The 144179-nt window shown below is 42.7% G+C and overlaps 1 protein-coding gene across 1 annotated transcript; it reads left to right on the forward strand.

Annotated features, from left to right (window-relative positions):
* Positions 1–19926: 19926 nt before the first annotated feature.
* Positions 19927–116170, forward strand: PDLIM4 (PDZ and LIM domain 4). Its single transcript, XM_037907260.2, has 7 exons — positions 19927–20227; positions 42440–42591; positions 64649–64733; positions 96467–96645; positions 101944–102101; positions 108957–109077; positions 111015–116170. The coding sequence occupies exons 1-7, from the start codon at positions 20135–20137 to the stop codon at positions 111217–111219; spliced, it is 993 nt and encodes a 330-aa protein (XP_037763188.1). The 5' UTR covers positions 19927–20134; the 3' UTR covers positions 111220–116170.
* Positions 116171–144179: the final 28009 nt, after the last annotated feature.

Genomic DNA, 144179 nt, shown 5'->3' on the forward strand with positions numbered 1-144179 from the left:
GCAATGAAACAGAGCAAGACAGGAGGGCCAAAGTCTGTAGATTATATTATTATTGTAGGCAATAAGAATCGGACGGTGTTATAGGAATGCATATGAACTAATCTGAATAGGAATATATTTCATATTTCTATAGCTTCATAAATGTGCCCCGCACTTTACAACATGCAGGGGGAAGGCCGTATGCAGTCCAAACAGGAAGATACTGTAAAGGATCAGGAGCTAGAGAGGAAGCATTCAGTGCTAGAATGGAAACCAATAACTAAATGCAGAGACCATCAATGGATAGTGTTGTAGCAACAATCTCCACAAAGACAGAAAAGGAAACAAAAGAAACGGGACACGTCTGTTTAAGGAAGTTGATATATTAAATTCCAGCAAGCCTTTATGAAATTATGCTCATATGTTGCTTGGGAGAGAAAGTATTAAGTATGAGCATAGGTAAGGGCTTTATAATGCTGTGATCAACAAAAAATACTGCTTATATTTTAGGGTTCCTGGATTTTCAGTGTTGTTCTAAAAACATTAAATTTGGTGTTCCAGTTCTAGAAAACCTGCATTCACAAATGCAAAATATAAAATGCTTAAAATATTAGGACTTGTATAGAACACCAGGAAATAGAGCTACAGCTGAATAAACCCAAGCTTTTCCTCTGTTGCCTCCAGTGAGAAATAATATAAACATCTTAGATAAATCTCCAAAGCTTAGGTTGCCCATTTACAGTTATAAGGAGAGAACTCTATATGTTCAAACATGCCTACAAATTTGAACAATTCTCAACTTGCGTAGGTTAACCACATTGTTGTTTTCAGGATCCATTTGTGCCTTATGAGATTTCTTCAGGTTCAAAATTAAGACTAACAGAGAAGACTAACAGAGATATATCTATGGTTTAACTTCCTGGCATATATTAATACAGTACATTAATGAAAAATTACTTTGCTTTCATGCCAACCTGAAAAATTACATTTTGGGGAGGAGAGTTTCACCGCTGTGATTTGGCTGCCCAAGAGACTGAACTCCTTTATTTATGCACAGAACTGATACAAGCTGGGTACCAAGTGTGCCTCAACTCTGAGTTGGGACTATCGAACTATCCACTCATTGATCTGCCTGACCGAGTCACCTTTCTGAGACATTTCACCTACGTTGGTGTAAATGGCTGACCTGTGTACCTGAGCCCGGGAAGGACTAATGCCACATCCAGATCTCTTTCTAATCCTTCCCTTAGGCTACAATTTAATTCAAACACAAAACTCACCAAAAAAACCCCAACCCAACTTCTTCCACCCCCAAACCAAAAGAGAATGCACAGTATAACACCCCACCTACTTTCCACAGCTCCTCCCTAAGGCCTTTCAGTCCTTACAGGGATCACCTGACCCCTTCCCAGTTGGGTCTGATGATCAAACAAGGTTGTGTCGCTCCAGGCTTCCTGACCCTTAAAGAGACAGGCAACTCTGTTACAATGGGTTTATCCACATTTAATACATGTAGTCCTTCCCTCCCATAGAACCAGATCTATTGGCTATCAGATATTTTAAAAATCTTCCACTTGAAAATCCAGGTATCTATGGCTACGTCAGCATTTTTGCCCCATTAACTACTTCTGTATATTTCAGCTACTGTGTTCAGAGAGTGTGTTCATTTGGTCATAAAAGGGTACAAGTTCTGACTGGGAATTGACATTTGATATGGTGTTCAACAATGCAGAGACATTAGCACAGGGAGCACTGGAACTGCTTGGCTTTATGGAACAGAATTGTGTACAAGTATAATACTGGTGTCTTCTAGAGCTGCAAAACCAGGGCAAAGCTACTGGACATGATCCTGTCTTCTGTTGACACTGGAATATTGTAAAAAGGGAGTATCCTGCAGAAGAACTCAAATATAAATATAGAGTGGGGACTGTGTGTACCTGATATATCAGAGAGATTTTTCAAGCACAGTTCATCCTTTCAATGCACAAAATACCCGTGGCTGGCAAGGTTGGAGGGACTTTGTTATTGAAGGTAGAAGCCAGAAAAATTAAAGCTGTGCTCAAGCAGTTTTATACCATGTACTTAGCTTTGTAAATATGTTGCAAGTCTGGAACTCAGATCCCAGGCAGGGCTGGCAGTTACAAAAGCCATCTCTTTAGCTTTAAAAGGAGTAGATTTGATATAGAATCATTAAACATGCAGTCATTTTTCAGAGTACATCAACCTAATAGTAGATAAGACACCAGTTTTGGGGGGACTGGCCCTGCTTAGCTTACTTAGCTAAAACTCCTACTCCTTTCCATGGGAGCTTTGCCTCTGCAAGGATGGCACGCCCACGTTGTACGTCCTTTTATTGCATCTGGGGTCAAATAGGCAATGGTTTGAAAACTTTTTCTTTGTCTGAGCCTTGATTCTTTCTTCTTACCAATCATCAGCTAAGTTTATATTTTATAATCCACAGAAACTCACAACTAATGGCTATACCATTAATAAAAATACTACCCACTCTACAATAGTAAACAAGACTTTCATAGTATTCTACACTGATGAAGCTCACATAAGAAATTTTTTAAAATTTTCATAGAACCTATATATTTTCACGAGGGCTCAAAAATTCTGTTTGACAAATTGTGATAGGAGTATTGCATAAAGGGATCTGAGGGTCATAGTGGATCACAAGCTAAATACGAATGAATAGTATAACGCTGTTGGGGGAAAAGCAAACATCATTCTGGGATGTATTAGCAGGAGTGTTGTAAGCAAGATACAAGAAGTAATTCTTCCGCTCTACTCTGTGCTGATTAGGCCTCAACTGGAGTACTGTGTCCAATTCTGAGTATTTCAGGAAAGATGCGGACAAATTGGAGAAAGTCCAGAGAAGAGCAACAAAAATAATTAAAGGTCTAGAAAATATGACCTATGAGGGAAGATTGAAAAAAATTGGGTTTGTTTACTCTGGAGAGGAGAAGGCTGAGAGGGGACATGATAACAGTTTTCAAGTACATAAAAGGTTTTCACAAGGAGGAAGGAGAAAAATTATTTTCCTTAACCTCTGAGGATAGGACAAGAAGCAATGGGCTTAAATTGCAGCCAGGGTAGTTTAGGTTGGACATTAAGAAAAACTTCCTAATTATGAGGGTGGTTAAGCACTGGAATAAATTGCCCAGGGAAATTGTGGAATCTCCATCATTGAAGACTTTTAAGAGCAGGTTAAACAAACACCTGACAGGGATGATCTAGATAATATTTAGTCCTGCCACAAGTGCAGGTGACTGGACTAGATGACCTCTCAAAGTCCTTTCCAGTCCTAAGATTCTATGATTCTAGAATCATCACCTGCAAGGCTAGCAAATGCACACAATTAGTTATGCTTTGCACCTCGGGAGGTGAGCACCTGGGAATTGACTCCAGGCCTTAGGGGTGAAAGCTAGGCCATAATAAGTAGACTGGAGGAGTTGGGGAGTGAGACTATAGAGAAGATGGGGCTCTCTCTTGTCTACACAGCAAAGAAGAACCCATAGCTGGCTCATGCCAGCCAACTTGGGCTTGGGCTGCTTCGCTGCTGTGTAGATTGCTGGGCTCGGGCTGGAGCCAGGGCTCTGGGACCCTCCCACCCCACTGGGCCCTAAAGCCTGGGCCCTGAGCCTGGAATTCTACACAGCAATGAAACAGCCCTGTAGTCTGAGCCAGCTAGCACAGGCCAGCTGTGTGTTTTAAATTGTTGTGTAGACATACCCTCTGTCAGAGGGGAACTTAGAGCTAGGGTTTAATGGGAAGATAAATGGAGAAGCATATCGTAGGGCAGGGTAGGCTCCTATATGGGAAGTCCTGAGCCAGGGTTTACATGTGGAGAGGGAAGAAGTCAGTAGCCCAAAGAGGCAGAAGAATAATTCAGGTTCATTTAAACTTGTCAGTGGTACCCCAAAAGTGGTTTGAACGTTGTGACTAGTTGGAGGGTTGAGCCACAGAAGGCCTGAAGCCAGAAGAAGACAGCCAGCAGGAGGTACTGGAGCCGAAGATACCAGCAATGTTATGCCTGGATGCAAAGGGGGCCTGCCAAGGGCGAGCGTGCCCCACCCCACAAAATTGGAAATATAACTCCTTTTGTTCTGCAATAGTCAGAGGAGCTCATACAAAAGGTAGAACTGTAATGGGTAAGAGTATTTGACCTTTCAGCTTTTCAAATCTGGGATCAATCATGCCAAAAATATTTTGTGCTCCTCCCTCTAATTCTCAGAGGAAAATGTTTCCCCAATTCCCAAAACTCACAAAAAGATGACAATTGATCATGATTTACTTTCTATGCTTAGGATTAGAATAATGGGAAACAGGTAATACAAGTGTTTTTTAAAGACCAAACAAACAAAAAGTACATTTTACAACTACCAAATACCATGGGCCAAATTCTGCTCTCACTATATCCTCTATAAATCTTATCAGGCTTGGGTTATCACTGACTTACACCTCATTTACACTTGCAAAATGCAGCCCTCCACATCTGTAGCAGCGCTAAAATGCTATCAAATAGAATCCTCAAACTTAGGTCCAGTGGTAACATGCCACACTCCCTTTGCACAGGTGTAAATGACCATGCACTGTGTGCACCAGCGGTGAAGTGGGCTAACAGAGTTCTGCTGTATTGCATGGGATGCAAGACGGCACAAGATTTGCCCATCATAGTTTAGGGGAGATAAGACCCTAACAATGTAAGGCTGATGGAAATTCTGAAATGAATTAGGACACTCCTGTGAAATCCACTTAGTAGACCTTTTGAGATTACTGGGATTTAACTAATGGCATGTGTGGAAGTCAGACTTTTAAAAACAGTTTGCTGCACTTATTTCTGAATGATAAAAGATAAACTTTCCTGGACCTGCATAAATTAGGAACATTTGGGTTAATCTCCTCCAGTTGTCTGCATTCTGTACCTGTGCAGAACCGCAAAAAGGAAGCATTGCTATCAACTGGGTCCATATTTAAGATGATAAAACATGCCCCAAAAGGTTAAGATCTCAAAGCACAGCTCAGAACATTCTAAATGGAGTATGTACACTAATTGACTTCTTCCTGGATTAAATAATAAAAAATGCAACACACTTATTTGCAGAATATACTGACAACAGCCATGGATCTCGAAAGGAAAAAATATCAGCAAACAAGACCAGAGTTTAATTGTTCAGTAGTCTACAAGTGAATGACTCATGTCAGGCGGGGGTGAGGGGATAGGGACATTACTTTGTTTTCCCCACTGCTGCTTTTGACAGGAAACCGATCATTTAAATCCCATAATGAGAACAAGTAGCATTACAGGAAAAAACAGATCATTGGTATAATCACATCTTCTGCTTTCAGTATTGTGACAATATTCTCCTTGGTATTTTCCAGCAATGGTTCATCAATCACACAGGCAGCTGTAACAGTGTGTAACCCTTCTGCCCTTCAGAGTTGGCAGCAACAAGGGCCGGGTTCAGTATCTAGGGGGTCCGTTCGAATAACACAATGCAAAACCGGCTCGAGCCCCCACCCAGTGACCTGGGACAAATATATACCCTCTCCCCCCCCCCCCCCCCCCCCGGGCGCCTCTAAAAGGCAATACTTCCCCTCACGCAAGCACAGAGTCTGAGTGTAGCAAAAGCTTTTTAATAACAGAGAGAAACAATGTGGCATTATGTTGGGGAAACACCACCAACAGGATTCATGACACAAACCACGAGCAAAAACCCACCCCAAGCAAATTGGGCCATGTCCTTTCCCTTTGGTTCTTGAGTCCAGCAACCCAAAAGTCACCCAAAGTCCCAAAAGTCCAACAACCACGAAGTCCAGCAACCCAAAAGTCTCTGTCTCTGTCCTTGGTGAGTCCAGAGTTCAAAAGTTCATCTGCAGAGTCTTAACCACCCTCCCCAGCCTGTGTAGAAATGGGAGTGGGGGGAGTAAAGGGGCACCTTACGTGCTCCGACAGCCGACTGCCCCACCTCTCTATGGGTTTCTGCTGCAGTCTTCACCGCCAGCTGCTCCTCTCCAGTAGCCATCCTGCGAGCCGCTTCACCAGCTGCTCCTCTCCAGTAGCTGTCCTGCAAGCTGCTCAGCAATATATCTTCAGGCCCCCTACTACTTAACACAGTACTCAGTGATTTCAGCTTATAGTAGGGGAGCCCCAGCGCTGATGCACCATTAGCCTAAAGTAAATTCAGCTCTACAACCAGACTCCTAGTAGAATCAAAATTAGCTCTGCTATTACACAGTGGAAAGAGAAGAAGGTGCAGTTAGCATTTAGAGCCTTCAGAAGGGGCCTACAGCACAAGATACAAATGGCTCTTTCCATTCACTGAGTTTTGGAACCCATGTCACTTGCCTAGCAAGTGCTACATAGTTGATGGCAAGTCCCTCCATCATAACAAAAAGCCAAGTACAGGTCCACTGTCCTTGATTCACATAATCAGGATAATAACACTTTATTCTTCCTGCCCCAGAAACTGAGGATCCCACAGCAGCCAAAGTGACCATCTAGGCAGGGTGGGTGTGCCTATGCAAATGAGATCAGCCCCTGAAGTTCTTTTCCACAACCCGCCACAACTCACCACCAGATGTCAGGGTAGAGCTCATCCTGACTCTGCTTACAAGGGCATTCCAAGAAAATTATTTTTACTATAAAAAGAAAGCAATAGCTAATTTTAGTGTTGCTCTTCGCACCATAACCATTCAAATTGCTTTTAGTACAAAGCCATCCATCACCGGATACAATGGGCCCGGTCCTTGCATCTGGCCAAGCTACGTTGGACACAGAACCTGGTGGGGCAGGTCAAACGTGACAAAGCCACCTGCTTACTTGCTCTAGCTGGTCACTGATGTACGGCTCGCTGTGGTGGCTCTAAAGTAGCTGGAGAATCTCCTTCACCCAGGGAAACTCAAGCTGGCCACTTTGGCTAGCTTTCTGGCTACTTGGGCCAGATTCTTGGACTCCCATTATGCCTGTTTGTGCTGCTTCGGTGCCATTTGGCTCATTTACCATTTGACCCTCCCCGCTTTATTCTAGAAGGTTTAGCTCTCTTTCTCTCTCTCTCATGACACTATACCCAGAGAGAGCTGCTAAGGACTATTACAGCAGCAAAGGAACCCTCTGGCTGTGATTCTTTTCCCCTGGCCACATCATCTGTAATGGTGGGATAGTGCAGGAGCTGGTATGCAGGATCCACTCTTTAGAAGATCCCTCTGCGCTGGGATGGAGCTCCTCTAATTGGTTATGTGGCTGTAAGCCTGCTTTGCACCAGTGGTGAATGCAAAGTAGCCCACATTGTAACCCAGAATCTGGACTACTGGCTTCAATACATATTGTACCCCTGTTTCCTTTAAAGTCACTCGAAGTTTTGCTATGGAATAAAATGAGAGCAGGATTTGATCCATTAAATCATCTTTCCATCTAAGTAAGGAAAGTAGGTTTTATCCCATGTAGTAGAATTTGGTTAATAAACTATATCAGCTAATCCAAACGCTGTATAATTCAAGATGGGTGGGATAGAGAAATGGGGAGAATGTGGCTCCACCTCACACGTCAGCAAAGATTGAATAGTAGAGGGCTGAAAGGAGGCTTCAAAATTTAAAAAACCTACTTATTTTTACAAAAAAGACTATAGTACATTTTCTGGGACATTATAAAAAGTTAAAACAGAATTTATAAAAGTCAAAATGAACAAAGTTCATCTTGTTCTGTATTAAGCCTTGTTCTGGTCACTTATTCACAACATTCACAATACACAATGGGTTTCCTGGTCATTAGTGTGAATTATCTGGTTTCTGCAACATTGTCTATATCGGAATCTAAGTTAAAGCTGAACACAAGGTAAAGCTTTCACTAATATAATAATTATACTACAAAGTTCCTTGGAACTCAAATTTAGTAACCAGTTTTACCACCTGTAGATGACTGTTTACAGTACAAGAAATACTAATTCCAGCTAGCACTTTTTGATTGATTTAATGTTTTGTACTGTATCTTGGCTTTTGCTGTGTGATGTTTGGATGCCTTATGATAACATTTCATACACTACTTAGACAAAGAAATGAATTAAATAAAATTTACAGTGTTGACTTCCAACAGTGGGGGATGTTCCAAAGACCTTTTAAAAGCCAAAATAACTCAGGACTGAGAGGCACTGCAAAGCCTATACATTATGTAATTTTTTTCAAATCTATAGCTAAATCTGCCACAGGGTTCAGATTTGCCGGGGCTTAATCCAAATAATGAGATTCAAAACTGAACCTAAGATTTTTTTGTATACACTATTAGTTAAAGAATTACAGTCAGGTCATTGTAACAAAGCATGGGAAAGGTCCCAGTGGGATTAGGGAGATACCAAGAGTGGCTGGTGTGGTCAGTGGAAGCAGAAAGTAAATTGAAACTGTCAAGGAGTTATGATTAATCTAAGAAAGGAGCAGAGGCTATCCTCTGAGAACTCTGACTACTGGAAGGGCAAGGACCATGTAAAGGTTAGCACTACAGCTGTACAAATGTCTCCAAAAAGGGCCTGTGAACATCTGAGACAGAAAATTTGAATTCACTTCCATCTCTTCAATATTTACTTTCCGTGAAAATTTTCAAACAAACTTTAATGGAAACAACCAATTTTAAACAGTTATTAAAGAATATGAATTTCAAACTGAGACTGGGTTTCAAACCTATTTCTAAGAGTTGTATTCGTACTATTAGGTAGGATAAACAATACCTTATCTATGCAGCTGGTTAAAACTAGCCAACACATTTTGAATATCAAATGTGCACAGTAAGCTATTCACATATGGTCTGTAGATGATAATACACCAAAATTACGTGGTGAATTTCCATTAAAAAATATTAAGCTTTTCATAAATAATTTGTGACTAGCTAAAAAGGCAAAATTCATCACATAAACTCTTTGATGTGAGTTATTTACTCTGCTTCGGTTAGCAAACTGACACTAAATAAAGGACAAAGAAGGAAAACAAAAACATCTCAGTGCTTATACCTGCCTGGAGGGCTGAGAATTCGTCAATGTAGTCCGAGCTACAAGGAACCATTTTATGTCCCAATTTTAAACAAATTGTAGCCTTTTAGCTGATGATCTCCCAGGCTTGAAATATCATCAGAAGTACAAAAAGCAAGAGATGAGTACAAGCAACATACTGTATGTCCAATCTTGGCTAAAAAATGCCAAGGAATTGTAACAGAAATCTGTTTCAAATGTAACAAAGGAACATCGGCTCTGTAGTCAACAGTATTCAATAATATAAACAGAGCTGTACAAAATAGAAATTTTGTTTCCCACACCTGGAGTTTCATTTGGCAATTCAGATAGTTGTATTAGATTCCAGACTCCTAAAGCTGAAATATTTACATTTTTGAGAGCTGGTCCTATGTTAAACACTGCATCAAATTCAACTTTTTACGCAATAACTGAAAACGCATCAAGAAACACTTGCCCTGGAAGAGAATAATCACACACTTACACCAAGGATCAAGAGTTAAGTAAGGGGCTGTATAAATAATTTCCTCTTGTGTTGCATGACCAGAAAGAGTTAAGCCTCTTGAAGGATAAATGACTCAAATTCAACCCTTAAAAACATATGAGTAGATAATGTTTGTGTTTTTGTGTATTTACATATATATATTGGTAGTGGTCAACAATGTAATCAAACAGTCCCTGTCTGTATTCTGTTAATTGAGAGATCAAAAGGACATCTTAACATTTAAATGAACTGTAAACATAGGATATTGCTGTATTCATCTCTCTTTGAAATATATAGCAAATCATCTGCAAATGGTGGAAAAACAGGCAATTGCCTTATGTGGATCTGTGTGAATAATTACCAGCGATGCTTAGGAAATGAGTGTCTAATGTTCGTGGAGGGACTGAAACTGAATAAAAAATGGCTTGGGTCCTGATCCTGCCATCTCAGATCTGCTTGAGGATTCATGCAGGGGAAGCCTAAGCCACAAGGACTGAGATCCCAGTTCTGACTGGACTGCCCTGAATACAAACAGTCAACTATAACCTATGGACTATCTCTGAAAGAACTCTTTGCATCTACAAAGCTCACCATCTATGCTGTGAATCTGAAGCTCTGTATGTATACTGATGTATACTGTATGTATCTTATGTCTGTATGTATACTGATCTTTTAACTTACACTCTCTCTTTTCTTTTCTTTTTTAAATACATTTTAGTTTAGTTAATAAGAATTGCCTGTAAGCATGTATTGGGTAAGATCTGAAATATTCATTAACTGGGAGGTAATGTATCCGATCCTTTGGGATTGGTAGAATTTTTTAATATGATTAATATGATTTTCGGTAATCCTCATCATATTTGACTTGGATGTCTAGGTGGAGGCCTGAGACTGGGTTACTTTAAGCGAACTGTGTTGCTGACTTCTGAGTAACCAGTGAGGTATAATAGAAGCAGTTTTGTACTGGCTTGGTAAAGCTAAGTATTGGAATATCCACCAGCTTTGGGGATTGCCTGCCCCATTCTTTGCAGTTCATCCTGAGTGACCTCAGTTGGCTCTGACCGGGATTCTGGTCACACCACCCATTTAGTAAATTATAGGAATGTTTTAAGTCTCAAGTGATAAAATGAACTGGAGTTTAGTGTTTCTTGTTTACTACATTAGATTTCAGGGCAATAAAAACTCTTTCAGAGATACCATTCATCTGGAACATTTGGGTAAAGTAAAGTATAAGTGACAATGGGACTTTTCATAGTATAGGATTTTTCTACTTACGTAGGAAAATAGAGAAGCTTTCATTTTCTAGCCTGTCATTATTAATAAGATAACTTGACACACAGGGGTGAAAGTGAGCTGGTACGGGCCGGTATGGCGTACCGGTAAGACGCCGGTACCGGCCCGTATGCAGCCCACATTAAAGTGCTGCTATGGCAGTGCTTTAATGTCATTGCCACTTCCTCTACCCCCGGGCAGCCGACGGGGGGGCGGGGGGGGGGGGCAAAAGCGCAGCTGCTCTGGGGCCAGTGATTTAAAAGGGCCCGGGGCTCCCGGCTGCCGCCGCTGCTACTGCAGCAGCAGCCAGAGCCCAAGGCTATTTAAAATCGCTGCAGGAGCCCTGGGCGGCGGAGGCCAGGCAGCGTGCATGGGCTGACTGAGGGAGGCTGACCCTCAGCCCCACCCCTTCCACCCGAGGCCCTGCCCTTTCCGGGGGCCGGAGCTGGCCCCCGTACCAGTAAGAATTTACTATTACTTTCACTCCTGATGACACAGAACAGATTTCAGGCCCAGTTGGATTTTTCTTGCATGCACATTGCAACTTGTCTCATGTGTTCAGAAATAAAACAGCCTGATTCTGATGTCACCTGCTTTACCCTAGTGTAACTCCCTTGACTTCAGTGGAGCTGCTCCTGACTTATATTGCTGTAAGATCTAGGTCAGGGCCAAAGGGTTTGTAAATTTCCAACAGAAACATTACCTGACCCAAACTTCAGTCTTTATAAGATTTTACCTTTGAGACAACCTAGTATACTGAAAGTGTAGTGTATTTTATTATAAAAATTATCTGTTCCAGGAATATTCTCTTAAAGAGATGATGATCATTTATCCAGATAAAAGAAATGTCTCTTTACATTACAAATATGAACAAGCCATATGCTACACTTGAGTCACACAGCACTCCCATTGAAAATATTGAGGAGTTCTGCCACAGATCAAGGGTATATGACTCTATATAATGCACAAAGTAAAACCAGACTCATTATTTAGGTAGCTGTTCTGTCACTTTCCATAAACTGGTGTTACTAAGGTCTAGCTTGCTGTTTTACATTTCAATTAACTAGCTGCCAAGTTGGACTTTCAAAAGCACCTAAATGGCTTAGGAGCACACGTACCCTTGAAATTCACCCATGTTACTACATGTCCTCAGTTATTTGCACCTCTGACATAAAAATACCTGCTAGATCATTCCTCCCAAGCAAAAACCCTTGGGTGGAAATCATGACAAGGCCTGCCTTACTGAGATCCCACCACATCATCCCACTGGAGGGTTGTAATTTTCACAAGGCCAGATGATGGGCATTCCCCTCCCCCTCCATCCCATCCATTCCTCATCCTATTCCTACTCCAGACAGCACAAAGACTCCCCACCGCAGTGTAGAAAGGGAGGGAAAAATGTTACCACAAAGATGGCCAAACTCCTGTTCTATGAGGAACTTGGAGAGGTCCCTGCATAGATCCCTTGTGCAAACCTAGGGAGCACAATCTGGCTCACCCACGTCACGAAAGGTGCACATATTGGAAGAAAGAATAGAAAATGGCACTGAGTATGCTTATATTCCCTATCTTGCAAAGTTGTGTTTAAAAACACATCACCTCTACCTGCTGTATAAATACTATTACAGGAATGTTTGCAATAAATAGAAATCACAATCCTCACTTCTTCCAAAAGGTGCATGATTTTAGTGGAGCAATGCACAGAATAATTTACACAAAGCATATCATTCAGGTAAGCCTTTCTTCACTGGGCATATAGCCCTTCTGCACAGACAGCAAGCCATTCAATGAATCCTTTCCTGAAACTCCTTGCATCTTATCAACATGGTTACCAGACAATCTGGTAGTACCAAAAATAGCTCCCCATGTTTCAACTGCCCTGCTTTTTAAAGTTAAGCTCACTCCTTAATTAACCAGAAAGGTATGATAGGTAGCGTCAGCTTCTTTAGATGCTGCTCCATTAGTGCACTTCATTGGCATTTTGAGACATGCTGTCTCCAGAAGGCAAATGAAGCACAGTTGGCAGATGAGAGAGGATTCTAAAGCAGCCTTAGTATATTCCCAGTTAAAAGTGACATGCTCCTGTTGGGTAATTAGTTGCTCTGTGAAGTGAACACTAGCCTGACCAAGGATAAGCAGGCAGTGAAGAATCCAAGCTTTTATCATGCACTGTATAGCTGCCAAATTATTCCTCATGTTTAGCAAATATCTGAGGCCCACAGAGCAAATATCAACCTATTGAGTGGCCTAATTCTATTTTAGCCCCTGAAACACAAACAAACTTTAACTAAGTAAACCTTTGGAGATTTCTCTGGTGTAATAAAAATGATTTATTACAGTTAGGGCTTTTGGGCTATTTTTTCATTACTCTAGTAATAAAATCCAGTATACAGAAGGGAAAAAAATTATGGTCAACAATCAAAATATCTACTATAATATTTGAAAGAAACTCCCTGAAGTTTAAATAGTCTAGACCAGCTACCACATGATGTATCAAGTGACACCAATACAGCCACCCTCAAATGTTACAAAAATCAGGAAGTCTTATTTTATCTTCCTCTGAGCCCAATCTGTTGCTACAGGTTTCATGGCTAACTTCCAAACCTGCTGAGATAACCCTAATGATGAAACAATGTGAGTCCACAGGAAGGTCATTTGTTGAGCAGTGAATTCCCCCTATCTTGATAATGGCTGTCAACTCTGGCTGCTATACTAAAACATTCTCAGCGAGACAAATGGTTGAAAATGCTGGTGAAGAAACATGCTTGAGCTTCACATCTGCGAACAAGAAAACATTTACCTCAGCATGTGGGTGGCAAATGGAAAACAGTTATCCTGAACGCTTGTTAAAAATAGAACATAAGCTGGGTATCCTATATTTCAACCATGAGACCTTCGCCAACATAGATAGGAAAAAGCGAGCATAACCGGTGAATAATGAAAGGCAAAATGGAATATTCAAATAAAGCATTACATAGGTGATAAGATTTCGGCAGGAGGGATGACCAAAAAGAAAAACTGAGCAAAATATTAGAAAAAGAAAAGTAAAATGTGTGAGGAGATATTAGTTAGAATTGCTAGGATATATTCTGGCATTGCTTTCTGTAGAACATCATGGGCATGAACACTGATAGAGCTTGCTGTACAGTCTATCACACACATTACACAACAGGAGGAATAAAAAATGTTCAGGGACAGCATGGTACCTATTAACTTAACATTAATGCATACTTAAACTGTTTGCTCCTACATCTGAGGGAGTTCATTCAGGTCTGCAACAGGCATATATTTAATCTTCTGCTGATTGCTACTCAAGAAGTGGAAAGAGACCCAGTCATCTTTTAAAAAGGATTTAATTCTTCATTAGCTTAGATTCTAAACGTTTAGGGGCAGAAACAGCCATTTCATTGTGTGTTGTACAGTGCCAAGCACATTGCTGTCCTGGTCCATGAATGGCCACTATAGTAACAATACAAACTTATTTTGTAACTACTTTCTACCCACACTGATAACCTGAATTTAAGAGAGATTTAATCTCTGTTCCAAAATTTTCCTTGAGCCTCATGTTGACAGTTTACCAGTATTGAAGACAGAATACTTCTCAGTCCAGACAAGTAGGCTTGCACATGTATGAAGGTTTCCATACTTAGTTTCTTTACTTACGCCAAGAGTTGCACATTCTGCAAGTGCTGTTCTGGGTGTTGTCTGATTATCCTTGCTAGGAATATGACATGCCAAGTCACACTGTAGAAAAATCAAAAACTGTAGTCATCCACCTTGTAGTTTCAAAATCCACTGCTAAAAGAACATTTCAGCTTATCCAGTTTTCATGTCACCAAGCTTCTGGAGCTTTCTGATCTCATTTAAACAGCACTGCGTTGTCTAGATTTTTACTTCTCATTGCCTACATTTTGATCTCTAGGTTTTTATTTCTTAACACCTTTTGGTTAGGCTACTGGTGTGCCAAGATCACTAGCTATCATGCTGACCAATATTGTCTCCTTGTAGTCCCCCATCAGTTTTTTTGTACATATCTGTTGTCTTCCGTCTTGTACACTCCCTGGGGCAGACACTCTATTTATTCTAAGAAAAGGAGTACTAGTGGCACCCGATGAAGTGAGCTGTAGCTCACGAAAGCTTATGCTGAAATAAATTGGTTAGTCTCTAAGGTGCCACTAGTACTCCTTTTCTTTTTTGAATACAGACTAACACGGCTGCTACTCTGAAATTTATTTGTTCTGGGTTTGTACAGCGCCTAGCACAATGGGGTCCTAGTCAATGACTAGGGTTCTTAGCCACTATGGTAACAGAAATTACTAGTAATAATTTATTTTCACATCTTTCTCAAGGTACGCTTTTGGGGGGGGGGAGGAAGATGAGTGACTTGATTTTTACCCCCATTGAAGCCAATGAATCTACTCCTATTAACTTCAACGGGAACAAGATCAGGCCCTCTTCTAGCTACAAAATCCTAGGGCTGGTCTGCTCTCGGATTTTACATTGATATAGCTATATCTTTCAGGGTGTGAAAAATTCACATACCTGAGAGACGTAGCTATACTGACCTAAACCTGGTGTAGACAGCGCTAGGTTGATGGAAGAATTCTTCCGGCGACCTAGCTATCACCTCTTAGAGAGGTGGATTACCTGTGCTGATGGGACAACCCTTCCCATCAGCTTAGGTAGTGTCTACACTGAAGCATTTCAGCAGCACAGCTGAGTTGTGCAGCTGTGCCATTGTAGTATTTTAAGTGTAGATGAGCCCTTATCCACTATGCCAGTTGTTTTCAATCTTTTTTTCATTTGCAGACCCCTAAAAAAATTTCAAATGGAGGAGCAGACCCCTTTGGAAATCTTAGACATAGTCTGCGGACAGCCAGGTAGTGGACCACGGGTAGAAACCACTGTTCTATGGTAACGAAAACCTTCCGCAGACCCTTAGACACAGTCTGCGGACCCCCAGGTTGAAAACCACTGCTCTATGTTCAGATAAAGCATATATGTGAAAAGATGCATATGTGCTTGAGACAGCGAGAGTGCCAGTGAGCTTTGGGACCTTCAGCTAATACCTTCCTTCCTGAAATACTGAAAAAGATACCTAGCAATGTCAGGAAATAGGCCACATCCATCCCTGTGTCAGTCCTTTTAAGTCAATATAGTTACACCAGGGTGAATTTGGCCAAGTATTTAAAAGGCCTTGAAGAGAAGTGTCTCCCAGGGAGCAGCTTTCTAATCAAACTTCCAGCATTTGTACTCTAATGGTGGATATTTTTGTTTAGACATCTATTTCCTACCTCACTGAATTATTCTGAAATTTCTGACAGTAAGTTACACTGCAGTTCCCTCCCCTCAGAGAGTGCTTTGTGGTTTAGAGGCCACCACAGCAATGAAGCCATGATGAATGCCAGTGGAAAATCACTAGCATAAGAAAACTGCCAAGTCTACACTTTGTTTAGCTATTTCCCACCAAATCTAAAGTTTCTTTTACAAAACATGTTTATCTCTTTGCCATTGAGAGGAGGGAGAACCCAGGGCAAAGTGCTGCATTCTACCCTTGTTAATTCAACCTTCCCCAAAACCGTTTCTAGCCACACAAATAGCAAGAGCAGGAAAGGTCTGAATTAAACTATTTCCCCACCTCACTGAGGGGTGAACATCAAAGACTAGGTGGGGGGCTATTTACCTGCTAACATCAAGCCCAGAAATTTAAGTTTCTGTCTAAATGATGAAAAGCTACTGTGTTGTGGGAACATAGGCCAAAATTTTCAAGTGTGGGTGCCTAAAGTTAGGCTCCCGAATTCATATTTGAATTCACTTTGCAAGAAGCTGGGAATGGGCGACAGAGGATGGATCACTTGATGATTTCCTGTTCTGTTCATTCCCTCTGGGGCACCCGGCATTGGCCACTGTCAGAAGACAGGATACTGGGCTAGATGGACCTTTGGTCTGACCCAGTTTGGCTGTTCTTATATTTAGGTTCTCAAATACAAGGGCTGTAGTATAATTACCGGTTTCAGAGTAACAGCCGTGTTAGTCTGTATTTGCAAAAAGAAAAGGAGTACTTGTGGCACCTTAGAGACTAACCAATTTATTTGAGCATAAGCTTTCATGAGCTACAGCTCACTTCATCGGATGCATACTGTGGAAAGTATAGAAGATCTTTTTATACACACAAAGCATTATACTTTTTGTTGTATAATTGGGCAACACAGTTAAAACAGCAACGAGTCTGGTGGCACTTTAAAGACTAACAGATTATAATCTGTTCGTCTTTAAGGTGCCACCAGACTCCTTCTTGTTTTTGTGGATACAGACTAACAGGGCTACCCCCTGAAACTTGACCCAGTTAAAACAGGTTTCAGAAGGGTAGCCATGTTAGTCTGTAGCAGCAAAAAACACATCCACCCTGATTGAATTGGCCTTGTTAGCACTGACCCCCCACTTGGTAAGGCAATTCCCATCTTTTCACGTGCTGTATATTTATACCTGCCTACTGTATTTTTCACTCCATGCATCTGATGAAGTGGGTTATAGCCCACAAAAGCTTATGCCCAAATAAATTTGTTAGTCTCTAAGGTGCCACAAGGACTCCTCTTTGTTTTTACAGTTAAAACATGATTCCTTCTACACCACAAGTCTGAAGTCTCCAAGATACTGTGGTGATGAGAATGGGACAGACAGAAAGAACAACCTATATGAGTATGTTGTAACATGATCCCAGAAAAAAACATGCCTAGTGTAGCATAGTCCTAGATAGAGACAAGAAGTCACTTTTGAAAGAAGTGTGTTCTGCTTTTCCTCACACTTTTTAAACAATGGGCCCCTTGTTTAGTCTCTCTTAGAAGTGGGACTTTCCTGTCCTTGCATTAACTGGAAAGAGCGCAGGATGTTCCAAGACCTGTCATTTTTTAGAACTTTTTTTTCTCCCGGTGCTCAGTGGAGGCACATAACTCTTTTCAGCTGCATCTACAAGCTGCTGTACATAGATTTCATCTATGAAGGGAGTCCTGTGAGGTCACAGATTAATGCCTTGCACTTTACTCCTGCAGACTCAGCTGCTGTCTCTACAATGCTTTGTTTCCTAGGACCTAGACCCTGACTCAATTACTGTCAAATGCATGCTGGTAACAGCCAACTTTAAGTGAATTTACCACTGCTGACATGGGCTTCCTCCCAGAACTGCAATAGCCATACTATACTATAAGTGAAGCCCAACTGCAATCCCTACTGCGTCTATGGTAGGTTATATAAAATCCATTCAACTCTAGCACTTAAGAAGTGGATGACTTAGCAGGCCCTCATACTTTACTGCTTGATGCAGCTACACAATTTTGCCTCTCCCGCTGCTGCTTCACTGAGCTGATTGTTGGCTTGTTTGTATCTTATGCCATGTTATAGGGACAATTACATCAGGGAGTAGGCTGAGAGCAGGCACGTGAATGACTATCATAGTGTGTTTATAATTTTTTTTTAATCCTTTAATCCCCTTTCCAAAAAATCCTGAGCATTTCACTAAAAATGTCCAGTTTTTCCCTAAGTGTTAACAATGACGTACAGTGGAAGCCATTTAACAATCAACATTCCCCAACCTGTTACCACAGTTACCTTCTACTCCTAGGCCTGGTCTACAGTACACGGTTAAGTTGACATAATCTGCCTTGCGTCGACCTAGCTGTGGAAGTGTCTTCACATAAATTTGGCTCCAGATGACCAAAGTGCCTCTCTATGCTGATTTAGTAACAACGCCTTCCAGACCCGTGTGGAGTCATGGTTGTTGTAGTTAGGTTGACGTAGCGTCAGTATAGACACTGTGTTGCTTCTGTCGACTGTTGCTGACTTTCAGAGCCGTCCGCAATGCCCCACACTGACAATACAATCGATACAAGCACTCCTGGTGAGAACGCGCACTGCTGACACAAGGAGCCAAAAGTACATATACACAGGTGATTTAATAACTGCGGTGGCTGTGGGCCAATGTAAGTTAGGACAACATGATTTTGTAGGGTGGATGTAGCCCAAGTGTTGCAGGAAACTGGGATAACCATAGGCCCTCATCCTGTAAACTTTCTTACACACGTGCTTAACTTTACTATGCTGAGTAGCCCCTGTGGGAAGCAAACCACAGCACAGCCTTAGTTTTAAAAAGGTTCAGCAGTTCTGTCCTGAACAAACACAAGGGCAAAGCAGAGACAGTTTCTGCAATTCCCTTGGTCCCTTCACTCACTTTCTCCAGGCTGTTTCCCCATTCTATTAGGCAAACGTAACTAACTTTATCCTGACAGGTTTCAGAGGGGTAGCCGTGTTAGTCTGTATCAGCAAAAACAATGAGGAGTCCTTGTGGCACCTTAGACACTAACAAATTTACTTGGGCATAAGCTTTTGTTGGCTAAAACCCACTTCATCAGATGCATGGAGTGAAAAATACAGTAGGCAGGTATATATATATATATATATTACAGCACATGAAAAGATGACAGTTGCCTTATCACATCCTTTATTGGGTACCAAGCAGAAGCGCACCCTAGGACTGGTGTTTGAGGTGGGGTGGCATCCCCGCATGGGAAATGGAGGGTAGTGTCTCATGAACCTCCCAGCCAGAGGTTAAAATAAGGTGAAAGGAGCAGGTGAGCTGCTTCCCCCAGCCGGGGGGAGGGGGAGGAGGAAGACCATTAGGGGTTTAGCAGAGGAAGGGGGGGGCACCCTTAGGGGTTTAGCAGGGAGAGAGAAGGGGGGCACCCTTAGGGGTTTAGCAGGGGGAAAGGAGAGGGAACTACCCTAGGAGTTTAGCAGGGGGAAAGGAGGGGGGCACCCTTAGGGGTTTAGCAGCAGGAGAGGAGGAGGATGCCCTTAGGGGTTTGGCAGGGGTAGAGGAGGGGGGCACTCTTAGGGGTTTAGCAGGGGGGCACCCTTAGGTGTTTAGCAGGGGGAAAGGAGGGGGGCACACTTAGGGGTTTAGCAGGGGAAGAGAAGGGGGGCACCCTTAGGGGTTTAGCAGGGGAAGAGGAGGGGGTGCCCTTAGGGGTTTAGCAGGGGGCACCCTCAGGGGTTTAGCGGGGGGAGAGAAGGGGGCACCCTCAGGGGTTTAGCGGGGGGCACCCTTAGGGGTTTAGCAGGGGGAGAGCGCGCCTCTCCCCCACTCTCTGGGCCTTTCACCGCTGCTCCCTGCGGAGGCGGGGTTCTGGCTCTCGGGGAACCAGGCGGCCCCGTGCCCGGCCTGCGCCGCTGTCCCCCAACCCGCTCCCCCGCCGCCGGCTCCGGGCAGGGACCCGCCCCTCGGGCGGGGAGTGGGGGGAGCCGAGACGTCAGGCGGGCCGGGGCTTAGCCGGCGCTGCGGCTGAGGCGAAGGAGCAAAGCGTCCCTGCCGCGTGCGCTCCCGGTCGCCGCGCGCCCCAGCCCGCCCAGCATGTCCCAGACCGTGGCTCTGACCGGCCCCTCGCCCTGGGGCTTCCGGCTGGTGGGGGGCAAGGACTTCAGCACCCCGCTGACCATCTCCCGGGTAAGCCCGCCCGAGTGCCGCCCGCCGCGGCCAGGGCTGCGAGGCGCCCCCCTGCAGCAGCCAAGCGGGGCGCTTAGTTGCCCGGGCTCAGCGCTGGCTGGCTGGGGGGCAGCAGGTCTCCGCGGGCAGCTGGGGCTCGTTTGTACAGCTGTCGAGATGCCCCGGTGCTCTCGCCTCCCGCCGAGCTGCGGGGTTGTTTTTTTTGTGTGTGGGGGGGTGTTTGCAAAGGACGGGGGGGAGCCGCAGCTCCGCACGCTGGGAATTGGGCAGCGGAGCTCCGCCTGGAAACGCAGGAGCGGAGGTGACTGGCAGAGACGGGGCTGCGGTGCTGGGTCCCCGCTGCACCGCACCGGGCGCGCGCGCCCTCGCCCCGCTGGGTCTGGCGGGGACTGACTGGTGCGGGGCTCGCGGCCACGGTGGCTGCAGCTGAAGCAGGTGGAAGGAGGCTGCGGGGAGTGGGCTGGGTGCGTAGCTGATCCCGCCGACTGGCGGTTTCATTCATTGGTGTTAGGGGCGGGGGGGGGGGGTGTTGTTTTGCATTGGGAGCCAGACCTTTGAGAGCTGAGGGTTGTTCAGAAAGAAAAGGAGCTGGGTCGTCCAACACTTCCTTGGTGTAACTGTAAGTCCACCGAAGTGGATGAAATTATACCCGCTGAGAAACTTTCTGGAGGCTTTGTCTGCAGCGGGATTTGGCAAAAATCAGTGCGATGCAGTTGGGCCTAAATTAAAATTGAGTTAATAGGCTGAAAAGTTGCGTACCCCAGCCTTATGATTTGGAGCTCCCATCCAGGAAAGAAGAGTGAGGGGAGAGAAGTCGGTTTTGAACATAGTTGATAAAAGCTTACTTTTCGTGCTGCAAACTTACCCATTTTCTTGCATTCCTGATAGTGCCTTTGTTTTGTTTTACAATGAACAAAAATCTGCATTTTTGTGAAAGGCAACCAAGTACAGTGACAGTCACCAGGATCTTCTCTGCATAAGGTGGCTGTGGTCATACAATGGTTTAAAGCTTAGATCAAAGCCTCTTAAAAAGTAGAGAGCGCCACCTCCTAAATTATTAATTCTTTGTTTACTCTCCGAGAAAGTAAAACAGTGCAGTATTTTCACCTGATAAGAGAACAATTGCAATGGCATTCCTTGTTCACCTGGAAGCACAAAGAAAGTGACATGTGACAGGTTGGCTGGGTAAACTATTACGTTGGGCCAAATTTGGCCTTCAGTTTCACTTATAAAATCCCATTTTTCAAGTGGGGTTTCAGGGACATAGGTTAGGACAGAACTTGGCATTTTATGTCTTACAGGATTGCAAATATAATAAGGACTAACTTAACTCACAGTAATTTACCATGCCATTTAGTTAACAAAAAGTAGTGTTTTATTTTCTTGAATAACCCTTTTTGGGTTCAGTTCGTTTGGGATGAGCATTTATACAATATAATTTTAATAAATATGATGCAGAATATTATTGCAGTGTAAGCAGTTTGAAGTTTGTTGCTCCTTTCACAGTAGCGTTGTAAACTTATTTTTCCTTTCTGTACTTAGTATTGCATAAATCTTCCTCCTTGAATTGGTGCAGCTAGATATTAACTATCTAATTTATTCTATTCTCCATTTTCCTATAGACAGATTCATTCTAGTTATTTAAATATATTGGTAAAAAGACACTATACATTGCATCTTTCATGTAAAAATATAAAATATTATACCTGCCACTGGAAATATCAAGGCGCAGTTGGAGGAGAATAGAATCATGGAAATAAACAAACATGTCTGAGATTTCTATGGCATCTTCTAAATGAATATTTAAGATGAATTCTTAAAATGCAGTCTGGGTATATGTCAAAGAATAACTGTCCGATCACTGCATATTCTATTCTAATATCTTAAAGGCTAAAACCTTGTTTTTCAAAGTTTTCATATTTGTGTCAAATGCATTAAAAGTAAAAATGCATTGATGGTAATTAACATCTCTTCAGTTCTTTTCAGTAAATAACATGTATTTTCCAGTTATTCTGTCCAGTTTTTAGATGTAAAGAAACTTCCTGCCTATACAGTAGAGGGATTAGTCCTGGGGATAGGTCCAACCCTGCAGTTTTTGTTTAGGTAGCTACGACTGCAGTTAATGGGAGCTCTACTTAAGTAAAGACTGCAGGACTGGGTCCAACACCCAATCCTGTGTTGCATAGTAACTATTACGGTGTCAGGTACTTGTGTATAATACCATAGGGGTATGTTTTGGGAGTTTCTTTGTTTAAATACTGCTGCTGGCTTGAAGCAACTTGTGCACATTTTAAAAAATCCTTAATAGGAATGTGTGCAGGTAAGTGATGTATGCTGGCCTGGATTAATAAGTGTGGTGCTTTGCTGAAGCATCTAAGTATCCTGTGCAGGGCTGTACCCTGCAAAGTGCAGAGTTCTCTCAACTACCCAAACTGAAATCAATGGCAGGTGTGATTGCTCAGAAGCTCTGAGGAGGCATTGAGCACATACTTTTTGTGTTGGAGTTGAATAGTAAGTTTCAGGATATCAGTCATGTGGTCATTTTACTTTTGGAATTAGTGAATAAATGCTCCACAGAATATTGATAGGCATTGCAAGGAGAAACAGCTGTTAGAAGATGCTTCCCCCCACATACAGAAATTGTTCACCAACTCTGTACTTGCCAGTAGGAGTCACTGCACATAATGGAAGTGAGTAAATAGGATTTTAGGAAAGCTATATGTGATTATAGAAACAAACCATGTTTTTTAAAAAGAAAAGGAGTTCTAGTGGCACCTTAGAAACTAACCAATTTATTTGAGCATAAGCTTTCGTGAGCTACAGCTCAGCTTACGCTCAAATAAATTGGTTAGTTTCTAAGGTGCCACTAGAACTCCTTTTCTTTTTGCGAATACAGAGTAACACGGCTGCTACTCCGAAACCTGTTTTTTAAACTACTCAGTTTGTAATCTTGAAGTTACACACACTGAAAAGCTTTGCATGTTTGCTTTCATTTGCAGGTGTTTCTTATCACACATTACAGGAATCTTTTGGTTTTATTTATTCATTTTAAAATAAAAACAAAATGAAGGAAAAATGTAACATGGTGAATAGCAACAGACTGTATTTGAGCAAAATATATCTGTTAAACAAACATATGCTAGATGTGCCCAGAGGGGAAGTAATTGGCCTGCAGGTGTAAACACGTATTTCATTAATTTTAGGAAGTCTGTTAATTTTCTCCCCCATTTTTACAGAATTTATCACAATTAAATAACTACCCGTCTCTTAGAGATCATAAAATATTTCTCTTGTGAAGATTAAAATAACAAATGTAGGTCAGAAAGCCTGTTTTATTGTTACTTTGATGGAAATATTTTGTTTTACCATTATGTTAGAAAAACCATAGAGCCTGGCTTTGCAGCAGACAAGGAGCTTGCCAAATTCCTGATCTGATTCAGCAAATTTAGGGGCTAGAAACTTTTTACTTCAGTGAACAGAGACATTTTACTTTGGTCCTAAGAGGGTGTAACATGTGATTAGCAATTGTATAGTATTTCATGTTATTCATTACACTTTATGTAGTAACTTTTAGTAACTTTTAAAAACCAGTCAGACTTCAAGGGCTTGATCTTGCTGTGATTGAAATCAATGGCAAAACTTCAATTGACCTTGATGGTGTAGGCTCAGTCCCTAAGTACTCAAGCTTGCAAGATGAAGAGCAGTGCACCCTCAAAGCTAATGTGAGTCTAGGGTGCTCAGCACCTTGTGAGATTGGCCACTAAAATGTTAGCACTGAAAGAAACATTATTGGCTAATAATATCTGACAATGGTAAAAATATCTGAAAATGGTAAAAATCAGGAAAGACACTTAGACACTTGGTAAAAACATCAGTGTTTTATTTTGGGGGTTGGACGAAAGGCTAAGCTTTGTAGCAGATTGCACTGTGATGCAGATGCTAAGTGTGAATTGCTGCACTCTTCTGGTAATACAGCTGTTATTGTTGCTAGTTGTTTTACATAGATTAAAAGGACATTGTCAGGTCAAATTGAGTCCCACTTTTAAGGATTACTGAAAATAAGCTTTTACAAAACCATGGGCCAGTGAAAATGTTTTGTTGTTGTTAATATTTATTTAAGTGGAAAGTTGTGATTTCTCTTCCCCAACCCAGATATTGTAACATTCTGCTAAGGCAAGATAATAGGAAATTAAGTATGAATTGACTGTGAAGAAAAATGAAACTACCTTATTTTCCTTGTCCCTCTGTTGATGCAAATCCTAAAAAAACAGTATAAGTAGTGAAAACAAATCAGATTTCAAAAATTTTATTTTCAGTAATCTAAAGTGTTATCTGTAACAGAGATTAAATTTGTTTGTAAATATGGGGCCAAATATTGGGTGCCCTTATGCAGAGAACTCTTAGACTGACTTTGGGTCTGAAAATCCTCTGTGGCAAAATGCACAGGAAGGGACTGTAGGAAAGAAAATCTCCACAAGAATCCCCTTCTAGTGTTCCTCCCACATTGCCCCATCTTTTTTGGGTGTGTGTGTGTGTAGACAGAGATGACTGGAAAGGTAAAGCCAGCAATTTAATGGGTGAAAACCATTAACTCAATAGGAGTCTCCAGGCTGCTAACTAGTTGGGCCAACTGAGCTTTGTCACTCCGTGTTGCCAGCTCTCACAATTTCTTTGCAAGTCCCATGACATTTGGTGTGTGTTTTGTTTTTTTTTTAACCCCAGCTCATAGAGATGTGATTAGGCAAGAACCTAAACTTTCATTTAAAACAAACAGGTTTCTAACCTTCCTGATTACAGAAGAAGCTTGACACCATGACCTAAATGTTTTCTAAGAGCTCAGAAAGCAGGAAGCAAGTAAAAAGAACCTACTTGTCTCATGATTCTTTTTCAGGGGTATTGACTTGTGATGTTGACCACATACTTTGGACTGGCAATGCTGTTTTTATATGTGCCCTTTGATATCAATACACTTTCCATCATGACCATTCGTTTGATCCACTTGCCACAACCTACTACCCAATCACCAAGGACCCCACTTATACACCTTCCCTTTCAGGCTTCCAGTTAGTTCCATAGGTTTCTTATTGCTTTCTCATAGTGCTTCTAACAAGAGCCTTAAAATTCTCATCACTTCTGTGTTCACTTGTTAAGATGGTTAAAGTTTTCAGTTGCAGACTGAAATTAGAGTCTCCAGTGTCTAAATACACGTTATGATGATGTAAGCACTTCAGACGGATATAGAAGTTAAAAAAATTGTGCAAAGAAATGGAAACCCCACATAAAATCCACTAGATTATCTTTGTCTGTTGAAAACCAGGTAGGTTTTTCACAACCCTGATCTCCCCTTGTGTGGATATAATGGGTATGAGCCAGGCCTTTAATAGGAGTTTATGTTCAGACAGAGGGAAGACTTCAACATTTGTTCTGCTCTTTTAAATCTGATTAAGATGTCTCTAATCGCTAAAGACTTGATAATTTAATCCAGATTTCTCCTACAGGATGAGACCCTCTGTTGTTTACAACACACAAGTGTATTTGTGTCTGGTTTGTTTTATAAATCATTCAGCAAATAAGTATTTGGCTTTCCATGACTGCTAGACTACTAGGGAAAAGAATAATCTCCCTCTAGACTAGACAATTCACTAATTTTAATGGAATGCAAAAATACTGTTGCTGCTGTGAGAGCACTCAGCAAGCAAATATAAGACAACATTTTATACTTAGTTACCTAGGTGAGACCCCTTTAAGATTGCAGTTTCTTTTTCAAAGTCCATCTTGCCAAACTGGGTTGCAGCAAACCAATGAAGACAGAACTTGGCCTTTATATTCCAGTTCCACTGAGGCAACATTTAAAAACATAAGTGGAAACAAATGAAACTACTTGTGTGAGTAAAGACTGAAGAACCAGACCCTAAAATACCTGTATTTATAGCATGGCCATGCAACATTTAAGGAGGAGACATTTTAACAGGGTACAAGTAGTTGAAGGTTGTAAACCCCAAGGGAGGGAGAGGAGTTATTTAGGATATTATAGAGAAGAAGACTAAAGATGGGCCCTCAAGGAAAGCTGTGGAAATGACTTCACATCATGTATTTAAAGCTGTTCTGGATTTAGCACTAAAAACATTCAATAATATTGTAGTGAACAATCCTGCCCTGACAGGGAGATGGATTGTATGACCTACTATGTCTGTTTTCTATCTTTAACTTCCATGGTAAATCATTACAGTTGCACAGATGCCGCTGAGACTAGAGTTTTGCCCATTGTTTTCCAATAACTAGATTCAGTTTGCTGGGGCTTTTTAAGAAAGCTCATGTAATCAATCACAAATATTTCTTAAAGTTCATTTGTTTTTCCTGAAAATAGTTTTTCTATTTGATAAATAGAAAATTGTAGGTCCACAAATATAATTACATAGAGTGGCCTGATCCTTCACGTCAGCAGCAACAGCGGTTACTCAGCACCTTGTAGAATTGGGCCCTGTACCAGCAGGGTTTTAGTGAGGATCGCGATGAGATCAGAGCCACACCTGTCATTATCCTCTGTCTAAAATCATTTGGAGCCTCAGCTATGGTACTGGTTACTAGATTGCTTTAGAGAGGCCAGAACTCTAGCCTGCATGTTCAATTAATGTTTGGGATAGTTTTTAAAATTTTACTCTTTACTTTTAATTTTTTAAAAATAATATTTTAAAAGGAGCTGTAGGAAGGACAGATTTTGGGGGAGGGAAAGGGGCACGTTCCTTTCTCCCATACCCATCTAGCAGCAAGAACTAATTCAGTTAATTTTTCCTCCTGTATGTCGTCTGTGAAGCTGAAATTGGCCAGGCTGAGTTTAGCAACTTCAAACATATGTTGTACTGAATTGTTCCCCCATGTTAGGTGCATCAGAATCATCACCACAATACCGGCACAATGCTGGGAATAGCATTTTTAGTGCAAGGCTGCTCTCTGAGCCATGCGAGGTGGCACATGGCATATGGGCAAGTACAACTGAGAGCGTGGAGCTGAGGGAAGAACGTTGTGTACTGTCTCCCCCTTTGTGGAATTTACAGAGGCAACAGCTGTTTGAAGCTGGCCTCATGATTTGACAGACGTGCTAGAAATGAGACTTAAGATTTAATTAGGTGAGGATCTGGTTACTGTCAGCTTTGCTTTCTTGGCTAATTATTCCAAGAACTGCAGTTCAAACAAGTTGAACTTTATGGAAAATCAGTGTACTTCATCTTTTAGTTTCGATTGCTAGGATACTTCCTCTTTTTCATCCGCTGTGGTTTAATAACAGAAACAGAACCCTTCATTCAGCACCCTGCTTCCAGATTCCTGAAAGTACTTAACAGACATAAAGCCTCCCAACGTTATTAGGCATAATAATACACAAAGTTGTATAGAAGTTAAGAGGTTTGGTCCCAATGCAACTCAGTGGCAGAGCTGAGGTTATCTTATGTTTTTGTTTAGTACCTATCATGGTGGTATTTAAGAGCTGAATAACAGCCAGGAGTCATGGCTCTCTGATTTCCGATCTAATCATGAGATACACACCCTGCCTGTAATTAAAATCGTCATCTTATAAGTACAGTAGGCATTTTTAAAATGCATTTGGATAATTTATGGCCCAACTGTCCTGTCCAACTCCTACTGAAGTCAAAGTTATGTTTCTACTGAGTTCAGTCAAAGATGCCCCAAGCCTTTATGTTTGGAGAAAATGTAGATTTACTCCAATAAACAAATTACTCATAATTGTCCTGGGTAGCTTAGTATATTAGTCCCTCTGTTGATTTCTGGGAGTGAACCAGAAAACACATTTTCGGTATTGGCCCATAATTACACAAAACAAATGAATGTGTGAAAAAGAACATATTTACAATCTATTTTTGAATGATGTAGCACTTCCATGTTTGAATGTTGAGATCATGCATTCTTTAAAGAAAATTTAACAGTGTTAGGTTTTATTTTATATTCAGGAGAGTATTTGTTCCGGTAAAGGGTTGGGAGGTTGTAAAAGTAAAGGTTTCTGACAGAACAGTTATTTAAAAAAAAAAAAAAAAAAATTCTGATCTGTATGGATTTTGCTGTAGGGCTTCCTGATAATCACTCTGGATATCATTACAATTCTGAGCCTTTTAAACACATTACTTACAATGTATATGCCATTCATTATTGTAATGTAGTCTAATAACCACTGCTGAGAGACCTAGGACCACCAAATATGTGTTTTCCCCTGAAGCCCTTCACGTTAAGCCATTGTTTAGTTCCTTGGTTTTGTTTCAAATTTCTGCAACTCTGTATTTGATTACGCTTGTTTAATGTAGCTGGTACTATTTAATCTATTGCTGCAATCAGTTTTTGATTAGAGCTTTCAAATAGATTGGATTATCTGCTAAATGTGCATCAGTCCTAAAACTAGTATTGCAAAGATTGTCTGCTAGCCTTTGCCAGGTATATATCTCCTGTCTGACAGAACTAAGAGTTGGTAGCTGTTTCTTTTACTCAAAGTATACTTATATGTAGTAGATTTTTAAGAAGCTAAAATGTAACTTAGAGTAAGTTGAAAGGAGGACTTGTGGCACCTTAGAGACTAACAAATTTATTTGAGCATAAGCTTTCGTGAGCTACAGCTCACTTCATCGGTACCACTCCATACGGCTAAATTCAGTGCCTTGCGTAATAACAGGTTTCAGAGTAGCAACTGTGTTAGTCTGTATCCGCAGAAAGAAAAGAGTAAGTTGATCCTTTTGGCTATAAGGAAGTCAATTTGTGTGTGTCAGGTGTTCTCATATGTTTGCCCTAATGAGAACTAATTGTAAGATCTGTTGAGAGTGAGAAATTTGGGCCATTGCGACTACTGTTGTAATGACACTTAAAAATCATTTAAACTAAAGGTAAGAGCTAGTGGAATTAGATTTAATATATTTTTATTGCTTCCTAAATGTTCTGCCTTCAGATTTTATTGAATAGCTATGAGAGGAGAATAAAAATCTCTTGCTATTTAGCCTTGGAGTCTGTTTAGAAGAAAATACTAAAGAGAGAGCCTAATGCTAATTACTCTAATCAAGCACACTGATAATCCAGGGTAGGAAACTAGGTGGAAGGAATGATTCATGTAGTTCCAGTCATACAAGGTCTGACCTTGGCTTGAGTTTAGCAAAATAAACCTAATCCACCCTAAAATACTGTAGGTCTTTGCCAGACTTGACAAAACAGAAAATGTTCTACACATTCAGGGGGATTTACAGCATTTTAAAAATTGTTAGTATAATGACAACATTAGCTTTAAAATAAAATTCGAACTATTGCTCTGTTAAGACAGGTGTTGAGAGTTCTTGTAAAATGACCTGTAGCCAAAAAGCTAGATACTTTGGAGCTATTTTTTATTAATCCAGTTTCTCCCTCTAACCGGTATCAAGATGGTTAAAATGACTTTCCCAATACTAAAAACAAGTACAATGATATTTTTCTCTTTGTCATGTAGAGCATGATAGGCCCCAGTCCTGGTCCCATTGCAGTCAGTACATCTGCAGGCTTATGCAAAGTATTTTAGAATTTCATCTCCCAGTGTGCTGGCCGTAACGTTGCTGGTTGTGCAAAATTTCATAGCGAGCCAGGGTTTGAGCACTGTGTTATTCAGTAGTGGTCCTTACACCCTCTTGAGAGAGAAATCTATCACTTTTGTGTGTATATACAAACAATATTTTTACTATTTATTTTTTGGTGGGGAACAATACCACTAGGGTATCTACGCTGCTCTCCAAGAGCATTGCTACCAATATAATATCAAAGCATCACAAAGGCCCTTTCAAAGTCCATGCCATTACTGATCATTTCTCATGGAATGCAGCAGTATGAAGGAGCTATGCTGGCCTCATCTATGTTTCAAATTCATGTCCACCAGAACTTCAAAGTAATTTCACGAAAAAATATCTTGTGAAATAATTTAGTGACATTTGTGTGCAATCCACAGTAAGATTTCCAAACTTTAAAAATACAGTAAAATCAACCTACATCTAGCTCCAGAACAGAAGGATTCAAAAACATTTGTTATTCCAAATACTGAATGTTGCACAAGGACAGCTCCTCCACCCCTGCAGTCAATTTAACTTTGCCTTCAGTGAGAGGGAGTCTAGGCATCACATGATCAGTTTTCCCAATAGGGAAGGTGTGGTGGGAGCTTGAAGGTAAATTGCAAATTTACCCATTCCTTGAACTTTCATAATCAATTGCAACATAAATGAATGAATAAATCATGATTTTGTGTGTTTCTGCATCTCCCTAACCTGTTACTACCGTTTGTTATTACTATCAAAAGGAGATTACATATACTTACCCCTCTGGTTGGGAAACCCAGTACTCTTAAGATAAAAAGCCATAAGCCGCTTCTGTTTGTCTCCTGTAAAGCACACAGGAGATTGCTCCAAAACTGTCCTAAAGCCATACCACTTACGTTCCAGGAAGTGACTGGTGGGATGGAGGTAGCCAGTCAATGCTACGGGGGTAATACAGCTGCAATTCAGTCCTGCTGCGGAGGGTAATGAGCAGGAATGTCTCTGCTTGTTGTGGATTAGCAAAGGCAATTGATAAGGGGAAGCAAACTGTATCTGATACCTTTCAGGGTACCCTTGTTCGGAGCATTGTCGTGTCCAATTCTGAGGGGGCCATGTTTTAAAAAGTATTTAGTTGCCTAAAGATGCAGATAGGTGCCTTGTGAGAATTTCAGAAATGCCTATGTGCCTGTCTGCATATTTAGGGGCCCAAATACCTTTTAAAATGTGGCCCTTGAGTGAACTGTGTATTTCTTGAAGAAGGAGCTCTTAAGTCTGCATTTATACTTTAGTTTGTCACTTGCCTCCTATTGCTCAGTCACTGGCATTCTTAATTCTCCAACCTCATCAATTTATATAATATATAGGTTTGTGTAATTTATAGGTTTCAGTGGTTCTCAGCTTTTTCCAGCTTTGACCAAGGTGAGCCTCAAAGATCTGGACTGGAATTCAAACTGCAAGAAAGCCTGGATCTAAGTTTTGATTTGGATCCATCTGTATTTTGAATGTAAAACTATTATCAAACATCTTGCAATCTCTCCATCCTGAATCTCTTAACCTACTTATTAATATGTCTTTGTTCTTACCAAATTTCTGTGTTGTGGGAAAGATGCAGTTGGATTGGAATGAAACATCTGTTATTCTCATCCGTGAACTATGCTAAAACAGAAAGCTTAATAAAATAAACAGGAAAATGCTAAAGGTGGTGGTGACGGGTATTGAACTTCATTGGTTGATAGCTTAACTTTTGATTCTTCTGATTTAAAAATCTTGCTATACGAAATACTGCAGTGGTGGTACATGGCCTGCTGTCTGAGGATAGAGCAAGTTCATTTGTTCTCTCTGATAGCTGTGAATTTTGTCATGTTTTTGTTAGCTGGTCAGATGTGGTCTTTCTAAGGCTTTGATCTGGGCCTTTTGATCATGCTTATGGAACGGTATGTTCCCCTAACTTGCCTATAACCAAGTCCACTGATAGAGAGCAAAAAACGCAGTGCTGGCTACAACAGAGCTGGGAAGACTGACTCTGTATCATTCACTGGCGGCCCATGGGAACTCTTCTGAAAAGGTAATATAGCCCCAGGCTACAATGGAGCTTCGCTCCCAGGGAGCAGGGGGAATCACCTGGGACCATGGAGCAATCCTAGAAGGAGAGAACATCTGTACAGATGGTCCAAGACTATAGCAGAGCTCAGGGGATCCACAGAATTAGGGTTGCAAGCCCCCTGCTTGTGGGAAATATGCCTTGCTCTTTGTGAAAGAATTTGGAGGACATGCTTGAAGGGGGAACCTTGCAGAGTTTTCCTCCCCCTTGGCCCCATTGCCATGGGTATAGGTGGGGCACAATGGGACTCTCAGGTTTTGGCCCCCTCTGGTTGGTTCCTTAGTGTGCTGGGGAGTGTTGAGTTTGATCTCCTTGAGAGAAAACATAAACACTGTGTGTGTGTGTTTATGTATGTTTCAAGTATAAACAGTGTCGCTTAGGAAATCAAGTTGCACATCTCCAAACTCCAACTAGCTCATTACAGTATAAGCAACAGTTGTAGGAGTGTTTTCTTTTACTGGCTTGATGTCAGACATGAGCACTTTTAAAGCATATGCAAACTCCAGTGGCGAGATAAGATAACAACTGGTATTTTTGTTAAATCTCTTCCTTAAGATCTAATTATCCACTCATCTTTGTGTTTTCTCTTAACTAATGGGATAATGTAGCTTGGCCTAGCGACGCCACCCACAGCCAGGGTCATACATTTGAAAGCAAACTCTCCACATGAGTCTCTGGGGAAGCAGACTTCACATCATGACGGAAATGTGTCAGTCTCTAGGGGAAAGAGCCGACCACTCCACACATCAGCAGCTGCAGGCAGCATCACAAAGAGACTCATTGATGCTGCTGCTCCTCCTGCTCTTGGAGGGAAGGAAGGTGGTGGGTGTGTGGCAGTTTTGAGAGAGAGGATGGGGTGTGTGTGAAAATCCTCTTAAACCCAATGACAGCTCAGTCTTTAGCTGAGCAAACGTAACTTGTTCGTAATTATAACTGTACACCCCCTCTCCTGCCCCTCTCACACCCCACGTTAGCACCGCCTCTGGGTTTCTCAGCATTTCTTGTTTTATCCATGAACATCTTAGCTCTGGGTTACAGACTGGCTTTTTGGGGACCTTGTACAGCACAAAACATGTTTAATAATTCATCACTCAAGAGATCTTTCTCCCTTTTTCTGTCCTTGTGCTTGGTGCAGGAGCAAAGAAATCCTCGGTGGATTTATATTGTCGTTGCACACGCTCATGGGTTTTTCAGCCCTTTAGGGGGGATGCCTGCTTCCTGGTATAAATTAGAGCTTCAGGGATGCGCTCTCAATTGCCTGTGGCCTTCTACGGCCATCCAGCAGATGAGACCAGCTGGAGCATAGTGTGCTGTGGCTACACCTCCTGTCCTAGGTGCTGAGAGGAGGAGGGGTATTGTAGAGGAAAGGGATGCTTACTGGGGCTGTTCTGTCCATAATTTTACTTCTAGTTTTGGGGGGGCATTACAAATGACAGATGTTTCCAGTGTAGTTCATAAGGCAGACAATTATGCTGTGTGATCACCTCAATAGTGAAACACATGGAAGTTCTTGTGTTTTCATAGCTTTATTTATTTATTTTTAAATCTCCATACATTTGCACAGAAAACTTCCCCAGAACACATTACTGGGCCAATGCAAAGTAATGATACTTTACATCCTTATAGTACCTTCCAACTGAAAATTCAGAAGTACTTTGCAAATTTTATTGATCTGACGCCAGGCATATATTAAAAAGTTAGGTCAACCCAGCTGCATCGCTCAGGGTATGAAAATCCACACCCTGAGTGACACAGTTAAGCCCTAAGCCTGGATCAAGCATGGCTGATCACATATCTGCACTATGAATCAAACTACTTTCAATGGGCTAGGTAGGAATGGTGCCATATGGATTTATATTTGCTGAAAGGACTGTAAATGCATGGCAATGATAAATAGCAACATATCCAATTGGGGAGGGTGTCTAATGGGGGTAGTGCAGAGATTTTGAGTCAGGGCCAAGGCCCTTTAACATCTTTGTTAATGGCCTTGCAGGGAGATGAATGGAATGTTAATGACAGGTGTCAGGTAGCAGCCCTGTTAGTCTGTATTCGCAAAAAGAAAAGGAGTACTTGTGGCACCTTAGGGACTAACGAATTTATTTGAGCATAAGCTTTCGTGAGCTATAGCTCACTTCATCCGAATGATGAAAGCTTATGCTCAAATAAATTTGTTAGTCTCTAAGGTGCCACAAATACTCCTTTTCTTTTTGGAATGTTAATGACACTTTCAGTTGACACTAAATACTGGTTGATTGTAGTGTTGTTGCCGTGGTGTTGGTTCCAGGATATTAGAGAGACAAGGAGGGTGAGGTAATCTCTTTTACTGGATCAACTTCTGTTGGTGAAAGAGATAAGCTTTTGAGTTTTCACAGTGCTTCCTCAGGTCTCTCTGTACCTCTTCCAGACCGTCGCTAGGGCGGGGAGGTGGTGGTGTTTTTTCACACCCCTTAGCGACATAAATTTTGCCAACTTAAATGAGTAGACATGGCCTATGCTTGAAAGCGTGTGTCTCTTACCAGCAGAAGTTTGTCCAGTAAAAGAGATTACCTCACCCACCTTGTCTCATTAAATACTGGCTAATTTAAAGACCTCAACTCAAATTATTTAAAGATTTCTTTAAGACCACAGTGTTTACAGTGTATTTGGCCTGAAGTCACTGTAAATTCTTTACTGCTATGAATGGATACTGAGCTAAATATTAGCATCTGTGTACTAATGCTCTTTAGTCTGCTGGACAGCTTAGCACTGAATGCTGTGCAAAAATTGTGTCTTCCTGTGATCTGTGAATTACATGCAAGTATTATATGACACATCCGACCTGAACTGTTTCCATGTGAAATGCATTCCTCTCACAAAATACATCATGGGTGTTGACCAGCTGAAGATGACAGGCTTCCTAAATCAAAGAATGTGAGTCACTGTTTTCAACTGGTTGTAAAAGACCGAGGGTCTGATCCTGTTTTTGCTTATACAGCTATAAAACAGGTTTCAGAGTAGCAGCCGTGTTAGTCTGTATCTGCAAAAAGAAAAGGAGGGCTTGTGGCACAGTCTCTGAGCTATAAAACAGGAGCAGTTGCACTGAAATTTTTCAGTTTACACCAGCGTAAAGGAGAATCAGGCAGAGAAATTTTGAGTTTCCCCAGTTTCTTCTAAATATCCAGATGTCAGAAGAGGGTGGTGACAACTGTCCAGGGGCTTTTGAATAGGATCAGCTACAAAGAATTTTAAATTATATAAAATTAAAGGAGATATTCTTTCCACATATACTTCGGGACCAGCTGGAAATGCCGACTGTACACAAGTGATTATTGCACAGTATTTGCTCCCTCTCCTGCAATATGCTCAGCTAGTACAGACTCTTGTGCCCCAATGCAATCCCGCTGACTTCACTGGGATACAAGGGTCTGTGCAAAACACAACATACAGACAGCCCACATACTGAAGAGTTTACAATATAGACAAAACGGGCACAGACTAGACAAGATGTCTTGGGAATCCCAGAGGGGAGTCCCATATTGACTCACTTCTTTTGGCCATCCTGGAAGAACTGAGTCTTTACTTAATAGTCTCCAGGGAAGGTATCCCAAAGTATATGCGAAAATGTTTGCTTCCTCAAATAGCTTGAAGTGATAAGAGGTGGCTCTGATCAATAACAATTGCAGATGTTGATAGTTAAAAATAAAGACACTCGCTGTTTCCATTGGAATTAAAAAAAAAAAATCTTCATGGAAACCTGGAGATTATGGGGCAGATCACTAGCTGGTGTAAATTGTCATCGCTCTGCTGCAAACAGTTTATGCCATCTGAGGATCTGTCTGCATGGATCATGGATATTGTCTTAGGTTTTATAAAAGTTTGTGTTTACATAACCTTAACTATGGAACAGGGGTTTTTTTGACACTTGTCCCTTGTAATAAAGATCTGTTTTCAACAATGGTAATTTCCAGCATCCTTATTGTCACAAAGCCTCAATAGATTATTCATAGATCATTATTTTGTCTTAAAAAAAACCCATTCATTACATTCAGCAACATGCACAAGTAAAGTTCCTTTGAAAATTATCCAGAGCTCTGGCTATAAAGTGACTTTAGAGTGATATAGAAGAAATTAATAAAATGGGCTGGCACAGATATTTTAATAGTGTTTTTAATTCCCTAGTATGTGCCTGCTCACTCTCAGACCTGCTGGCATATACTTCATTCATGTCACATGTACTTTGGTTACTGATCAAAGCAGGCTCTAGGTCTAGCTGACTGGAGGCATGGATCAATCTGCCAAAAGCCCTGTGCCAAAAATGTCGTTTGATTTATGCCACTTTAACTCCACTGATTTTCAGAACATGCCCTTTAGTGAATTCAAGTCAGCCTGCAACACACAATTATTGAATAAATCACATAGCCATACCTGCAGAGAACTATTGACTAGAACCCTGGCCATGTCGCACTCAACACCCAGTTCTAACACTTGAATTAAAAGAGAACTGTAGTTGCTAATAATTAAATGGCAAATAAATAAATAAATCATTAACATAGTTAAGGTTCCCCGGGGATAGCTTTTGCCCTTCCAGAACATGGAATTCAGCAGAAACCAAGGAATACAGAGTTAAGGCAGGTTTCAGAGTAACAGCCGTGTTAGTCTGTATTCGCAAAAAGAAAAGGAGTACTTGTGGCACCTTAGAGACTAACCAATTTATTTGAGCATAAGCTTTCGTGAGCTACAGCTCACTTCATCGGATGCATACTGTGGAGAGTTAAGGCAAATGCCCAAGGTGGGTTTCAGACTTCAAAGTTGTAGGCCCAGTGAGGCATTAAGTGGCCCATTCATCTCAATGAGAAGTTCTCAGAGGAAAGAGAATACTCCATGTTGATGAATATAGCTTGAAACAATTGCTCTGAGATGGGTGAACTGCACCATTCATGTCAGTGGGTGCTCCCTTCCTGCCAGCAGTGCAGGAGAGTTTCTGGTGTGTGTTAAGCATACTGGTTCTTAGCCCCTCACCCCAGTGTTTTTGGTCATTTGCTCTGAGCATGCCTGTTCTAAGCTCCACTTCCAGAGGGGCAGGGCTTCTCCAGATCCTAGCTCACATGGGGGTTAGGGAGAAAGGCTTGGATACCACAGAAAGGCAAGCCCTCACCCCAGAACTTGGCTTACATGAGGGGGAGTGAGAGGGGGGTCAGACTGTCAGATGGGCAGGGAACCCCAGATCCCAGCTTGCATAGGGTGGTAGAAAGAGGGGTGCCCATGTCCCTATTGTCCCCTAGTTCCTTGCTATTCAATCCATGTCCCCTTCCCATTCCCTTCACCTGAGACCCCCACCTTTCTCCCCTCCTCTACTACCCATCACCATTTGTCCCCTTCTCTTTGATGCAGCCCCAAACCCCTCTCACCCTTATTTCCCCCTCACTCCCCCCCTAAAAGGCCCTCCCTTTCCAGTAAAAGCATTTGCATATCTAATTAATTTTTTTTATTACATTCCCCCAAAATAACCTCCTTGTTATACCAATAAAATAAAAACCAGCAGGATCTTATTAAAGGGGAAAAGGCAAAATGCCACATTTATTGTGAATACAGAAAGAGTCATAGTAAGCAGTTATAGCTATAACATTCCATTCAATTTCATATTTATTCACACATTCATTCATACACACACACGGGTTCTGCAAGGTTGTTATCATAGTTACCAGCCTTAGAGTTGCTCATGCCAAGCCACTGGCCAGGTGGCCTGGACATGAGGAGGGAGCAGGGCCTTGTCAGATGCTCATCTGACGCTCCTGGAAGTTGGTTTGCAGAATCAGACCCCAAAGTTCTCACTTTCTAGAGTCCATTTTTATAGGAATTTCTTCCTATGCCCGTCTATGGGAATTGCTTCATCATGCAGTTGCTGAATCAATCAGCAGATGACACATTCCTGACGGCTCTGTGCTGCCAGATGTTATCTTGTTCTTTGGTTCTCCCATTCTTGAGGCTGTTGGGTGGATTCCAGTCTGCCCTCCGGGGGTCCTCTGGTTATTTCCACTTGACGCCTTCTTCAGCCGATGGACACTGGATTCTTAGGCTGGCACCTCCCTGATAATTCAGTTATTATTCACACCAAGCATCCATCCACATACATCCTCTATCTCTATTTTAATCACAATTGTTAACAAAGCGAGATGAATACAACAAAAGGGCGGGGAGTCTCTGGGTGCTGTTTCTGTTGTTACAGGGTATTGCTTTGAGTCTCTTTCTGTGTGAGTAGTTGTTGTTACAAAGAATTGCTTTGAGAACAGACCCTGTCTTAGAATGTACTAACACAATTAGCAGCTTGCAAGTTTCACACACAGAGGGAGAGAAACAGTACCAAAATCCAAAAGACCTCTTAATTAGTAATACCCTGGAATTTAAACTATGGGGAATCAAACTCATTTGTGATTTTAATACAGAACTTCTTTAATACGATCTAGCATCCTCACATGCCCTTCCTCCCCCAACAGAGACAGATTTTACTGATATACCTCCCAACCCTTTTCAGATTTCTGCCCAAGGAGGATCAGGTTCAGAGACCTACTGTTTATCCCTTTGAGCTCTCCAGCTGGTGTGAAACTTCCAAGACTAACAATCCTATTAATTTCTCTCTCTCCATACTCAACTCAGGATAATCAATTTGGCATGAAAATCAGGCATGTGGGTCACCCTTATGACAAGCCAGACTGAAGAAGCAAAATATTTTTGAAGTAACCTTTTAATTTTGATTTCCCCAAAGAGCTGGTGGGTTCCATGTCTGTACTCATTTGGGGTAACTTTTGAGCATTGGACACCCTGGTGCAATGAACTGAGCCCTGGTTTGATGTCTGTGTGACCAAAAATGAGTTGCCAGAATCTTTCAATTTATAAGAAAAGTTGTTTTGTTTCTCCTTAGAGTTATATCTTGGGAACCCTTTTTTCAAATGGCCCCAAATTTGGATCGATGTCAGAACCAGAGGGCACTGTTAATTATACCAAATTACAAGGCTAACCATGAGTAACCATGTAGATTTTAGAGCAGTTAGAGTCAAGCTTTAAATACAAACCTGGTCTTAAGTACAGTAAGGTTGTTACCCTGCTATAAAAGATCCCTTATCCAATGAGTGTGGCAACAACCAGACACAACTTCATATTTTCATGCCTATGAAGGCCCTGATCCTGCCCTAGAATTCTTCTGTAGGTCCCTGAACCCATGCAGAGTCCCACTGAAGCCAATGTGAGTCTGCCCTAGAACAGGGGTTCACAACCTTTTTATTTCTGAGGCCCCCCCAGTATGCTATAAAAACTCCACAGACCACCTGTGCCACAATAATTGGTTTTCTGCATATAAAAGCCAGGGCCGGTGTTAGCGGGTAGCAAGCAAGGCAATTGCCTGGAGCCCCAGCGTCCTACATTGCTACGTTGCTCAGGCTTTGGCTTCAGCCCTGGGTGGCAGGGTTCAGGGCACGAGCTTAAGACCCATATGCTATGGCTTCGGATTTCTGCCCTGGGCCTCAGTGCGTCTAACGCTGGTCTTTTTGGCGGACCCCCTAAAACCTGCTCAAGGTCCCCGAGTGGGCCCCGTACTCCTGGTTGAGAAACACTGCCCTAGAAGATTTAAATGCAGTTGAGGCCAAAGCCAGCACGTTAGAGGCCCCCATTAATGTCCACTTCTCGGTGGCGGGAATTTGGCTCAGAATGTCAGTGGGATCATTTCACTGCTGTAAATCTGGAGAAGTTGGCCTGTAGGGCTTTAAAGGTAATTCAGCAACCAGTACAAATGTTGGGCCTGACGCGCATTACTACCTCCCAGCTAACTAAAGGACCAATGTTTATATCCCAGACTAACGAGACCTTGAAAAGCATTTCCATGAATAGCGTAAAATAATTCCAATATGAAAAAGTTGCCAAAGTAATTTTAAACAAATTACAAACTAAAAATAGGAAACCACAAAGAACTCTGTTTATGAATGGCTTATTCTCCAAGTAAGCTCTGATTTAGTTTAGCTGAATGGAGGGGGAAAACCCTATTATAAATATAGATTTTACTTGTACATTATAGAAAATGGACACTTTCATCACAGTTGAGCCTAAAAATGAAGCAGGTGGAAAGCCCAATGGTTTGTACAGAACAAAATAAGCCATCTGAAAACATTGAAAAATAAATAAGAAATGCCAATTCATCATGGCAAATGCATCAAAGGGCCTAGTGCAGGTTTACTGTTCTGATTAGACATAAAAAGAGGTTCTGAGCTCCCCATAAACCCATAGAGTTCATGCCCCACTGGTACTCTGTACCCATCATCATGAAGGGGGTATTCCGTGACAAGTGGCACGGTCAGTATATTTTAAACTGGATGCTCCCTGCCCTGTTCACTCAATGTCTTTCCACATTATTCCTGCCAGGGGAACGAGATATGCCCGCAGAGGGCTCTGCGTGGTGCTGAGGCTGGATCAGAACATGAGTTCATATGATGCTCCTTGCCAATACAAAACGGGCCTCAAAATCAAAATGTCTACCTGAGCCTCTCTATTAGCCAGGTGATTTGCTATCGTCTGGTCCACCTCTCACCCCTTGTCTATCTCACTACATCTGTCATATTTAAACTTAAATTGTGCTCTCTTTAAGGCAAGAATCATGTTTGTGCTTGTTTATTAGGGTCCCTAGTATGTCTCTGGAGGCTCAGAATAAATAACACTGTGCAGTGTGCATGCCTGGTGGCACCCAGAAATCAACCAGAGCATGAACTGAGTCCCAGGTGTTTGATACAATTGATATATGTGGTTTGTTAGCCAGTTTGTTCCTTGCATCCATCCAAACAATGCATATAAGGGAGATAGTACGGAGCTGAGTAGCAATTCAGCTTTTTGAGTCACATGTTGAATACAGCCTAGGAAATTTACTTTTTAGAGATGTAAATTGTGGGGATTTTTTTGTTTGTTTAAAAACATTTTCCCTTTAGAAACTCCCTGAAGTGACCAAGTCACAATATTGGAGAATTTCCCTTTCACTTTATTCTCAAACCAAACAGTCATGTCTGGAGGTTTCTTTATGTCGTTATTACTGTCATTCTATACCACCACGCCTGTCACCTGCAATCCATGTAAAAAAGCATAGTTCCATTTAAGAGTAAGATGCAATAGAGATCATGGGTTGTATGTAATAGAAAAAAAATCAAAGCCAAAGAGTTTTTCATGAGAAAGTGAAGTTGCCAAGAGACACAGTTGTTAGAGGCTGTAATTCCATGAATAATTTGTAGTTTGTACTAGGATGGGGAGGTGGAATCTCTAGTCGATCCTAAGTTAGACTTCCTTTTAATCCTAATCTGTCTGTCAGAGATTTGCCCCGGTAATTCTGCAAAATAATATGTTGAAGCAGTCACACATCTCTTGAGACACAGGATTATTCTAGTATAAATAAAGACTGACATTAAATGGTATCCAAAAAACATCACATTTAAAATGCAATGAGAGATGAGTAAGTAAAATATCTAACAGACTGCACTTTCTCACTAGATAAACCATGCTGGTGGCTCTCATAGCAAGTGTGTGGAAGCATAAACAGATGCTATGAATGACTGAGGAGGAAATTCGAGGACAGACATTTAGCTATCAACAGTTTGTGCAGACAGACACGCATTTATTGGCAGCTGTACTGCCTACATATAACATAATTTTATTTTATCTTTGCAAAAATTAGAAACATGCTGGACGTTACAGGTAAAACACCCACTGCTTTGAATAACTATGGCTCACTCAGACCTGTAGTGTTCGGCCCTAAATCTGTACAATCCAACCACAACTCGTACCTGGACGTGTCATTAGTTTCCCCAGAAAGGAATTCTAATCTTAGTGAGATTTTGGCATTAATACAAAAATAGTAGGGGAAAAGTGATGGAGATTTAATAAGCATAATGTTATTTCATGCAAGACTGGAAAGAGACATAATTTGAGCAGCACTGGGGAAAGCTGATGTAGAATATCACACCTCTGAAGGAAGCTGTTAGCATGACTGCTATGATGCTTCTCTTTGTTTTTGCCAAAAAAAACCCCACCACCTTTCATTTTTTCAGCACTCTTCAGAAGTTGGTTCTCAAGCATGTGATGGAGCCTGTGAATAGAGGCTGGGATTTTCACAGGAGCCCAAGGGATTTTAGGTGCCCAGCTCCCTTTGGGTGAAGGGCTACATTGCAAACTTGCTTTTTTACATACAATAATGTAAAGAGAACGTTATCAAGTGGACATGGAAGTCAATGGGAATCTCTTAATTTACTTGAAAGAGCTTTGAATCAGACCCATATCTAGAACCATCCAGTGTGGCTGCAGAACTCAGTCTTCAGCGGAGAAAATAAGGCACCCCAAAATTGAGGGTACTTCTGAAAACATGCCCAAACTGGTAAATATCTTCATCCCAGACAAAGCACAATGGCCCTCTCAATAGAAAACTCTTCACTCACAGCTGCTTTGGTAACAGGAAGTTCGCTACATTCCCTTCCCTTCCAAAGAACCAGTCCTCTTTCTTTAACTGTTACGTGTTCTCACACAAGGCATCCTTTTTAGTAGCACTTTTTTTCTTTCCTTGTGTAGATTAATCCTGGGAGTAAGGCAGCCATGGCTAACCTGTGCCCCGGAGATATTATTCTGGCAATTAATGGCGAGAGCACAGAAACCATGACTCATCTAGAAGCACAAAACAAGATCAAAGCAAGTATGGACCAGCTGATGCTATCTGTGAACAGGTGGGTGTCTGCACTTTTCCTTCAAACACTTACACCTCTTTGGTATTGACCCACTACATAGTTACCGTGTCCATATTTGTAACTAAATGTCCCCTTCCTTGAGATGCTCTTCTGCAACCACACGGCAGCCTTGAGCAGCATCATGTTTTCCTCTGAATCTCTGAGCTGTAGCCTCTTTCCTAGCTAGGGAGGACTGGAAGGCAGTTCGTGTTGGAGCAGATCTGATACGACATCTTAAAATAAAAATAAAATAATCCCATCTGAGTGACCCTAAGGGCTTGTCTACATGGGGACGTGAAGTGAAAGTGAATCTACTGAAAGTGTGAAGTCAAGGTGCATAAATTAAAGGGCATTTCATTCAGGAGTAAAGCAGCCGTAGTACGAAGTTTGCTGTAATTGAATCCTCGTCCAAGGATTCCAGGGAGGATTAAGGGTTTGTCAAAGCACATTAACTGTTAGTGTGCATCAATCGGTCTACAGGGACAGATAGTCTGAGGCAGGCTAGTGCCGGGTGAGTTCACACCCCAGTTTGCGGTGAACTAATTGTTCACATAGACAAACCCTTAATCCATCCTGGAATCCTTGGACGAGGATTCAATTACAGCAAATTATGGCCACTTTACTCCTGAATGAAACACCCTTTAATTTATGCATATTGACTTCACATGTTTTAGCTGATTCACTTTAACTATCCTGAGGCCATGTCTACACTACAAAAGTACTCCGATTTGACAGAAGTCGATTTTTGGGAACAGATTTTATAAAGTTGAGTGCATGCGTCCACACTAAGCACATTAATTCGGCGGCGTGCATCCACAGTACCATGGCAAGCATCGACATTCTGAGCAGTGCATTGTGGGTAGCTAGCCCACAGTTCCCACAGTCTCCACTGCCCATTGGAATTCTGGGCTGAGCTCCCAATGCCTGATGGGGCCAAAAGTTTGTCGCGGGTGGTTATGGGTAAATTCGTCAGTCAACCCTCCCTCCCTCCCTCGGTGAAAGCAACAACAGACAATCATTTTGCGCCCTTTTTCCTGGATTGCCCGAGCAGACGCCATAGCATGGCAAGCATGGAGCCCGTTCAGCTCACCGCAGCAGTTATGACCATTGTAAACACCTTGCGCATTATCGTGCAGTTTATGCAGAACCAGCACCTGAAAAACCAGGTGAGGAGGCAACGGCAGCGCAGTGATGAGGACATGAACACAGATTTCTCTAAAACTGTGATCCCCAGCAATTTGGAGATCATGGTGTTACTGGGGCAGGCTCATGCCATGGAACATCGATTCTGGGCACGGGAAACAAGCACAGGGTGGTGGGACTGCTTAGTGTTGCAGGTTTGGGATGATTCCCAGTGTCTGAAACTTTTGCATGCGTAAGGGCACTTTCATGGAATTTTGTTACTTGCTTTCCCCTGCCCTGAAGCGCAAGAATACCAAGATGAGAGTAACCCTCACAGTTCACAAGCGAATGGCAATAGCCCTGTGGAAGCTTGCAACGCCAGACAGCTACCGGTCAGTCGGGAATCAATTTGGAGTGGGCAAATCTGCTGTGGGGGTTGCTGTGATGCAAGTAGCCAACGCAGTCATTGAGCTGCTGCTATCAAAGGTAGTGACTCTGGGAAATGTGCAGGTCATACTAGATGGCTTTGCTGCAATGGGATTCCCTAACTGTGGTGGGGCTATAGACGGAACTCCATATCCCTATGTTGGGACCGGACCACCAGGGCAGCCAGTACATAAACCGCAAAGGGTACTTTTCAATGGTCCTGCAAGCACTGGTGGATCACAAGGGACGTTTCACCAACATCAGTGTGGGATGGCCGGGAAAGGTTCGTGACTCTTCAGGAACGCTGGTCTGTTAAAACGGCTGCAGGAAGGGATTTACTTCCCAGACCAGAAAATAATTGTTGGGGATGTTGAAATGCCTATAAAAAGAAAAGGAAAATACAGTGGGGAGATTTATATACACAGAGAACATGAAACAATGGGTTTTACCATACACACTGTAACAAGAGTGATCAGGTAAGGTGAGCAATTACCAGCAGGAGAGCGGAGGGGAAAAAACCTTTTGTAGTGATACTCAAGGTGGGCCATTTCCAGCAGTTGACAAGAATGTGTGCGGAACAGTGTGTGTGTGTGGGGGGAATAAACAAATATATGATATATGCCATCATGTGCCAGCAATGCCCCTCTGCCATGTACATTGGCCAAACCAGACAGTCTCTACGTAAAAGAATAAATGGACACAAATCAGACGTCAAGAATTATAACATTCAAAAACGAGTCGGAGAACACTTCAGTCTCTTTGCTCACTTGATTACAGACCTAAAAGTGGCAATTCTTCAACAAAAAAACTTCAAAAACAGACTCCAGTGTGAGACTGCTGAATTGGAATTAATTGTATTCCGTTTATTCAAGCCTAAGTTCATTTGCAAAGACTGGGAGTGGATGTATCATTACACAAAGTAAAACTATTTCCCCATGTTTATTCCCCCCTCCACCCCCACACTGTTCCTCAGATGTTCTTGTCAACTGCTGGAAGTGGCCCACCTTGATTATCACGACAAAAGGTTCCCCCCCGCCCCCGCTGTCCTGCTGATAATAGCTCACATTACCTGATCAGTCTTGTTACAGTAAAAAGAAAAGGAGTACTCTGTGAGAGTGATGGGTCGTCCTTCAGGATAGGTTGTAGATCCCTGATGATGCGTTGGAGAGGTTTTAGTTGGGGGCTGAAGGTGACGGTTAGTGGCGTTCTGTTATTTTCTTTGTTGGGCCTGTCCTGCAGTAGGTGACTTCTGGGTACTCTTCTGGCTCTGTCAATCTGTTTCTTCACTTCAGCAGGTGGGTATTGTAGTTGTAAGAATGCTTGACAGAGATCTTGTAGGCGTTTGTCTCTGTCTGAGGGGTTGGAGCAAATGCGGTTGTATCATAGAGCTTGGCTGTAGACAATGGATCGTGTGGTGTGGTCTGGATGAAAGCTGGAGGCATGTAGGTAGGAATAGCTGTCAGTAGGTTTCCGGTATAGGGTGGTGTTTATGCAACGGGCTTTGTTGCAAGGATAGGTTCCTGGGTTAGTGGTTCTGTTGTGTGGTATGTAGTTGCTGGTGAGTATTTGCTTCAGGTTGGGGGGCTGTCTGTAGGCAACAAAGCCCGTTGCCAACTGTGCCCACATATCTCTTCAGGGGACACCATCACAGGGCCTAATAACATCAGCCACACTATCAGAGGCTCGTTCACCTGCACATCTACCAATGTGATATATGCCATCATGTGCCAGCAATGCCCCTCTGCCATGTACACTGGTCAAACTGGACAGTCTCTGTGTAAAAGAATAAATGGACACAAATCAGATGTCAAGAATTATAACATTCATAAACCAGTCGGAGAACACTTCAATCTCTCTGGTCACGCGATTACAGACATGAAAGTTGCGATATTACAACAGAAAAACTTCAAAACCAGACTCCAGCAAGAAACTGCTGAATTGGAATTCATTTGCAAATTGGATACAATTAACTTAGGCTTGAATAGAGACTGGGAGTGGCTAAGTCATTATGCAAGGTAACCTATTTCCCCTTGTTTTTTCCTACCCCCCCTCCCCCCACTGTTCCTCAGACGTTCTTGTTAAACCCTGGATTTGTGCTGGAAATGGCCCACCTTGATTATCATACACATTGTAAGGAGAGTGATCACTTTAGATAAGCTATTACCAGCAGGAGAGTGGGGTGGGGGGGAGAGAAAACCTTTTGAAGTGATAAACACCCATTTTTTCATGGTCTGTGTGTATAAAACATCCTCACTGCATTTTCCACTTTATGCATCCGATGAAGTGAGCTGTAGCTCATGAAAACTTATGCTCAGATAAATTGGTTAGTCTCTAAGGTGCCACAAGTACTCCTTTTCTTTTTGCGAATACAGACTAACATGGCTGCTACTCTGAAACCTATCTTGTTACAGTGTGTATGGTAACACCCATTGTTTCATGTTCTCTGTGTATATAAATCTCCCCACTGTATTTTCCACTGCATGCATCCGATGAAGTGAGCTGTAGCTCACAAAAGCTTATGTTCAAATAAATTTGTTAGTCTCTAAGGTGCCACAAGTACTCCTTTTCTTTTTGCCGATACAGACTAACACGACTGCTACTCTGAAACCTGTCTAAATGCCTATAGTTATCCTTGGGGACCCAGCCTACCCCTTAATGTCCTGGCTCATGAAGCAGTACACAGGCACCCTGGACAGTAGTAAGAAGCTGTTCAACTATAGGCTGAGCAAGTGCAGAATGGTGGTAGAGTGTGCATTTGGACGTTTCAAGGGTCGCTGGCGCAGTTTACTGACTCACTCAGAGGTCAGCGAAACCAGTATTCCCATTGTTATTGCTGCTTGCTGTGTGCTCCACAATCTCTGTGAGAGTAAGGGGGAGACGTTTATGGCAGGGTGGGAGGTTGAGGCAAATCGCCTGACCGCTGAATATGTGCAGCCAGACCCCAGGGCAGTTAGAAGAATACAGCAGGAAGCGATGCGAATCAGAGAAGCTTTGAAAACCAGTTTCATGACTGGCCAGGGTACTGTGTGACACTTCTGTTTGTTTCTCCTTGATGAAAACCCACCCCCTTGGTTGCCTCTAAATTCCCTGTAAGCCACCTGCCCTCCCCCCTTTGATCACAGCTTGCTTGTAAAGGAAATAAAGTCACTATTGTTTAAAAAACATATATTCTTTATTAATTGATTATAAAAATAGGGAGATAATGCACAAGGTAGCCCGGGTGGGGTATGGGAGGAGGGTAGGAGGGAAGGAAAAGTCAACTTTAAAACTTGTTGAATGCCAGCGTTATGTTGCTTGGGCTGTCCACTAGGGTGGAGTGGTTGCACCCGGAGCCTCCCACCCCGCGTTCTTGGGCGTCTGGAGGCTATGGAACTTGGGTGGGGAGGCTATACAACTTGGGGAGGAGGGAGGGTGGTTAAACAGGGGCTGCAGGGGCAGTCTGTGATCCTGCTGCCATTCATGAACCTCCACCAGACACTGGAGCATATCCGTTTGATCCCACAGTAGCCTCAGCGTTGCCTCATGCCTCCTCTGATCTTCCTGCTGCCACCTCTCCTCATGTTTGTCGGCCACTTTCCTGTGCTCTGCTATTGTGTCCCTCCACACATTCTGCTGAGCTCTGTCAGTGCCGGACGACTGCATGAGCTCAGAGAACATTTCATCATGTGTGCAGTTTTTTTCTCCGCCTTATCTGAGATAGCCTTTGGGACGGAGGAGGGAAGCTTGAAACATTTGCAGCTGCTGGAGGAAAAAAAGGGAGTGAAGTATTTAAAAAGATACGTTTTACAGAACAATGGCTGTACTCTTTCATGGTGAACAATGCTATTCACATTACATAGCACATGTGATTTTGGTACAAGGTTGCATTTTGCATCTTATATTGAGTGCCTGCGGCTTTGGTGTTAGAGATCACACATGCAGTGCCGGGCAACATAATTTGGCTTGCAGGCAGCCATGGTAAGCCATAGTTTTTCTGCTTCTGCAACCTTCATAAAAGCAGCGCCCTCCTCTCCCATACCAAGCAAAGCACGTTGAGGTGGCCATTTAGTGCTGCGGTTTTCCTGTTAATGTGCAGCAGCAGAAACCAAACTAACTGGCCCCCCATCCAATTCTCTGGGATGATTGCTTTACCCCTCATCCCACCGCGTGGCCAACTGTGGGGAGGATTTCTTTTCAGCCACAGGCAAACAGCCCAGTAAGAACAGACACCTCTGAATGTTCCCTTAATTAAATTCCCCTATTTCAACCAGGTTACTATGAATGATATCACTCTCCTGAGGATAACACAGAGAGATAAAGAACGGATGTTGCTTGAATGCCAGCAAACACTGGGACCATACGCTGCCAGGCTTTGTCATGCAATGATACCAGATTATTTGCTACTAGCATGGCGTGGTAAAATGTCCTATCACGGAGGACAGAATAAGGCTGCTCTCCCCAGGCTACTCTGCAAAGGCTTTTAGAGTACCTCCAGGAGAGTTTCATGGAGATGTCCCTGGAGGAGTTCCGCTCCATCCCCAGACTTGTTAACAAACTTTTCCACTCGCTGTATTGGCCACGAATGCATCCCAAGTCCTCAGGGCTATTTAATCATTAAAAAATGCTTTTATAACATGTATTATATTTAAAAAGGTATACTCACCACAGGTCCCTTCTCCAGCTTCGTTGGGTTGGGAGGGTATTTCAGTCAGGGTGATAAAAAGATCCTGGCTGTCAGGGAGAACGGTGTGCTGTGTGCTCTCCTCAAGCTCATCCTCCTCCTCCTCATCTTCCCCAGCCACAAAATCCTCAGGCATGGCGGAGAGTACCCCATCATCGGAGTCCACGGATGGGGTGGGGTAGTGGTGGCAGCCCCCCCATGAATTGCATGCAGCTCAACGTAGAAGCGGGATGTCTGGGGCTCTGTCCCGGAGCGTCCGTTTGATTCTTTGGTTTTCTGGTGTGCTTGTCTGAGCTCCTTAAGTTTCACGTGGCACTGTGTTGCGTCCCTGCTGTAGCCTCTGTCCCTCATGGCCTCAGAGATTTTTTTGAAATGTTTTGGCATTTCGTCTTTTGGAACGTAGTTCTGATAGCGCTGATTCCTCTCCCCATACAGTGATCAGATCCAGTACCTCCCGTTCGGTCCATGCTGGAGCTCTTTTTCGATTCTGGGACTGCAGGGTCACTTGTGCTGATGAGCTCTGCATGGTCACCTGTGCTGACGAGGTCGCCTGGCCAAACAGGAAATGAGATTCAGAAGTTCCCCAGGGCTTTTCCTGTACACCTGGCCAGTGCATCCGAGTTCAGAGTGCTGTCCAGAGTGGTCACAATGGTGCACTGTGGGATAGCTCCCGGAGGCCAATACCTTCGAATTGCATCCACACTAACCCTAATTTGAAACGGCGATGTTGATTTCAGCGCTAATCTCTTCCTTGGGGAGGAGTACAGAAATCGGTTTTAAGAGCCCTTTATGTCGACAAAAATGGCTTCATTGTGTGGACGGGTGCAGGGTTAATTCGATTTAACGCTGCTAAATCCGACATAAACTCATAGTGTAGACCAGGTGGTCTAAGGACTGGTCTACACTAGAAAATTAGATCGACCCAGCTTCATTGCTGGGTAAGAAATCCACAACCCTGAGTGGTGTAGTTAAGTTGACTTCACCCCGGGAGTAGATAGTGCTAGGTCAGAGGAAGAATTCTTCTGTTGACTGCTTCTCAAGGAGGTGGATTTCCTACATCAGTGGGAGAACGCCCACTGTCTGTGTAGGTAGTGTCTACACTGCAGTGCTACAGCGGCGCAGCTGTGCCACTGTAGCATTTCAAGTGTAGACAAGCCCCAAGTATTCCTTCCCCTCCCACCAAAAGGCTAAGCATGCTGCCTCTTCAACAAATCCTGCCTCTGTTTGTCCAGGGAGCAGGACACTGGGACCAGGACTACATTTATACATTTTATTATTTTTTAACCCTTCTTTCCTATTTGCATAGACTAATTTGTTCCATGATATCATGCAAAGTTGGTACATCTGCAAAAGACTGGTGACTGGTCTCAGAATAAAGAATGACACTGTAGTGTATCAATAGGTTTGTTTCTTAATCTGCTCCAATGGTTTGTGTATCTGCTCCAGGTAAACAAATGCTTTTAAAATGACATTAGTAGAAAAGATAGATATGGCAATATATATTCCAGGTCATTTGTATTTGAATTTGCATGAGCACACTGTAGGGCTTTTGGTAGAAGCAGATTTACAGGTCTAAACGTCCAGGCCTGCTCCCACTGAAAAACTCCATTGATTTCAACAGGAGCGCTCTTGGGACCGAAATCTGGGCTTGGAGAAGGACCACATACATAGCACCTATTACCTTAATTTCTTTTGTCTTCGTGCCTTAGCACACTTTCCAAGGGTCTGCTGAGGGTTTAGACTTTTAGGAATGATTTAAAGCAAAACAAAAGTTCATGTAAATGGATTTTGTTTTTCTTTCCACCGGAATTCATTCCCTGGCCAAATGTTTCTAATTAAATCACAAATTACTATAATTGTCCAGCCAAAATGAGTGAGTTTTATGAGGCACATTAATGACTAATATGATCTGTGATAGATATAAGTACATTTATAAGATTTTCCACTTCAAGTTAAAAAGGCATTTCCTTATGTAAAGAGCTACCATTCACTGTTTATACTTCCTTTTAAAAATTGTTTAGATTTCTGGACCTCAAAATCTGGTCTGAAATCTAAGTAACTAGTTATTGGTGTTTCACAAAGCCACAGCCTTATTTCTGTGTGTACAGTTTGGTCATTTATAAATCGCTATCATAAATAAAGTAGAAGTCTCTTTTAACATTAATATTTGAGTAGTACCCAGAGACCCCGATCAAGTTTGGACCCCATTGTGCCAGGTCCTGGAGGAACAGAGTATATAGTCCCTGCGTCAGAGAGGCTAAGTGGTTTGTTTCACAGAAAGCTTCATCACAAGCAGAGTTTCATATAATAAGAGGGAGTCTATCAGGCCTGCTACATCTCTCTACTTCCCACAGGGAGTGGCTTTAGTAAGAGTGGCCTGTCTCTTCACAAAGTGGGGCTGTAGCGACACTGGGAAACATGGATTTCTCCTTACTCCTCTCCACACAAGGTGGTAACACTTCTCTGCTCCTTCTCCCCCTCCTTCTCTGCTTTACCAGTTCCCCTTGGAACTACAATGTGTCAAGGGGCTACCTTCAAGGGGACTAACATAGCGGAACCTTCTTATGCTTGAGAAGGCTTCACTGCAGGTGACCCTTCACTGAAATGCATTTAAATGGAGCTCTCACTCCACGAAAATGGAATGTCGTCCTATGTGAATTCATGAAGAGCACAAACACCCTACTGATGTCAGAGTCTTTCCATTAAGTTTAATGGGAGCTGGATCAGACCATTGTTATGTTCAGATTCCAGTGTATACAGAGTAACCTGTATATTATATTTGAAGACAGTGGTGTTAACGCTTTTAACACCCTGATCAAACTTTGCTCATTCCTTGGGATGAACAGTTTTTTGTCTAACACATTTTTAAAAATAATCCAAATAATGTTTAAATGTTTCACGATACGGAGTAAATACAATGAGATTCATAGATATTAAGGTCAGAAGGGACCATTATGATCATCTAGTCTGACCTCCTGCACAACGCAGGCCACAGAATCTCACCCACCCACTCCTGCGAAGAACCTCTCACCTATGTCTGAGCTATTGAAGTCCTCAAATCATGGTTTAAAGACTTCAAGGAGCAGAGAATCTTCCTCTGTAGCATGGGGCACAGGTCACTTGCTGGAAGGCGAAAAACCTCCAGGGCCTCTTCCAATCTGCCCGGGAGGAAAATTCCTTCCCGACCTGGCAATCAGCTAAACCCAACTATGAATAGAAACCTTGTCACCAGAACCATTTCAAATGAAGCGTTTTCCTGTCCAGAAAGCCAAATTCAAAGTTAAGTTGATTTCTAACATCCAGCGTTGAAACTACACCAGCACCCACAAGCCTCGGCTCAAATAGTTTCAGAAGGGGCCTTATCGGAAGTCAGGCACAATCCCTGTCTACAATGGGAACAGAATCTTACCATATGCAGCTAAGCGAACAATCCATACTCCTGAACGATGTTAAGCGGACCCAGCCCCTGATGTAGACAGCGCTAAGTCAACGGAAGAATTCTTCCATTGACCTTACTGCTGCCTCTTGAAAAGGTGGTTTACGTTCACTGATGGAAGGGATTCTCTCCTCCGTGTAAGTAGTGTCTACTCTAAAGCGCTACGGTGACACCGCTGTAGCATTTCAAGTGTAGACAAGCTCTAATGGCTGGTGGGGTTACATTATGGTTTTACTAAAACAAAAAAAAATCAAGTATATTCAAACCTATGCTGAAGGCCATTAAAGGTAGGCATGTGGGGATGTTCCTTTCTAGAACAGCTTTCGCTCTCTGACTGGTTCATAGTGGTCAGGGAACATGTGCTAGAATCCTGCTAACAAGCATGTTTGCTTATGATTGGAGCTAGGATGTTTCTGTGCTGCTTGTTGGCAGCCCATCCGTGAAAGTGGAGTTCAGCTTTCAGAAACAGAGAGATCCAACTCTAACCATAGGACAAGCTGACAGAGAAGAAATCTGCCTGGCACCACTGTAACAATCTTTATTATACAGGGTCATTTCTCATGCAGAGGATCTTACAGTCAAGCTGCTTTATGGAAGATAAGTCTATTTACATTATCAAAGAGATGACTTGATCATGGTCTGTAGGTTGCTATGTGGAAGATTTCTTATAGTAGATAACTCTTTAGTTTAGTAGACAAAGGCATGACAAGATCCAATGGCCAGAAGCTGAAACCAGGCAAATTTAGACTAGAAATAAAGTGGACATTCATTTTTAAGTCAGAGTAATTAACCTTTGCAACAACTTACCAAGAGATGTAGTAGATTCTATTGTTTGGGCTTAGATTTTTAAAGGCATTTAGGTATTACTATGCTCAGCGTTGTAACATATAACTGATTTAGGAGTTTAAATCTCATTTTCAAAAGGGATTTAGGCACTTATGAGTCTTTTTAGAACTCAGTTCAACTCTTAAGTGCCTAAATCTCTTTTGAAAATAAAATTTAGGTTCCTAAAGCAGCACCTGATAACGTGTGGCCAGTTATTGGGGAAGATAAAAGGACCCAGGCATCCATGCACAATTCCCATTGACTTCCACAAGAGTAATACTGATGTACCTGAGGACAGAGTTGGATCCAAAGTAACCATTTTCTATGTGCTTTAACTTAGACTGGATCCTGCAGTTGTTTCTTATCTGAATACGTAGTTCTTTATAAAGAAAATATACCCTTGAGGCTATTGTGCCAATGTAAGTTAATTAATGTAATATTTAAATAAGGCCTTTCTCCTGATAGGAAAAATTGAATAGTTTATTTTGTACAGTAAGGCAAGCAACTACAGTAACACTTCATTAGCTCTATTTTTAGCTTGGCCCAAACTGAGTGTTTGGTGACATGGCTGTTGGATTTCTCTGCTCAGTCCTGAATGATCTGTTGAGTTCCAGATAATCTTGCCCAATAGTTAGTCATTGCTGAAGTCTGATCCAGGGCTATGTCATCAGTGAAAATGAATCACCATTCAAGAGTTGCCTTTCTAAGAAAGAAGTGAGATCATTTGAATGAGGGAAGTACCTCTGGGGATAACAAGGATATTTTTTTTTTTAATTGTCTAGTGTTACTATCCTCACAGTAGTGAAAATCTGCAAGTTTCCCATGCATTAGAAGTCATTTAGTCTGCATGGAGTCAGATGACATTCACTTGCATCTGTCTATGAAAAACCAGAGGCAGTAGATTTGCATATGGGACACTGGTGCCCTGGCACTGTGCTCTCAGTTTCCAGGTCTGCCTTAGGCATAGGCTGCATAGGTAGCTGGTTAGGTGCCAGTTTTTGTAGGGGCCTCTGGCCATGCCCCCTCAACTCTTCACCATTTGGGAGCTGCACTAGTAGGCCTGTGACTCTGGCTCCCACCACAGTATCAGCGGTAGAGGGCTGGCACACACCAATCTGGCCACCTCTGCAGAGGAGTTCTACCTCTCTGAAGGTGCTCCCACCACTCCCCATTCTACACCACCACCAGCAATTGGGGCTGAGAGCTGCCACCTCAACAGCTGTGGCTCACCAACTCCCAGTATGGTTTCTGGGAGGGAGTCTTCCCCTTTTAAGGGTTCCCTTTCGCTAATGAGACTCCAGCCCAGCCACCTCATGGCCAGAAAGCTGGTTGGGGGATGTCTAGGGCTACATAATGCCTAACAGCACTGTCTCTATCAACTGTAGGCCATTCCTGAACCAAAACACTCATACTGTTACATACTTAATTTTCTCTCCAGCTTTGGGTTAAGAGAATAGACCTTTCCATAGCAGCCAGTGCAGTCAACTGACACACTTACATTAACTTCATGATTGGTAAACCATCAAGGGTTTGGGTATGGTCCAGACAAGTATCCAGAACAACCTGAGTCTGTCCAATTGGTCTGGAGTTCTTCCAGGGTCAAGTTTTCCATGAGATTTGAGCCACTTCCATTTCTGATCAGGGCTGGAAGTACAAGAGGACAGCCTCTTTTGCAGTATTTTTAATTGGCTTTGCACTGCACCAGCTGAGAATCTAGCCCTTTAAGGGTTTGCTTTGAACTTCTAAAAAGAGACTGATATGCAGGGTGTTGACTTCTTCTTACTCTTGTGCAAGTAATACATGTATTTCTGAGACGCCGAATTCTTATGCAAAGTCCCTCCTCTCTGAGTGAGTATGTAAATGTTTTCCAAGTTGTGTCCTTCACATGTTTCACTTCTTTGTTTTCTTCTAGCTAAAAAGTAATTTGCAGGCCAGCAAAAATCTTTTTTTTTTAATTTGCTTATTTTTTAGATCACAAATTAAAATAAAAGTGGGGGATGTGTGAGTGAAACATGTTTTAAGATAGCGGGGTTATTTATCTTTTTGGTGCTCTTTTGTATCTGCTGAGTGAGTACTTATGGAATTTGGTGCTGCAAATATTTTGCCAAATAAGGCACCACCCAAATCCAGCTCTGAACGTGTGACTAATCATCATGTAAAGAGAGTAGAGGACCTCTCAATGAACATCTTTCATCCTTTTGTTTCTTTTGGGGCTTTCCATCCAGTACCCTTTTCTCACTGAACTCTTGACATTATGCGCTATTCAGATATGTAACAAGATCGTTTTTGTTTCCAAATTGTGTTCATCAAATGCCCTTTGACTCCCACTGGAAAGTTCAGCAGGAAAATCAGAGACTGGGTGAATAATTTTAAAAAAAAGAAAAGTCTGATCTTTTGAAAGAAAACAGATGAACAGCCCAGGGCACACTGACACCAAAACTAATGGCCTGTCTTTCAGAGGTGCTGATCAACCACATCCCTCATTGACTTTGGGAGTTGTGGGTTGCGCAGCCCGTCTGTAAAACTGGGTCATATAAGGCACTCAGATACTGTGCCGGTACGCATGGTATAAAAACCCAGGGTGACTGAAAATGTATTCAGCACAGAGTGACTGCAGCATAGGAAATGAAAACTTTCCTGTGCTGCCCAGCCTATGCACCTGAACGGTATTTTGGAGGGAGCAACTCAAGCAGCAGGTCTTTCACCATCATGTGAGATCTGTTGATAAGGGGCAGAGATAACTCCATGGACAGATTGCAAATAGTTCTCTGTGTAGTTGACGTAAGAGCAGTTTTGGTTATGATGGGTCAGATAGGCGGTAATTTATTTTTTTTCTATTCCCTGATTGGATAACTGCATAAACACTCCCAGCACAAATACAAACACACGTGCAATTTTGAAATTCACAGGCATGAACATCCATGCCAGTTACACTGGAGCGCATGACCATTGGTGATGAGTGATCACAAAGGGAGTATGACAATAGCCAAGGTGAAATCGTATAGGAATTTGAGTGAATATTCATGGAATCTTTTTTGCAACATCCACCCAGCTTGATGTTCAGTAGAAGAGCAGCACAAAAAGTAGCAGGAATTAAAATATGCAAATATGCTCATAGTCCGCTGGCTAAACCTCAAGAAGTCAAAGCAGAGTTTCTCTTCAGATTATTAGAAAATTCCTATTTTACAGTGTTTGTGCTACACCTAAAAATCTTCATAGCAAGCGCTAACATACAGTGCATGCTGAATTATTTATACTGGATGATGAGTACGATAACTAACTTCATTACATTTTGGGTGGGTGCGCTGAATATCAGGCCACTTTGTGAGGTGAGTTAATGTTAAAGGTGCCTTCCTACAGGGTGCCAAGCACCCTCAGTTGATTTTGGTGGGAGTGGAGGGTGTTCAGCAACGTGCAGAGCCCACTCCAGGTGCCTAACTTTGGGGACCCAAGTTTGAAAGTACTGATTCTGGCTTGATTTCTGTAGTTTTGTAAAATGGTGTTGAGTTTGGACCTGATTGAGCATAGGTAAGAGGTGGTGGTTGTTGGTTATTTTAGTGCTGGGAGGGGGGGCAAGGATCAGCTCTCACGTTGCACTCCCCATCAGTACCCACCCCAGAGAAGCTAATGATCCAACCAGCTGACCAAATTCGGTGATGAATCCTGGTCACATGCCACCTGAGGCTTGTTGCACTAAGCACGCTAAGAAGCAGTGCTGGGAGAAGCAGTGGCTAGAAGGTAGTGTTAGCTGAATGTCCAGACTGCTTATAGATTTCATAGCCAGAAGAAGGCAGAGCACTAGGAATTTTGTTTTTCCAGATGACATCTGCTCTCTTTACAGTCGCCTAAGACTTGTGGCATTCTTTCAGTAGGACACAAGCAAGTGATACCAGTGGATACATAATTGCATTGGAACCGAAGACCAAGGGCCTGATGCTGCTCCCATTGCCCTCAATAGACACAACTGGGAAGCTCTTGATAAGTTTTTGCCCAGTCCCGCACGGGTCTGCAAGGAATGGGAGAAGGTGCAAAGCGATTCCTTTGGTACCTGCGCTATCCAATCCACAAGGACTATGTGTTGCTTTCCTTCCAGAGAGCATGAGATAATGCCCTAATTACCTTGGGCTGGCCACGTGCATTGGGGAATGGATGTTTCAGCCTTTTCAATGATGCTTTTGAGCAGCGTTTCTCAACAACCAGTCTGTGGATCAGCGCTGGTCCCTTAGATCTCCCAGACGCAGTTGAGGAAGGCAGCAAGCCAGTCCCGGTATCAAAAAGGTTGAGAAACACTGCTGTAGAGGCTTTGTGGAGCCCCAGGAGCCAATGTTGTCTCAGGCACAGCATCTCCTGTAGCTCCAGCTGGAGCTGTCTGCCTCCGTACTGACTCCAGTGCAAGGCTGTATGGTATGTGTTTAATCTCTGATCTGTCCTCTGTTAGAGGCTGCTTTCTATCTAACTGTGATGTGGGGACCTGATTCCGTTCCCGTTGAAGTCAGTGGCAAAACTCTTACTGACTTCAGCAAGAGCAGGATTTTGCCTTTGGTGTGTGAGGCCGTTCAAGGACACCCATGCTGGGGCAAACAAAGTAATACAGTAGCCCATTTGTTCAGAAATGAAGCAGAGGAAAATATTCCTCAGCCCCTGAATGAAGCCAGCTTGTATAACTGATTCACATGTGGTTACTGATGTAATGTATGAGAAATTACCTAGGCATTCCTATGAAAGGGGGCAGACATTAGGGTCATGGTTAATGGCTTTCAAATCCAAGGGCAAGAGTTCAAGTGGACTTAGTAGGCTACTAATGGCACATGTCTTCTGGTTTATGTGGGAGAAAGTAAGTGAGGGTGTAAATGAAGATTTAGCAGAACAATTTAGAATGACATCTTATAACTCAGCTGACACGCTTCTATGTCATCTTTTCCTCCTCCTGTTAAATTTGGAGCCAAGGTAGCGTAATATATGGCTCATTTATCATCCTGAGATTGCCAAAGGAGAGTAAAATGGTAGGTTTACGACAGCTGTTTAAAGAAGAGGTTATTTTTATTAATCAGCACTGTGCTCAGAGTTCTTTCTCGCAGAAACGCTCCATGGACATTTTGATATTTAATTCACTCCAGTGCAAAGGGCCAGCATGCGGCCTATGCACCATTTAAGTTCCACTTAAGGCAGGTTTGAGAGGCCTTGCTGGCTCTCTGCGTGAGATGAATTTTACCTCAAATGGACAGGCACTGTGTGCTCACAAAAGGTGGCCTGGTAATGGCTGTTCTGAAAATTTACCCCCCAAAACTCTCCAGAACTTTGCATGGTCAATTTCCTTTTGCATTCTGACTTTTTCCAATACTATAAAAGTTTAATAAGGCTCCCTGGAGGGTAACGTCTTAGGTACAGTTGCTGGAAACCATGCAGTAATATTGCTGGGATATGGGAAATATTACTGTGTGTGACGGTCCCAAGTTTCCAGTAAATGTGCCACTGAAAAAAAGTGAATCACAGCTTCCCCTTTGGAACTCCTCAGGGTGTTCCAAAAAAAAATATCCACAGCCTTCCTGGCTTTGCAAAGCCCAGAAGGCAACGTACCACTTTAGCTTGGGGAAGGAAGGGAGGAGGAAGTGAAACTTTCCAGCTCGACAGCAAGTTGAAGAGGTGCTCTGTAAAAGGCAAGTTGGGTGAATGAGCCCAAGAGTTCTGTAATTCCCAGATCCCAGGAACTTCCTTGTGAATCCCTGAAGCTCCAGGGCTGGATTAGCTACTCTCAGGGCAGGTTTGGATCGGCAGGTAGCGATTGATCTATCGGGGATCGATTTATCGCATCTCATCTAGACGCGATAAATCGATCCCCGAACGCACTCCCCATCAACTCCGGAACTCCAGCTCACGAGAGGCGGAAGCGGAGTTGACGGGGAGCAACAGCGGTCGACTCGCCGCCGTCCTCACGGCCAGGTAAGTCGACCTAAGATACGCCGACTTCAGCTACGCTATTTGTGTAGCTGAAGTTGCGTATCTTAGGTTGACCCCCACCCAGTGTAGACCAGGCTCAGTGTGCCCTGGAAAACAGACAGGACTATGTGCTTTACGTGTGCACCTAAGTGCTTTGATAAGTAGGGGAGGACTTAAACCGGTGCATAACTTTAAGCAGATGGCTAGAGTTATGCACATGCTCAAGTGCTTTGCTGAACTGGACTTCATAAAATTAACTCACCCCAGGGAAGGAATCATCTAACTTCTGAGCAGCTCAGGACTCCTAGAGAATATTCCATAAATTTTCTCTCCTACCCACTGCTTCCAGGTCCCAACCATGTTTATCTGGTTGTGTGACGTTTTAACTTTATTGCTGAGGTAGAGGATAGTCCTATGTGGCTTTGTAGTCATTGAACCAACATTCTGTAGTTATCTAGGGGAAATTACCCCTTGGGATTATGAGCAGTAGCTGTAGCAGCTAGCGGTTTCAGTCCAGTTCCTAGTGGACCAGTGTCCATATCATGAAACCCACACTCTCAGTTTACTAATCAGAGATGCAAAAGTCTTGATGAGCATGGACACTGAACTAATCCCTCACCCCTGTAGATGACCTTGGCTGGCCAGGGATGGGGCTCAGTGGTATGGTTGTGGTCCCCCCTGTTCTGTTGTTAAACAAAGGACTGCAGCGTCCAAGGCTGTCCTTTTTCCCAAATGTTAAGATTTCATTTGCAAGGGGGTGGAGGAATTAGAAATACGGTGAGATCCAGAAATTCCCATGACTTTAAAGCAATTCTGCAAATGAAGAGAACAAGACTTCCAGATTGTTACCAGGTGAAAAAGCTTGTGGTAAATCTGTGACTGTATGCAAGCAATTTGTCAAAAATGACAGGGTGTCCACGAGACAAAAAATTAATAATGCAGGATAAAGGGTGACTACAGTTTCTTCTAGCTTTTTAATAATGTCTTGTCAATGGCTCTGTTCCCACAGAGCTATATATTAAAGGCATGGCAGAATGCAGGTAGAATTGTTTTCTGAGTATAGTTGTAGAAGACATTCAATTAAAGTAGAGCATTATTGATACAAAGTATTGACTTCTGCATACCTGACTTTAATTCCTTTCACCATAATACAGCACATCTGAAAACACTTTGCCGGCCCCTGAGCCATGAAGTAAGTAGCCTACTAGAAACAGACAAGTCAGAGGCTTAATCTATCACCTACTACATTAGAAAAGTCTGATTTTTGTTATATACAGCAAGGGCGAATTGTGCTTTAAGGCACAGCCCTGCTTTGGGGGTGGCATGGAGCTGGCCTGACTCTAAGATTCCTTCCTTCCACTGCTCTCGGGGAATAGGGGGAATAGGTCTGCTACTATTACCTCTTCATAGAGTGCAGTTTACTCCCCTCGGCATGCTGCTGGCCTCATTCAGCGACCAGATGCAGAGTGGCATTGGGACTTGGACCTACCCTTGCTGGGGCTCTGTGTGCCTCCATGTAGTCTCTGTGGGAGCAGCCTTTCAACTTTGGCTTGGCCCTTTTGCAGATTATGCAAAGGAATAAAGGCTGCTTGCGTCCCTTCCCCAATCACTGCACTCCAGGCACACGCAGGCCCCAGGTAGAATGGAAATAGCCTGGAGTCGGGCATTTTTTGTGGGGATTCAAAATGAATCAAAAATGATTAGGGGACTGGAACACATGACTTATGAGGAGAGGCTGAGGGAACTGGGGATGTTTAGTCTGCGGAAGAGAAGAATGAGGGGGATTTGATAGCTGCTTTCAACTACCTGAAATGGGGTTCCAAAGAGGTTGGATCTAGACTGTTCTCAGTGGTAGCAGATGACAGAACGAGGAGTAATGGTCTCAAGTTGCAGTGGGGGAGGTTTAGGTTGGATATTAGGAAAAACTTTTTCACTAGGAGGGTGGTGAAGCACTGGAATACGTTACCTAGGGAGGTGGTGGAATCCCCTTCCTTAGAAGTTAAGGTCAGGCTTGACAAAGCCCTGGCTGGGATGATTTAGTTGGGGATTGGCCCTGCTTTGAACAGGGGGTTGGACTAGATGACCTCCTGAGGTCCCTTCCAACCCTGATATTCTATGATTCGGGTATGTCTGAGGGTGACGTATTGTCTGAACAGGTCAACATTTTCCACATTTCAGACTTTTATTTACTGGGTTTTTTTCAATCAGTTCTGCTCTACAGCACCTCCTTACAGACATTGGGCCAAAGCCTGATTTCTGTCATGCTGGTGTAAATGCAGAGTAACTCTGTTGGTAAGTGTCACTGAGATCAGAATTTGGCCTGGTGCTGCCCCTTCTAGATAGATAGTTGGTAGAAGTGCTAAAACCAAAATCATCTTCCGTTCGGGCCCAACCCTGATGCTGCTGAAATTAGAAATCCATTTTTCTTACGGCCCAGAAATGTTGATACGGAGGAAAAGTTTCAAGTTTGATTTTTTTTAAAAAAAGCTCCAGCTACAGATAGGATTTCATGTGTGAACCCGGGGACTAAATTCCAACCCTATCTTTCATGATACATCTAAAAAGAAACCTTGAATGGTTTTGGAAAATGTAATCCCAGTTTTCCTGGTACACACAACAGGATCTTTTTGTTTCTGAGTCAGGTGTGAGAACTGAGAAATCGCAGTTCGGCAGCTAACGATGACTATATCCATTAGGCAGCTTAAGACAGAGAGAACATCCTAATGCTTATCACTTTATCTTTCAGAACTGAAATCACTTTATGAATCCTTCCTCTTTTACTTGCTGGATTTGTTGCAATCTTAGGGATTCTTCTTAAATTGCATTTGGCATTTGGTCTCCAAAGCAGATCAGAGCAGGAAGTTCATAACTGATTCCCATCTGAACAAATGTCAAACTAATTTAATGCGGGGGGCGGGGGGGGCGGGAGAGAATTGAAATTACGAAGGTCCTTTCCCCCCACCACACCCTCAACCAAAGTAGCTAGAGATTTTCATGTTCTGCCACCTCAAAATGAAATTGAAATGCTCAGAGTGGGAGCAGTAAACATGCAGCAGTAGATTATGGTAAAGATCAAGCTAGGAGTGTTAGGAATGCTAAGATTCCAGGGAGGATCAGCCACCCCTAGGACAAGGGATGCTGAACAGTAACACGTTTCTAGGGACAGACTTGATTTACAAGGGGGGTTCCTCTCCCCAGCGTCTAGTCACTATAATAGAGGTAGTTATATTAGAGCTATGAAAAATAACAAGTGTCCCTGTGTTGCAAAAACTAGACTCAGAGGCAGCAAACCATGTGGAAAAATAAAAGCATGGAGCTTTTGGGCATGTTTGAAGTCTGTTGAAGTCCATGGGAGTCTTTGCATTGACTTCACTGAGCTTTGGATCAGGCCCTTATTTTGCAGATGTTGATGTTCTAGAAAAAGACAGGAAGAATTCAAGTCAAAGATTCCTGGGATAAAACCATACATTTCTTGTTTTCTAAACTGAGATGCTGCAAATAATTAAATGAAATTCAGCTGTGCTGTGTGGCAAATTGGGGGCAGAGTCCAGCGAAGGGATTCTTGGCTGCAGCAAATAAGCTACACATATTAGATTAAACAAACTTGTCACGTTTTCCAAAAATTATCTGCACATGGCTCCTGAGGTTAAACAGAAAGTTCTGTGTTGCATGAATAAAGCACATGATGAAGATGAGAGAGAGAGAGAGAGACAGGTAGACACAGGCAACAGATTCCTTCAAGTTAAAATGACGGGGGCAAAATGAAATCTTTGGATCTTTCCCAAGGAAATTCCCTCAGAAAGAGCTAAGTTCAGAAACTTTTGCAGACCAGGTACTTGGCCCTATAGGCACCAACTCCATGAGTGCTCCAGAGTTGAAGCACCTAGAGAAAAAATTAGTGGGTGCTCAGCACCCACCAGCCACAGCTGTTTTGGGTGCCACTGATCAGCCGTTTGGCAGCTAAGGGGAGGCGCTTGGGGGAAGGTGGTGAGCAGCGGGCAGGTGGGAGGTCTTGGTGGAGGGGTGGGAAGAGGCAGCGCAAAAGTGGGGCCTCGGGGAGGAGCGGTGCAGTGGCAGGAAGAGGTGGAGCGAGAATGGGGCCTTGTGGGGAAGGGGCGGAGTGGGCTGGGGCCTCGAGGTGGAGCACCCGCGGGGAAAAATAAAATTGCCTTTGCTTGGCCTCCACTCCAGCTTTGTGCTCTGATGATCCCCAGCTGTGTAATGGCCCCTGAAGGAGGGGTGGTGTTCCTAGCCGGTGTAAGTTACAGCAGCCCTGAGGCTGCTTTAACTTTTGTCAAGTTTTCGGTGACTCCAGGACTGAGGGAATAGAAAGCTCTGAGAAACTGTCCCTATGACTTTGATGGGCCTCAGCTTGTCTAGCTGTTAGCACATTTTGGTATTCTTGGAGGAAAGGTGCGATATAAGTGCAAAAGATTGCTATTATGTTAGTTATTGACAAACTGCAGCACTCACACAGTAATGCAGTTTTTTTTAATTGAAATAATGTTTTTCTAGCATTATGTGTTCACAATAGCTATACTGATCTGATCGTCTTATTAATGAATAGTCTACAATGCTCTGAACTACATGTTAGAAACAGATTCCTTTGGATCGACAGGTTCAGCAGTGAGGAAGAATGGCCTTGTAGTTAAGCCATTAGCCTTGTATCAAGGTTCAGTTCCTAGTTTTGTCACAGACTTCCTCTGTGACGTTGGCAAATCACTGGATCTCCCCAAGCCTCAGTTCCCCATCTGCAAAATGGGGATGATAATATCCTACCTCAGGAGTGTTGAGAGGATAAATATTTGGGAGGCACTTAGACATGTCAGTGATTCGGGGGTGGGGCGTGTCATGTAAATAGCTCAGTAGATACAATGTCCTTTTTAAAAAAAAACTGAATCACATAGGAGATCCTAGTGTTTAGTCTTGAGAAATTGAAATGGCATGAGAAGACCCAGGGCCAAGATTTTCAAAAGCTGCTAAGTCCCACTTTCAAAAGTGACATAGTTACTTAGGCTCTTAAATATCACTGAAAGTCAAAAGATTCCTTCCTTCCTCTCTTTTGAAAATGGCACTTCGGCGCTTTTGAAAATCCTGTCCCTGATCTTCTCGTGCCATTTCAGTTTCTGGGGTGCCTTTGAAAATTTTCAGCCCCCTTAAGAGGCCCTCTTTGGCTTCAGAAATGCCAGTGAAACATATGAATACATATGCTAGACCCTGCTGTAGAGAGAAAAACAAGGGGCTTTTCCAACAAATGCAGCAGACGCAGAAAGCAGGTCCGACGTGCTCAGTACATTGAACTGAACAGAAATGTGTCAGTGAGCTAATCCGTACAGTACATTGGGACACCTCCGTGGAAAAAGCATTCAGGCTCATGGAAAATCTTTGAACGGTGACATTTGCCTGGTCCAGCACTCTCGCTTTGCATGGCTGAAGATACATTTGTGCACAGAAACTGCAGCATTAGGTCATCTTTATCAGGCACATGGTATGGAAAGGATCAAGAGTAACTTAGGCAGCAAATGGTACAAACCTCTTGCTGAGTGATGTAAACTCTGCTGTGCTTCAGAATAGCATTCGATTACCTCCCGTGAAAACATTTCTTTATTAAACTTCTCTGTTTAATTTTCTTGTTTAATTCCCTGTTGCAGGGCTGAAGGCAAGACTTGGTCTCCTAATATTCTAGAAGATGGAAAAGCACAAGCTTACCGGATCAACATAGAGTCAGAGTCACAGGTATGGGAGCAATAATTAGCTATCTACTAGCCTGGTGAAAAACACTGATGCTCTCATGTCCCCAAAGAATGCCCCTTGCCATTTAATAGTAACATATTTTATTGTCAGCCAGCTTTCTATATAACATGTTTTTCTAACTTATTTCATATCTTCTTGTCTTTCTGGGATTGACTCCACTTGGTTTTCTGTTCTGTTGTATCATAGACTGTGGTGCATCTTTTCCTGTGTCAGTGTCTTTGTCCTCTTTTTCTTTTCTCTGTTTCCCTTTTTCTATTTTGTATTTTGTCTCGTCTCCTTAATTTTCAGTCTCTTCTTCCTCTGCTCCAGAATTTGCCCCCCAGTACTACATTTCTCTAGTCTAACTTCCCATCAGTCTGCTTCTTCCCCTCCCAGTCTGCCCACCCACCCACACATCCAAGCACCCACATCCGCTTACACCCAGATACCTAATAGCTAGGGAACAAAACCCACAACTAAAGATCAGTGTGAAGGACCTACTATCTTGAGCAGTAGCAGTAGAGGCACTGGAGTTGTCTGCCTGCAGACTTAGGAAAACAACACTGTGTGGGTTCACATTAGGTTCCCATTTGGAAGGTTATCTTTGCTGCAACAAGGTAGACTGCTATATTCTGCTGAAGCTGACGGCACACTCGCCCATGGACGTTTTCTACGTGCCATATTCATGCTGGTTCATGCTGTTACTCTGTTAAGGTGATTGCTGCAACAATTTTGTTTTAGAAATTTCTTTAAGATATTTTACCTTTCTTCAACATTTATAAAGAATCCAGAGACCGGCACCATGTGTCCGTGCCACTGGCATATCTCTGGCAACACATTATCAGTACCAGCTGCAAGCATCTGATCATGAATTCTCCCTTAACTGTGCCTGGCCCCATATGAAATCCAGCCCAAGATGGATGTCAGAATTAAAAAGATGTGGGGAACAGTTATCATAAAAACATGAGAAACAGCAGACTTTTCTTCAGGGAAGATTGAGGAAGTGGCATTAAGATTGACAGCAGAAAGGTCAACAAATGGTGAACTCAGCTAACAAGAGACTCGAATAGAATTTTCGGAAAACGTTGGCTAGCTCTAAAGAAACAGTGTGTAGGTTTCTACCATGGAAGTTGTCACATTGACACCATTTATTCTACAGTTATTGAAGACACAGGGTGATCTATACACTTTGGCTTTGTATTCTGTCTTTGCTGGCTTAATTAATCAATTAGGGCAATATATTCTGACCGATATTTTGGATAGACTTTGATGTGACCAAAACTTTTGCATACAGTGTTAAATTAAGAACAAATGTTCTGCATTTTGACTGCCAGATACAACATTTCTGCGGTTTAAAGCAGATTGGATTTGATCTTCCTATTAATGTACATCACATATGGTACTTTTTAAAAAAGAAGACAAAGTTACATAAAATATAGTTAGTGGGGCTTTTAATCTATTATAGAACCATGTTTTTCTGAACCAAAGTGTACCCCAAATATGTCTAAACAAGAAATCTCTAAAGTAGAAAGTACATAGACACATTTACAGCAGGGTAACATGTAGAAATATCTGTTGAAGGCAGATGACTTCTCACTCTGACCCTCCCTTTCCAACATGTCCTTGGACTAAATTCTCCCCTTTTTCACTTTTTATGCTTTAGCTGGCCCACAGAATTAATATCTGACTTTATCACCATAATCTCTGGACACGCTTAGTACCACCCAGGGATTCTGTGTAGTATCAGGGACTCATTGTGGTAGGGACTGTACAAATGTGTTGATTGACACTGTCCCTATCCCAAAGAGCCTACCATCTCAGAACTGCACTAACTTCTTATCTGCCAAGAAATGTAGGCATGCATTCACTCACTGTCAGGTGGGGCAGGCTGTGTCTTTTCTCCTGTGTTTGTACAGTGCCTGGCAGAGTGGGGTTTTGGTCCATAACGGGGATTTCTAGGCACTACACTACCACTGATAATGATAGTAATTAGAACTGAGCCCTTAGAGGATGCAAGTGGTTGTCTTAATCTTCAAACTCCCTATGATGTACTGTTCTACTGCTAGCATGTCAGGAATGGCCATGGATACCTATGGACACTACCGCTGCAGGAGGCCCCCAGTTCCCGCCGGAGCTGGGATCATATTGATTGCAGGAGTACTTTGATGTTCACTGGGGAAGGGGCCCGTGTGCCAGAAGGCTGTCCCTGTGTAATGTTAAACCAAACCCTTTAGTGAAGGGTCTTTATTGAAGTGCAAAAAGAAAAGACCCATTGTAAAGTAATAGTTAGCTTCAAAATGAGTAACCTCATGTGCACCTTAGAAAAAGCAATCTGCCTTTAAACCCAAGAATAAATAGATCTTCATGCAAGCCAGCTCATGAATCACAAAAATAGATTGGGGACTATCCTTGAAAAGATCTTGGAGGTTTGTGCTTTCCAGTAATGTGGAGCACATGTATTTCCTTCCTCCAAGGTTTTACTCTGTTAGCTTTTAGATACCTTGGAAGTCTTTGACTGTTCGCTGTTTTAACGATTGCCAGACAAAGAAGAGTTTAAAGAATAAAATGAAAATTAAAAAGAAAAAAAAGGAATTTACTGTAAGGACTTTTTATCTACCACAGTGTTTATAATGCACCTGCCCCATGATTTTAAACATAACCAAAATGATAAAAGCAGGCTGTCTGCCTGATTTCTCCCCTTTGCACTGTGACATGCAAAGAAGTGTGTGTTTGTTTATTATTATGCCAAGGTCACTTTGTTTAGAAGGCGGTAAGATTCAGCCTCATTCTAATCCTTTGCAGGAGGGAGTTCAAAAACAGTGGGCCAACCAATGAGACATCTCTCATGAGTCTCGCTCTTGTAGTTGATAATTCCATAGTTTCACAATAGCTCCATTGGCAAGGAAGTTCCTGGTCACAAAGAGAGAGGGAGATGGTCCCTGATATAACCAGGACTCCTCGACTGACAGCTTTGGGGACTTATCCCAGAACCTTTAATGTGATAGGTAGTCACTGGGAAACTAATGCTGTCAGAATTGTAGAACTCGGAATTTGAAATGGCTCATTGGATCAACTCGTCAATGAAGGACTGTTGCCTACAGTCTATTTGCTAGTTCTTTGTGTAGTCTGGCTGCAGTTATCTCAAGCCATAGAGCATTAATTCTGCAGCCTGATGGATATCATCATTAGGAACTCTTCCTGATATCCCACTAAAACATACCTTTGACAAATAATAATTAGTGTTTACAAACACTGAGAACACAGATAAAACTAAAACCATGAGATTCAACACACAACAAGAAACACCAGTAATACATTCTGGGACTGGCATATATGAATCTGATATTGCAGATATCTGATATTGCAAATATCTTGGCAGCATTGTAAGTACGACAGGTGGAACAGAAGAAGACATTAAAGCCGGAACAGCAAAAGTCAGACATCCCTTTGTAATTCTAAAGCTGATCTGGAGAACCAGAAATCTTGCCCTCCCAACTAAACTTTGAAATATTTAACACCATTGCTGAGTCATTTTTTCTATATGGAGCTGAAACTTGAAGACTTTTTATGACCTTACTATCTAACCTGTTTTCATAAACAGCTGCCTTAGACAAATCCTCAATATCAGATGGCCAGAAAAAAATCAAAAAGAACTCTGGGAGAGGACCAATCAGAAACCAGTAGGATGAGTTACAGAATAAAAATGGAGATGGTTAGACATGCATGGAGGCAATACCAGAATAATATAACAAGACAAGCATTGGAATGGAACCCATAGGATAACATGGAAATGCACAATAGAAGCAGAATTGAAAGCTATCAAAATGCCAAGGGAGGAAGCTAAGATTGCAGCAGGAGATCGGCAAAGATGGAATGTGATGGTGAAGGTTCTATGTTCTTTGTGGAATAGAGAGGCCTGAGAGAGAGAGAGAGTGTTTGCAAAGAAGGGTTCAAATTATAACCTCAGATCCCAATTTTAATGATGAGCCTATCTGGATCTGAATTGAGTGGCTGGCTCCGTCTCTATGGCGTACCAAGAAAAAAATCCTCAAACTTGGCGAAAGTTCAGCCCCAAATCCAAACCTCAGGCCCATATTATTTGTGTTGTGTTAACTCGCAGAGGGCCCCCACACCATTGTTGTCTTACAATCAAGACTGGATGCTTTTCAGGAAGATGTGCTGTGGTCAGACACAAGTTATTGGGCTCAGTACAGGGGTAACTGGTTGAAATTTAATGGCCTGTTATATGCAGGAGGTCAGGTTCACTGGATAGTCCTTATTTTCCTTAAATTCTCATGAATCATGCTAGATTGCTATATATTTGTACACTAACAGATGGGACCGACCCTGAAGACGTAACAATCATACAGTGCTTATGCTATTCAAATTCTGGTAGTATTGTTATTTGAAGTATTACTTTTCTATAGCTGAAAGAAGCCTTCACTATTTATTTATTTAAAACTTGAATCTCTTGGTTTGTTCTGCAGTGTCACTCTCTGTTCTGTTCACCCCCTTTTTAATGTAACTGTACTTGTAACTGCTGTTTGACTCTCTAGCAGACAATGAAAGCAGGGAATGCCAGTGAGCTACCATGGAGGAAAGAGATTAGTTTCTGAAAATTCCACTGAGCTTAGTTTCTTTAGCGTTGACTCTCTAGTCAAAATACAGCCATATGGTGCTAATAAAAGAATGGGATGTTTATTTTCTTGACCACTCACATGCTGCCAAAATTGACAGCTTAGTGGCATGATGAAGATTGGAAACTCATGTCTCAGACTGTGAGGTCAAACTCCCATTCTCACTAACTGACAGTGAGTTCAGATGGCTGGTCACTAGTATGCCTGCAGCAAAAATTCATTTGGCAGTGGAACTGTGCATATAGCAGAAACTGGAACAGAGAATTAGGAGGCTAGTGAAACACAGAGCCTTTCATATCCAGCTCAGTATGACATTGACCAAAAGTTATTGCCCTCTGACAACTCTTAGGTGCTCCTCAGGAAATAAGATAGTGAACTAGTTCCCAGTTGACAGAGATCTGCGTTCTAAAACCACCACTAGAACTGGTACTAGCTTATCTGATATCACTCATGTCAGGTTTACCAGAAAGGCTGAGGACTGAATGGACACTGAGGCTGAAGGAGGCACTTGTCCATAGAAATGGTGGCCATGACTTTCAGTCGCCCTGCACTTATGACATTGCAAACTGCATGTAAAATACTACCACTCTGATTTGGTATGAATGACTATATAATCTATATGGCAAAGACCTGGTATTTTATACATGGACAATGGGAGGAGGAGGGGGAGCCTGTGCTGTTCCTGTTCAGTGGATAAGCAGAAGCAGTTAGATACCATGGTGACGGGCTGATTAGAAATGCCTGGATCAATACAAGACACAAGTCTCCATGACTATCTAACCAACATTGGGTTCACTAAGAATGTAGTAAAAACCAACCAAACAAACTTGGCATCAGTGATTGACTCTTCAGCTCTTTTCTGGCTGTCAGCATTGGATTAGTCTTCATGAAACTGAGTGTATCTGAAGACCCACCTGATTTATGAAGTGTTCATGTTGTAAGGCTCCTCTTCAGTCTGCGTTTGTCTGGTTTTGTATTGTATCAGCTCGTGCCTTGAAACTAAGCTCTTTGGGGCATGGACTCTGTTAGTAATTTAGCTCATTTCTACAGCTTTATGTACTTTTATCATCCTAGAGAAGTGATTAAAACAACCCTTGAATATGTCTCTGTCATTTATGATGGTATTGGGCCAGGTCGCCATCTTTCAGTACAATCACTAGAAGGGAGGAAAGGCAGAAGAAAACCCCAGGAGGCTGCCTCTGTAGAGTTCCTGTCCCCAAATCATTCCATCAGAATGACTGTCCTCACCCTCACAGAACAGATCTTGGCACCTGCTCGCAATACCCCTGGATTCCCTGGGATCTTTGTGGACCTTGAGGGATCAGGTGGAAGCCAGAGCCATCTGTGTGAAGGACCCATACCTCTGTGCTCCCAGTGCCTCCTTCCCCACCCTACTCCCTGATACCCTGGCTCCAGTGGATTGAGGGAGCCACACTTCAGTGAAGAATGTCCAGGAGGGGCTCCTGACTCCTCCAGGATTTTTCCTGAAGACTCATAGTGTAACAGCTCCTCGGGCTGATGTGGAAGGGGCAGGGCTATAGTCCGCATTCCCACCTCACCTTTTTCTCTTTAGGGGGTATATTCCACAGCCATGTTCTGCATTGTTCCTTGCACCCTCTCCCACCTGTTATGTACCTGCCCTGCACAGGGCCAGCCACAGTGAGTCCCTAAATGTATATTTCATGTTCATTTTATCTTCTTGGTGTGGGAGCATTGGATGGTAAAACTAAGAAGTGAGTTTCGAGCTTCTTCATTAGCCCTTTTTCCAGTTCTCTGATAGCACCAGGAATATCCTACTGCTCTAACCTGCCACATTGTAGAGTTTTTTCCCCTGCAGTACAGAACTTCTTTATTGAGAGCCCGAGCATGTTTGTGTTAAAATTAAATAGTAACTGTTCTGTGTGTGAACATGGGCTTTTGGCTTCTCAAGACAAAGGAGTCTGCTGTTCAGTGCTGGGCTAACAAAATTATGGCAGATTTTCAATGTTAATTTGTACTGGAATGGATGATATTCACAAAGTAAACAGTTGTAACTGAGCTGTGATGGTTTAAAGTTGAATGGCAGATTTGGATAAGCATTATTAAATACCTACTAAACCATTTAGGAATTGGACTTCTAGATCACTCAGGAAAAGAGAGTTTAATTCTACTTGTGTTTCATTAGAGATGGCTGCTTAAAATATTACAGCAGCCATCTCTGATTCTCCTCTTCTTGCTACACTTGTTTCCTGTGACTTCAAAGTTCTTTATGAAACTTTATTTCTCTTATGCAAACTTTTTAAAATGCTTTTGCAATGGCAACGAGGCTCACTAGAAATACCTGGATCAATAGATTAGTCTCCTGTGTCAGTTTTTTCCATGTGAAGTCAGTGGAGTTTTGCCTGATTAAGACCTGATTGGGTTAGTCCCAGATTTGTTAGATGCGAAGGAAAATATGCATCTATGTAGATAATCTAATTGAAACCTGCAGCTGACTACATATTTGAGGCTTAGACATCTGATATCTGTATCATGTGTGCTAATGCTTTGCAACCTGCTTTTACAGGAGGGTAATAGAACTGCTGAATCAGTGAGTCAGTTTATTTCACAAATGAAAATCTTTTTCTTTAGTCAACACTTTTCTGTTTCACATGATTAACATTCCTGGTTTTATTGATCATTTTGCTTCTGTAATGTGAAATGTCATGAGAGGTACTGTGAACAGAGCTATATCAAGTTATTCTTGTAGTTCTTCTGCAGTATAATTGTATAGGCACTGTATAACTGTACTATTAAAATATTGGTGCAGTTTGAAAAATATTTGAATCTACATGCACAGTAGCTTCTATGAATTTTCAAAGGATTTGATCTGTCCAAAACTTTAGTCAATTTCTAACATTAGACTTTTTACCAGTAAGTTATCAAATAGGGTGTCCCTTTCCAACTTTAAAGGGCTAATCTTTTAAACCCAGTTTTCCAAGTTCATAGATCTTTTGACAGCATGGGCCAAATTTATCCTTGATGTGACACTATATTAACTTCAGTGAAGTAACATCAGGGATGAATTTTGACCTCATGGTATTAAATAGCAGCAGTAAACCCTATCTTTTTCCTTTTTCTAGAAATTAGCATTTATTATATAGACAAGCTTTTTAAAAATCAACCCAGTCCTCCCAGTGTACTGGTTTACACTTGACTGTAGGCTTAATTTCTTCTGTCCAGAATGGCAGACAGAATTTCCTGACTTTGCTTGCTAAATAGAAAAGGCAGGATTTGGATGATATCTGCTTAGAAAAAGTCTTCATTGCTACTGCAGGCTACCAAACAAAACAAACGTTTGATACATGAGAGCTCGAGGATAATTTAGTGCATTGTATGGCAAAAGGGGAAAAAATCTGTTTTGCACTTTGGGAAAAACAAAGGGTGAGATAATGCTCTGGCACAACATTAGATTCTCAATCACATTGGAACTCTCTAGCTTATTGTCTGAGGACTGCTTCAGTCGTAGAAACACACAGAAGCCTTCAAGGCCGCTGTGAATTGGAAGTATTTATGCAGCATTTCAAGTTCAGATATCACTATTTAGGACATTATGTTGCATGTCCAATTTATTGGGCAATGCGGTTATATACAAACTGATGTAGATTTTCAAACTGGTGAAGGTTTTGTAACTGATAACAATGTTAATCAAGTTGAAAGCAAAGGAATTGTTAGAGTAACATTGTAATGCGGCAAACTGCCTTTGATGCGGCCATTAACCTAAAAGTACAAAAGGAGCCTAATTGGGGGGGGAAGCTTCTGAATGGTCTCTTTATTTAGGGCTTGTCTACACCTGCACTTTACAGCGCTGCAGCTTTCTCGCTCAGGGGTGTGAAACCAGTGTAGACTTGCCCTTAGTAAAGTCTTCAGACACTGTTAGCTGGAAGCAAAGGCTACTGAAGTCAGTGGAAACATTCACATTGACTTCAGTGGGTTTTGGATCAGGCCCTATACTGTAAGCCTTTACTAGTATTTGAAAACCACTTCTACAATCCATACTCATATGAGTAGCACCTTACTCCATGAGTAGTTCCATTGAAAACAATTGGCTCAATCAGCGGGGAAATTATTGCTCAGTAGGAGTATACGGGTAAGTTGACGTCAGTGGGAGGTCCATTTGAGGAGTGTGTGCAAGATACAGAGTCCTAGTGCAGTAACCAGTTTATATTGATTTGAGGCCCATATCACCCAGTTAGTTACTAGTTAACTGTTGAAAGACCTAAATATGTGAATTTCTCAATAATCCTCGTGCTTAAAAAAAAAAGCACTTAAGAAATAAAGGGAAAAATTTGTAGTTAAAGCTTTTCAATCAGGTATTTTCCTCAGTCAGTTTCTGTAATCTGAATAGTTTATTTGCCAATTTTCTTTGTTCCCATCACAGGTGATTATAGGCTATATTAATGGTAAGAATGTGGGTCTACTGGAAAAAGGAAAATACCATTTGACAGATATATACTGTATATATCACAGTGACTCTGTCTAGTTTAAAATAATACAGTGTATTTTAGTGTAATTACCGCAAAGTTTATTGGTAACAGATGAGAAAACTTTAGATTAGCAACCTAAATATTGTGTCTGGTGGGACATAGTATTTTTTGTTTCAAATCCTTGTTCATTTTCAAAACTGCAAAGCACATTTGCAAATTTTACTTTCTGTGCTTCGTAGTGTTTCTGTTACTGTTCTTAAAACCCATGGGGCGGCATAATGATGGTTCCATTTCATTTTTCGTAGTCATTCATTTCAAATGTAGTCTTCACTCTGTAGTCATTTGTTACAGTTCTAACATATCTCTCTGTGTTACCAAGCAACCAATATGTTAAGTAAATATTCTAAATGCAGTTCTATTTTCTGGTTCCTCCAAAGGGAAAATATTTGTGTGAAGTGTAATGAGCATCGTCAACTGCTTCTTGTGTAACGTTGAATCATCTGGAAGCCTTTGTTTGAACAGAAGCTTGCCTATTAATACAACAGAAGGTTAGCTTATTTGTCCAGACTCCCAGATGAGAAAAGTGATGACCTTGAGATGTATATGTGAAAGACAAAGTGCTTACAGAGATGATCACATATGAATAACAGTTCAGTGTAATCAGAAATGTTTTTATGTGGTCTCCCAAACTTCTTGCAAGAAACAGTTTGGCACTGACTTCTGACACTAAGAGCAGAAATGAGTACTTGGAAGGGGGGAAAACAACAGCTGTGCCCCAGTCCTGGTTGATAAGTTGGAAAGAGGATAAGGTGGGACCATTCTGGATGACTAAAATGTGAATAGTTATAGAAGTTCCTTGTCTGTCTTCTGGAAACATGTTCTCCTGCAATGATTGAGCTGGTTGTTTGCCATAGGTATTGCCAGGACTTGTAATTAACAGGAAGGCCTGAGATATTTATTTGACTAGAAGCCACATTTTTTCTTCACTACTGAAAAATAACCTGTAGGCTTGTCAATTTCAAAATAGGAAACAATTTTCTCCGTCATTTTCATGTGATTTTTTTTAATGTAATTTCTCATGTAATTTCCCCCACCTGTAGGATGAGGGAGGACTTCTATTCATCTATGCCCAGAGAAATTTAGTTTTAATCTAGGGATGTAAATATCGGTTTAAAAAGTTAACCCTTTCAAAGATTAAAATTATATCATTTAACCATTAACTGAGGTCACTGCGGAGGACTGGCATGGGGCAGCAGGGGCTGGGGTCCCTCCAACCGCCTGGCTGTCAGGGTTAAGGTCTGATTAACGGTAAGCCTAATGCTTACCGGTTAATCATTTAACCGTTTACATCCCTATTTTAAGCATATGAGGATATCTCAACAATATGAGATTCTTGGCTTTAATACTTGTGCTCTCAAACCCTCTTCTCCACTAGTATGCAGAGGGAAGGGGAGAGGGTATAATACAATAATATTTCCTGGGAAGAGAGCAATTCCCTTGACCAGTATTAGAGGAGAATTAAAATTAAAAAAAACAAAAACAAAAAACCAACCCTGTGTCCACTAAATGGTCTGTAACTTCACCCTCCAAGTGTCAAATTGTTCATGAGTTAGGCTTGTTCTTTTGTTTTCATTTCACTAGCTGGAAATTGCTTTGCTTATTAAGTGATGGCAGAATTATTATATTATGAGCGTGGTGGATACTGGTAAAAAGTTAGGTTTCAGAGTAGCAGCCGTGTTAGTCTGTATTCGCAAAAAGAAAAGGAGTACTTGTGGCACCTTAACGACTAACCAATTTATTTGAGTATTGGTTAGTCTCTAAGGTGCCACAAGTACTCCTTTTCTTTTTGGTAAAAAGTTAGACAGTGCAGGATAGATGGCAGAGGTTTAAAAATGAGTAAATTTGAAGTCATGAGATAATGATCACGGGCACTGTTCTTTACTTAATAGAATTATTTATTTATTATCAAAGTACTGCCTAGGAGCTCCAGTCATGGACCAGAACCCCATTGCGCTAGGTGCTGTACAAATACAGAATGAAAAGGCAGTCCCTCCCTTAGGGAGCCTACAGTAAGTATAAGACAAGAGACAACATATATACACACAAACTGATGGGGGAGCACAAGGAAACGAGACCATATTGGTCAGATAGTGACCTTGGTATGCCAATAGCATTAGCAAAACATTTGTTAAGAACTTAAAAGCTAGAGATCAAAATGTAGGCAATGAAAAGTCAAAATCAAGACAACACAATCCTGCTTAAAAGAGATCAGGAAGCTCTACCAGCTTGATGACATGAAAACGGGATATGCCGAAATGTTCTTTTAGCAATGGATTTAGAAAGTACAAGGGTGGATGGCTACTGTTTTTGTCCACAGTGTGACTTGGCATGTCATAGTCCTAGCAAGAATAATCAAACACCCAGAACAGCACTTGCAGAATGTGCAACTCTTGGCGTAAGTAACTGAGTTTGGAAACCTGCACACAAACGTAAGTCTACTTGTCTGGATTGAGAAATCTTCTATCTTCAGTACTGGAAAAGTGAGAATATGAGGCTCAATGAAAACTTTGGTACAGAGATTAAATCCCTTTTAAGGTTCAGATTATCAGTGTGGTTAGAAAATGCAATTATTCCTGTTCCTCAGTTGGTGTAAATCTACATAGCTCCATTGTGGTCATGGAGCCAGGTCAATTTACAGCAGCGAAGAATCTGGCTCCATACATTGGATCCTTCCAGTGGAAATTATCTTATTACCAAAGGAAATTATGTTATTACCAAAGGCTATCAGGTATTTGGTTGTGTTTGAGTGACATATATTTTTGTATTTTGTATTCTATCACATCCTTTATAGTATATAGGAGGATTCTCCACCGTTGTTACCCAAGGTACTTCATTACAAAAGTGCTTGAAATTTAATTGGCTTTTATTTTCCAGTAGGGATTGTTTTGTTTTCTCTCACAGGTGAAAATTGACAATTACCTCAGCTTTGGGAGTGAAGTAATGATACTCAGTATTTCTGTTACTATTATGTTACTTCCACTCTGAGTCTCAAGCATACATAATGCAATCGGTGCCTTTTATAATCTTTTTAATAAAAAGAAGAAAATGGTTTTCATTCTGTCTGAAAATTCCTTTGGCTCCTCGTAAATTTGAGTACCGTTTACATATTAAATTACCTGGGGCCTGGAGTTGTCTTAAGAATTTGAACACTAGAAGATATAGTAGCTACAGCCCAGTGTTAACACAGAGCTCATTGTTTAACCACAGCACAGTGGCTGTTCTTACATTAGGCTCCAAATGTTCTTTCACTGCAAACGCGAGAGAGATTTGTCTAAACAAAGAACCAAGAGCAGGGCAGGGAACGCATTTGAAGATGCTTGGTTTATTAGAAGTGATGCAAGACAAATGTTGGCAGCATGTTTAAAAAAAAGAAAAGAAAAGGAGTAAGTGTATTCTATATGTTCCACTTTAGCAGAAGGAAAAGAGAGTGGGTAATCCACGTCTTTAACTAGTTAACTTGTTTGGTTAAAAGTGTTAATAAAACTGACACAGCGTTAGTACAAAAATCTCCCCTCCTTTGGCTGTTCAGTATACACATCCGTGTATTGTTGGCATTGAAAATCCTGACCCCAGCACTTAGGCTGGCAAGATAAGTGGAAACACATTTTAATCATTCTTGTCTTGCATGGGTAACGTATTCCATCACTATGGATTTCTGAGAGGCAGTTAGAGAGCCAGGTGGCTTAAAGGATAAAGCTGTGGCACCACAATTCAAGTCCATCTTGAGCTTTCAAGCGAAACAAGTTCTCTGGCCTCTACTAAGGGGCTGATTGTGTATGCTCCTCTTTGGATGAAGCAGGTGGAAGGTGCCAGAGCCTGGCCCCAGGGTGGATTGAGCCTCTCAGGCCTGACCTTATGTCCATTGAAGTAAATGGCAGAACCTCCCCTGATTTCAAAGGTGGAGATCAGGCCCCTGGTTACCAGCAGGCACTGACCTGCTCCACTGGCAAACTCACTTTATTTTGTGTTTGTAATTTTGACCTTTTTAATGAAATAATTGCTGAAATCCCGTGATAGGGAGCCAGAACTCACCCACTGTGAAGAGTACATAAGATGATCCTTTCAGATAAGAATGAAAGGCACTGAAAATAGAGTAGAGAGGCTCAAATTACAAGCTACCTGCCTTGCTCTGGCCTGGGAGAAATAGCAGACTTCAGCTGAATTTAGTGCTGCTGCTTTTACCTTCACAGAACACGCACTCACCAGAGAGGAAAAGATATCAATAAAAATGTAACTGTGAGGAAGTGGAGAGATTATACGGCCAGATCCTTAACTTGTGTAAACTGGTGTGACTGCATTGAATCAATGTAGTAATGTCAGTTTATACCAGCTTAGGATCTGGTCCCATCACTGGGCAAAGGTGTAAAAATCAACATGCATGTAAACAGTCTGGTGGCATGACATTCCTTTGGGGAGACCCAAGCAAGATCATGTGTAGCTTCGCTTGGCTTCTGTATTCAGGTTATATCTTCTTTCCAAGCCCATCCTTCTGAAAACAAATTTTAAAACATAGAATTGTCTCTTATACAAACATGCACAGAGAACTTTATAGATTTAATATGTACAAACTGACAGTCACTGAGAAATGTCTGTAGTAACTGAGTCTATACCAGCCAAATACAGGGAAATCCCAGATCCCAAATCAAGCCTTCCATTGAGGTCTTTAACTCATTCTCTTTATACCCTTATTAGAAGTGGCGAACCTAGTTATTACATCTGGCTTTTTAGCTCATGTGACAATGTTTTGTAGATGATGGGGGTTGAAATGTATGTTTGGATGTTTGTAGCCAAACCATTTCAGTTTGTATACTCGTAAATGAGGGCAGGGTATTTTTTATTGTTTTGGAAATTATATTATTAGAGGCCAGGGATTTGGGGCGGAGGGTTGGGGGAACGAGATACCAAGATGGAATAGTAGAGCAAGACACAGGAGTGCAGGGCTGTCTCAGCTCTTATAAAAGTCTAGAGCAACTCTTTGTTATGTCGAACCTTCTGGGTGGAACAGCTCTTTTTATGTAACCTGAAGATTTATGTACCCTGATTTTGTGCGCAAGCTCTGTGGGATCACCTGTCTTCTTGTCTGCTCTTTACTTTCTGGTGTTTGGATCAAATACAGGTTACTTTAATTTGGGGCATTTTTTCCTCCTGAATGATTGAGGAGAGGCAGTGAGATTTTAAACTCCTGGCTGTGTGGTGCTCAGGAGCATGTATATAATTTGAAACGTTTCTCGCATCTAAGTAATTTTCTTCTTCAGTTTTTGTTTCTTGTGGGGATTTTCATCCCCTCAACATAAGTAAACAAAACCATTTCCGTCTTTGGAGAGTTAAATTGCAGCAACTCTGAGTGGTTTGGGACTTCTACGTAAAGAGAAGCTTTCAAACACACATCCTACAGGCTGACAAGGCAATCTGCAAACAAAAATACAAAATGTGCTATTTTAAAAGTCTCATGAGTTTTGACTCCCCACAGTCAGACAGTGGGTTAATGGTGAGCCTGGAACAGAGCCCAAGGCGAGATTCCCACACGCACACTCTGTGCCCCTTATGTTGGATAAAGGGGCTCCATAAATGCCATTTTGAGCTGGACAGGATTCTCTCAGCTCAGATATTATGAAAGGCAGCCACAAGTCTGCCTCCTATGGACCAGCTTGCAAACGTAGGGGACATGCTGGGGGGAAAGGTCGGGAGGGGCGGGGCTGCTGCAGTCAATGCCGTTGAGATTCTGGACATTGTTGCAACCTGGGAAGGCTGCTGCAATTTATACAGCACGCCAGGGCTGTCTAAGTTACACCGGCATTCTCTCCAGCAGATATGGCCACTGTAGCTACCACACCCCCTGTGCCTGCGAAGTCTCTTCAAGACACAGCACAGAATCTCACCCCAGGTCTCCAGAGACCCAGGCCAGTGCTCCATCCACAGGACAAGGCTCCCTCTTTGAACAGTTCTTCTCTGCTTCAAGCATTTGACAGCTGTTTGTCTCATGTAGAATTCCAAAGCGGGAGCTATTAATTTGGGAGCAGAGTCTACAGCCCTTACTAATGTTTAGCACTGCCTGACTCTCCAAATAGTGTCCCACTGAAGTCAGTGAGACTTGCCCAGAGCGAGATGCAACTCAGTGTAAGGGTGGCTGAATCCTGCACTTCCTAGTGTTGCCAAGAAACTTTTATTTTTCTCAGTGATACGGAGTGGAAAGCAAATGAAATAGCAACACCAAATTCTTTGTGATTAGGTCAGAGGGTTTAATTGAAGGCTGTGAAAGAGGCTCCAGGACTCTTCACGTAAGACCAGTTAGCATGAGTTGTCTGTACCTGTAACTGTAACCTATTATGTATGTTTAGCCTTTTCTAAATAGTGCACTGAGTGCTTGGGAAAAATGCTAGATTTCCCACTTGGGGGACTGAAGCCTTCTATTATCAGGAGAAGAATTAAAGTCCAGGCATCAGCAGAGCAGGCTTCCCCTTTGCTGCCCATATTATTCTTCACTTCACAGATGTGTTTACGCACTAGAGAACCAAGGGCATCTTCACTCCCTAAAGAAAGAAAAATCCAAATAGAAATGGTCGAACTACCAAGACGTGTTTTAAACTTCACTGCTCAGTCCAGTGTTTTGATCATCTCCCAGTCCCTATCCTCCCTGGGTCATTTTGTATGTGTGTGTCTCCACTGTAAGCTCTTTAAGCGGGTACCTTGTCTTCATGTCTGTTTTTAAAGTGTCTGGCACAGTGTTGGCACTACAGAAATGATCAACAATCATTACTAATAATGTTCCTCAGACCTGCTCTGAAAAGGCGACTCCCTAAGGGCAAGGGGAAAGGTTGGTCCCTCTGCTGTTCAAATGAGAGAAAGTGGCTACTCTGCATCTCCCCAGGGAGTCACTCGGATGCAGAGATGCTGTGAGTCAGGCAATATGCTAGGACATGACTCTCTCCCAGCTCCCTGCTGGTTTTCACTGTGGCACATGGCTGTGGAGTACTGATCTCCTGGGCGGTCCCTTCCCCTTTTGGATTGGACTGCACTCCACACAGGTGCAGAGCCCTGGTCCCCGTGAGTGGGAGTAGTTAGGGTTTGTTCTAATATAATTAATGTGATCATATGGCTAGGATTTGGGGGGGAGGTTAATTGCACAGTAATTGGATCATGTGAGGAAATGCAAGTTCTCCATTTTTATTTTTAAAAAAATTGATGGTGATTAAAATAATTCATTTAGTAGCTGCAAATGCTTTGAAGAAAATATTTCTAATCCAATCAATAACAGAAGGTGAGGCTTGTAAAGGCTGCTGTTGTTTTGTATTCCAGAAGTGCCTATGTTTACAGAGTGGATAATGTTAAAAAGCACTGGCAAGCTCTGGCTGCCCATGAAATGTTGGTGGTTATAGTCCCCAGTTTGTGGTTTTCAGACAACTACAACAAGCACATTTTATGGAGGACTTTTTAGCATCAATGTGTTAGAGAAAGGGTCTTGATAACTCATTTATTGGCTGGAAATAGAATTTTATAGTGGTAAAATCCACAGCTGATAGTAGGGTCACAAGGCTGGCCATTGGGTTGCCTTCAAAAATAATAATGAAAAAGAAAACCTTCACATGTTGTTTTTCTTGTGGCTGATGAGAGCTTTCTGGGATATTGCAAATTGTACCATGCAAACAGTCATTTTAAAAACCGTTCATCAGTTTGGGAAAGTACTATCCAAGATAATAGAGATGTGACGCTGAAAGAACCATTTAAAATACTTGGCATCCAGATAATGCATTTTTCCCCTTGCAGTTGTTATACAGCTAAATGAATGGTTTTTTGGATGTGCAGTGGAGTATTTAAGCACATAGCTCTGTGACTTTTCTTATCCCCAGTTCTCATCTGTTTCCTATTAACAGCAGAGCTTTTTCAGGATGAATTCCACCAAACCTTATTAGAGGCGGATGCAAACCTATTACTTATGACAGGCTCCAAATGGGGTCACATTTCAGACGAATGTTTTCTGCTTCTTTGTTAACCAAAGGGAGTGTAGAAAGACCATCTGACTTTAAAATATATAAACAGGAAGACTGGACAAACCCTTTTGGCGATTATCAGATGAATGTGAAAGTTGTATAGGCAGGTTAGATGTTTTCCTTCTTCTTAGGTGTTGGGTACGTTGTTTGAAATAGTTACTTCTCGGCAGAATACTTGAAATATTTTTTAAAAAACCAAACACTCAGTTCAGCCAACTGAATCAATTTTCTTTCTCTTTTATCTATTAATCTTCAACACTGAACTAAATTCCAGGGTTGTTTTTACAAGGACGGTTTAAAATTAGCCTGAAGTCAGCTTATTCACAAAGCTGACTCTTGAATCTCCACGGTCAACCCAAAGCTTACTCAGAAAGAAAAGTTTGACAGTCAAATGAAAATAATCTCAATTTTAATATGTGTGGCTTTTTCAGTGTAATCCTAGGTTTACATTCTTGTCTCTACACGGTTCAGAGTGCAGCCCTTGAAATAAAGATCTTGCACAGCATCTCTTCAGAGTGCTTTGAAATGCTTCATCTGTTGGCCTGCTCATGGTTCTCTTAGCAACCTTTAAAAAAGGTTTTGCACTTGATCCATGCTCAGCGCTCCCATTGAGAGCTCTTCACGGAGATGGGAAATTGTGACTTTAGACACCTGAACAAAGGATGATCCATGCGTTACCCCAAGAGGAGCGCTGGGAGGCAGTGTGACTTAGTCATGCTTCTGAATCACAGTTCTTCCCCTGCATCCTTCTTTCTCCAGGAGTAGGGATAGTACTTTGCTGCTGGCCTATGCCACCAGCAAATTACAACACTCCTTGCACTGCCTCAGTGACACTGGGCAGTGAATTAGTGGGGCCTTGGCTCCACCCCTCCGTACTCACTCTCCACCATCTGTCCTGGGGAAGCTAGGCTGCAGCTTTGTGGCCAGTGTGAATCAAGAAGGAAGAGTGGTGCTTAGGAGGGGAGAGGGTTAGAGGGAAACATCACTTGCCTGTGAGGAATGAGGTGGTGGCATCAGTCCAGTTACTAATGGAGAGATGATCACATCACACAAATGACCGTGGCACTGATGTTCACTTTAAAATCGTACCAACACTACCCAGGCTGTCCCATCTCTGTTGACAAATAATGGACTTCAGTCTCCAAACCAGCATCTTTTATGAGCATTAAACTAACAAATACGAAGGGGTGTGTGGTGTGGGGAGGGGAAATTATTATCTAACAACGTCCCTGCCTCCTTTTTAGCTGTCCATGTGAGCTGCTCACAGAATTGCCCATAAAAGGACCCTGCGACAAAGTTTAGTTTTAGGTTTGGAAGGATGTGAAAATGAATTCTTTTTAATAAAGTTCTAGGGCCTGATTCTGATCTCACCACATAAAACAGAAGTCAGTGAAGTAACACCACTGTAAAACAAGTACCAAGTCAGAATGAGGCCTTCAGGGTTTGAGTTTATCCTCTGGAGCAGGATAGAGGCCTGGCATATGAAGAGAGTACACCTTATATTTTAAAATCATTTTGGCCATGTCTGTCTTGTTCTGCTGGTTCCCCAGTTTCAGAGCCAAAGGTAGCGAGCTGTGCAATATCCTATAAGAGAAACTTGAACCTATAGCTATCCTGTCTATAAATATTTTCATTGTTGGATGACAGGCACAATCAATTTGGATCTCAAAATACTGTCCAACCCTCTCTGGAATTTCTGTCTTGTTTGCCCTAAATCCTTCCTGCTAAATTTAAAACAATTCAGCCAGATTCCCTGATGCAGTGCAGCTGAATTGTGCCAGGCTGCTGGCATAGACTGGCCCTAAAGATGGCGTAGCTAGCCTTGCGAGGATCACTCCGGTACAAGGAGGATACTCTGCTGGTCTCGAGTTGGCCTGAAGGCTCCAATACCATCATTCATCTGTGAACAATCTGCTACTGGGGTAGTGGGGTAGCCAGAACTCCCCCTACATTGCAGGGATCTCAGGCTGCAGCTTCGCCCCAGGGGGCAGTTAGCAGCCACTCTGAATTAGATAAGCACTCAGGCACTCTCGCTAGGGGAGACCAGCTCCCATACACGATCTCCAGGATTGTTTTTATTTCAATTGATTCATTTTGCTTTTCTCTATAGCGTATGGGGCAAAGTTACTCTATGCCTTAGAACAAGTGTATGTGGCTACAATTAACTGCTTTGCAGTTATACATAAACCAAATCACTCGAAAACATAATGCTGTATTACAAGGGTTTAATGGCTTTTCTGTTGTTGTGATTAGTTCAGAGGGAATGATAAACCCTAAACTACAGTGTTAATGCAAGGTCTCTGGGATAATTTTAGCAGCTTAGTACTTGTAACCTTTGTATATTTCATTTTCTCTAAAGCTAAAGTGCTTTGGCTCCTCACAAAAATGTGTTGGATGGGACCAGAATTAGTACAGATTCTGAAGCAAACTTAATTTTTTTTTTAAATTTGAGCTGATTGCTGTAGCTATCCTCCATAAATTAAGCAAGAATATGAGACAGGATTCAGCTTGTGCCTTTGTTTAAAAATGTCTCCTTTTACAGATGGTACATGTGACATTCTTCCGCTCTGATTAGGCCTCAGTTGGAGTATTGTGTCCAGTTCTGGGCGCCACATTTCAGGAAGGATGTGGACAAACTGGAATGAGTCCAAAGAAGATCGACAAAAATGATTAAAGATCTAGAAAACATGACCTATGAGGGAAAATTGAAAAAATTGGGTTTGTTTAGTCTGGAAAAGAGAAGACTGAGAGGGGACATAACAGTTTTCAAGTATGTAAAAGGTTGTTACAAGGAGGAGGAAGAAAAATTGTTTTTCTTAACCTCTGAGGGTAGGACAAGAATCAATGGGCTTAAATTGCAGCAAGGGCAGTTTAAGTTGGACATTAGGAAAAACTTCCTAACTGTCAGGGTGGTTAAGCACTGGAATAAATTGCCTAGGGAGGCTGTGGAATCTCCCTCATTGGAGATTTTAAAGAGCAGGTTAGACAAACACCTGTCAGGAATGGTCTAGATAATTAGTCCTTCCATGAGTGCAGGGGACTGGACTAGACCTCTCGAGGTCCCTTCCAGTTCTATGATTTACCCACAGACATTGGTGAGCATTTTTTAGAACAAATAAATATTAGACTCCACTCTGGTTTTCTTTCTTTCTTTTGCCCTCTTCTTCTATCTACCGTAGTCATTTGAGTAGCCCATGCCAAGGACACATCGTTTAGCCATATATTGCAGAGCCTGGGTTTGAGAAACTCTTGTCATCTTTTTGTGGAATACATGTGAACCCAGATATAAAAGGCCAGAGGAGAGACCTGCTAGTGAAGGGCTGCTCCCGCCAGCTACAAACGCAAAAACATTTCCCCAAGGGATACCTTTGTAAAGTTACTCTAACACCAAATGACATTTTTCAACTAATGTTTTACACCTATCAAGCCTCATATCTTTATTCCAGTAAACATCTAGCTTAAGCCTTAAGTGCCCAAGGTAATTAACTGAGCACTGCAAAATGGTAGTGTGTTTTTGACCACAGCAGATCTGAGGTACATCACTGAGTCTCAACCTGTGTGCCCTCTTCCACACAGGCAGCTCAATTTATGCCAGCTGCATTGCATGTGTAGAACTGACCGAAGAAGCTGGGCCCTGTGATTTAGAAAAATAAACCTTGTAGGTAGATTTTCAAATGCACTAAAGGCAGTTGGGGGCCTAACACAATGGGAATTAGGTACCTGACTGCCATGTGTTCCCTGAGCACAGGATTAAGGAGTTGCTGGGTTCTAAACCCAGAGCTGTCGGTTCTAAACCTCTGTGGCCATGTGGAATTCACTTAAACCAGCATTTTCATACTTGGGTGCCTTTGGTTGGTTCTTGAAAGTTGCAGCTGCTCAGAATTTTTCAAAATCACCACTTATTTAGGTACAACCTTTAGGCACACGAGTTGGAAATCTTTGGCCTTAACCTCTCTGCTTCAGTTAACTCACGTGTAAAATGGGGTTAATAACACTTACCTATCTCACAAGGTGTGAGTGTTTGAATAACAAGGGATTAGTAGTTTTCTAATGTTCGTACTTCCAACCTTTATGAGCCTGAGCCAAAACCCAGTGAAGTAAATGAACTTTGGAGTTGGAACAGACCTTTAAGTTTAAGAGTTAAATATACAACTGTCTCTAAAAATTCTGCCTTATAATAGGGAATCCTGCCCACTATTGAAATTCTCTAGCTGAACAAAGACAGAAAGACAAATAATAGCATTTTGCAGAATTCCTTACAAAGAGAATAAAATAATAAAATCCTAATAAATCTGAGATCAACAGAATTTGAGGCAGCAAAGCTGGGAAGCATGCAGAAGGCAGTATGCCAAATAAGAGTGTATGTATCTTGCCAAGCTAGGTATCAAAATTCAGAATGAGAGAGCTAAAGTTCCCAAACTTTCAGAAACCATGTGCCTCGCACAGAATATCTTCCTCTGAGTGAGGAGGACATAGAGCAGTTAGCTCTGGAAGATTGACAATATCTAAAACAGAGAATAAATGAGCTCTTGATGCCACCAGCATCTTAGGAGTGAGGACGCAGCGCCTCCACTTGCCAAGAAAAGGGCTTAGATGCAAATCCTTGCTGGAAGATCTTGTGAAATTTTCAGTCCCACCATTATTCCCATTAAGCAGGCAGTCTAAATCTCATGCGCTCCTTGTCACATTTTGAAAAAAGGATGTGTTTTATGTTTTCTGTTGACTGTATAAAAAGGCATTTACAAAATATGATAAACGTTGTCTTCCATAGTGAGAGAGAGACTAATTTTCTAATTCTTTCCAAAATTCCTGGCTGATGGCATATTTTCCCTGTTAGGGGAACATTTATATTAGAAATGTTTAGCTGGATAGATATGCTCAGCTTCCGAGGCTTGTTTTACAAACTCATTTTAAAAAGTTGAGGATTGTTAAACTGCACATTCCTGATGCCTCTCCCCTGACATACAGTACCATAGGGTTTCATACTGCCACCCATAACACTGGTCTAATATAGATGGACTATATATTTTTTAAAAATATTGGACACATAACCCTTCCTTAATATACACCGAGGGGACAAAATAATTAAAACCACATTGTGCCACCCTTACTCACATTGGGCCAGATCCTCAGCTGTTAATGGAGCTACACTAATTTCCACCAGCTGTGGATCTGGACCATTGAGTACTACTATTGATTTGAATGGGACTACTTCATGTATCAAGTTACGACTCAAGATGAATAGGTTGTTTAGAGTCTGGCCCTTAGTGAATTAATAATGGAGAAAAGCATTTGTGCGAGGGCAACAAACCTAAATGCAAAATCATAGCACCATATTGATGAGTATGGGGATCAAATTTCTGTGATGATGAAACTCAGTTTAGGCCTGGTCTACACTCAGAGGGATTTTTTGTACCAGTGAAACTATGTTGGTTAGAAGTGTGTCTCTCCCACTGCCCCTCATAGTTTTACCAGTCCCACCGTTATTGTGAACGCAGTTATACCTGTATAACTCATGCTTCTACCAGGATAGCATATTTCCCTTCCTGTACATTAATAGCTACACCAGTATAAGCACAGTTTTACTGATGTAACTGTGTCTACACTAGGGGGTTGTTGCACTTTTACTGATATCGTTTACTGATATAGTGGCCCAAGGGCTTGTCTACATGGCAGGTTAGTGCGTGGCAGGCCAGGCTGTGAATCTACAGTGCACCAGCTTGCTGTGCAGTAACACCCCATGTGGACCCTGCTACACTGCAATGCGTTTTAAGCCAGGATGTGAATCTACAGCGCACTGGCTAGCCAAGCACTAGCTTGCTGTGTGGACCCTGCTACAGTGCAGAGAAACTTCCAGAGGAGCAGTACGTTAATCTTCACTTCAGGATCACTGTAGCAGGGTCCACACAAGGCAAGTTACTGTGCAGCAAGGTGTGGTGTGCTGTAGTCTAGCTTGCCAGGCACTAGCTTGCTTTGTAGACAAACCATTAGTTATAGTAAAGCTGGCATAGTGGTGTATAATTCTGTATTTCTATTGAAACCTCCATCCTACTTCTTTTTATCCTCTCCTGTGTGTCTCTGAGACTGGAGGAGACCAGGCATTGTCAAAAACATTTGATCCTTGGAACTTCACTGGCTGCGTCTTGGCATGAATGGAGTAATAGGTGAGAAACTGTAGCTAAAAGAACTGCACTGAGCTAGTGGGGGAAAAAAGATACACTAGTGAGTTGGACAGGATTCTAAAGTGACTTTCCAGGAATGGAAAGAAGTATAGAAAGAGCCTCCCGTGAAGGTGGATCTCACTATTTGAAGCACTCATTGCTGACTCTTTGTTCAGATCAAACGCAGAGCAGGGGATAGTTTTACAAATGCAAACAACTTGTCATCTTTCAACTGCAGGAAATTTTCCCTTTTTCAAAAATGAGGAAATCCCCAATGCTGAGAATATCACTTTACTTCAATTGCAAAATTTCCATTTTAAGAAAATTGTTGGATTGTTTAGAGAGGCACTATGTGTTAAAGTATTCGGGCTGTCAGACAGCCTGGCCAAGAAATGCTGTGTGTCAATGGCATTAGCTGTTGGACAGCCGAGCCAGAGTCTGGGTTTTTTTCCCCCTTTGATGATCTGTCAGAACAGACTATTTAAGATGATGATGTCATGACGGCTTTTCAGTAGGCTTTGTGCTTTATTTTTCTAAACATGTTGATAAAGAAAGGTTGTGTCCTTTCAATTAAATTTTAATAACATGTCAATGTACTCTTTGTTCCAAATACCAGCTTGAACGTCTCTATTGTTTCCCTTGTATATATTGCAGATACCATTGTGATTAGAGCAATGTAGAAACTTACATATTTGTATTAAGAGTTTTTAAATGGATGCAGAATAAAGTAGTTTGTGTTTTAACATCAGTACAAAGAGCGTTAGTGCATTGTAGGACAAGAGAAAGATAGTTGTATGGAATACTTGGTCTCTTTGATGTCCAGTACTGGTGGCTTTTTGGCTATTTTCCTGCTGCATCTTATTGCTTTTTGGGGTTCCATGGGACATGCTGCATATGAAAGAAGCCTTGCAAAACCAGATTCTGTTCCATCCTTTATAAAGAAAGGTCAGGAGTGAACTTGTTTAACTATAAATAGCTAATTATCCTCCCAAACAAAAACCTTTCATGTGTGCTGGACTCTGTAACCAGCATTCCGGAGCCAGCAGCTTTTTCCTTGTCCTTGCATTTAGTTACACTGGTTTGTTTGAACTAGCTACTTGAGATAAACAAGTATCTGTTTTTCTGTTGCCACCTTAAAGCCAGCAGTGTACACCTGTAAGAGCCTATGGCACAAAGGATCACTGGTATAAACATGTTCTACCTCAGTCCTGAAAACTGTTACAAAATATAAAAGGTTTTCATATAAAGAGTTAAATTTGAGAAGCGTTCGTGTTTCAAGAAAACCTGAACTCAGCAAATAAATCTGATTGTAGGGTGTGGGGCCCCATTTCTTTTCCAGATTTCCTAATGTAAATCTCGTGAACTTGATTGTTTTCTTCAGAAAACAGTTCACTTGGTACTTTCTGTTCTGAGATGTTTGGTAACAATAAAGGGCACAGGTTATTGATAGACAGCACACCTGAGTTTCGCCCTTCTCTTACTGTGATAAGTATATTCTTTAGTGCCATTGCTTAAGATTCTTTGTGGAGTGAGGCACTACTCAGTGCATGCAAGACTGACAGAATGTGGCTTTTAGTGAATGAGGATTTACTGGGGAAAAATCCAGTAGCTCCCAGTACAATAGCCAATTTAATGTACCTCATCAGAGTATGCACTTAATGCATGTAATCATGGATTGCTGCCAGTGCTACTATCACCATAAATGTATATATATAATTTCCTTTCACTTCCTCTATGCCATGCCAAAAGAAACACTCAGAGCCATATTGTGTTGCATTTTCCTATTTCTGGAAGTAGTTCATCAGGATGTATGGACTGCATCCATAAGGCCATACATATCAGTAGCTGTTAATGTATAGGCAGTGGTGAGGGATGTAATTAATAAATGGGTGATATATATATTTAAGAGGAAAACATGATGTTGAACTAAATGTTCCTAGGAAATACACTGAGAAAAACAGTGACAGGTGTTCACATAGATAGAACACAAAACGTGAATGTAGCTGATCAAGCCAATTTTGGGAATCTGGGACCCACTGATGTTATGAAGAATGCTGTCAGGAGTAAGAGCTCGCAGCTAGCCTGCTTACCTACTAGCTACCTTAAGCCCCCAGCAGTCCAAAGAGTGCAGCTGGACCCCAGTTGCATGGCCAGATTGACTAAGCCACCCGATTAGCAGAGGGCATCAGCAGACCTGCTCTTAAGACCAGCTGATATCAGACTCTGGCTTGATCACTGATTCTGGCATCTGGCCTCTGACTCTGGTTCTGACCCTTACTTCAGTTTTCCTCTCCGGATGCCTACTCTGCCTGTAGGCCTGACTCCTGCTCCAACTGCTAGGCAAGGCTGTCCATGTCCCAGTTCCTAACAGATGTGTTCCCCCCCAAATACCCTTTCCTCACCATGGCCCCAAGCTCTCCTCCTCCTTTACTCCGTCATCTTTCCTCTATGTATTCTCCCCCACCTTGGGTCAGGAAGGGAGTTAGAGATCTCCATCCATATAATAGGAGAAGTAGAAAGCCTGGCCCAGAGCTGGCCAGTGGAGAGACTACCATCCAGCTAGCACAGCACCAATTAATGCATTCAGACAGCAATAGATCACATTATTGTAATTTTGTACTGCAGTAGTACCCAAAGGATCAGGTCCCCATTGTGCTAGGGCCTCTAATAACACTGTCCCTGCTCTGAAAGTCTCAATTCCCGATCTCACCTCAGCAGCAGCAGATCCACATAGCTGTGATGTAGCTGTGGTGGTGCCTAAAATGGACTTCCATCTTGAACAGCCCCTTGCAACTCTCCTCCTTTTGGCAAGAATCCATATGGGAAGGTTTAGGCTTCTTAAATCCCTCAAAATTGCAACTTCCAGTTTCATTTGTGGTTGGCCCTGTGCTCTGCTTCCTTTGGCCTCAGCCATAAAAACCTTCTGTAGAAGTGTGCCTTCTGCACTTTGGACATGATGTGAACAGTCCTCTTGTTCTGAACTGATGCAAACCAACAACTTGCCAGGATTCTCTAAGTATCTTCTTGTTTATGACAAAATCAGACCAACCGATGTTGAGATCTCACCTCAGCTACTCATGTTAAATTAATTTGTGACTCAAACACAAATCATGCGAGAGAATCCCCACAAGCCAGTTTCCATTGAGTCCCAAAAGCCAGCTACAAATTCCATTAGATTTTGTTGTGGTTTATAATTGATCTTGGAAGGCTAGCATGAGAAAATAGATTTTAATGCTTCTCTCATGAAGACCAAAATAATTCCCTTTGGTATAACTAGTTCTTAGGAGCGAAACTCCATACAGATTTTTTTTTAAAACTCCTCTAACTAGGATAAGTTCTATAGAACTGAAAACAGCTGGCAGAGTAAAGAAAATTAGTCACCAAACTGGGTACTTTTTTTATAATCTTAAACGTTGAGAGCAGGAAAGAAATCCATCTGGATCTAGGTTTCTAAGGGCTAAGGCATGAATGTTTTGTACTATGTAAAATCTTACATGACCTTCATTGAAAACTCTGAGACAGGTACTAAGAAAGGAGTCTGAAACCAATCCAGGCAACTGAAGGAGTACAACCAAGACAAGTGAGCTCCCAGAAGACTGAATATTCTCCATGTTTTTCCTCTCAAGCCACAGCCTGAATCCGCAGCATCGTCCAAGAAAATAAAGCCATCAAAGACTGCAACTACTCTTGTGCATTTTGACCCAATCCTATTTAAGCCAGTTGGAATCTTCCAGTAGGACTTGGAATTGGTCCTTTGATTTTCAAGGTCTGGAGATACCATCAGGTCAGCTCCCAGGCTCTGAGGAAGGGTTTGAGCACTGGCAATAAAGGGAAGTAGGTCACAGTGGGAGCATGTACTGGGGCAGGAGAGTGATCCCGAGTAGAAAGGGAGTATGCAGTGTAGTTGTAGCTGTGTCCGTCCCAGAATATAAGAGAAACAAGATGTGGCTTGAAAGCGTCTCTCTCATAACCATCAGAAGTTGGTCAAAAAAAAAATAATAATAATACTCACGTACCTTGTCACTGGAAAGGGAGTATAAAATGTGGCTGTTTCCAACAATACTAGTCTTCTGCACCTCCCAGTAGCCAGTAATTCCTTCACTCCACCCTGGCACAACACTTCGCAGTTGCCCACAAGTGAAATTCTAGGAAACTGGCCAAGCATCTGGGAAATAACCATTGTGCTATGAGTTAAAGTCAATTGATGGCAGAGCCTTGAAAACAGCAGAGAGAGCAGGTGATTATGAAAAATTCATATGGTGTATGGTTATAATGACTACAGATTAATTAGTAGTGACTAAAATTAAATGAATCCCAGCCCTCACATCACCAGAGCTACATGTGGTACAAAAGGCTCACTGTTTGTGACTGCAGGGAAGTGACATAGCAGGCTGAAAACAAAGAGGTTGGACTCAGCTCTGTAGTGAATATGCAATCAAGAAGTTCAATCCCCTTTGAGAAGACGGGAATCTGGAGAGAGCATTACAGTAGAAGGGCCCCATGAGCTACCAGGGTGAGTCAGCAGGAAATGAGATAACAGCCATCTGCAAGGGTTTTTCCAAAGGAGCAAATCTTTATGACTAGGAATGCAAACAAAGCAAAGGCATCTGGAGAAAAACAAAAATCCTTCTCAGCATGGGATCCAGCCAAACCTCAGCACCTGGGCACACAGCCCTGCCTCTTATAGCCTCTCTCCTGAACCCCTCAGGACAGGTTTTCCAAAGGGGTCAGTTCCTATGCTGGCAACGGAATAAGTGGCCAGCTATTCAAGAGCTCAGCACATTGGTACTCTGCTGTTCTGCAAATCTGGCTGCAAATGCCACGATGGGACCTGTAGGGTGCCAAACTCTTCTGGAAGTCTGGCCCCATTTGTGGGTGCTGAACGCTTGGGAATCCGGCCCTGAGCTCTTTGGAGGAAAAAGAGTGCGCAGGTCTCCAGTTAGCCATTTGCTTACTAGGGAAATGGTATCGCCCCTTCACTCTGCGACTTGTCCAAACCTGCCACGACAGATTTCAGTCAGGGCGGGATTGGGCCTTTAGCCAATGTGTTTGTCCTTGGTTTCAAGAAGCTCAAAAAATTGGTATGATTGTTCTTAAAGTAAAACCAGTTGGTTTCTTTCTGAGGTACCAAGCATGGGGTCTGTGCTGGAATCCTGTCTGGAACAGACCTGCTTCATTTTAACCTGAGCCGAAATAGTGCCATGGAGGTGCAGGCTAGGACTGTTAGGAAACAGAATGGAGCCAATAAAGACCTGCACCTCCCCACTTAGAGTGACCCTCTTCAGCTGACCACAAAACCACAGCAAGGGACATCATTGCTTGTCAAATGGCCTCACAACCATTTGTTCTAGTCACCAAACTGATACCATTCCAGACTGCACTGCTTAACCGGGAGTAGTTGGGAAGGCCCCCACAAGATTGAATAAATCTGTGTCCAACACTGAATTTCTATGCACTTTGGAGAGTGTCGAAGCAACATTTTTTAGCTTTTTAAGACACATTTGCTGTTGATTTACACATCGTTTTGTTCAACAGAAATGAATGCCTGACAGTTTACAAACTGCCTCAGATTAAAGGAGCCCCAGGAGATCTTGCTTTCAAGGCCCACATTAAAGTGCATTTTATTCCAGAAATGGACTACGATCCCATGTTACCTTAATGGTAAAGGCCCCAATCATCCCTTGTATGGAAAAAAGGACAAGATGAGGGGAGGGAAACAAATGCTAGAAACCCCGTGGGGTCAAGCCAGTAAAGTTTTTCCTTTGCATCGTCCAACCAAGAAGGAGAGGAATCCCAAACCTGCACAAAAGGTAATGAGGATCCTTCTCCAGCTTCTCTCTGTGGTTGCTTGTGCCACCGAAGGGCCTCTCCCTTTGTGCCTGCACCCAAGGGAGAAGGGTTAAGGCAATTGGGAGAAGATAATGTTACTTGAACAAGAATTAACCCTCAGGCAGATTTACTCTTGAGAACCCTTGAAGTTAGATGAGTTAGTGCTAACTGCTCACTAGGTACCTACAATGGGGTGGGGATAGAGTGAGAGCATGCACAGGGTCATTGGCATAATGCTCTCAGATAACATGCACTCTTCTCCAAAGCAGATATACTCTACTCCATAATAGAGGGAAACATGCAGCCCAAATAATTTAAATCCAAATTCTCCCCATGGACACACATGTTGTATTTATGTTGGCTTCTCTGGGAGCCGCACATGCATCTGTCAGGGGAGAGTTTGGCCAATAGTTCTGAGTGGCTCATCCATATAAAACAGAAGTGTCAAACCTCAGCCATGACCCAGACTAGCCTATGTCTGTTGCTCTGTGGTTTCTTCATTCTTCATCTGACTCAGGAAAGGGTAGCATTCAATTTCCTTGGAGTGAAATGCAATTTCAGACCTATTTGACATAGACGTTTACAGGATTGGCTTCTGAAGAACGGATGGCTTTTTACTAAAAACGATTTACCATCTGGCCAATTTACACTATTGCTTTTCCTCAAACATTTATGGCCTTCATTTTCCCCTCTGGGGCATGGTAGAAAGTATTTGCTTTATTTCTCTTAAAATAACACTGTAAATCTGGGAATTGGGAACTGTGGCCTGATGGGTTTTGTTTTGTTTTGTTTTTTAAAGGATCATTCGAGTGAAAAAACTGAAATATTATTCCCAGCCGAGAAATTATTTTTAACAGATAATTTGATCTAATATGTTGGAAGCAATTATTCCCCCCCATATGTCTCTGAAACAGCATTACAAAGAATGTCCTAGTTTTGCGACTACTTAATAAGCACATGGGTAACTTCATGCATACATATGGTCTCAATGAGTCCAATGGGACTGTTCACATACATAGTTACATGCTTAGGTGGTTGCAGGATCAGGCCCTAAATCCCCAATCTTGCAGTCCTTACTCAGGCAAAAGTCCCACTGATATTGTTAAGAGTTTTATGCTCTAATAAATTTGTTGGTCTCTAAGGTGCCACAAGTACTTCTTTTCTTTTTCCTGAGGAAGAATTTCAGGATTGGATGCTACAAACCTTGCCTCTGGCTGGGTCTGTTTTTATTTTTCTTACCAATTCATTTTTACTATACTTGGACATAAAATTATTTCATTCTGTATGCTAGTGATGATAAACTTTTGTTTCCAATTAGCATTTATTGGATGATTTCAGTCAAAAGTAAACCTGGTAATAGACCCCAAACTGTGCACTCCATTACTTGGTCACAATGTGGTTTTTCTCCTTAGCTTTTCACGAGCCTTAAATATACGAGAATGTTGAAAACTGAAGGCCAGATCCTCAGCTGGTATAGATCAGCATAGCTCCTGGATCCGGCCCAGAATACATTACAATTAAAATGTCTCTCATGTAAATGTCTATTCTTCCATCAATACAGAGATGAACCTGACTAGCACAAATGGAACTAACAAGCACAGGGCAAGTGGAAGAGTATGCCCTTTGGTTTTCAGGGGCTTTTGATAATTGGATGTGAAATAAATGGATATGAAATAACCTGTCTAGTGGTTCTTCTTTCTTGTGATAGCTCACCAAGCAGAAAATTAAAAAGGAGATAAAACATGGGTACAGCTTTGTTGGTACGGAGCACCTCTAGCAGCAAATGTTACTTTTGATGTGTTTTGTACCTTCTGGTGTACACAGGATCGAATATTTGTCAGTGGTTTTTACAGCCTTTGTTAATATTTCGTATAGCTGAAATAACATGAAAACTAGTCTTTTTACAATGCTTCAGTTCCTGTTTGGTGGAAATACGACAAAGAGACCAGATCCTCCATCAGGTTGGCCCTGCAAAATGTTAATTTTCACTCAGGCACTAAAAAGCCAGCAAAAAATGTAAATATAGATACCAAGTTATTAGCTTGAGATAAATTCTGATCCCCTTAGTCACTTCAAGTAACACCTGACTTCAAGAGCAGTCCCATTGAAATGAATTAAACTATTTGTGGAGTAAGGTGTTATTCAAGGTGAGAAAGGGTGTCAGGATCCGGCCCTTTATTTGGGCTCCTGTGTAACCTGAATACATAGCCCAGGGGTTTGATCCTGATCTTACTTTCACCAGTGTGACTCAGGAGTAAATTGGAACAGTGCACAACTGTACTATGAAATGGTATAATTGAAATGTGAATCATGCCCCTTTTTCTTCCTTCACAGGACAGATAAATATTGATCATATGAGGGAAATAAAGAAATAGCTGAATATTGAGAACCAGTCAAGCTTATTTAATTACAGACCAATGAAAGCTGCACAAGTTCAGCACGATCTAATTATGGGTCAAATGTGAATTTCCTTTTTCCTGGTGAATTTCTTTCTCTTCCTCTGCTTATTACACACAACAAGTGGAATGCTATTATAGGCTGTGAAGAATAGCTGGAGTGGCTGTTTAGTACTGGGAGCCACTTACCTTACCGTTTTCTGTTTCTTCTCTCTTTTAGGATAATGGGCCCGCTCAGAGCCGAAGACCAGTGCCCTATGCTCCTGGAGGGAGCCCCAGTGACAACAAACAGATGTTGAACTTGCAGTACAATAATCCAACGCGACTCTATCCAAATAACAATGTAGAATCCGGTTTGCCAGCACAGATGAGTGGGCTCCATATTGCTTCGCCACACAGGTGTGAGAAAAGCTCTGATCGTGTGATTATGTTGCTAACAGTTAATGGTGGAATTTGACATTTTTAAATAGCAGTTTATAAAAAGTGTTATGCTTTGGGTGGGGGTGGGGGGAAGAGGGTTACATAACAGGTCCCCCCTCCGTGCCTTGTCCCTGAAGGATAGACGTCTGGTACAGCACAGGTAGGGTGCGCTGGCTTCTGAGTGCAAGCTGCAGAGCTCTTAACTCTGAAGGTTCCTGGTCTAATTTTGAATATTCCAGCAAAGATGGCAACCATCCCACATTCATGGGGAACCCGGGTTCTTGGAGCTGAAGGTTCAAGTTTCTAATCAAAATGCCATATGGGAGCAGAAGTCAGTGTTTGTTTATTTTATGTAGGTCTGTGCCGTGTGCGGCTGACGTTTGTGTGCCCCTGATGGCACTCAGTACAATACATAAGCATGTTATACCAAGGTAGCTAGATATTTATTATTGTTTGTATTATCATAGCGCCTAGGAGTCCCATTATGGACCAGAGCCCCATTCTGCCTAACACAACTAAACGGCTTTGCTACAGCAAAAGTTCTCTTCATGCAGTTTAGCTTATGTTGACATAACATATTAGTATTTTGGAAGTACGAATGATTGGCTCCATCACATAACTGAGCTACAACACAACCAGTCCAGTGATGGTCTATAAGCAAGGATGGCTTGGTACTTGCATCTTTCTCTGTATTCAGTAAAACTGGTCAATAGTCTGTACGTTTGAACATTCTGACTAGCCATTTCCTTAAAAGGAAGTTTCCTACTTGGAAAAACCATATTTTTGTCTGAAAATGGTGTACCTATTATGCTTCCAAGTAACACCTAAACTAACTATAACTGACAGATATTGGCAATAAAAATGATTTTCTCTGTTTTTTAAGTTTATTTTGTACATTTGACAACACCCTGTGCAGAGTCACTCTCATTGTTTCCTCCGTATAGCCAGTTACTCTGTTTTTCCTTGGACGAAAAAACCCTTCTGTACATGAACCAGGGTAAATATTTTCAAAGGCATCTGTAAAAATAAAATCAGAACATGCTATTTAGTGGGGTTCTGTCAGCAACTGCTGGGGTTTTTTTTGTTACATATTCAATTAAAAAAAAACAAAAACAAGTTCAAATGTGGATTTCAGATGGATTTTTGTAACCACCTCTGTTAATTTCTGCAGTCTCTCCAGAGGTGGAGGCCGGCATGTTATTCTGTGCTCACCAGAAAGGACCAGGGCCAGTTTCAGCAAAAGGCTTCCTAGAGCAAATGAGGGTAACACCTGTGAGAGTCTGTGGGCCAAATTCAGTGGTGCCAATTACACAAATTGTAATCTACACGTGCTGTAATGTCGGTGGACAAATGGCATAAATTGCACCAATTAAACATTTAGTAGATGAGCAAATAACATGTAACTGAGTGGGGGGACAGAAGGGATGTATGTAGGAGGGCAAACAATTAACAGGAAGCTGTGAAATAAAAGCAAGATCTCCCCCACTCTGCCTATCCCCACACCATTCCCAGTTTACCTGTAGGATGGCAGGCTGGTGTGGATATCAGGTTGGCTGAAGTTGTACTTTTGTTTTGCCTGTCTACTTAATGCCAAACTAGTACATTTTACTCTAGTTCATCAATTACAGCCAGGCATAGCCTTTTCTGACTGACACCCATTGTATAACTTACCCCATCATTTATATCATTACTGAATTTGGACCCTACTTGATTCAGATCCTTTTACTGCTAATGGAACTGGATAGGGTAGCAATCACCAGATGAGATCCCAATGTGGGATGATGCTAATGGTCCTGAGTTTGTCATAAACTTCAGTATCTTGTTTTAAGGAAGCGTTTGTTCACCAGACACTTATCAAAGGTTTTTGCACCGTAGAAGCTATGATTGCTGTTCTATAGTGACTAGTCTTCCAAGTGAAGCTTTGGAGCAGATTTTGGGATTATGGTTTTCATACAAAACTAAGTCCAATAAATTGGTACATCTATAAATCTAGGTGAATGCAGCTGTTTGGCAGGCTGAGGTATATTTAGTGCTTATAGAAAAGAAAACACTTTTCTAGCCACACACAGCTCCGCTGAATAGCTGAAACTTTGATGCAGCCCAGCTTGCGTACTGGAGTATCTTTGTTTGAGGCTGCTGGTAATTTATGTCACACATTAGTTCTGAACTAGGAAAAATGCCCATATTAATTCCCAGTGGTGAAGAAGCTTTTTCAGATTGTGGAGTACTGTGTGTCTGTACTAATTCACACCTGGGGGTGATGAGCCAAATTCTGCCCTCTGTTACATTCGTACAGCCGCATTGATGTTAATGATGCTGAAGTTGTTGAGATGGCACAGGAATCACTAAGAGCAGAATTTGGCTTTGTATACCTTGGTTAAAAACAGGGGGATTAGCCTAAGTGATGAGTGAGTGCATTTGTGCTTGATTTTGAATGCATTCATAGGTTCAAAATTGGGTCATGAACTCAGTCTTTTCCAAGTATGTGATTTGCCTGGATTTGATAAAACACAAGTTTACTCCCTAGTTGAAAACACATGACTTGACGGATAACAGCACTATAACAAGGTAGTTAGGGAACTTCAGACATGCAGAAAGGACACCGGAGCAACTGGCACAGAATCTGCAGAGTCAGGTTCAAGTCACCGGTGGTAGATGCTGCAACAATTTGCAGTCCCATGTCCACTCAACGATTCTCAGCAGCAACAGCTCAGCTCGCTGACTCAAGATTTCATGGGCATCACAGCCTTCAGAGAATTATGCATAGATTGCTTCATGGCTTGCATAATTGTTTCCCTAGAACAGGCTTCCCTATAGGCAGAAAAACATTGCGGGAGGAAAGGGAGTTTAATTGGATCTTTGTGAAAATAAAGTAGAATGTAATGCATGGATGAAAATGTTTAATCAAATGCAGACTTGTTTGGTGACACACAGAACACCCAGGGCAGTTTTCAGAACCTTAAACCCCATGGAGTACGTGGTACGCCCTTCCCTAATTAGTTGTGGATCTTGTTCCTCTGCTGTATATAATGGCATCTCCATCCGTGGTGACCAATCCAGTCCTGCCACTGCTGACTTGATGAAGAGATCACTAACTGCCCATTAGAATGTTAGAAAAATCAAGTCCTGCTTGTCCGATCTTGCAGGTTTAGCTTTGAGTTCCTAAGTTTCCCACCAACAACTGCGCATTCCAAACAGAAGCTGGGCACAGCAGGAGTCTGAGATTCAGATTACTTTCAGAAAATGCAACCTTTTGCATTGTTGAAAGTGAATTTTGTTTGATTTATGTACTGGCATGAATGCAATGCTGGTGGAGACAGTGACTCATGATGAGTAAGATGTGTTATGCTGTCTGATGGGGATTAAGAGCTCTGGCTATTTTTATTGTTTTTATAAAGACATTGACGTGCATGGCACTTTACAGACAAGTAAGACAAAGTCCCTGCCCCCAGGTGCTATATTATGCTATCAGGCCCCAGTTCAACAAAAGCATTTAAACATACGCTTAAGACCTTCTCTGTTCAACAATGTGCATAAGCATTTGCTAAAGTCTCTTTGAAGTCAATGGAACATAAGCATGTCCTTTTAGAGCTTTGCTGTATTAGGATAGATTGTTGAATCAGGGCCTTCGTTACTATATATTGTTTGTTTCAGTTGCACACAATATTGTGTTTGGTGCTTTGAACATAGACAATCCCCTGCCCCAAAGAATTTACAATCTAAACAGACAATGTGGGATCAAAGAACATGGGAGAGAATGTGATAAAATAGGACGTCTGGAGGGTGTTTTTTTAATTTGTTTAGTGGTCATTTTTGTGGGCCCGGTATTTTTATTGTTTTTTTAACACTTGGACTTTCTCGGACAAATACCATTGGCCTTTTCAATGCAGAATTATCCAGAAGGAAACTGGATTAGAAAGGTGCGTTCACTGGAGATAACATCATATCCACAAAAAGAACGAGGAGTACTTGTGGCACCTTAGAGACTAACAAATTTATTTGAGCATAAGCTTTTGTGGGCTGAAGCCCACTTCATCAGATGAATGCAGTGGCAAATACAGTAGGAAGATATATATACACAGAGAACATGAAAAAAGGGGAGTTGCCGTACCAACTCTAACAAGAGCAATCAATTAAGGTGGGCTATTATCAGCAGGAGAAAAAAAACTTTTGTAGTGGTAATCAGGATGGCCCATTTCAAACAGTAGACAAGAAGGTGTGAGTAACAGTAGGGGGAAAATTAGCATGGGGAAATAGACCTAAAAGTCACAATTATTCAACAAAAAAACTTCAAAAACAGACTCCAACGAGAAACTGTAGAACTGGAATTAATTTGCAAACTGGACAGCATTAAATTAGGCTTGAATAAAGACTGGGAGTGGATGAGTTATTACACAAACTAAAAATTATTTCCCCATGCTAATTTTCCCCCTGCTGTTACTCACACCTTCTTGTCAACTGTTTGAAATGGACCATCCTGATTATTACTACAAAAGTTTTTTTCTCCTGCTGATAATAGCCCACCTTAATTGATTACTCTCGTTAGAGTTGGTATGGCAACTCCCCTTTTTTCATGTTCTCTGTGTGTGTGTTTGTATTATCTTCCTACTATATGCATCTGAAGAAGTGGGTTTTAGCCCATGAAAGCTTATGCTCAAATAAATTTGTTAGTCTCTAAGGTGCCACAAGTACTCCTCGTTCTTTTTGCTGATACAGACTAACACAGCTACCGCTCTGAAACCTGTCATCATATCCACAGGGGCTGTGGTTGGCAACAACAAAAAATACCTCAGATGTCAGGTCATTTAACGATGGATGGGTGGCTTCCATAGCACTGAGTCATTAGTTTAATGAATTTTTTCAGTACGTTCCATGTGTGGCACAGTAATTTATAAAGCTTTTTAGCAGCTGCCCTTTGTCTAAGACTCTTGGTAACTGGTCAAGTCTTAGTTATATTGCACAATAGAAGAGCAAGCAACATACTAGTTTATCTTTCATGGTTTGCATGTTTGTTTCCCTAGAGCAAGCTTTGCTGTAGGTAGAAAACATGGGAATGGAGTATTTAATTAAATCTCTGTGAAAATAAACGTGGATATAATTTATGGGTGAAAAAGTTTAATGAAATGCAGACTTGTTTGGTGAAGCACAGAACATTTGGGGCTGCTCATAAAACTTCCAACCCCATGGAGTTCACCCTTCCCTAATTAGCTGTGAATCTTGTTCCTTTCCTGAATGCAATGGCTGCTTACCATCTGACATTGCTTTGCTTTTAAATAGTGCCGACCCTTTAAAACCTCTCCCGAGAAGCAGAAATGGGATTGACATGGAGTCAGATGTGTACAAGATGCTCCAGGATTATGAAAAGCCAGCTTCAGAGCCTAAGCAGTCTGGATCGTTCCGGTATTTGCAGGGCATGTTAGAAGCCGGAGAGAATGGTAAGGAAGACAGCGTCTCAGATTGTTTGTTTGTACATACAGAATTTTCCAAAGAGTCCCCCAAGCCTCCTAATTCTTATGGTCCTCTACGTCGGTTTGTTACCTATGAATATAATATGCCCTACAAGAGGGAAAACCTACATGTTTCAACACCTTCTCTTTTTCTCATGAAAGAGTCAGTGGGTCACATGCTCTTCACAGCTATGCTGGAGCAATCCTGATGACTTCAGTGAGGTTGTGCTGGTGTAACAGGAAGAATTATTTGTTTTTATGATCCAAAGGTACACATTAAAAGCCCTTCCAAGCTTGGAACATCAGTGCTTTGATACTAAGGTGACTGCTCCCCACAGAGGTAACTGTATGGTGCTCACTCATCAGAGTAGGCCAGAGCCTGGCTTTACAGCACTGAGCAGGTCGTGGTACAGTGCAACAGGAATGGCTGGGAGAATTTCTGCTGACTTTGCCAGAATTACGCTGGGGAGCATACAATGAAGAAGAAGCAATGCCACTCTTTGAACCATAGCAGAGTGTAGTCACACATCCCCCTGCAGCTGTACCCAGTTACTCTGATGAGCGGGAACAGGATATGAGGCGAGGACCCTGCCACTCTCTGCCCATCTACCGCAAGAGTTGGCTCCACCGCTTGCTGCCTGTTACTGTAGTTACTGTAGTATCTTTAGTGTATTTGTCCTCATAACACCTCTTTGATGCAGGGAAATGCTGTTATTCCCATTTTACTGATGGGAAACTGAGGCTCAGAGAGGTTAAGTGACTTGGTCACACAGGGATTTGAACCCTCCTCTGCCAAGTCATGGGCCAAAGCCTTAACCACTGCACCTCTCTTTCTTCATCCTTCCTAGCTATGTCAGGGGGCTAACAACACCAGACAGCCCCCACCCAAGCTGTGGCAGAGGCACAAGTGAGGAAGGTCTCTGCATTGTCTCCTTCACATTACACACACGGGCTGGGACAGCTGAAATCTGGTGTGATGCAGTGACACTGATCTTAAGTATGTAGAAAGAAATGTATTGAACTTGAGAACAAAACCACAGCCTTGCTTTCATCCAGCCCAGTTTGGTGTGTCTGGACCACTTGAAAGAGATTAGTGCTTGAGGCAGAGCTGTAGACGTCTATGTAAAGCATTTGGTGTGTGACTGGGCAGGAATGTCTTTAGTTCAGTCTTTGGGATACTTCAGAGGCTGGATTTTGACTCTCCCACTTCCACAAGTTCTCAAACAGGATTAGCAACCTCCTCTGCACTTCCATTGTAGAGAGCTTGTTCACACATGCTCCTGGCACTCCGATCCCACCGGCCACAACCACTTCAGCAACTAACCCGGCCAGCAACCTTCATCTTCTTTCATTGCTTATGTGGATGCTGGGAAATGAGATTGTGACAGTGTGCAAAGGTATTACCTGGTCACTGGCAAACCTCTGCTCAGATTTTCCGTGTTATTGCACAGGTGTGCATACATTGGCTGCTTGCCTGTGGAAGGATTAGACTCCACACTCTGGGCTGAGCCACATCATCCCGTGAGAAAAAGACCTGGCTGACAGCCTCTATGTAATTCTCTACTGAATCATTCCACAGGCCTGGAAAGCACTTTGAAAGGAAACTCGGAAACTGAGTGTTCTGGTTCTTGTTGTTTTCAAGCTCACCTCCTTCATGCTGAGACTTGGAATGACTGGACGTGCGAACACGTCTCCAGCAATAAATGTTCCAAAGGCGGTGAACTCCCGGAGGGCAGGTTTCAAACCTGGGTACCTGAACGCACAGCCCAGATTAGCATCTGTGTGCTTACTGCATCCAAACTCAGGCTTTGGGCATCCTGTGGAAGGTGTCCAGGTTTGCAGATTGGATGCACACGGCGGCTGTTTTCCTAGAAGCATTCATACAGATGTAATATTTTAGAAACAGTTGGGGGCATAATTAATAGAATATCAGTTGCCTATTTAAATAAATGTATGCAATGTTGTTGTAGCCATGTTGGTCCCAGGATATTAGAGAAACAGGGTGGGTGAGGTAATATCTTTTAGTGGACCAACTTCTGCTGGTGAGACGGACAAGCTTTTGAGCTTACGCAGAACTCTTCTTCGGGTGCTGAAGACCTGAAGGACAGCTCTGTGTAAGCTCAAAAACTTGTTTCTCTCACCCACGGAAGTTGGTCCAATAAAAGATATGACCTCGCCCACCGTTTCAATTTAAATAAGTGGCATTTACATGAACAGACATAATACTGGGAGTCAAAGGTCTCCGTTCTACTCGCAGTCCCACAGTCAGCTTCCTATAGAACATAACAAAGCCCATAGTTTAGCTGAATGTTGTCCACTCGTCTCCAACCCTACAAAAATCGTGAGCCAGACTGCAAAAATTATGAGATTGTCTTAAAAAGCCACGAGATTTTAAACAATAAATGTTTTGTTCACTTTGTGAGTTTTGGGCCTTTAGGGTTTAAATTTTCAAGCTTTTCTCTGCAAGAAGACTGATATTCCCACATGACTCAAGGAGCTTGGGACTTTAAGGAAAAACAACTATTGCAAGGCTTGGGATAAAATTGCCAGAGTTTGGTAACACAGCTTTGTTGTGCCTCAGTTTCTCTGTATGTAAAATTACTGAGAATATTTTCCTACCTCACTAGGCTATTGCAAGACTTAGTTCATGACAAGCAATATCTTGTACCTACTGAAAGCAGTGACGCAACTTCCACCGGTGAGCAGGATTGGGCCCAAATGTTTGCAAAGGCATTTGAGAGCCGAAGAAAAGAGGTGCTACAGAGTGGCCCAGTGTTATTTGGTGTTTCGGCTGGCAGACTCTCCGCCCGCCACATTGTGGACATGGCTGGCTGGAACAGAACGGTTTTCTGCACCCTGCCATTCCAAAGCACTGCCCACTTTGTCCGTATCACTGAGACCAGGTCTGGCCTGGGGAGGCGATGAAGGGCAGGCAGACAATTCCGGGTTCCATCGAATATCACTGCCTTTCTTTACCATCATCAGGTTACTGCCAGTCCCCTGCTGTAGGCAAGTGGCTCTGAGGGAGCTTGTGGGAGCCCTAAAAACATCATCCGTGCACTCTAGGTGGCACTGCTCCCCCACACCCACAGTGTGACCTGGGGTCCTCCAAGACATGGAAGAATATGTGGCTATGAGTGTTACAGATCCCAAAGACCAGGCCTGGGTGAGTGCGGGAGGCCTGAGAATAAGCTATGACCTTTGGGAAAATCAGCTTTCAACCCTAGCAGCCGTTTACATTTTGTAGGCAAGGAGAAGGGCCAATAACTTACTTTTGGAAAAGCGTGAAATATGAGATTAGCCATGGTACTCCTAGGCATAGAAGCTCTATTCCATTCTAGGCTGGCAGGGCAAATGCATGATTAGCTGGCAGTAACAGCAGGATCCAATTGTGCCTTTGTGTCTTTTGACAGTGCGCAACTGTACGTACCCAAGAACCTCATTATTGGGAGGAAGCGAGTAGAAAGTGCTGGAGTTGAAGCTTGTAAATGACTATTGTCTCCTCCCCTTCTTCCATCCTCTCATGATGAGATGTAACTAGCACAGTGGAGCCTTTCTTTTACAAGATTTTAATAGGGTATCTTAAAAGTGCAACACTATTTAAAAAGATTTTTTGAAGAACTGCCCCCTGCCCTCCCACATGGAGTTTATTACAGTGCCAACCTCTGGTAACATGGCAGCACAATGTTGTCAGAGTCTGGAATTACAAAACTGATGACAGATACCAACCAAATGGTCAGCAAGCTGGACAATTCAGATCTTCTTTCTAGGCCAGCACCATCCTTTTTTCTCTCTTACTTTACACCTGGTTCTGTTCTCCTAGTGATTTTTACATGAGGCTGGTGAATCCCTGACAAGTTTTGCAGCCACAGAACCAGGCCAGGAGCATTGATTGTTAAGTTATTGGTGTTCATTTTGTAAAGGATTAAAAATGAAATACTCTCTTCTGCAGAGATTCTGTCAGCATAAATCTCATAGGTAATTAAAAATTAAACATTATAAAATCTGAATGTATTTTTCTTAATTTAAGCTTCTTTTGCATTTCATTCAGCTTGGATGATGGAACTAGACTAATCCCTTTCACTTTGGGGTAAATTATTTCACTTCTGGGTTCTGGTGCACTAGGGAAATGTTATTTTATTGGGGAGTTTCAGTACTAGGGATTCTGTTTAAGATATTTAGGTTCATTGTTGTATTTGAAATCATGCCGTTTTTGTTTTTTTTTTAATTTGTATCCGGGTTCTTCAGATCTTCCTTTCCCCCCTTTTAAAAAATAAATTCAAAAAAGAAGAAATGTACATTTCAGGTCCAAGACTAGTCCACAGTGTCCCTTTAAAGGCAGGATCTTCTTAGTCTTAGGGAACCTGGTATTTCACATGAAGGACTGGGGATATGGAAAATTTTCCTGCCAGAAGCAGTGTTTTTTCTTTATGATGATTGGCCTCACACTGTGCCTCTAATAAGAAGTGTTTCCTGCTGGGAATCTGACAGGATTTGTAAAGAAACATAACAGTTGCCTCAATGGGTGCCCCTCAACCATGAAAGATGAGCCCTCTAACCACAAAGCATAGACAAGAATGTTTAGTTAAAGTTAGTAGCTGCCTAGCTGAGGAACATAAATTATTGTGGGGCTCTGTGTCTGCAGAAACAGAGGGAAAGGACCTAGCATTCTGGTGAGAGTTTTGAAGATCCTACCTTGTTTTAAAATCTCTCTCTCTATCCCCACCTCTGTCGAAATCATCCCAGTTCCCTAGTTTAGGAATAGGAGCAGCTTCAAGTGTAGGGTGATATTTTAAAAGCTGGCAAATGAATATATGAATAGCTCAAATACAGCATCTCTCAGTGCTGTGAGGTCTGACCTTGTGCACGATTGTGTCAGTCCATGCTCCACAGAAAATCTCAGCAAACGAGTTTTGCTTGAGTCCAACCAAACACACTGGAGGCCTCTTTGGCTTAACAGTCTCAGTGGGTTGCTTGGGCAGTCAGTTGCACATAGAGCAAGGGGCTGTCTTATTCCAAGTCTTCTGAAATCATTAACATTGTGTTTTACTCATGGGGGGCTGGGAGGGAGTTTGGTTTTCATGATCTTAGTTGTTTGATGGTAAAATCATGAGCACTATCATGCTTTGGCTCGGTGTCAATGGCTAAGACTGTCACTGTGCAAAGACAGAGAAATGATTGAAAGGCCCTCCCCCAAAAAAACCCTAACTTTGGGAGGGAGAGAGGTTTTTGGGTCCTTTGCTCACCTCTTAATTCTATAACTGAATAGCCTTCTCTACATTAAAGACAAACAGTTTCTACAAGGATGAAAGTACAGTCATGCTGGTAACTGCTAGAGCTGAAATGCACTGATCTGTCTTTCTGTGTTGAAAGCAAAGCAAGTTGTCCTACCTGTTACGTCCTTATTCTAAAAGGGAAGAGGAGGTGCTTCTCTCATCCCCAAATCATTTGGGAAAATGAATTCTCAGCAAAAAGAAAGGGAAGCACCCCTGAGTAATGCAAGTCAGAAATACTGTGTGAATCTGTTTATAACAATAGGGACACGTTCAGTAAACAGCCTGGAAGAATGATACCCTGATTGATCAAAAATGCTAAGAATGAACTTTTATATACACAGAATATTTTAAAGCTGTATTAAGCACTTTAGGGCAGAATTAAAGCTATTAAAGCTCCAAAGTAGCTGTGTGGTGAGTACTTACTCCTATTCAACACAGCACGTAAGCACATGCTAAAGTCCCATGGAGGTCAATGAAATTTAAGCATGTGCCTAAAATTAATCATATGCTTAAAGTTCTTTGCTGAATGGGGGCTTGGATGAGTATATTCAAAATTGCAACTGTGATCTGGTGGGCGACGGGATTCTGGAAAATCTCACAGTCAGTCATGTATGTTGTTAAGTTTTACAGTTTTTGGCAATATGTACATGTATCTATGTGAGTGAGTGTATATATTATATGTGTATATATATATATAAACACTCACTATTTGTATACACTCTCTTGCTATATATATATATATATATATATGCGCGCGCGCACACACGTATGAGAGAGCGTGCCAGTTACTATGCATAAAGCTTTCATTGCTTCCTTTTAGTTTGGCTGATCTCCGATGTAAAACAAAACTTAATGCCAAGAAAAAAGTCAGCTTCTAACATGCTGATTTACTTTTGTTTTCGGCTACAAAAGTCTTCCTTACTCACGACAGATGTAATAAAACAAATACATCTCCTAAGAAGAAAAATACACTTAACTGTGTTATTGTTTGGTTTATTTCTTCTTTTGGTTTTCCCTGTGCTCCAAAAGGTTTTAATCTTTTTCTCTTTGACTGGTCATAGATATAAAAAAACAGTACATCTAATCTTACTCAGATAGAACCCACTCCCTCTGTTCTGCTCCTCTATGATTTCATCAGTGTGCTTCTCTCTCCCCATCTCTGCCTCTTAGCTCCCAAAAAAATCTCTCAAACAAATTCAGCCCTGGTCTTTTTAGATTGGTGGGGTCCGTTTAGATCGTTGAGGATGTACGATTAAATGGTGATGTGGTAATCAATGGTTATATTTCAGCCATTTCATTGCTACGATTCTGAGCAGTTAGTTACTGACCCTGCTGGCTTCATTATGATGTACCATGGATTTATGTGAGGCCTATCAGTGTTCTATGAACTTAAATGCTGAACTTGCTAAAGTCCGATTGGTCCCACCATTTTCTGTGTTATGCAAATTGCAAGAAGAGTTTTCTATTGCAATATGTATATCATGTTTTCCCAGGCATCACATCATCACATCTCTCCTCTAAAATAGAGGTCAGCTTTTAATCTTTGTCTTTTCAAAACTCTTGGCAGGTGAAAAACTCGACCGGCTGACTGGCCCAAGAAACATCAAATCTCCAGTATCAAAACTCGGTGGTGCCATGTCTGGATTGCAGATGCTTCCTGAGTGCACCAGATGTGGAAATGGGATCGTGTAAGTACATGATCTCTCCATAGCATTCGAGGTCAATAACAACATGCAATGGAGCAGGCCGATTAACGTAGTCACAAGACCTCTGTTGTGGTATTCATCTATTAGAAGGGGCTCTATTAATATTTACAGCAGAGTCCTCCAAGTCTTCCTATTTTTTTGCTAGCCAGACCTGTACACAAGATAAAAAAGTCGGAATAAGGTGACATTCCCCAGTACAGTCTGGGTTGCCTTTTCAAGATGCAAAGAAATATGACCAGGGCCGTGATGTAACCGGGATTTCTACTGACGCGCATGATTTTACCATGCTTATTGTAATATACTGGCCTAATGCGTGTGAATGGTCCCAGAAATTATTACCTCCCTTTATTACCCCACAACAAACCGAGATCTCATTTGGCTCAAGTGGAAGAGGACAGTGTTTTTCATGCTGAAGTTGCTGGGTTCAGTCCTGGTGGGTGGCTGCAGAGTCTGCAGGGCTTTGTCTACTTGACTAGCCTTGCGCTGGTGGGTTGTTTGTGGGGAGGTTTTTTTGAGAAAGCTCCCACTGTTGCAATGTGGTATGCAGAATACAGGCATTTTTACCAGCACACCAGTTCGAGTAAGTTCGAGCGGGGCTTGCTGATAACATGGTAAAAGTTCCTGTGCACTGCCCGTGTTCATGTTTTCATCATTCTTATCACAGGGGAAGTGCAATGGTGGGAGATCTCCCAGAAATGGTTTGCGTAGACAGTCATTTTATTACATTAGCATGTGAAAGGGCTAATACTGTAGGCTAAGGGGATGGCTCCCTGCTCTCACAGACAGGTCTCCTTGCCATCATCCTGGCTGAATGTGGATACTCCAGACCAGTGGTTCTCAACCTGCAGCCTGTGGGCTTGCAGCTCACAATGGTAAATAGGTTTAGAACCATTGCTCCAGACCCAGCGTCATGCCAAGGCGTGGGGTAAGGAATTCAGGCTGTCAAGCAACAACCCACAAGAGTAGGAAAGGGCTTACCATGTACATCCCCTTCAAGTCCAATTCTGGAAGGTGCCAAGTGTCTCCTAGGAGGTGCAGGGCACCGCCCCGCACACACACACCCCCCCTCACCCTCAACAACCTTGAAATCAACTGAATGGTTGTTGATCAGCATCTGTGTGGTCTGCACTGTACAGAACGTGGAGGAGACATGGTCCCTAAACAGACAGACAAAAGTCAGCAACGTGGGGGAGGCAATATCTTTATTACAGAAGTTTACTAACATAAGTTGGTCCAGTAAAAGATACTCCCTCACTCATCTGGGCTCTTGAGGGGCGGGGGTGGAGGGACAGCCTAATGCTGATAGGCTTTGAGAAAGAAATGGGTTTTCAAGGAAGGCTGTAAAGAAGGAGCAGATGCAGAAGTGCCACACTGGGATGGGAAGGGTGTCCCAGGCAACTGTGACCATGTGGGAGGTGTTGTGGAGACAGGCATGGGAGAAGGAAGCAACGAGGAGGATCAGGTGAGAAGTGTGGGTGGGGTAAAAGAAGCTCGGGGAACCATGATGGAGAGGAGAGTTGAGCAGCACCTTGAAGCTGAGGAGAACTCGATGCAGAAGGCAGTAGGGAGCCAGTCCAGGGCTTCAGGCACTGACGTCAACAGGGATTTTGCTACTGACATCAGTGGAAGCAGGACTGGGCCCTTGAAGGAGAGGTCAAGATGATCAGAGCAGTGGCTGAGGGAGAGGATTTTCACAGTGGGATTTTAGACGGCCAGCAGGGGGAACAAGGTGGGTATCAGGGACTGAGGCAGAAGAGTTTGCAGGGGTCAAACGAAATCTTCAAAATGTCGCTAAATGCCATTTACTTTCGTGTTTCTTTGCTATGCTGGGCAGTGGAACAAACTGCTCCAGAGTGCACTCACTGTGGCTTTTGACATCAGCTTGGTCTGTAATTCGTCTTCTCTCCTACACTCGACAGAGGGACCATTGTCAAAGCTCGGGACAAGCTCTACCATCCAGAATGTTTCATGTGCAATGACTGTGGCCTAAACCTGAAGCAGAGGGGATATTTCTTCATCGAGGAGCAGCTGTACTGCGAAACACACGCGAAGGAAAGGGTTAAGCCCCCCGAAGGATATGATGTTGTCGCTGTTTATCCAAACGCGAAAGTCGAACTTGTCTAAGTGCATACTCTATTCCTGGAGAGGTCATAAGGCAACTTGCCCACCCACACGCACGCCACTAGTTTTAAAATATGTCTGTAATCAACTCCGATTACTAGCGTCTCAGTAAAATGCCTATTCAGAGATAAAGCGGTTTACTCTGGGGATCTCAAGGGGATGGTGTTGAAAGCATATGAACAGGTTTTTTCCTTCCTTTTGACGCTCTGCTTTTGGGTTGTCATGCTGGGTTTTTAAATAAGTTCTGCCATGGCCTTGTCCAAGATCTGTGTAAGTATTGATTAATTTTCTACTATGTTTCATATAAAACCAGTATTCTTTTTTTTTTCTCTTCATTTTAAAAGCTCAAAGGAAATAAGGCACTTTAACAAGAGAAACTAACTTTTATTGCATTGCTTTAGATCCATACCTTTCTGTAACACATTGCTCTGTGACTCTGAGTGCTGAAAAATTGAGACCAGGTGGAAGCTATGTTCCTGCAATGCAGCACAGTGGTGGGGTGGAAAGAGTTTCATACAAGATCTGATATTAAGCAGAGATGACTGTCCTGTGCAAAAATGATCTTTTTAAAAAGTAGTCACCGTGAAATTCACTAGTTACATGACATGGCACTAACCTGATCTGCAGACCTGATCCAGGTTTCAATCAAAAAGAATCAAAAAGGCACCGTGCACCTACATTCTGCTATAAGGTTTGCTTTTCTGTTTGCTTTTAGTTCCTGGAATTCTCTGGCATCTAATGCTTAGGACCGTGACATAGTATTGGGCTGCCTGGCTGATTCCTGAATTGGTCTTCAGCTCCTATGTTTGACTGCCTTGTTCGCCCTCCTGCAAAGGGTGTCTTTGTTTTTGTTCATCATAGGTCTGATCCAGCTTTTGCTGTTTTCAGTGGCCCCTAGGATTGTACAGCAGCTCTTAAAACTACGTGCCATTCTGGCTCTCTGTAATTTCACAGCTGTGGAACCAATAGCAAAATCCATCAAGAACTTAGAAAGTTGCATCAGAACTGGTAAATGCAGCTGCTGAGCTCATTCTTCCTGGTCTAGAGTGAGTGGGAGCAGATTCAGACCCACTGCTGCTCAGCGCAAACCTAAGCCATTTACAAGATTTTGTTTCCCGTTTGTTTTGGGGAAATGTTTGGTTTTGTCAGGAGAGATGTTTTGTTCTGGTGTTTGGAGGGTTTTATTTTCCTTGGGCATGCTGCTGGAATGGCATCTGACATCCAGCATTGGCTGAACGTTGGACCGTTTGTAAGCTGTGAGCTGAGATTTGGCTGCTTGAGTACCACTCATGCTAATGGAAGCCATGTGGCCAATTTCCCCCATGCACCGCTTTGGAAACCTTACCCCTGCATTACCAGCACATTAAAAATAAGAAGCCTGGAAACATTTTTCTTTTAGAAAGGTCATGTGTCCTGCTGCTGATCTCTCCCACCGGAAGAGGCAGTAGGATGCAGTTGCCCCAATAACCACCATACACTAGGCACCCCTATGAATTGAATTTGCACTTCAGATAGAGGTAGAGTGCATTCCACTGAAAACTGGTGGACTATAGTTCCCCCAACTCCCTTTGGGATCAGTGGGGGTTGGAGACATTCCGCTTGCTGGAATATCCGACCTTTTGAACTGTAGACGTGGTTTAAAAACCGAACAGAAAACAAATCACCTTTTTTCTGTGTCGGAAAGGCGAACATTGAACTGCGTGGTTACCAGGGTTACTGTATCCTGGTTATAGTTCTGGTCTTTTTCTTAGCAGTTAAAGAGCATCAGCAGTAACTCTGAGAAACACAAGACCCCCCCTCGGCATTCCACACAGCTGCTAGTAAAACATTCAGTGCAAACATTCAGTTCCGTCCTGGGCAGATCATAGGTTTTGATCACTCCCCAGAAAAGAATGTGTTGTGGTTTGAATTGTACAGCCCAGGACAGCATTATTTCTCAATATCAGAACGAGTTACTATCAGATGGGGGGTGCTATTTCTGCCTAGGAGCAGTAGCCCCTTTCCCCTACTTCTTCCCTCCCCCCCCCCCCCCCCCCCCCCCCGCAGTGCAGAGAATTGTGAGGAATGCAAAACATGGCACTCTGATACACAGCTGCCTCTTCTGGACAGGCACAAAACAGTATAGATAGGGCAACCGGCCTGCCCCTCTTTCTCCTGTCTGTTTTCCCTAAAAGGGGTCTGAGAAATGGGGTCTCGGAAGAAGGTCAGAAAAAAAGATCTGTTGGCTAGTGTTAGGCATAGAAATCACCTGTAGAAATCATCCTTCCTATGGCTGCTACATCACACCGTGAAACGGAGAGGCTGTGAGGGTTTGAGTGGCATAATCTTTATTCTGTTTGACGCTATGATGGATCACAGGAGGGAGGTTGGCCTGCTAGAGTGGGACACATGGTTAACCCTGTATTGGTGAAACCGGTTGCTGGCATAGCGCTGGTATTCAGATTTTCCTAGTGCTGAATGTGCTGCAGTATTGGCAGGCTGCATGAGAAGCCAGGGTCAGGAAATCCTGAGTCCAGATGCCACCTAGCAGCAGCGCAGACAAGTCTGGTAATTCATAAATATAAGGCTGCTACTGTTCATGTATGTCTAACTCATTTGCAGGAATTCTTCTGGTGGCAGGGTGAGGGCATCTCTCTGTGTGAGAGAGTGAGGGTCATTCCAGCTGACAGCATATCCATTCTCGCTTTTGTTTCATGCATTCAGTGGATAAGTGATTACAGTGGTGCTAGTGGAAGTGAGAGCCTAATAGCACTGCTTAAAGCTTGACATTTTGGTAAATAAGGGCTGGCTGGCTGGGTTTTTTTTCTTCACAGTTATGCAGTTTAATCCTGACCAGCAATGCACCTTCCATTCCAGGCCTGAACGTCCCCCAAACAAAAGTTACCCATCCTGCAGAATGGTGAAGTAGTTTTATAATGTGGTTTAGACAGTAGCTTGTTTTCGCTTGTGATCTGCTCAGGATTTCAACCCAGAGTTCATCCCAAGGGACAAAAGGCTATGGCATTGATGCGCTGTCCCTTAGCCCCATGTGTTTCTCCTGGTAATGGAAAATACCTTTCCCCCTTTTATCTCTGTGCTCACCATCAAAACCTGCATCAGGTCTGTAAATCCATCTGCACCATGGCTTGCAACTCCCTTCAGTGAGGAGCGGGTTTAATTATTAAGGTACAGGTAACGTAAGGGGGTTCTGTCACATAGATAGCTGAGTCTAGTTCTCCCTTTACGTATGCTTAGCCTTTCTTAAGGAGTTGGACCATCTGAACATAAATACTTTGGACAACTGTAAATGATTAGCTGTACTACTAAACTCCTAATCAAGTATAAAATATTATTGCACTGTGTTTGCCCGCCACTACTGGAAGCTTATTACGTTGCAGTTGTCATTCACGTTCATTTGTACTTAGTTTTTTAACCTCGTACATTACTGGGCCCAGGTTAATTGGTTATAATATGTTTTGTGAAGTGGGTGCCTGCCTTATCTGTTTTTGGGGTTTGTTCGGGTTTTTACGTGCTGATGTATCATCGCTAACAATTGATCTCTTTGCACTTCGTGTATAAATATTGCTTGTGGTTCATTTCCTCTAGTTTTATTGCTCCCCTTAAAAGTCCATGTTCATTTTCTCATGTGCCCTTTAGCTAATTGTCTGCTAAATGAGAAGTCATGGTAGTCCAGAACTAGGAGAAAAAAAATTATGGGGCATGCTACCAGTCGTGCCATAGGCTTCCTGTGGGACCTGAGGCAAGTCTCTTAACCCCGCTCCCTGCCTCGGTTTCCCCATGTGTACGATGAGTGTAAGACTTCTTCGCAGGGTTGTTGTCAAGCACCTTGACATACTCAGATGGAAGTTGGGAAGGAAGCATGAAGTATCTTTTTAATCAAACACCAAGATTTAAAATTGAAAAGTCATTTTCCCCTGTTGTAAGTGCCCTCTCTCAGAAACCCATTGTGTAATACCATCAGATACGGACACAAGCATGTAAGCCCATTGGATTTGCTTGACTCGCAACAGACATTTTACATCCTTCTGGTTCCCACAGAGAAATAAATAGTCAACCATACTCTTCAGGCCCTTACCCATTTTCTCATTATTCAAATATTTGTGGCAACAAAGAATGATAGTTAATGCCGTGTAGGCATGTGTAACGATAATCAGATGGGGACCTGGCAATAAGTCAAAAGCATAGTGACATAGAGCAGAACATGGACGTTTCTGAACAAACAGGATTGAGTGCAGGCTTGACTGGGCAGGAGGAAGAGTACTACGAGACTGGCCTACCTAGTTTTTCCAAATGTATTGTTGTGAAAATGACGTAATTGTCAGGTTGAGCCATCTATCACTTTCCAGCACCTGTATCTTCTGTTCAGCTCCATTTGTAAGGCGGTTTTTCACACTGCAGGTGTCCAGCACACTCTTCAGATGTGTTGTGACACTAACATGAGGCACACCTTAGACATTCGTAAATTGCTTCATTACCCTTGTGTTTGAATGTATAAATCAAGCAAACCATTCACTTAGGCATCCTCAGTGGTCTCATTTAGCTGTTATATAAATAACAATGCTGGCAAGATCTGACCTTAGGGATTCAAACTTACCTCTGTTTTCATTTGAAAATAAGTTCCCACAAATCAAAATTTCCATACACTTGTCTCATGGCCACTTTTTCTTATGAGTAATCAACTCATTTGCTCCCCTGAGCAGCTTAAAAACGGAGCCACCTCACACGATAATATCCTGTGGTAAATTAGTTTCTGGACTGATTCCATTTCGCTTACATTATTTGTCTTGTAACAAGTGACTAAAACCAGACTGCTGTTCTACCTGCCTTACCAGGCTAGTGACAAGAATGAACCTTGTAAATACCGCAAGTGTCTGTTAACTCTGTTATTTAACTCTGTAAAGCATTTGGGGGAGAGCGTTTGTATGAAATACAAAATAAAGTGGTACTGTCAGTTTCCTGTCTCTCATTCATTATAGCTGAGTTGTTGCTCTGGACTTTCTCCAATTTGTCCACATCTTTCCTGAAATGTGGTGCCCAGAACTGGACTCATGTAAGGATCCACCCCAAGAGAAGCGTCCTGCAATGCCAAATGGAACAGATCAGAATTGCAATGGAGTTTTCGCTGAATGAACTGTTAACTTGTGAGATCCCCTTCCCCACTCTAACATATGCTGGCTGCCCACAGCCCAATGTGGCCACGGGCACCCCAGTCATTCCCCCTTTTCCCCAAAAAAATCATGCATTGGGGTCTCAGAGGGGAGTGGTGCAGGAGATATTCTAGTGATTCCTACATCACTCAAGGTTTCCGCTAGGTGGGGCAGGAGACCTCAGAGAGCCGGGTTTACCGCCTAAAGAGCTGCTTCTTGCTGCCAGAGCAACTGAGAGTCAGGTCCAGGATATAAGCCCTAGACTACTGCTGGCAGAGCGGTGCTGGGGCAGGTGTCACTCCTAGAGAATTTGGTCAGAGATCCTTTTCTTCAAGAGATGGTGGCTCTGTTATTCTGACCATCGAGTTTCTCATCTGTAAAAGCACCCTGGATGGATATGAAGAGATTTACCCACAATGGGGTTTAATGTGCACAATACCAGACTCCTTGCGCTGAGGACAGAACACAAACTCAGAAGGTTTTGTAAGGTCCTGCCTCAGCTCCCTGTGATTCAGCCTCGCCCACAAGTCTGTTTGTTTTGTTTACAGCTGTAGATATTTTAGCACAGGATCCAGATGGAGGGTTTTATTTGCAAGGACGCAATATGAAGTAAGAAATGTGCAGATGCTGGTTATGGCTGGTCGTAGCATTCTCTGCTCTTTACAACTGGGCTTTGAAAAGAGCAAATCTGTTCAAATGTAAAGATAAATCAATCGAAAAGGTTTTGTCCCTAATTCCAGGTTCACTCACAAGAGTCTTGGTATCAAGATTCATCTTCCCAGGCTGTAAAGTGCAGTAGGATATACACGTACAAGTAGAGAACGAATGCAAGGAGCATCTGATCCACCATTCTCAGTGCCTGGATGAGGTCCATCGCTGTAGTCAGTGCTGGAATGGATCCTGAGTCTCTCAGTAGCTCTGATAATCTGGAGGTGGACAAAGAAATAGGTGAGAACTACCATGTATCAGTGTGGACCCACAATCCTTCTCTGAATTATCTGGCATGAAGGCCACTTTGCTGTAACCTGCAAAATCACTACAGATTGAGACTGAGCAGCGACTGGCTCCTCTCTTGTGCAGACACATGCTGATTGGAGCTATATGTTGATGCTTTGCTTTCGCCTTTTCTCCAGCCGCCATTACAATTTTGATCCAATGCCCCTGGGCCTTTTGGTACAAAACTATAATTTTTTCCTTTGGCTGGAGCTCATGTCTTGCCTCTGCCCATATTAACTCGTACAAAAAGCGAATGGAAGCAGTCAACAGCTGCAGCCATGCTGAGGGACAGATGTGAACATGTTTCTGGTCCTCACAGGCTGAGTACAGAGGGCCACTTTGGCTGCCGCTATCTACCATAAATGTGTTTTCTCCTTTCAATCTACAAGCTGGCCTTAAGGCCCAGCAAAGTGATCATCTGACAACTGTTCAGGTCCCTGTGCAGAATGTGTTAGTGGTCTCAGCCCAGATCCTAATGGACAGCTGTCCACATCCCATAAAACCATTGCTAAAGTTGGCACCATGTAAGTCTTAGCAAGGAGGCAGGGAACTGAATGGGCATAAAGACCAAACTGTCCTCAGCGCTGCACTTGCTCCAGAGCAGATTTGAGGCACACGAGCAGGGCTGGGTGGGTGGCAGTATTCCATATATCTATCAAATGAACAATCAGGAAAAGTGAATTCTTGGTGTATGAAACAGCACTGGATTCCATTTTATATTTTACAGTAAATAATTAGGATGACCAGAGGAAAAGCATCGAGCAGAAAATATAGGGACCTCCTGGCATTGGCACACATTCAACCTGGGGTTCAAATCCAGTGGCAGGCAGGCTTAACTAACAAGGGCACAGATCCAGATACTTTGTCACCTGCTTAAAACAGTGCAAATCATAAGATTAAGGAAGATTTGGCATGCTTGCTAGCTAACATAGCGAAGGACATTTTCTGGAAAATCTTGCTTGGGAAGAATTTCTGAATGTACGTGTAAGGCAAAGGAGGAAAAAAAACCCCAAACTACGAGTCAATATAAAAGTGCAGCACTATTTTACAAATGCCTTTCTTTTATTCTTCACTCCTAGTTCACCAGCTTCGATCCCGCCCAGATTGTTAGTTTACGGAAAGTTGTTACCTGTTGCTGACTTGGGTGGCTAAAATGTGAAATGAATTTGGCCACAGTTCAGCTCCTGCTGGACACAGGTCTTCAGCACAAAAGCCACTACCACCAACGGTATCAGTTGTAATCGGGAGCCTGAGCAGCAGACCCTAAGGACCGAATGGGCCATAGGTTGAAATCGTTGAAACTACTCTCGTAGTTGGAAGTTGTACCAGCTGTTCCATAGTGAGGTGCATTGACAAGCCCATGTGGGGGAACCTCCAGCAGCCCCCCCCTGTCCTGTATCTGTCCTGTGGATAGTGGGGTTTGGTCTTCATGGCTATCAAACTAGTGCCTTGTAGGAGCACTTCACTCACAGGAAGCCCTTTTTGTTTTCAAAAAAACTCTACATCAGAAAAAAGTGGAGGCCACAAAACATCTGCCACTGAATAATCATCGGCACAAAATAAGTGCAGAGGGACTAGGAAGAAACCTCCAAACATTTCCAACGGTGACTTAAATGAAGCCTGTCAACTGCTCCTAGCTTAGAGGTTGCTTTTGTTCATGTTTAGGCTGTGACTTGTACTGGGTTTATCAGTTGGTTTCAAAAGCTCAATGGACATTTTGAAAACACAAACCCACTCGCTCTCCCAAAGCTTAGGACCAAGAACTCCCTTTCTAAACATGGACCATTAAACGTTACTAAGCAGCCAGATGCAAAATGGCAGAACATAAGTGGGTTTGCCAGCTTCCGCCCTCCCTCCCCCCTCAGCAGAATTTGGGTGAGGAAACAGAACCCTTTCCTAATTCAATCACTGATGGGAAATACAAACAAATGTTACCTTTAAATATTTTTAAACTTGTTTGGACCTAACGAGCTGCCTGACGATAATGAGTCCACATCCCCATCTGAGCTGGTAATGGTTATCTGGACTTTATCATCTCATTCCAATTAAAGTTGAGTCTGTATGATTGGCCTGTTACTGCTTTTCACCATACCAGAATTTATTGCCTAGGCCTGCTACAAGCTGGAGATCTTAGACCACAGAGGGATCCAGCTTGCCTTTTACTAGCACACTGGGAACTGACGTGCTATTGTTTTGCTTCGTTATGCTTTTAAAAGAGAAACTGGTGCATCTAATGTGCTTTTAAAGGGGATCAGATGCTCTTGGCAGACTGGTGATTCTCCTGCAACTTCCACAGCAGTTTCTTTGCCTGTGAGACCCTTTTCAGTCTTCCCAGAACGCCAAGGTAAGTTACATAATGCTGCTTTCCTGCCCCCCCACCCAGCCCCCGGTAGACCCTAATACAAGATTAAATTATTGCAGCAGCTTTTCCCTGATAGGAGGAGCCTGTCATAAAAGGGACTGACTTTCTCAGAAGTCCCTTACTGTTTTAAGCTTGACCCTAGTGCAGTGTCAGCTTCTCTCCCAGCCAAGTCCTGTTTGCTGTTTACGTATGTCTGGGGGAAATGGGCTGATTTCCTAGGCAGGACAGGGCAAGGAAACTGAAGGGAAACAACATGTTCAAGGCCAGATTCTGTGCTGTGTTTTCAGAGAGATGCCACACAGAGCCCTCAGCACAGGGAGATGGGGGACAAAGACAGCTTTATGCTATCCAGGCTCTGGATGGCTTCGGGGGCAAAACGCCCCTGCTGTATGGTACAGCAGCTCCAGGGTCTACCTTGCAGACCCTTACTTTCAAAAGTCAGGAAACTAAAAAGCTAAGGATCCTTGCTTCATTCTTCAGTCCCTCCCCTGGGTGACGCAGACCTGTTAGAGCCACAAATCCTGGGTACAAACAGATGTGAGAGCCTGATTTTCAGCAATGTTGAGCACCTGCTGCTCTAATCAAATTTAATAAGAGCTCTTGGTGCTCTGCACGTCTGAAAAATCAAGCCCCACTGATTCTCCTCTCCTGTGTAACTTCTTGGGCCTGATTCCTGTTCCTGCTATGGTTTCTTTATGCACCCCTACACAGTCGTGGAGAAGGAGGGGGAGTGGCTGGAGCATTTTGTGCCCTGGCAATTCTAGGCTGCAGAGCAAGCACTGGGCTGCTCTAATTTACACTGTTGCTCATGCTGGCCCCTGAAGCAGCCTAAATTCTCAAGGCATTTCCCTCCTACGTCGGGATATCACCTCTGCTGCGTCTCCTGAGAGGCACAGAACCAAATAGGTCCCATCAACTTCCATAGATACAGCAGCATAAGAAAGTAGAGAATCGAGCCTGGCGTGTTGGATTCCACATCTAATGTCTGTGCTTCGGCCGAAGTAGAAACTGGGTAGTTGCACATGGTAGTAAAGATTTACTTTTCTTTTTCATGTGAGTAAAGAGCAAACAATGTTGTTGAAAAGGCCAAGTACTGTTGACTAGCTTCTGTTTGGTCTCAATGTTCCTCGTCCTAGCGCATGAGCAAAACAAGCATCTGCACCTACAAAAACAATCTGCACTGTTGATGCGGGGGTGATATACACAAGATGGGTGGCCTGCGAACTAACCTAGCATCCATCACTGCAAACGGAGGCATGTTTGCTCTCTTCTTCCTGTCTCCTTCTGTTCTTTTTTTAATATTTTACAGAGGGCCCTTATTTATTAGGCCCTAGTCCTGCAGACACTTGAACAACGTTACAGATGTGAAAAGAAAAGGAGGACTTGTGGCACCTTAGAGACTAACAAATTTATTTGAGCATAAGCTTTCGTGAGCTACAGCTCACTTCATCGGATGCATGCAGTGGATGTGAGTAGGCCTGTTGAGTGTGTGGGTTGGAGTTGGGGTTTTTTGCATCACTTTGCAATTCCGCTGGTTCACAGACATGGCCTGCAAAGTGGGGTGGTTCCACTTTGCGCCAACCAAAATCTGCAGGCACATTGTGTAAGGGCAAACTCACTCCCTTCTTGGGGCCAGGATTTATTAACAAGGTGACTAATAATAACCCTATGAATTCCAGTCTTGGCTATTATTAGGATTCCTCTTGTAGGACCTCTTAGACTCATACTTTTGTTCCCCCCTGCCCATCTCTCTATGTCCAGGGGCAATGGATGAGTTATATCTGCCATGGTGCATCAGAAGGAATCCCTTCCCAGGCTTCTGATGCCAAACAGGATGGGCCACTACAGCCCTGCCAGGATCCAATCCCGTTCCCAGGGAAGTTCACGTTAAAACTCCCATTGACTTCCTGTGACTTTGCTTAGGTCCCTCTATTTGCATTCTGCTGCTTTGACCTACATTTAGGCTGAGATTTTTCAAAGCAGCCTAGAGGATTTACATACACCGCTGACAACTGTGCCACTAAATCATCCGGACAGTGTTGAAAATCTCAGCCTTTATCGCTTTTTTTCTTCTTCCTGTTATGCCATGAATATTTTTTGTGGTATCCCAGGTTGACTCTGTTTGCTGCTAAATTTCAACCGCTCCTTTAGCTGCGTACTGGACACACTAAATCTCGAGGTTCCTGATCTCCAGAGAATGCCAATAAAATCAAAGAATTGATTTTTCCAGTGAACAGCTTTTACAGTGACCTGTTTCACTCCATTACCCAGAAAGAGGATGGCATGGTCCATCTGAATTGGTTAGTTTGCTCTGTTGAGTTACAATACACAGAAGCTATCATTACTGTGACGTAATCGGCATACGATCCGCAGATGTTGCTGGTTTTCCTGGAGAATATTTTCCTTAAACCACATCTGTAAAAATGCTTCTCATAAAACATGAAGTCACTCTTTTTTTCAGTCACTGGAGCACATCATATATCCCAAACTGAACTGCTGTGATAACATGTTCTAAATTTAAACCTGAAACGCCAGGGCTACACAAAGAGGATTGTACTACTCTGTTCGGTACTTCCCAATATGCCAGTTTCCATTCTGGAAGCCATAATAGAAATAGAAATAGACCACAGGGCTGTAAAAGGAACTGCAGGAAGTAGAGTATTTAAAATTTATATTTTGGGGGTTTTGGAGATTATGCCCCTTCCACCTGTTGCACAAAAGTGGGGATGGGTCACTGTCCCCATTTCCATTGGGTTGTTTTGTTTTTTAAGGCCAGAAGGGGTGACGCGCCGGTTTGTAATGTGGGCGGTAGACTTTCACCACCGACCCTGGAGTTTCCGAATTGTACAGATGGGCTAATTGAGGCACAGAGTAGTTAAGGCAAAATGTCAAACGTGCCTCAATTGTGAGGTGCCCTCTTTGAGACACCTGGTTTTGCAGATGTGCTGAGCACCCACATCTTCAACTGAAATCAATGGGAGAGGCAGCTGCTCAGCACCTGTGAAAATCAGGGCCCGGGTGTCTCAGGCTGGGCCCACCCCAACTGAGGCAGCTAAAATTAAGGGGTACTCTTAAAAAGATTGGTGTCAGTAACTTGCCCACAGACCAAGGCAGAGGCAGAAACAGAACCCAGTTCTCCTGACCTTCGTGTCCAATTCCCATTACTGGGCCATGAAGCATATGTAACTTACCAACACCCAGCCGTGGATACTGTCCAAGAAACTCATGTACCTAGGCTCTTTTTTGTTTTACCCATCACGTTACCATTTTAGGGCCAGAACCTCTAACAGGATCCTCCTGCTGTCCCAGAGACCTTCATCCACATCAAGCCCTGCTGACCTAGCCCTGTACAGCTACAGTGCTGCAAAACGTCTCATTGCAGACAAGCCTTGAGCAAAGCTTAGGGTGCCCCTGTGACTCTGCAGCTTGCTTTGCTTGAAGCCTTTTGCTGAAGGAAAAAGAAAAATCTGGACTTCAACAGATATTTCCCTACAACAATTCCTGCTTTCAAGTCGTTCTCTAGTGCAGTGGGAGGGGTTGCATGGGCTTATGGCTGACATTGACAGGTATAATAATTGCCTATTGTGTGGACTGCATTACACCCAATAATGAAAGTTCTTACCACTTAAAGACTTGCTGGATTGTTCCCATGAGATCATTGCTTGGAATAATTGTCCCTTTTCTCAAATACAGCTAGTGCTCATCTAACATGCAGGGGCAAATTCTATTCCCAGTTCTGCCTATACTCCCCGAGCAAAAGTCAATAGCTTTTCTGGGGCATAAAAGAGCACAATTTGTCCCTTGGAGCTTAGGAATGTGGTGGTCATTGTGCAATGTAAGGTGACTAGTGGTGGTCTCCAGAGCACGCAGAAAGGAGGAAAGAATGGCCTCAGATCGCATAAACCCAGGAGGGGGAACTTTAAGGCCTTGATTCTCCACTAAGCCTGAGCACAATGATGCTTCGGGGAAGCGGTTGCCCTCCCTGATCCTCGGTCTCATGGCTCCCACTGAAGTTAGAGCAGCAGGGGGGCTGTTCTAACTGCCACTGGCATAAGGGCCGTATGCCAGCAGTGGATCAGGTAGAGGGATCGCACTTCACCATGTCTGCTCCCAGAATCCCTAACCCACTCCCTTACAGGGGGGGGATATGAGCAGCTGGTGTTGAAGGTGGCTGTGTTGCCTCTGCTAGCTTCCCCTGTCCCAGTGACCAATTCCCCTCCCAATGGGAAATGCTCTACCAGCTTTCTACTGTGCCTTGGTTAAGCAGAGAAACCGACCCTGAGACTTCGACACCTTATTATTTGTAGTGTGAAAGCCCCTGGGACCAGGGTGCCATTGTGCTAGGTGTCAAGTATCAGGGGTTAGCCGTGTTAGTCTGTATCCACAAAAACAACAAAGAGTCTGGTGGCACCTTAAAGAGTAACAGATTTATTTGGGCATAAGCTTTCGTGGGTAAAAACCCCACTTCTTCAGATGCATGGAGTGAAAATTACAGATGCAGACATAAATATACTGACACATGAGGAGAAGGGAGTTACCTCACGAGTGGAGAACCAGTGTTGAATTGGCCTTGTCAACACTGGTTCTCCACTTGTGAGGTAACTCCCTTCTCTTCATGTGTCAGTATATTTATGCCTGCATCTGTAATTTTCACTCCATGCATCTGAAGAAGTGGGGTTTTTACCCACGAAAGTTTATGCCCAAATAAATCTGTTAGGCTTTAAGGTGCCATTGTGCTACATGTTATTACAAACGAGAGGACAGCATACTGCTTACAGTCTAAGGATAAGACAACAGACAGCAGGTGCTATTCGAAAGCCCACTCTAGACTCCAGACTTCAGGCGGCTAGATGTGCTGTCTCCCAATAGATAATGGTATTTGCTGCATTTCATGTGTGGGAAAATTGTTCCCCGCCCTCCATTTTCTTATCTTGGACTGAAACAATAGCATGACAGAAACGTCTGCCTCTCCCTTTTAGCAGACTTCTTTTTAAGATGAACTTCAACGCCTCCTTCTAATTGCTTACATGCCGGCACTTGAAAGTCAGCTTGTCCAAAACGCAGCCCCTCCCTCCCCCAGCTTCAGTCACTCACCTTTGCTTTCATCAGCGCTTCAGAGTTGGGTCCTTAGCATAAACTTCCAGTAGCAGGGGGTCTGGCACCCACTGGCTCTGATGTGGGTGAGGCTGCTCCATCTCAGTATGCCACATGTAGAAGAAAAAAGTACATTTAAAAGGAAACCATGTAAAAAGCTACTAGCTGGTTTCTCTGACTGGTAAACTCCAGATGGTTCAGCCCAGATATAAACTGGGCTCTTTATGGGATATTATTTAACCCTTTGGCTCTGGTTCAGCTGAATCCTTAGCATTAAAGAGGACTGTGGAACATTCTTTCAAGTGCTCCCGACTGGCACATTGGCACTTCTATAAGGCCATACCAGATACACTGGGCAGTGCTAGAAGTAGACTTCACTTAGGCATGGGCTAATGAGATAACGTTCAGATCCAGACTTGGCTTAGAGGTGTAATCAAGCTGAGATCTCATGAGGTGTTAAGGGCAGAAACGTCACAAAACCAGCTGTTCTCATGGGCTTTTAGTGTATTTTCCCCTTTCAGTTTAAATCCTAACCAGGTCCAAAACTGTAGTGGTGGATTCAGACCTGATGATTCAAATCTGCATAGATTGTAAAGGGGTTTGGATGTGATATTCCTGTTATGTTACGTTGGCTAAAGCTAGCTATGAATCTTATACCTTAAGTAGCAATGGAGTAGGAAATGTTTGACCCGTCTAGGTTTGGGGGAAATCCCTTGCAGCTTTTGCCTGTTTGCCGATTTGTTCCTGCTATTAGTCATGTTTTCAGTGTATATTGCTCCCACTACTACTTAATAAATGATTATTTCTATTTCAACAGCACCGAGAGGCCCCAGCCTAGCTAGTGCCGTATGTGCCCATAACAGAGAGTTCATGTCCCAAAGAGCTTGCAATCTAAATAGACAAAACTTGGGAGAAAGGAGAGATTATTATTATTATTATCATTATTATTATTATTATAATACTTATTTTACAGATGAGGCTCTGAAGCCCACAGAGATTCTGAAGGTCTCCCAGGCTGTGTATGTCGACACTAGGCATCGCGTCCAGATCTGCTTAGTCCCAGTTCAGTACCGTGATCACAAGGGTATCCCTCCTCCCTGAGGAATTATCCATAACTAATAAATTGTCTCTTTAAATGACCCTGCTTGAATTTTCCAACGATAAAAATACAAGAGGGGTGTCTGCCAAGTAGGATTAAAAAGCTTGAGGAATCTCTCACCCCGACAGCAAGCCCCAGGTATTGGGAAGTCACCACAGCTTTCGCTTGTCCCTGGTCCTTCATTCTGTGACTTTCTATTCTAATTTAAAAGGCTCATATTGAAAGCTAGCAGATGCTGTTCTGGTACGAAGGAGAATTTTGTGTTGGTGATGTTCTGTAGTGCTGATTATTTTTGCATTAGCTCATGCTTTGAAGACTACTTTGAGCTTCAGAGTTCAACTCTGTCAGGGCTGGAAACAATTATTGCACTGATTTTTAACAGGAGCCAGTTCCTTGTCAAAGCCTTAGATCTGCTTGGAAGCAAGATGTGAAAAATTAAGAGCTTTGCAACTGTTTGTTTTGGATTCAGGGAGCTGATGCAAAGGGATGTCAGGAGAACTAAATTGTAAAGTCAAATTTCCCCATGTACTATTTGTCCTTTGCAGTCACCTAGTTCTAATTAATGTCTGATTCCATTTCATCAGCTGGCCGACACTGCTTCTTCTGAGCTGTGAAAGCCATCGCATGAGCAGTGAAAGCAGACTGCTGGACATATGTACCCCTTCTGGATAGGACTGTTTTATAGCAATTAGCCTGCAATTATCATTTCCTCTCAATTGCGATTTTTTTGCATTATGTAGGTGATTCTCTGACAGACTTTTTGGTGCTGTTACTTGTGTGAGGAAAATGGACTGCAATGCATGTTTCAGTTCTCTAGGAATCACTCTATCATGAGTGGTATCTGGAAGGACACTTGACTGCACCTTGTCAAAAATCTTTTCAGTTTCTTGTCCGGGCAGTTTACTCTGCATGTTTTATGTGAGTAACTAAACTCACTGTGATTCTTGACAAGAGTCATTCACATTCCTGGAACCCATAAGCTAAGAGATGACAATGAGGAAGGGGGTGGTGGGAGGGGGAAGAGAGAGAGAGTGTATGTTTAAAACCCACAGTCCTTTATCTGCTTTTCAAATGTGACTGCAGTTGTCACTGTCAGTCCTGACTCTCCTAGTTTTTTGTCCATACAGAATTTTACCCTTATAAAAGGAAGCAACAGTTCAGTTGTTTTCAATAAACTCCTTCAGTGGATTACGCAGTAGGAGACTTCCCCTCTTCCCACCTCCCATCCCCTGCCCTGCCCCACCTTCTCGCATACTAGTGACACTTACCATAAACTTACAGGGGCTAAAGAATAGCCTGTGCACAGTAAATCCGTGCTAAACCAGCTACTGATTACAGCCACAACCATGGCAGTTCTTCCCTTTGCTCCCTTGGCTGTCAGTCAAATTTAACGTCTTGTACGCTTTGAGCACATCCAAACTGACTTGGAATATCTCCTTAGCGGGGACATATTACTGCAATTCTGGTTACTTCAGGATTGTCTTTGAAAATTGTGTTTCACTTGTGCTACTAGAATAAAAGCCGTGGCCAGGTTACAGCATGGGAGGGCACTAGAGGTGACTGAAAAGTAAATGTCCGTATGGAAATAACCCAAATACTGCTTTTAAGAAATCTGTGAGGGTGAGCCCATAGGACTTATTACTTCTCAAACATCCACTTGTAATGGACTAGTAAAGGCAGTAGGACTTTCAGTTCCCAATAAAAGCTCACATCTAAGTACAAAGGAGCTATTTTGATAAAGCCTCTTTCTTCTCTCCTTCACTGTTTCTCCTACCCCCTTTCTTTTTCCTTTGAGGTTGGAGAATGTTTGAACTTAAAAGGGAAAACACCATGCTCTCATCTGTCCAAATTTCAAAATCACCCTATGGCAGATACCTTTCCTCCAATCTGCCCTACAAACATAGTCTATATAAAATCCAAACTCCTACCTTTCCTAGGATTTGGCTTTATTAAGGGAGAAAACAACAAAATAGCATAAAAGTTAGCTCGTCTTCTCCTGAAGCTTGGCTGCTCCTATAGATCCTCCTTCAGGACTACTCAGCCCACACCCTAGATCCTCTGTTTCCAGAGCGTCTCTTAGGTCAGCTGCCTCGGTTCTTTTGATTAGCCCTTTCCCAACAGGGTCAGCATCTGCTTACTTAAGCAAATGCTACCAGCCTGTTCCAGCTCCAGTTGCTGAGTCTTTCTTCAAAACTTGTTAACATATCTAGACTGGAAGGAGATAGAGTAGATAGGATAAAGAGGACCTGGTAAGATTGAGTCAGAGCTCTTTTGCAAAATCAAAAATAAATAAATGCAACTACTGAGCTTGTAACAATAACTATATCTCACTCAGAATCTGCTTCTGGTAATAGGTGTCATTAATTTACCACTGGAGGAATGTATAGAGCATTGAAGTTAAGTTTATTTAAAAATTACCCCACCAACAGAGAGTTAATTAATGGAAAAAACATTCCCAGACACCTTGTTGTCAAAAGGTCTGAGAGATTTGTATAAGGTTTCTTGCTAAATTTCTAAGAAACTGAACAGTAATTACTAATTATTTTAAATTGTCTCATAAGTGCATTTAGCTCTTATTGTATACACACATAACTAAGACTTTAATAGGGTTTTTATAGCCTTTCAAATGAATACCAAGAGACTGAGAACACATTTACCATGGTTTAACAATTCTGTAATAAATGCATGTCTGATTCTGTAGTTAAAACTTGGTAGTCTGTTTTTAATAATTGATTGGTATTCAATTAGAAGACTTAATAAATATAAATTAAATACCCATTGGAAGCATCTAATTTAAATTCCAGGGTTTTTTTAACAACTGGGCAAGTTTTAGTCCAGGAGAATTAATAATTCTGTGTGCATACAAATATTTTACAAAGAAAAATATACTGTGAGCAATATCAGATGAACTGTTCAAGCCTTGATTCTCATACAGTTTGGGCACGCAATTGTATGTCTAATTAGTGCATGCATTGAAATTGTGAACATGCATGTGCAAGTATACCAAATTAGCAGTTTGCACTCGCCATTACAAGCATTCATGCACATAAATTCTATGTATGAAAATCAGGTTCTCATCTTTAATCTCAGCAACATCTTTTCCTCTGCTTCATGAGGACTTTAAGGGTAAGGCGGAATTTTCACATTAGGAATAGTCAGTAGAAGTAGTTAATATATGTATGTAGCTGATTTATAAAAAGAATGCACCTTCTGTGTTTCTGGGCATGTGTATGAAATGTTATAACTACAGCAATAAGGGGCAGATCTACAGCGGGTGTAAATTCACACCAATGGAGGATTTGGCCAAAAATATTGTGACACCAGGAGCTGCTTGTCGGACTCAAGTAACAGAGATTAGCTTTGTACCACATCTTGAAGCTCAAGCTCAGGCTGTGCCAGACCAAGGGTAGGAAGAAAATGCAAGAGGTGAGGACGTTCTCCTGAAAATGCCCATTCACCAGCTCGCGTCTGTTTTCTTGAGTGCCATGGTGGAGCTCAGCTGTCTTGCCGAAACACGATGAGGCAGGCAGTCTCTTGGGTAGCTGGGACCCATGATACTCTTTGTAGATCAATATATCATAGATTCCAAGGCCAGAAGCTACCATTGTAATCGTCTAGTCTGACCTCCTGTACAGCACGGACCATAGAACCTCCCCCAAAATAGTTCCTAGAGCATATATTTTAGAAAAACATCCAAAAATTATTTTAAAATTGTCAGTGATGGATAATCCACCGTGACACCTGGTAAATTGTTCCAGTGGTTAATTGCTCCCATGGTTAAAAACTTACAACTTATTTTCAGGAAGGAGAATATCTTGAATTGACATCAGGAGCAAATGGGAACCACTTCCATTTGTGGAGCAATACTCTCCTTGGCTAATACTGCCAAGCAAGTGGGCTGCTGCATTTTACACCAGCTACAGCTTCTGAGGGGACTTCAGTAGTCAACTAACACTGAGAGTACATCTTAGCCCTCCCTATGAGCTCTTCTGTGCTCCTTGTTGTTGGGGGCATGAATCCCCACATGTGCACATGGATGGAATGGATGCAGTGCTGGAAGCTAGGAAGGCTTGGTTTCTGGTCCTGGCTCTGCTACTGACTCTCTCTTTGATTTTGGATGAAGTCACTTTGCTTCTCTCCCGCACTCTCTCCATCTGTAAAATAGGAGGATGACACAGTACATGGGTGTTGTGAGGATTAGCTGACGGTTACACAGGGCTCTGAACAGATGAAACACTATCTCAATAACTACTCATTTTTGCCCATCTCTGAGTACCAAGTAGATACTTAACTACTGATTTAGCTTTCTCTACTGAGAAAGCAGAACTCTAAAAACAGACCTCTTCAAAATATCCTCAGGATGCTCCTAAACCCATAATTTATACAGGTTTTTATTCTACTCCATGCTGAAAATCTCCACGCCTCTTGTAACTCACTTTGGGGGCCAGAGAGTCTATCTTCAGGAAATATCATAAGGAAGGGTGTATCCATGATGCAGTTATCCCAAAACGCATTTGTGTAAATATTCTGCAGTTATGCTTTGTTGGTCTTGATTATAGGTGAGTTGCTTGCTTAAAATAGCTCTCAGACTAACTCCCCCGAGACCAATCATCTGTTGCTATAACAGCAAAAGGGGGAAATTAGTAGTGGCTGGGCCCTACAGGAAGGGAGGGAGTAGTCAGTGTGGTAAGCAACGTATAGAATCCCTCCATGTTAAAAAATGGCCCAAACCAGAACTCCAGCTGTGAAAACTCTCCAATTCTGGAGAAGCTGGACTCCATCTCAATAAGGGTTTGATCCAAAAGTTCAATTCTAGATCTAATTTCCCAAATTTCTTTCATAAAAAAGGATTAAAAGCTTTATAACGGGTTGCAAGGGGCTAGCTCTCTCATATATAATGTATGTGCAGCTAGAGAGAAAGGCAAGGGGGTGTGTGTGTGTGAGGTAACATCTTTTACTGGACCAGCTTCTGTTGGTGAAAGAGAGATGCTTTCAAGCTTACCCAGGAATTCTGACTTTTCAGTTATTTCCCTGACACCAAGCTTTCCCTGCTGCAAGTTTGTGAGCCAGCAAATTACCTGCTCACCTGGTGGGTTTCTCGCGAGGGCTCTCCTAGCTTTAGCTCTACAAACCCAAATGACTTGCTCCAACCCCCACCCCCACCCCAGCCCCAGGAGCGAAGTGTTTCTGATTTGATTCTAAGACTGAGATGACATAATGAGACTGGACAGCATGCAAGGACTTCCACTAGTAAATTATTGCATGAAGCTAACAGTATAATCTGTGCCTTGCGCACAGTTACAAAAAGCGTTCTCCACCCCCAGTCCTGGAATATGAGCAATAAAAGTTCTTAACCAGAAGCATTCTGGAAGCCTGCAATATACAGCATGTACTGTGGAACCTCATCAGGGCCGGTCATTATTTTGGGAAAATATCATTTTCAAGATCAGACATGATGTGGAGGCTTTTTATTAATTAAACAGAAGGGAGGCTTGGAGCCAAACTGATTTGGGGTGTAATTGTTTAACTTTTCCATGAATCATTATTACAATTTCCTACTTAGCAGGCATTAAATATTATTTCCAACCCCGCCTTCCTCCTTCCACTCACCCCCCTTTTTTTCCCAGGCTGCTTTTGTGTAGTATTGTTTAACTTTATCTAGTTATTGGATGACTGCCCTAGGGGCCTTAGAGAAATCTTGACTGTTTCATTCCTAGCCAGATAAAAATGCTGGTGCCATCCTGAATCAACAGATAGTAGGGAAGTTAACGGAGGAGGGGCTCTAGTCCAGAGTAAAGTGAGGAGTTCCCTTTGTTCTTTTTCTTTGTGGGTGGGTGGGTTTTTTAGTGTAAGTATTTTTCTAAAGAAAGTAGTACCCATGACTACAATAGAAATGAGACAATAGCTTCAGATTGCAAGGGCAGCTTATTTGCAAAGTTATTCCTTTTCTTTGGGGGAAAAACAAAGAGAGCACTGACCGATAAGATTATTTTTACAGTGCCACAAAACCAACAATGGACAAGCTTCCCTGTTATTACTTTCAATATCACAAAGGTGGTTCCATCAGGATGAAAGAATAGACAGGGACAGGTGATGGAGGGGCTTTACACGGGGCTGGTTTCTGCTGCCAGCACCTTGACGTGGCAGGCGAGTTGTATAAACACCATCTGTCTGAGTGAAGACGGCAAGCCTAGGAACTAATTGGCTTTAAAAAAAAAAAAAAAAAAGAACCAACAGTGAAGTTTCATTGTGTAACAGTTACAGTCCCCTTTATTCTTGATTCCCAATGAAAAATCAGACTCTTAATCAACAGCCAAGCTGCATGAAGGGGGGCATGGATGTGGTTTACCCTCGGAATAGATCCAGCAGGGACGGTGACAATACAAGTTTCACCCAGACTGCCCCACCATCAAGCCTTCCGTAGGACAGGATGTACCTTGCCCAGCCAGGCAAAAAAATACAAGCCATTTAACAAAGGGTCTCTCCTGTTTCTGCCCAAAAGGCTGTGTCTACTTGCTGACAGCAGAGACAATGGGAAGGGAGGAGCCTCATACAGACCCAGCTGGGATCCCACCAGTGGCAGAGAGGTAAGGTCTGGGGCTAGGTGCCTGCAACGATAGGTGGGCAGTGCCCTGCCCTGTGGAAGAGGGTGGTTGAAAGTGAGAGGAAGAAGAGTCTGGACTGCGGAGGAGTGTGCTTGTGGCTCTGGAGAGATCAAAGCAGTCTGCACTTGTGGGGGAGGTATGTGCCTTAGCATAGCACCCTGAGCTGCAGTTTGTCTAGTCTGGCCCTGACCAACACCACTGTACCCCTTCCCACCCTGCAGGGACCACCCCTAGAGGATTATTTAGCCCTTGTGTCTCTGAGAAAACTGTCAACCAGGATACAACCTCTGGAACACTCCCCGGTGGGTTAGGAACTGTGGGCAGGGAACTCAGCTAAGACTACCCAGCCCCTTTCACATAGGCACTGGATCTCTGCTGGTGGTCAGACCCTCTGCTGTTTCATTCCCCCCCCCTTTCCCAGTTCAGTTCCCATTACATCATAAAATGATCAGCTGAAGGCTAAAAGCAGGCAGCATTTCCCCTGAGAGTCCATGGGGGAAGGGGCTAACCTCTATGGGAAAGATTGGAAAATGGTGCTGACATGTCCCATTTGGATTCACAAAGTGGTTTTGATTTTGTAACCTCTGGCCTAATAAAGAATAAATAAAACAAGCCCTTGCAATGCCAACTCTCCTTTTTCTTTTCTTCTGGGCCTCTCTCTCTCACACACACACATGCTGGAACAGAGAATGGATGCAAACTCAGAGCAGAATTTTCAGTTAAATTAATCATGGCAACTCCTCCTTCCACACATAGAAACATTTGCTTTGAATGGAAAGCCCCAGGCATAGGGGGTTTCATATTTTCACAAGCTGTGGGAACCTAACTGCAAAGCTTATTTCAGTGTTAATTTCACGCTCTTGGAACAATTTTTCTTCTTTGCAAGGGGGAGGTGGGAAGGGAAACCTCACCAAACAAAAAACCCCCAACCTCTCCATTTCCCTCTGAAATGTGACTTGACAGTTATTCTCCTGCACAAAGCCTGGAAGGCACAGTTATTTATAATCAATATTAACAGACATGTTAGAGGAAGTTTGAGTAAGTCTGCGTTGAATAGGGACAGCCTGATTCCAAGACCTGTTGTGAGCTTGAAGTGAAAACAAGATAAAGACCAATTGCTTCCTAATCCCATTGTGCTATCACATCCCAAGGCAACAGAGCTTTAAGTGAGCAGACATTCGGTTCAGCTAAGGCACCAGAGGCCAGTTGTCTCCTGAACAGCTGTGTAAAGCTAGTTGATCTTGATTTGAAAGGGTTTGTGTGACTCTCCTTGTGGTGTTTTGGGTCGTGTGTATTCACACCCCACTCACTTAAATCAGTGCAAGTTCATTGAACTCTCATCATGAGCTTGACAAACAAACGTTAGGGAAATTGTGGGGGCCAATCACATTCAGAGCCAAGTGCATTCTAATTTAGCAGCCCTGAAACTCAGGCTAGTCTTGTTTGAAGCTCCTTCCAAGCAGGGAAGCCTCAGTGACCTGGTGTCAGGAACTCAGCAGGCTCTGGGTGCATTCACCTAGTAACCCAATGAGCTCTCACTAAGTGTCTGTGGTTTCTGATTGGACAGAAGAGCCAGCAGATTGCCATGTAGGCTTTGTCGCAGAAGCAGTGCAGGGGCTGTTCAATGTATTTTTTGCATGTAGTTTCATCAGAGCTGCTTCCTGGACTGGTCCTTGCTTCTGCTTGCCCCGTCCCAGTCTCTACCTTCCTCTGGAACCTGGCTCCAGCCAGTGGCTTGTCTCCTGACCATAACTCCAGATCTGTTCTGGCTTCTGGCTCCAAGCACTGGCTTGTCCCCTGACCAGGACTCCAGTTTTTCTTCCAGCTCTGCTCGGACTGCTCGTCCTGCTGCCTGTTCCGACCACTAGGTTGCAGTGCCTAGACCACAGTTCGTGACATTTATCTTACGACAAAGCAGAAACTCAAGACCTCAGATTGGGTGCTTAGTTCTGGATTTAGTTCAAGTTGCATGTTTAATCTGAACTTCTGGAGTTTGGAAGTTTGGACCTAGAAGTACAGAGATTCTTATTTATATATTAAGAAATGATTGGCCAAACTTTGTTAAGCCTCATAAAATTCCCTTCAGGTCGGGCCAAAAGCTCTGTGTAGTAGGGACTCTTTCTCGTGTTTGTACAGTGCCTAGCACAATGGAGTTCTGGGCCATGACTTGGGTTCCAAGGCACTATTGCAATACAAAACAATCATCATAAGATCGGGCTGGTTCTGATTTTTACTGAAGGATAAACTGGAGAGTGTGGGAGGAATGTTGTCCCAGATGAAACTAAAAGTCTACAGGGGCATTTCCCCTCCTTTCTCTCCTACTAGCCCAAATAAAATTGTTAGTCTCTAAGGTGCCACAAGTACTCCTCATTCTTTTTTGCCGATACAGGCTAACACGGCTACCACTCTGAAACTTCTCTCCTTATAGTTACTTTAAAAAATGTCTCTAGCACAGATTTAAGCAGCTGCAGTTGCTCTCCATGGCCAGCTAGTGACTGAGTTCTGAACTCCATGCTTCAGAGTAGCAGCCGTGTTAGTCTATATCTGCAAAAAGAACAGGAGGACTTGTGGCACCTGAGAGATTAACAAATTTATTTGAGCATAAGCTTTTGTGAGCTACAGCCCACTTCATCGGATGCATGCAGTGGAAAATACAGTAGGACGATTTTATATACACAGAGAACATGAAACAATGGGTGTTACCATGCACACTATAACGAGAGTGATCAGTTAAGGTGAGCTATTACTAGCCGGGGGGGGGGGGGGGGGGGAACCTTTTGTAGTGATAATCAAGATGGGCCATTTCCAGCAGTTGACAAGAACATGTGAGGAACAGTAGGAGGGAAAAATAAACATGGGGAAATAGTTTTACTTTGTGAAATGACACATCCACTCCCAGTCTTTATTCAAGCCTAATTTAATAGTGTCCAGTTTGCAAATTAATTTCAATTCAGCAGTCTCTCATTGGAGTCTGTTTCTGAAGTTTTTTTCTTGAAGAATTGCAACTTTTAGGTCTGTAATCGAGTGACCAGAGAGATTGAAGTGTTCTCCGACTGGTTTTTGAATGTTATAATTCTTGACATCTGATTTGTGTCCATTTATTCTTCTACGTAGAGTCTGTCTGGTTTGGCCAATGTACATGGCAGAGGGGCATTGCTGGCACATGATGGCATATATCACATTGGTAAATGTGCAGGTGAACGAGCCTCTGACATTGTGACTGATGTGATTAGGCCCTATGATGGTGTCCCCTGAATGGATATGTAGACACAGTTGGCAACGGGCTTTGTTGCAAGGATGGGTTCCTGGGTTAGTGGTTTTGTTGTGTGGTTTGTGGTTGCTGGTAAGTATTTGCTTTAGGTTGGGGGGTTGTCTGTAAGCAAGGACTGGCCTGTCTCCCAAGATCTGTGAGAGTGATGGGTCGTCCTTCAGGATAGGTTGTAGATCCTTGATGATGCGCTGGAGAGGTTTTAGTTGGGGGCTGAAGGTGACGGCTAGTGGCATTCTGTTACTTCCTTTGTTGGGCCTGTCCTGACCCAGGTGACTTCTGGATACTCTTCTGGCTCTGTCAATCTGTTTCTTCACTTCAGCAGGTGGATATTGTAAGAATGCTTGATAGAGATCTCGTAGATGTTTGTCTCTGTCTGAGGAGTTGGAGCAAATGCGGTTGTATCGTAGAGCTTGGCTGTAGACAATGGATTGTGTGGTGTGGTCTGGATGAAAGCTGGAGGCATGTAGGTAAGTATAGCGGTCAGTAGGTTTCCGGTATAGGGTGGTGTTTCTATGACCATCGCTTATTAGCACTGTAGTGTCCAGGAAGTGGATCTCTTGTGTGGACTGGTCCAGGCTGAGGTTGATGGTGGGATGGAAATTGTTGAAATCATGGTGGAATTCCTCAAGGGCTTCTTTTCCATGGTCCAGATGATGAAGATGTCATCAATGTAGTGTAAGTAGAGTAGGGGCATTAGGGGACGAGAGCTGAGGAAGCATTGTTCTAAGTCAGCCATAAAAATGTTGGCATACTCCATGCTGACATCGAAGGGTCAGGAAAGTACGTAACCTTTTTTGTGCAAGATGGAGGAAAGGCACAAACCCACAAATTGCAGCCTCTTTATTTTTGTTCACAAAACTATTTCAGGTGAGGTCCCCTGCCTGATAGGCTACTGTGGAACTGAGCACTTGTTAGTCACTTAAGTAGCTAACTTCAACTATGTTTTGAAAAATAAGTGGCCAAATACTACTACAGGGCAGTGAATGAGGTGGAAGCCCTGGAATTCCAATGGCTCAGTGCTCACTCCAGTACAGCAGGGATGAGCAAATAGAGAACCCCTTCCTCTCACACGCACCACCCAGTGAGAGGCTGTCTCTTCTCTCTCCTGCAAGCCCAGAGTGCTTCCTCATTTTGGGTGCCGCAGTGACTGGATGCCCACTTCAGTCACATGGGGCCTGATTTTCAGAAGTGCTGAGCATCCACAAGTCCCCATTATCTCACTTTAAGTGGAGCAGTGGGTGCCCGCAAGGGTGGGCGTCTCAGTTGCCCCACCCAATCAGTGAGGCACCCCAAGTTAATGGCGACTTCTGAAAATGTGACTATTAGTGAGCCGTCTGAGCTGAGGCGCTGACTTTCTGGCTTCCTCAGGAGTGCTCAACTCCTGCTCTGCCCCAGTTCCTGCCCCCACCTCTTCCTGCACCCCCTCCCCCAAGTGTGCCCCACCCTTGTTCTGCCTCTTCCTTCCCTGCTACTCCCCCTCACCCCACCGCCTCCTGCATGCTGCTGAACAGCTGATCACTGGCAGGTTGGAGATGCCGGGGGTAGGGCCCACCAGCAGGCGGGAGGCTCTGGGGAAGGGGGAGGAGCTGATCGGCAGGGCCCTTCTGGCCTTAAAGTAGATGAGAACTGTACAAGGCCATAGTGAATCTTGGCACTGACAGTAAGACGAGGCCTCCTTGAGCTCATTGCAGTGGGGACTCGGAAGTGACTCTAGCTGATGGGAGAGCGGATCACTGGTTCCCCAGTCCCCACCGGTTTAAACACACTTGATTTACATTCCAGCTGTCAGGAGCAGGAGCTGGTGTTCATGAATGCATCAAACCTCTGGCTCAGTTTAAGTGGGTCTGAGCTTTGAGTATTTCACATAACCAGAATGCAGCCCCAAGAACAATACATGGGACTTGTGCACGCTGAGCTCTTGTGTGTCTTTTGGAAATGAATGCTTAGGTGTCACTTCTGGCCTGATTTTGAGCCATTTCCCTCAGCTCTTAACTCAGTAGCCCTGTTTAATGAATTCCCTCCTGAGAGAGACTTCAGCTAAAGAACTACTTAACCAAGAGTGACATCTGATGGGCAAAGAGAGCAAATGACAATTCCTTTGTCTCACTGCCTCAAATGTAGGTTCTCTATAGTCCTCCTTTTTCACAAGCAATTCCCCCAGTTCTGGAGTGACTAGTCACTTCTCTTTTCCATGTCCATTTTATATTGTTTCTTTACTGATTATTCAAATGTAGGATTTTTTCCTGCTCCATTTCTTTCAGCTTTCGCATAGCATTTATCCAGCTAGGCTGGTGTACCGTGGTAATTCTGACCGGGAATTAAGGGCTAAGTGTTGTCTTGTGGCACATGTGCACTGGGATGGGAATGGGAGACAAGGACTTCCACCTTCCTAATGCTCCCATGCAGCAACAAGGCAATATCCTGCTCTAGCGCTCTCTTGTATACTCTTCCAAGGGATGGGCAGCGTGTGTTTGCTGTTGTGCGACAACTCCAGCTGGGTCAGTCTGCTGGCTTGGAGGGGTGGTGAGGGCTCACAGTCCCCTTTCACCTGACTGTATATTGCGGCTAGTAATGGGCACATGTTCCACCTTTCGGGGGTGAAAGTGAGCCCAACTCCATACCTGTGCCTACCTGGAGCTACCCTGCTGTGTGTTGCAGCACCTCTGCTCCCTCTGAGTAGCTGCTATGAATAAGGAGAAGATTTCACCCTAAATGTGCATGTTGAGGCAACTCCCTCCCCTCTATGAAATCAACTGCCAGGGAAGGAGAGAAGAAGGCCGCAGCTCTGCTGTGGCAGCATATCAAAAGGCAGACTTGCTCCTGTACAGATGCATTTCAGAGAAGCTGAACAGCCGAGGGCAAATTCTGTGTCCCCAGCAAGTTAATTTTGATTCCTGACTAAACGTATCGTTCAATAACAGTCCAACCCTGCATGCCTTCCTTTGCCAAAACTCCCATTGACGTCACTGCTGAATCAGGCCCCTGAGAGAAGGATTTGCCACAACAATATTGTGTGTGAGGTTAGTGTCAGTGCTGAAAAGTACAGTAGAAAAGAACGAGGAGGTGAAGTGAATCCTATGATGGAGTGTTTGTGGCTGGCAACAAGGAGCTGGGGAGGCAGACCCAAAGCATCCTGTTCCTGAATTAATTTGCACAAGCTTCCTCTTGGCGCGGGTAGATCCCTGGATCCTGTGATCTAATCACATCAGAATAGGACAAAGGATGAGATGCAGTTTGGACAGGATCCATCTCTTTGGTGTAAGCCAGAATCTGGGATCTCAAACCCTGCAAGCTGAATTGTAATAAAAGAAAAGGAACGTTGTTACATGACCATTTAAAAATGTTACATTGGCTGCTGAGAGAACAGGCTTGTTATCCTATCAAACCCCTCCTTTGTTCTATCACACTCTTCTATTGATACTCCCACACCTCCAACAGGGATTGGTGGCCACCTGGTGGCTCCCTGACTTTACTACACCTAAATATCACCACCATTCCCCTTCTGTAACAGAGGGAGAGAGAAAACTTAGTGCTATGTTTCGTGGTTGCAATATACCAGCAGCTCTGTGACCTTCTCTGTGTGCAGTCATAATACGTAGGTTCTCCTCACAGGATAGATACTGTTTGTATATAGAGAGATGACTTAACTGGAGAGATGCTGCAGAGGGAGCTGGGAAGCTATACAAACCTAGGACCCAATCTCCTATGATATGCTAAGTGCCTCATGGAAGGTCCTGAGTCCCCCTCAACCCCCACTGGCTCCCAGTGAAGTCAATGGGAGTTTGCAGGAATAGGCCCATATTAAGGAGGGATTAGATGACACAGGAATTGCACTGAGTGTATTTTGAGGGGCGCGTGCACTCGTTGAGTGCGGCAATGAATAGCCTAGAATGGCCATTTCTTTATGGTGTGTGTTATATACTGAACATAAGGGGCAAGATTATTCCATACACTCAGGCAGGCAGAAGAATATTTTCTGTATCTGGGCAAGATCTGATTTTTCAGAGAATTATTGTTCTAGAAAAGGGGGTGGGGAAGTGGCATGGCCTCAGTCACTATTCATAGTTCAGCACTTTCAGACTCAACAGCCAAGATTGCATTTCCAAGGTGCCTTTCTGTCTGATCATGGTGGGCTGTGTATTTCATATCTGTTCCTCTCCCTGTTTCTCTCCCCACACCCTTTTCTTTAATTAGATCCCCTTGCCCTTTGATTGTGTTCTGTTGTCTGAGTTTGGGGAGATATTTAATATTTTTAATGACATTTAAAATATTTTTAAATACAATTTTTTCCAGAGCCTTAGTTGTGGGAAACGGCCTCTATTATGCTAAAGGCAGAAGAGTCTAGATGCTGGGGAAAGCGTTACTGAAAGGAGATCAGCTGGGCTGATCAGAGAACAAGGGCCCAAAGGAGTGGAGAAGGCCAGAGACAGGAATGCAACACAAAATAACAATTCCAAGGGAAGATGCAAAGTAGAACCCTCCCTAATCTAGCTAATATTCTTAAAGGCGCATGATTCTATTCTATTGTATTATATTCTCTATAGATTCTTATTCCACACTCATTGTCATAGTATCTGAGCAACGTCCAGTAGTGCATTTAGTGAAGTAAATGTTTGTCATATGTGGCACCCTCTCTTCCTCTCCCTCCCCCAACCCCTACAGGAAAATTGTGTGTACAGTGAAATATTTTGTGTTGCTTGGGTGATTTTTATTAAATGTACACGCCACTCTGTGATCATATTAGAACAGGCAGGTCACAGAAGGGCCCCTTGCCCTTGGAGCAGATGGTGGTGAGATTTGTGATGGTCTCATAACACCTGTGGTCATCCCTGAACCACAATACAAAACAAAGTGAAGTGGCAGCTAGGCTTTGTAAAGTTTGTATTCTGAAGATGTTTTCAAAACAGAATCTGCTCAGTTCTTTGAGCTGTATTTTATTTACCCTGAGAAACAACCTGAAGTGCTGTGAATTTCTAACAAGCAATTAGCCCAAAGACAACGCCTAGCAGGTCTATGAAAAGATTGGACAGTAGCAAGTGTTAGGGTGGCAAGGAGACGACATCTGAAAGATCTAGGATACAAAAGATGTATCCAAGCACTCTCTCTTGTCATCAACATACCCCCATGTTATTCAAACACTTAGCTCTGCGGATGATGTGGTCATTAACACAGTGCACCTCTCCGGAGCTCTGAGGAAGGTTCCCAGAACAGAGTTGACTCTCAGTTCTGTTACTACGAATAACTGGACAATAAAGTACAACTGTGTATTGGGGATCACACCCGAAATATAGGATTTTGACATGTTCAGAGGCTGTCTTTTTGGTGGCGGTGGGGGTGGGGGCGCTGTCTTTTTGCTTTCTTTCCCTTTTGGTTAATGGAAAAAAATATTTTTTTACTGATCAAAATGGCTTCAGTAAAAATGGTGAAATTTAGTATGAATTTAATGTAAGTTGCAGCACACTTTGTGACTTACCGTGACAGTCTGTGCTGGTTAGAGTCTGTCATGGCTCAGGCAGCCACTCCACAAGCATCCCCATAGAGGTGTTTGCCAGTGCACCTCATTTTGGACAGACTGTACAATCTCCCTGCTATTTCAGGGCTTTCCCTTTGCTTAGGAGAGGCTGACCATTATGAGGAATTCATAAGGATCTGTGATTTGCTAGGGATGGGGCAGAGACACCAGACAACTCATTTCTATTTGTGTCACAGATCTCTAGAGGTAAAGACTAGAGTATTTACCAGTAGTACCGTATAAGAATGGCCAAACTGTATCAAACCAATAGGGTGATCGGATACCAAGTGTGACAAATCAGGACGGGGGTGGAGGGTAATAGGTGCCTATATAAGCAAAAGCCCCAAATATCAGGACATCTGGTCACCCTACAAACCAATGCTCCATCTAGTCCAGTACCCTGTCTTCTGACAGTGACCAGTGCCAGATGCTTCAGAGGGAGTGAACAGAACAGGGCAATTTATCAAGTGATCTACCCCTTTCATCCAGTCCCAGCTTCTGGCAGTCAGAAGTTTAGGGACACCCAGAGCAGGGGGGTTGCATCCCTGACCATCTTGGCTAACAGCAATTGATAGACCTATCCTCAATGAACTTATCTAATTCTCTTTTGAACCCAGTTCTATTTCTGATCTTCACAACATCCCCTGGCAATGAGTTCCACAGGTTGACTGTGCTTTGTGTGAAGAAGTGCCTCCCGATGTGTGTTTTAAACTTGCTGCCTATTAATTTAATTGGGTGACCCCTGCTTCTTGTTTTCTGTGAAGGGGTAAATAACACTTTCTGATTCACTTTTTCCACACCATTCATGATTTAATAGACGTCTATCCTATCTCCCCTGAGTCTCTTTTCCAAGATAAACAGCTCCAGTCTTAACTAGCTCTTTATTAGATCCCTTAACTAGATGCTGCTTCCCTTGGTAGAACATCATCCTACATATCGATCTATAACCTATTGTTGTAGATTATCCTTTTCTCTATCCGTTGTGATAAGAGAAATGATAGTTTGATATCAAGGCCCATGTGATTTTGCTAGATGCTAGGCCCATCAGAGCTTCATGAACTCAATGGACTGCAGTCTGAACAAGGTTCTATATATTTATGTCACCAGCCCTCCTTTCTGAGATGGCAAGGAATGGTTTGTTCTTTCTCCAATATTTCAGTAGCTATAGATTATATTTGTGACCAGACAATTGGCTGGTGTAAATTGAAGTCCATGGAGCTTGCTGATTTACAACATCTGAGGATTTGGTCCTATATTTGTGAATGTTTTTGCAGCCAAACACCGCTGTTGGGGGTCTCCCCTATAAAATACTTATATTTCATGGTATACAAACAGAGAAGTGAGATTAAAAACATAAATACTCTTGCTGGAAGATTACACTAATTTATTTCTTAGAATTCAGAATAACAACATACAAGAACCACAAAACAGAGAGAGAGACAAAGCAGGCTGCTCCCTAAAATAGAGAGGCACATCTCACCCCAACTTACTTTAGAAGTCACTTTGCAAATTAACTGCTGATAGTTGCATGCTTTGCTGCAGAGACCCTTAGCCTGCGAGGAGGACCAGGAAGTCTTCCCCATTCTTAAAGTAATAGCTTGCAATTCTAACAGTCCTTAACACACCCAACACCGCAATGCTGATCAGTTGATTTTATGATGCATGACCCAGGTGTAGCTCCTAGCAAATACAATTTTTGGTGTCCTATCCCTTGTGGTGTTCTCTGATATCTGTCAGGACTTTGACGCCTAGGGGCATGGCTACACTAGAGAGCTTACAGCACCAATGCAGCTGTAAGCTCTCTAGAGTAGCTGCTGTAAGATGATAGGAGATATGTGAGGGATTTACAAGGGCTACCCCATATTAATGTTAATAGAAGTTGCATGCTAATGAACTGGGTATTTAAGAGAAAACAGACTTTGTATTTGGCAGTCCCTGGAGTTTTTCCTTGAGCTGATAGTTCTCAAGCTGGTTTCTAATCCAAGGGGCCTTGCAAGATACTTTACAACTGTACTGACAGGTTCAGATGAAGTGAGCTGTAGCTCACGAAAGCTTATGCTCAAATAAATTTGTTAGTCTCTAAGGTGCCACTAGTCCTCCTTTTCTTTTTACAACTGTACTGTGAGCCTGTTAATTAGTGTACTACAATCTCTAGATCTCCACCTGGGGAGGCAATTATAGCATTTTCTCAAGACTTGGCTCTTTTTGGCATTTGGGATCTGATCAACTCCATATAACTTTTTATTTTTCTGCACAAGAGGCCATATAGAAGGCTAGATTTCTTCCTGACTTTCTATAACCTTCTGAACCTCCTTTATAAATCAGGACATGATTTACAGACCTCTAGGTGGAACTAGGGCTACAAGAATTACACCAGATCCCAACTGTAACCATGCCTTAATGGGTCACAACTGAGAATGCCAAATTCAGGACAAACAGCTGAGAAAGAGGGCAAACACAAACCAAAACTGATGGTTATTCTTTTATAAGCTATACCAAACCAGCCACAAAAGTAAACTCCTGTTTCACCACACTGGCTAGCAAGAAAACATAAAGGCAGTTTCCTCAGGCATCTCAGTTCTTATATTACCAGCAAAAACACTGGATGCAGAGTGTAGTGGTTCTTTACAGCTAGTCTCATCACATTATAGGTTCTTCTGATCCTAAAGGACCAGCCACACACTCAGGTCAATATATAACTTAGATCCTACCCAAAAATCACGCTGATGCCAATCCTTTAGTATCTAAAATTTAAAGGTTTATTTAAAGAAAGAAAGAAAGAAAGAAAGAAAGAAAGAAAGAAAGGCGAGAGTTAAAATTGGTTAAAGGAATCAATTATATACAATTATAGCAAAGTTCTTCGTTCAGGCTTGTAGC

This window comes from Chelonia mydas, chromosome 8, assembly GCF_015237465.2.
Source record: "Chelonia mydas isolate rCheMyd1 chromosome 8, rCheMyd1.pri.v2, whole genome shotgun sequence".
Classification (NCBI taxonomy): Eukaryota; Metazoa; Chordata; order Testudines; family Cheloniidae; genus Chelonia; species Chelonia mydas.

What these genes read in the sequence shown, in the direction of transcription:
- PDLIM4 (XM_037907260.2), top strand. Translation starts at nt 20,135, where the DNA reads ATGTCCCAGACCGTGGCTCTGACCGGCCCCTCGCCCTGGGGCTTCCGG. An exon ending in CATATTGCTTCGCCACACAG is followed by an intron (nt 96,646 to 101,943) that starts GTGTGAGAAAAG and finishes GCTTTTAAATAG; the next exon opens with TGCCGACCCTTTAAAACCTC. An exon ending in AGATGTGGAAATGGGATCGT is followed by an intron (nt 109,078 to 111,014) that starts GTAAGTACATGA and finishes TACACTCGACAG; the next exon opens with AGGGACCATTGTCAAAGCTC.